Source organism: Furipterus horrens, unplaced genomic scaffold (assembly GCF_987537825.1).
Source record: "Furipterus horrens unplaced genomic scaffold, mFurHor1.1.pri manual_scaffold_5, whole genome shotgun sequence".
Classification (NCBI taxonomy): domain Eukaryota; kingdom Metazoa; phylum Chordata; class Mammalia; order Chiroptera; family Furipteridae; genus Furipterus; species Furipterus horrens.
In genome coordinates, this window is record NW_028327175.1 from 118,670,153 (window position 1) to 118,808,339 (window position 138,187).

Consider the following 138,187-nt stretch of genomic DNA (forward strand, 5'->3'; position numbering starts at 1 on the left):
CCCACTGCAGATACTGTGGCTGCTATTCCCAACCCTCTCCTGTCTGGGGGCGCTTCATGCCCTTGACCCAGCTGAGTCCTGGCTACTTTCTGTGCCCTTGGTGCTCCCAGGACAAGCCCTGGAGGCATGGAGACTGTCCCCTTGTGAAAAGCTTCGCCTGCCCCTGAGCCCTGAGAGGGCCATGGTCCGGGTCTCTTGATGGCCCCTCAGCTTGCTTCTTCAGACCCTGGTCCAGGACATGAGTTGGTGGGTATCATGGGCAGGTGTGATGTCTCAGCCAGGAAGTGTCTGTGGCAGGTCAGCCTGAGGTTCTACAATATGAAGTGTGGCCTGTGGGAACACAGATGTGGGGCTCCCTCATCCACCCCGAGTGGCTGCTGACTGCTGCCCATTGTGTTGAGCTGTGAGTAGTTCCCATCCCCTCCACAGCGTGCAGGTGGGTGGAGGCAGAGGAGGGGAGGTACGCTATGTGCAGGAGGTGGGCTTCCTGAGGGCTCCTCCCCAGCTCCGAGCATCCCTAGACTCCTCTGAGAAGCTTTTGGTTCCCTCTTCCCCAGAGATAACTTGGAGGTTTGTGGCTTCAGGGTCCAAGTTGGGCAGCTGAGACTCTATGACCCATGACCAGTTACACAAGGTGGTAGAAATGATCTACCACAAGTTCTGCCAGAGCCTGTCTGCCTTGGGGGGATGCAGATATTGCCTTGCTGAAACTGGAGGGGCGCCTGTGTTGCTCTTGGAGCACATCAGCCCTGTCACCCTCCCATCTGCTGCACTTAAGAGTCCTCCCTGAGACAATATGCTGGGTAGATTTTCTTCTTTGGGCCTGGAGTGACATCACAAAAAATTATAGGTGTTAGGGAGACTTGGTGGGATGGTGAGGGCTGGGCGGCTCGGTGGCTGAGTTTTTAATGAAAGTGGCTCACTCTGTGAACTTTTAGGAGGCAGGATACATGTGGCTGAACTGCTGGCCTGACCTTTCTGTCCCAAGGAGAAGGTCCCTAAGGAGAAGGGTCCTGCATATACATTTTTGTTTGGATGTGAGAAGGAGTGCACTCTGAAGGTAGCCCTTGGGTCAGGAACTGTATGGGTCCTGAGAACTCCCACCCCCTGCTTCCACTGTCTGCTGTGTTGCCTCAGGAAAGTACTTTCCCTTACCCCACCCCCATCCCCAGTCTCCCCATTAATCCAAGTGTTACCAAAATCAAGAGGTTTGCCACTTGGGGTGTTCTATTCAAGAATGAGACATGGCTGTCATTTGGTAGTTTCATTTACTTGCAGCAAGTAAAGGGTACAGGATCCACATTCAAAGGTCTGCCTCCCAGAAGGAATGCTTAGCCATTGGTTATATACAATATGTGGTTAATTACACACCGATTTCTTCTTTGCAGTTGGCAACACTTATCTGGTTGGGTTCCTGTCAAGCTCATCCTGTTTACAGCTATGTCTGCAAAAATAGTGTGCTACATTTGAACATTTAGCTAGAACAGGATTTAGTAAGAACTGCCCAGACCTTGAGACCCTTGTTTTATCTAACAATTCCCCCTGAGATTTTTCACTTCTCATTTTTGAAGAAATGGGGACAAGAGTTGTACTTCTGTAACTGCTTCCTGCTGAACATGGTCAAAGTATGACTTTGAGTTAGAGGACTGAAATTCTCTGACTTATGAAAATATTGGGGTTTGCTAGGTTCTGGGATTCTTGGATTCCTAAGAACAGGAGTGCATAAAGAGAGCACTATTCTAACAGGTGACATGTGCCATAAGAGGTAAGGCAGAAACAGGGGAAACTTCAGGGAGAATGAGACCATACTACTCAAAAACTCCCATTCTAGTGGGGATCTAATAAACAAGATGGAGCAAAATGACAGCCTCCCTGAAGACATAGAGTCCTAACCTTTCAGAATTGATGCCAGTAAAGGAGAGAAAGGGGAAGATGATGTCCTATTTGAATCTTCTTCCTGTATTGTCCAGGACAGCAAGCCATGTGTTTTATTGAGGAATCACTTATTGCTCTTCTAAGCTGTAGGTATGTCTCAACAGGACTTTGAATAACAGGTAGGATCTGGACAGGAAGTGACTCTGTAGAAAGGGTAAGCCCAGTGGATGAAGAACAGCAATCCTAAAGGGGGTGGTGATACTAGATATGACAGTTCTACCTCATCAGCTTATTTGCATTAATTACAAGAAACTTGTTCATGACCTTGACTTACAAGTTTCTGTGATAGACGGCATGGCCAAGGTCCAAATTTGGACAACGAGATGGATAGTGCATAATATCCAGTTGAAGTCCCATAGTTTCTGAAGCACAGTGATACTTGCTCTGTGGTTGAGTGAAGAACTGTACCTCATAAGGCACCTTGTAGCAGGTGGTGAGGAAATTCCTAGGGAAGATAGCTTGGAAGGAAGTCCTGACATGGCCCTCAGCATCTGCTCTCCTGGGAAGATGCACCCAGAAAGTGCCCTTTGAGGGCAGGAGGCACTCCCAGGAAATACAGTCTGTGTGTATACACACTATACACACACACACACACAGAAGGGTACATTCTGTTAGATAGCATCTGCTAGTTAGCCAGCTACACAGTTGCAGCTCAGAGACTACAGCCCTTCCGGAAATCAGGATACAGGGAATAAGCACCACTCACTTGCTACATCTTTGTTCCCCAAACCACTGCCCAGTAGGGGCTGGGATGAGGCTTAAGATGAGCAGATCTCTGAGATCTATATAACCCCTAGTTCCCACCTTTCACAGGCTGTGGCTCCTCCACCTTCTCTTCCCAGTTTGGAAACATTAGGAGCTCAAGATTGAACATGAAGACAGGAAACAGATGTGGGCAGAGGTAGCTCAAATCAGAATGAAACAGGAGGGAAAAATAAGGAGAGTCAGTGATGCCAGGAGGGGCTGCTCACACATGCACTGCAGGCCTCACTTCTCCCCAGCCACAGACACCCACGCTGGCAGGGTCATCTCCTACTCCAGTTCCAGGTTCAAACTCCTCTCAGCACTCTGGCTTCTGGGCTCCTAGAGAGGATGGCGCAGAAGGCCTCCCCAGGGCTTGCCCCCATGTCTCTGTGAGAGGCAGAGTAAAAAATGGCCCAGGATGCCTGATTTAACAGCTTGGCTCATTGGCCACAATTCAGACCCAATCTGCTAAAAGGAAGGTTCTGGGTGGTGATCACCCTGCACCTCCCTTCCAATTCATGCTCAGCAGTGCTGTATTCTGTTTCTAAACTTCCATGTCTGCGTCTGACTGTGAGGGAACATGCGCTGCTCCACCCTGCTGCTCCCACAGCAGGGCAAGTGCCCAGTCAGCCCCTTCCACTGCCAGGCAGCAGACTCCCAAAGCCATAGGGGCTTGTGCCCTAGTAAGAGGGGGCCACTCCCCAAGGAGGCAACACAGGTTAGTCATCTCATCTTGCCTGTGGATGCAGAGAGTGAGCTCTCACCTCAACCTGCCTCGCCCCCAGCCCTTCCACAGGTTGGGAAAAGAGAAAGGGAGCTATGGGCTGCTGTTCAGAAAAGAAGCTGAGATCTCATGATTCTCCTTCGTATGATTGGGCTCTGACTACAGCTAAGCTCTGAGAAATCACCCAGAGAAGAGTCAGAATTTTAAACCAGCTTTATTGAGGGAACGGAAAAAAAAAACATTAGAGGTAAAAGGAAAACTCACAGTCCACCACCAAGGTCCAAAGGAGCAAGGGAAGGGAGAAAGGAAAAGGGAAAAGGGAAAAGGGAAAAAGAGATACAGGTAGGGAAGAAGGGAGGAAAGGAAGCGAGGAAGGGAGAAGGCAAAAAGAGGAAGAGTAGAAACTCCCAGTTGCTCAGAGAAGCCCCACAAGAATTGCATCCTGCTTTGTACCTGCAAGTGCCAGCTCCACACCTTTCTGGGCAAATATGCAGTTAGGGTGAGCTTATACATCAACACATACAACAGCTTATTTGCATTACCCTGCTTTTCCCCAGTCAATATGTCATGGTAGGTCCATCAACATTTCTTCTAGGAATGAGCAAAGTCCATTTTTCTTTCCTATGGGGGAAGCTGGGACCTGGGTTAATTTACATACGGGTCATTTGCATATGTCAAAAATCCGGGCGGGCCATACAGCCGCTGCCATGTTTCGACAATGAAAGAACAGAAAGTGTAGGCAGCACAAATGCCATGAAGGAACTGCGCTGGAGGGAGGAGCCTTTTGGGATGAGATGAGCTACCAGGCTCGGAGCTTGCACAGCCGCGGTAGAAGCCGCACTTACTCCCGGGGGTCGCACCGACAGGACCGCCATGTTCTGACACTGCCCAGTACCAGTGACCTAAAAACCATCCTTGCAGACACATGCGCTTTCATGTGAACGAACGTGGGACCAGTAACTGACATTCTGAGATCACTCTAAAATCTTAACAGATTTTCCATCACACTAAAAGCAATTCATTTCCTGTATCATTTCCAACATTCTCGCACACCAGGCTAGGAAGCCCAGCCTTTTGGCTTCTGTTGTCCCAAGTACACATACATGTGGTTGATTCTACCTGCTTCACTTTGCAAGTCCAGTAAAGCTGACTCAAGCTACATTTTAAAGTCATAGCAGATTTTTCTCTTTTTCTGGCACCAACCCAATCAGGTATTCTTAGATTTATATAGTTTTCAATACTGTTAGGATATTTGGCCTCTGTTACCACACTTCTAGTGAAATTTCTGAAATCACACCTGCTAACAGAACATCTCTTTATTATCAGTGAGACTCTCTGAAGGGAAGTGGCATGCCATTTTTTCCACTTATCCTTCCAAGGAAGGGAAGAGTGGGAATCTTAAACAACTGAGAAAGTCTGAAACCCGAGAGGGCAAAGGGGCCGCACTTAGAAAACGAATGCCTCCCAAACCCACAATAGACTCCCAGCTTGGAGCAAGACTGCCTTAGACAGGACAGGTAGTTTTCTACCATTGATCCATCTGTTATACTCCCTAATTTATATAAGTGCTTAATTTCTTTAAGTCAAATAAACAGAGTTCTTTTCATCCAGTTCTGGAGAATGCATCCCAAGGGGCTGCATTAGGGGATCAAATTCCTTTTCCTATAGCTGGCACACTTACACATAAGACATATAAGGCAAACGCAGACATACACACAAAGAAGAAAATGCAACTCCTGCAGGACAGAAACTAAAGGGGGTGGATGCTATGATCCTATAATCTCTAACCCACCAAAAATTCCATCAGTGACCCAGAGTTCCCTAGCAACCAGACCACCAGACCAGAGGTGGTCACCTGAGGATGTCCTCCGTTGCCCTGCAGGAGGTCCTCGACTCTCCAGAGTTAGAGCTAGGTTGGGCCCTGAATCTGGGGTCCCAGAGACAGCTCCTGCCCAACCAACCTGAACCCTTCCAACAAACCTATACCCAAAACTAACCTTCTGTTACCAGGGAGACCGGAGTCAGGGGGCCTTTCCTTCCCTGGTTCTTGCTTGGATGCAAGAGAAGAATTCAGTCGACACATATAGTGGAAATGAAATAGTAAGTTTATTTATGAACTACCCTTGAGCAAAAAAGGCTACAAGTAGGCACTCAACTAATTCTGAATGCACCAACTATTGGGGTTAGGGGGTTATATACATTAGCTAGCTTCCAGATGCCCCTCCTTCTCCCCCTTCTAGACCTTGGGATCAGTATACAGTTACAAAGGCTTTCCTTCTTAGCTAGGAAAGGCTTTTTGTCTTAGTGAAGTCACTTCAGAGGCTCCCTTTCCCAGCACAGAGTCTCAGGGACTCCCTTCCTTCTGCGCTGTCTTTGCTTGCGATGTTTGGAACACCTGGCAACCTTACTGGACCGGGCCAGGACTGCTCATTTAATGGGTGAGATGTGTCTCCCTCCCCCTCCCTGCCTTGGTTTACTATCTATCCTGCCTAACACTTCCAACAACCCTGTACCCAAAACGGGAATAGGAAGACTAATTAAAGCGACAACAGGGGCTGACCTACTTCCCTCCACTCGGAAGCTCTGAATGACATGGGTTCAGGTGCCCACTCTGCTTTGCTGTTGAGAAGAACCAGGCAGCTGTTCTGCGGTCAGCACCAAGCAGGAGTCTCCTACAGAACAGATTCTCTGTCCAGTGAAGATTCAGGTAAGTAAGGGCCCGGACGAGCTGCTGCCGCAACTGCTTCACCAAGCAGCCACACCAGGCTGAGGGGGAGCCCCTTTAGGAGAGTCCCATCTGAGTCACCAGATTTGTTACTGAACTCAAGGGGTTTGCCTCTTGGGATGTTCTGTTCAAGAATGACCTGTGGTTGTTGTTGGATAGTTTTATTTACTTGCAGCAAGTAAAGGAGACAGGGGACTCACACCCAAAGCTCTGTCCCCCTGAAGGGGGGTTTAGCCATTGCTTATGTACACTATTTGGTTAATTACACATTGATTTCTCCTTTGCAGTTGGCTACACTTATCAGGTTGGGTTCCAGTCAAGCTCATCCTGTTTACAGCCATGTCTGCAAAATCCTGTTACATTTTAACCGACAGCATGAATAGCATTTAGTAAAGACCATCCAGACTTTGAGACCCTTTTCCAATGTAACACCAAGATCATCAGCTAGATGCTCTAACTCAGCTCCTGGGGAAACTAACCTGAAGCCCCAGTTCCTTCTCTCTGGGCTCTTAGTGTCAACTCAAATTTGTCTAGGTGGGGAGGGGAACCAGAGAGGCGGTGGGGAGAGAGAGAGATGCTTACACATGTGCACACATGCACCTTGTACACATAGACCTGGCCAGGACACCCGATGTCCCGCGTCACCACTGCCCCAAGCACAGGGGAGAGGGGGCAAAGGGCAAAGCCAGCCCCGGGCATTCTCCTTGGCCCAGGGCTTGCGTCTGGGCCAGCACCCTCTGGGACCTGCATCTCCTTACCCAGCCAGTGGCAGGGTCCAGCCCTGGAACCAGGCTCCCCATTGACTGAGACACTGCTGCTGTTGTCACTTAGGTCACCTCTCCTGATGGTGGTGCAGGTCTTGGCACCCAGTGGCGGCTTGGGGCACATGAGGCATCTCCCAGCGTCTCAGCCACACCCTTCTTGGGCGAAAATTGCTGCTATGAGCTGGGCGAGGGTTGGAAGGAGGCGAGATGAAATAGGCTGGTGGAGGTGCGCTGGGAGAGGCCCGGGAGCAAGCCAGAGGGAGCAGTGGAGATGGCTTAGCTGTCCTGGACGTTTTCTCCTGGGCGGAGCCAAGGATGCAGAGGGCCAGCTCAGGAGTAAAAGTCCAGAAATTAGGTAGAAGGAAAGGACACCCACCAGTCTGAGGGTCTCCCACCACTCCAGACCCTGCGTGTGCAGACACAGTCATCTGCCACACTCCCAAGGAGCAACCCTTTTACAGACGCGATCTGCTGTGAGGTTCGTGAGGTTTGGGAAGATCTGCAGGCTGGCCTGGGATCGCACAGCGGGAGATCACAACCACAGGCTTCGTTAATATTCCTGAGCTGAAGGTCTGTGTGCTCCAATGCTCGGTCACAGAAAATTACTGGTTTTGGGGGGGAAGAATGGGTTGGGGTTCAGATATTTCAAGACAAATATCTTTAGAAAAAGGCTTCCATAATTTAATAAAAAAGAAATCAGCTTTAGTGTGTATATCTTACATACGCACATAATTAAATTTCACCGATTTTAAGCTCACAATTTGAGGGGGGCAGGTCTAGAGTAACCCAGGTCCTCTGCCTCCTGGGTCCCCAGTGCCTTCCCTCATCCCCACAGGAGGGGACTTCAGGGCCTACAACTGTCTTAGGTCAATTTGCCTCCAGCATGGAGATCCACTCCTCCCACCTGCACCCCATGACATGGTCTCCTGCAGGGCTCTCAGTGACCTCAGGGTTCCAGGCCTGCTCTCGAGCAAGAAATTCTGGAAACCATCCTTGTGGTCCCCTGGGTGACTCTGCGACTGGACTGGTTTCCGTGCCCATTTTACAGGCCAACACACGGAGGGGTGTCGCACCCCACAGCGCCTCCCTCTCCTGGCTTTGGAGGGATGGGTCACCTGCAGCCCAGTGAACGCGGGCCACGTGGGCCTGCACAGGGGCCCACTCAGGCAGACCTCGCAGGCACAGAGGGAGGGCTGTCCCCCGCAAAACCCCACAGGCCAGGCGGAAGGCCAGCTTGACGCCGATGAGCAACACTCACTCTTATCTGTCACTTGCCGCTGGCTGAGTTCCTCAGATCCCAGGGCAGGATAAGGGGGAGCCAGGGCACCCAGCCTCCTCCCTGCTTCCCTGCTCTGGGGGGGGTCTCAGCCCCAGCACTGCCCATCTATCCTTCCTTCCACCACCACCGGAGGAGGCCGGTGGCTTCTTGTCCCTCAGTGTCCTCCAGCACAGCCTGCACTTACAGAAGTGTAAACATGCTTGTGTAAGGTTAGCAGTGCAAGGAGGTCACCCCACAAGCGTCAGCAGCAACCGCAAGAGCGTGGGAAGGGCGTGAGGGAGGAAGAATGGAAGTGTCCCGATCATTTATGTCTTTCACGACCTCGGGAGGGCATGCATTCTGGCTACAATAAAACAATCAGAGAGGAGGGAAAAGGAGGAGGGTTAGCATCTTCCCCATCACAGTTCCCACAGCAGTGAGGGCGCAGGGTGAGGGCGGGCAGAGGCCCATCCCACTCGGGTCTGCAAGGCCTGCACTGCAGGGAGAGGGTCTGCTGGCTTACGGGACCCCGTCCAGGAGGCACCCAGAAACGCACAGCAGCCTGACGCAGAAGACCAACAGGCTTACTGACATGAGCGGTGACAGGGAGGCTCGCCCAGTGACCAGAACATCCAAGAGGGTGGAAGCGTTGGACGTGGGCCTGAGGGCGTCGTCCCCAGTATCGCCGGTGGACAGATGTCCCCTTTCCTGTCAAGGGGAAGGGCTTCAATTGCGAAAGGGGCTCCCCACACCAAAAACCATAAAAACGCTAACGAAAACCTTAGTGAGATGCCACCCCACCGACCAGTACGGCAGGTTGGAGAGGGTGACGAAGCGCGGCCCCCACTGCTGGGGTGCGGTGTGGAACACATCTATCTGGCTGTGGGAAATGGAGGGTGCGCGGGCCCCAACCTCAGCCCCCTCGCTGGCACACGCCACAGACACTCCAGGTGTGCGCAGCCATGGGCAGACGTCACAACATGGTGCTCGGTGAGACGGGAGGCTCAGAAGCGTTACGACCGACCCCTAACAGAGATGAGAAAACTGGGCAGATGCACGACTTCCTCATGGCCGCGCACCCTGTGGCCTGAGAGGCCGGGGGCGGTGCTGTGGAGGGAGCGGGGAGGGCACTGCGTGGCTGGAGGGACGTGGGGCGACCCCATTGCTGGGCACCTGGGTGCCCCTGGAATTATCTTTTAAATGTTTTGTGTTTATTTCTGTGTCCTGAATACGCGTGGCTGCTCACCAAAGGAACCCCAGCCCTGGGCGCCTGGGTCTGGGACGGGACTGTCTCCATGGCAGTGCCCAGTGCTGGGGTCAGGGGGACCCACAGTGACAGACAATGGCTGTGTGGGCTGCTTGGGGTCCCCTCCCCTCCCGCTGCGTGACGCCCCCAACTAGTAACACAACCACAACCATGTGTGCTGTCCATGCACTTTAATGAGGAGGGGTGCCCACCACCGGCCCACTGAGCTGAGGGTGGGGACGGCGGGCAGTTCTGGGCAAGAAACAGGAAGGTGGTGAAGGCGACACCTGGCAGGAAGCAGTGGTCTGGGGACAGGAGGGGGCTGGGTCCCCCACAGCCCCAGGTGGCAGCCCCTGGGACGGGCTCAGAGCTTCTTGGGGACGTACTTGTGGATCCAGCCCAGGTAGTGGGTGACACGCGTGTAGATGCCGGGCCTGTTGGGCCGGGCACAGCCGTCGCCCCAGCTGACCACACCGGCCTGCAGCCAGGTGCTGTTGACCTTGCAGGCCAGGGGCCCTCCAGAGTCGCCCTGGGGAGGAGAGGGGTCAGCAGTTGCTGGAGAGGCTGGGGCAGGCGGGGGCTTCGGGGAGGAGAAGGGCCCACCTGGCAGGAGTCCTTTTTCTGGTTCCCGGCACATATCATGTCGTCGTGGACTATCTGGATGTTGTCCCCCGTGTACAGGCCAGTGTGGTATTCCGCGTCACAAAGGCTATTTTCTACGATGGGGACCTTTACCTGCTGCAGGGGGTACGGCGGTGGTAGGGGTACTGGGGGTGAGAGGAGAGCAGTCAGCATCGGGGCGAGGCGATCAAGCCCTGAGCTGTTGTTGGGACTTTGCCACCAAAGGCAACCCCAGAGCTGGGTCTTGGGTGTGACCGGTCCCCACTCCCCCAAGCCTTCCAACTGTCCCTAACGCTCACCTCCATTGTTCAAATCACCCCAGCCTGTTACCCAGCACGAGGTCCCAGGCGGGAAGGTCTCTGAGGCAGGGGGCAGAGTGACCAGCTGGACGTGGCTGGAGATGCTCACGGGGTCCTGGAGCTCTAGCAGGGCGATGTCTGCCCCGTTCTGAGCTGTGTAGTAGTTGGGGTGTAAAAGGATCCGGCTGATGGGCAGCAGCCTGTCCCGATAATAGAGGTGCTGCTCCCGCAGCTGCACCCTCAGGGCTGCGGGATCTGCGATGTCCCTGGAGAGAGGGGGCACGTACTCAGGGCTGAGCAGCCTCTGGACTCCTGGGAGGGAGGGTGGAGCCCCACGCCCACTTCCCACCCACCTGGCCCCATGGACACTCACGGTCCAACGCAGTGTGCGGCGGTCAGCACCCACTGGGGGTGGATGAGGGAGCCCCCGCAGATGTGCATCCAGTACTGACTTTTGACTCTCAGGCTCACCTGCCAGAGCCATTTGCTCCCAGGGGCCTCCTGCCCCCCAACGATGCCCACTCTCTCTAGGGCCTGGCTTGGGGCTGGGGCAGAAAACACCCTCAGGACAGGGCACAGCTTGGCCCCCGGCCCACACAACCCTGGGCTTCTGTGAAGCCACCCACGCACAGTGGGGCCTGTGGGTGTGGGGTGAGGGGCAGGGACAGGCCTGCGCTGGGTCAGGACTCACCAGGGGCCGCACGGACCAGGCTCAGCAAGAGGGGCAGTGCCAGCACCAGCAGATTCAGCATCTGCAAGGAGCAAGGAGGGGCTGGGGTCTGCAGGGCATGCGGCGCAGGATGAGTCGAGGGCCCTGGGATCAGGGGTCAGCCAGTTCAGGACCGGCGTGAGGTCCTGCTGCTCCGCATCTGAGGCTCAGCTACCCAGTGCGCTGACACCCAGATGTTGGGGTCTGTAGGGCGCCCTTACCTTGGCTGCTCCCCGCTGCTGTTGCCCAGGCCACTGTCCCCTCCCCATTTATCCTTCCAGGCCAGGAGGGGGTCAGAGGGGGGGGTGCTCAATCCTCCAATCCAGAGTGGAGGAAGTGGGCGATTCAGACAAAAACTTCCGTGTGACATATGCCCGCACTACCCAACCACTCATCAGGGCACTCACAGGTCTCAGGGGTGGGGCACGCAGCCAAGCTGAGGGCAAGCCATCCCAGCAGGGAGGTAGGCCCTGGCTTCCTCGGCTGAGATGCCTAATCCAGCCTGCTTAGGGTTGCAGGGAGAGGAGCTCTGCTATCCCGCCAGTGCCCTCCGCCCTTCCGTGTGTCAGGGCTTCCTGGTCCTGCCATGGAGTAGGAACTGGACACTTGAGCGCTCCTTTCTCTTTCAGCCCGCTGCGCCCTGGCTCTGAGACAGCTCTCCTTCCAGCTGCCAGCATTAGTTAGACTCCTGGCTGCACCCAGCGATGGCTGTGCTGTCCCGGCTCTATGCAACCAGTCACTCTCACCCCAGCCTGTTTCCCCAAGAGGAATCCATGTCTGTGGGCCACCCTCAAAGAAGCAGGGAGTTGCTTGCGGGACAGTGACACTTACCATTGTCACTCCTCCACACATCTTTGTATTCAGAGGACAGGGCTTGGCCCTCCCCACCTCACTCCAGGGAGAAGCTGACACAGGCCCCCTTTTCAGCTTTGGGAGCAAACAGCGCCAAGCGTCCTCACCCTGTTGCCTCTACCCCGAATGGAAGACCAGATTCCAGGTCCAACAACGTCCAGGTCTGGGTGTTGCCTGGGCAGTTCTGCTATCACAGTGGTACCTAGTTATCTTGGGATCTGAGTGCCATCAGCCCAGGGCCAGGCAGTTGGAAGTGACAGTGAGATAAGAAGCCAGCTTCCCTTGGACACTTCCCCAGTCAGGCCTCGGCACCCCTGACGCCGACCTCCTACCCTTGCCTGTCCACCATGCCATCTCCTCACTCTACCCTGGGCCTCCTGGGCACTGGGGCCTCCTGCCAACCCCCTTCCTCATGGCGGTTCTGAGCAGCCTGCATTCCCATCGCCGTCCAGGGCGTCACCGGGGAGGAGGTCAGGGACAAGAACCATCTGATTGAAGCAGGCAGAAGGGTTCCTGGAGCTCACACAGGGCACGGAATAGTTCATGCTCCTCCTAGCCCATTTTTCTTTGGGCTGCCTGCTTTCTTATTGTTGAGGTTTAAGAGTTCTTTATATATTGAATAACAGTTTTTTTAATCAGAAATGTGCTTTGCAAAGAATTTCTCCTACTCTATGGCTCATCTTTTCATTCTTTAACATTATCTCTCACAGAGAAGAATTTTAAACTTTTATGAAGTACTACGTACCAGTTTTTTCTTTCATGGATCACTCATTTGGTGTTTTATCTAAAACTCATCTCAAAACCCAAGGTGATCTAGATTTTCTCCTGTTATCTTCTAGAAATTTTATAGTTTTGCACTTTACATTTAAGTTTATGGTCCAATTTGAATTAATTTTGGGGAAAGGTCTTTGCCAAGATTCATTTTGGCCAATATGGATATTTAGTTGTTTATGACTGTTGGTTGAAAAGAGTATCTTTTCTCCATCAAATTGCCTTTGCTTCTCTGTCAAAGGTCAGTTGATTCTATTTCTGGGCTCAATTTTTTCATTAATATTATTATAGATCTATCGTAAGGCTTGAAGTTGGACAGTGTCAGTCCTCCCGTCTTGTTCTTTTTCTTCAATATCATGTTGGTTTTTCTGTATCTTTTGCCTTTCCACATAAACTTTAGAATCAGCTAGTTGACACCCACAAAATAAGTTACTAGGGTCTTCATTGAGGTTGTATTGAATCTATGATCAAGTTGGGGAGGTATGATATCTTAATATTGTCTTCCTATCCATGCACAAAAATATCTCTCCATTTGTTTAGATCCTTGATCCCTTTCATCAGAGTTATAGAAAGAGATACTGTACGTATTTTGTTAGATTATTGTTAAGTACTTCAGTTGGGGGATGCTAATGTGAAGAGTACTGTTTTTAATTTCAAATTCCAGTTCTTTGTTGGCATTTAGCAATATATAACAATTAAACTTTTAATATTAACTTTATATCCTGCAACTTTGCTGTGTAGTACCTTATTAGTTTCAGGAATTTGTTTAGTTTTTGTCTGTTCTTTGGCATCTTCAAACAGAGACAATTTATGTCTTCCTTCCCAGTTGGTACACTTTTTATTTCTTTTTTCTTTTTTCTTTTTTTTTTAATCTTATTGCACTATCCAGAACTCCAGTAAGATGTTGAATGGAGTTCTTTTGTTGTAATTTACATTATGACATTATTTCTGGTTTTTTATCTCTAGCATTTCCTTTTGATTTCTCCTTAGAGTTTCCACCTCTCTGACTATATTACACATCAGTTCTTGCATGGTGTTCATGTTTCCATTAGAGCCCTTAGCATATTATCATAGTCATTATAAATTCTCTCTCTGATAGTTCCCAGATGTCTGCCATATCTGAATCTGATTCTGTTGCTTGCTTTGTCTCTTCAGACTGTGTGTTCCTTGCCTCTTAGCATGATTTTTTGGTGGAAACTGATATAATGTATTGAGTAATAGGACTGAGACATCTAGGATTTATGTTAACCTGGCTGGAGTTGGGCTTTGTTTACTGTTTGTGAGACTTCAGTTTTCTCTGGTGACTGGTTTTGTCTCCCTGTTGTCTTTGGTTTCCCTAGAAGCTCCTTCTTAAATAGAGTGGCATGCCCTGCTCTCTCAGTGTAACCCACTGTTATTACGCTGTGATTTGGTGGGAGCCTATTGTATTCTGTAACCCTCTGAGTAAAGCTCAGTTTTCCAGTGGCTTCAGTCCCTGGCTGACAGGAAGGCTAGCAGGGCGCAGTGGCTTACTTGTTCTTCCCCTTAGTTCTGACAAAGTGGTTTTCCTTGGGGGCAGGCTTTTGTTCCAGAGAATGAAAGGATCTGGATGCATTTCAAGTTGGGTCTTTTCGCCTTTCCCTGCCCGAAGCATGAGGAAGTTTTTCTCAGATCTCCCTAAGAGCCTGGTGTGGGTCGTGGAGGAAAAATGTCATCAAAGTATGGGTACCCCCAAGCCTGGGACCCCAGAGTTTTTAACTCTCAAGCTCCCCATGCTCAGTCTCCAGCAGTTAGCCAATTAGCCTGTAAGTGTTCTGACCAGGCTCTGCTGCAGCTTCTGTGCCCAGTGAGCAGTGGTTCTCTATCCACCTGGCTCTTGAGTTTAAGGTCTGGTTTGCCCTGTGACCCTGATTCTCTGACGGCTCCTCCTGTGACTTTCAGTTTGCTCTGCATTTGTCTTGTGAAGACAGGAGTGAGCACTTTCAAAGCTCTTTACATGTCAGAGCAGAAACTGGAAATATCTGTCTATATATAGAGATAGAGATAGATGTATACACATACATATATATGCACATGCATACAGGGTGGGCAAAAGTAGGTTTACATAATACAAATAATTAATAAATAATAATAATACAAGAATAAACTTAGTTTCATGTACTCGCAGCTGAAAACCTACATTTGCCCATCCCTGTGTGTGTATTTCTGATTGAGATCAAACTAACATACACAAAATTCACAGAACCTGAGAGTCCAGTTTGATGAGTTTTGGTGATTATAAACCTCTGTAACCACCACCCCCTAAACAAGATATATAACGTTTTCATTACCTGAAATGTTACTCATGTCTCCTTCTAGTCAAGATTTCACCCTCCACCCCAAAGGCAATGCCCATTCTGACTTTTATCACCAGAGGTTAGTTTTGCGATTCTAGACCTTCACGTGAAAGGAATCGCACATGCAGCGCCTGAATTCTTTGGCTTGGCCTAACCGTTTTGCGATTCACTCTCCCTTCATTGCTGAGAAGTATTCCACTGTAATGAAAATATTCTCCTGTCTTGTTCTAGAAGCTTGATAGCATCAACACCCACACTTCACATAAATCCATCTCAAATTAATTTGTGTGTATAATGTAAGTAAGGTCCAAGTTTCACTTTTCCCCATACACTTACCCATCCAGCACCATTTATTGGAAAGACTGCCAGTTACCTGTTCAATATCAAAGACATTATTGTCATGATTCAAGTGATCATTTCTGGATGTATATCTAGGCTCTGTCTCATTCCTTTCATCTGTGTGTACGTCTTGCCCCAATACTGCAGTGTCTTTATTGTTAAAATTGGAAATGATGAGTGCTCCATAATTGTTCTTCTTCCTCTAAATTGTCTTGGTTCTTCCAGGTCCTTCACCTTTTCACATTAACTTTAGAATCAGAATGTCAATGTCTGCAAAAAGTAAGGCTGCTGGGATGTCAGTTTGGATTGCATGATTTCTATAAGTCAGTATGGGGAGAAATGATATCTTAACAATCCAGACAGAGACATATCTCTACTTAAGGCTTTTAAAATTTCTTTCATCAATGTCTTGCAGTTTTTGGTGTAGAGACCTTGCACACCTTTCGTTACATTTATTCCTCGTGTTTGAATTTTTGTACTCCATGGCAAATAGTATTGTGTTTATTTTCTGATATTTGGTAGATATTTAGAAGTACAATATTTTTGCACATTGATTTTGTATCTCACAGTCTTGCTAAATTCACTTATTCTTCTGTTGGTAGGATACTTCAGCTTTTCTGTGTTTGTAATCACCTCACCCACGAATAAAGCAGGTTTATTTCTGCCAAGAGTCCAGCTCCCTCTGTAGTCCTGCAGTTCCCAGCTTCTCCCCTTAGCACCCACCTGGAGGAGCTGTGCACTTGCACTCGTGGGAGGGGAGGGCACTGGCTGCTCCCCCTATCCCTCACCTGACCACTGGTCATAGCAGGGCAGGGAATTGAGTGGCAGGTCTGACTGGGACTACAGGACTCAGGCTGTGACTCTCTGAGAAGTAGATCCGGGACTTCCAGTCAAGATGGTGGCATTAAGTACACACAGCTTGCCTCAACCTCCTCAAAATTACAACGGAAATATAGAACAATCATCTCTCAGAACTGTCAGGAATCGAGTTGAATGGAAGTCTGACAACTACAAAAATCACATCCACCCAGGCTGGTAGGAGGGGTAGAGACGTGAAACGTGCTGGTCCCACATCGACGTGTACTGGAAAAAACTCAGGAGGGATATCTTGGGAGCGAGGAGTCCCAGCCCCACGGCAGGCCCCCCAGCCCAGGGTACCAGTGCCAAGAAGGTAAGTCCCCATAACTCTGGCTGCAAAAACAAGTGGGGATTGAGTTGGTAGAAGAAACCTCTGGAGTCCCAAGAAGTTCCCCTTAAAGCAGGGATCCCCAACTCCCGGGTCATGGGCTGATACCAGTCCACAGCCTGTTAGGAACCCAGCCATAGGAAGCTCACCTGAGCTCTGCCTCCTGGTCCACCTCATCCCCATCTTCCATGAACCGGTCCCTGGTACCATAAATGTTGGGGACCTCTGCCTTAAAGAACCCACACACAGACTTACTCAGACTCACTCCCTCTGAGCTCCAGCACCAGGGTAGCAGCTTGAAAGGCACCAGTGGAATACAGGTAGGAACTAAAGTGTTGACATCGAGGTGGGGGTTGGGGGACAGTTTTCTTCCAGACAGAAAGGGAGGCAGGGGCCACTGTTCCTGTCCTGAGCCCTCCCCACACAGAACCACAGAGCTTGCAGGTGGGTGTCATATCTGAGATTTCCATCGACATGGCTAACACTGTTGGCCCCGCCCTGAGATCCCCTCAGACTCCATCCCACCCAACTTACAGGCCCACTGAAACTGTTAACTGTGACTTTTCCACATGAACGGCTGGTCTTGTCTCATGTTTCACAACTTCCTAAATACTATTAAAAAGCAACAGCTGCCTCAGTAAAACCCCAGTCCTATACTCCTTGCTAAGTGGCCCCAGGCCCAGCACTAGCAGCAGCCAGTCTAGATTCACAGCTTGGCTTCGCCTGGGAATCTCCAAGCCCAGCACAAGTAGCAGCCATCTCAGATTGCTTTATGGCTCAGGCAGGGTGGCCCCGAGCAGAACACAGGTGGGGGCTGCCCTTGGCCTGCACCACCTGGGGAAGCCCAGGGCCAGCGCACCCAGAGGACAGCTACAGACCACGTCAGAGCACCACCACCCCGCCCCTGCACAGCTGATGCTCCACAGAGGTCAGAGGTTGGTGGTCAGTGATCACACTCAGTCCTTGCAGCTGACTGGCCTGGGTAAGTCCCTCCTATAGACCTGCCAATAGCTATCAAGCTTCAACTACAACAGGAGGGTGTATTCAGCCCACATGAAGGACGCTCCTCAAGTATCCAGCTTGGGTAAAAGGGGAGGCTGTTCCACTGGACCCTACAAGACACCTGTTACATTAGGCCACACTAACAAGACAGGGAGTCATAGCACTCTACCTAACACACAGAAACAAACACAGAAGGCCTCCCAAAATGAGGAGACAAAGAAATATGAAAGAACAGATCAAAACTCCAGAAAAAGAACTAAACAAAATGGAGCTAAGCAATCATCAGGTGCAGATTTTAAAACACTGGTTATAAGGATGCTCAAGGAACTTAGTGAGGACCTCAGCAGCATAAAAAAGATCCAGTCACAAATGAAGGATACGCTATAGGAAATAAAGAACAATTTACAGGGAAACAACAGTAGAGTGGATGCAGCCAAGAATCAAATCAATGATTTGGCATACAAGGGGGAAAAAACAGGAAGGAAAAAGAATTTTAAAAAAGCAAAGATAGTGTAAGTAGCCTCTGGGGCAGCTTCAAGAGGTCCAGCATTTGCATCACAGGGGTGTGAGAAGGAGAAGAGAAAGAGCAAGGAATTGGAAATCTATTTGAAAAAATAATAAAAGAAAACTTCTCTAATTTGGTGAAGGAAATAGACATTCAAGTCCAGGAAGTACAGACAGTTCCAAACAAGATGGATGCAAAGAGGCCCACACCAAGACACATCATAATTAAAATGCCAAAGGTTACAGATAAAAAGAGGATTTTAAAAACATCAAGAGGAAGAAAATAGTTACCTACAGGGAAGTTCCCATGAGACTGTCAACTGATTTCTCAAAAGAAACTTTGCAGGCTTGAAGGGATGGCAAGAAATATTCAAAGTCATGAAAAATGGGGGCCTACAGCCAAAATTGCTCTACCCAGCAAAGAGATCATTTAGAATCAAGAGTCAGATAAAGAGCTTCCCAAAACAAGAAAAAACTAAAGGAGTTCATCATCATCAAATCATTATTAGATGATGTGTTAAAGAGACTTTTAACATTTCATATAATTAAAAAAAGAAGATCAAAACTATGAGCAATAAAATGGCAATAAATACATATCTATCAACAATTGATCTAAAAAACAAACTAAGCAAACGAGAACAAAGACAGAATCATGGATACGGAGAGCGTTTTGATGGTTGCCAGATGGGTGGTAGGGGAACAGGTGAAGAGGTGAGGGGATTAAGAAGTACAAATAGGAAGTTACAGAAAAGCCACAAGAATTTAAAGTACAGTACAGGAAATGGAGTAGCCAAAGAACTTATACACATGACCCATGGACATGAACAATGGTATGGGGGTGGCCTGTGGGAGTGGGGGGTGGGGCTGGGTAGAGGGGGACAAAGGGAGAAAAACTAGGACTACTGTAATAGCATAATCAATCAAATACAATTAAAAGGGTAAAAAAGAAGTGGATCCACCCTTGTGGGAGTGGTCATGGAGAATGGACAGTGTGATGGGGAATGCTGAGTCAGCAGATTCCTACATGTGACCTTGGCAGGTGATTGCACCACCCCAGCCTCAGTTTCCCCACCGGAAAGAGATACTGTACTGAGCCAGAGCTAGGGCTGCTGTACTTATTTTTCCTCCAAACCTGGCATGTAGCCCATGCCCTCATGCCCTTGTTGCTCTTCCAGGAGGAATGAGGGGATTATGGGGCCAAGGGTCAGAGGTCCAGAGGGAGGGAGAGATATCCAGGCTCTGTACAGAGGCAGGGACAAGGCTGCATCAAAATACTGCCCACCTGGTAAACCCGATGCCCTCTGGAGTTGTCCTGCAGGCAGAGTGGGTTGAGGAGCCAGGAAACTGGGGAGCCCCAATCCTCTGCCTTGCCCCTCTGGGGTAACCTGGGCCAGGATAGTCCCAGCTGCAGGTCACTGTGTCCACAATGGTGACTTCCACCTCCTGCAGACTGTAAGGGGGCTCCAGAGGCTCTGCGGTGAGAAGCTGCAAGAGAAGTGGGATCACTAGCCCTGCACTGTGGAAGTCTCCAACAAACAAACCTGCACATGATGACCCTGGCTTCCACACTTGTGGACCACATGCCGAGACCTTGATGACTTAATATAAAGCTGCAGTAATCAAGAGAGTGCAGTAATAGCATAGGACAATGCATAGATTAATGAAACAATAGTTGATCCGGCCAAAATGCAGGTGTAGATAGACACACTTCACCTCCTTCCTCAACCATAAGAAGGATTACATCTACCTCAAAACAAAACAAAAACCCAGAACTACCAGAAAATAATCGAACTGCATGGAAGTCCAACAAACAAAGATAAAAGAAGCGATACTCAACCAGATGGGGAGCCAGAACAGAAAGGACAATGTGTGGCGGTGGTGGCGGTGTCAAGACAGTGGCTATGGCCTGCTGGCGGAAAGAGCGGTCATACATTATAAAAGCTAGGAGGGACACCTGGGCAGCAATCCCAGTCCCAGGCCAGACCACATAGCTCACAGTTCCAGCACGGAGAAAATAAAGCCTCATTGCTTCTGGCTGTGATAACCAGTGGGAATTGCAGTGGCAGAATAAACTGCTGGTCTCTCAAGAGAGTCTCTTTAGAGGGCCCCCATGGTCCTAGAATGTATGCAAAGCCACTCATTCTGGGAACCACCACCAGGGCAACATAGAGGGGCATCAGTCGCATATGGGAAGCAGGTGAAGTGACTGGAAAAGGGGCGAGTGCAAGCAAGCGGCATTGTTTCCTCTCTGACCCCTCCCCACATACAGCTCCACACGGTGGTGAAATGGGTCACCCGGCACTGATGAATACCTAAGGCTCCACCCCTTAGAACATAACAGGTGCCATAGTTCCACCTAAGACACAGAAGCAAACAAACACAGGAGCCTGTCAAGATGAGGGGACAGAGAAGTGTGGTCCAATAACGGGAGCAGATCAAGTCTCCAGGGAAGAACTAAGCAACGAGGAGATGGCCAACCTAACAGATGCAGAGTTCAAAACACTGGAGATAACAATACTCACAGAAATGATTGAATATGGCAAGTGCATAAGGGAAGAAGTGAAGGCTACGCTAAGTGAAATGAAGGAAAATCCACATGAAACAATGATGAAGGAAAGGAAGCTGGGGTTCAAATCAATGTCTTGGAACATAAGGAAGAAATAAAGCATCAACCAGTACAGAATGAAGAAACAGGAATTGAAAAATATAAAGAGGAGGAGAAGTTTAGGAAGCTCTGGAGCAACTTTAAATGTACCAACATACGAATCATAAGGGTGCCAGAAGGAGAAGAGGAAGAGCAAGAAATGGAAAACTTATGTGAAAAAGTAATGAAGGAAAACTTCCCTAATTTGGCAAAGGAAATAGACATACAAGTCCAGGAAGCACAGAGAGTCCCAAACAAGCTAGACCCAAGGAGGACCACACCAAAACATATCATAATTAAAGTGCCAAAGGCTAAAGATAAAGAGAGAATCTTAACAGCAGCAAGAAAAAAGAAGAGAGTTACCTACAAAGGAGTTCGCACAACTTCAGCTGATTTCGCAAAAGAAACTTTGCAGGCAAGAAGGGGCTGGCAAGAAGTAGTGAAAGTGATGAGAAGTAAGGACTTACAACCAAGATTACTCTATCCAGCAAAGCTATCATTTAGAATGGAAGGGCAGAGAAGGTGCATCCCAGACAAGGTAAAGCTGAAGGAGTTCATCATCACCAAGCCCTTATTATATAAAATGTTAAAGGGACACATTTAAGAAAGAGAAGATCAAAACTATGAATAGTAAAATGACAACAAACTCACAGCCATCAACAAATGATTTTTTTTTTAACTCTAAGCAAACAACTAGAACAGGAACAAAACCATAGATATGGAGATCATATGGAAGGTTATGAATGGGGAGGGGGAAGGAGGAGAATGGGGAAAAAGGTGCAGGGATCAAGAAGCATAACTACTAGGTACAAAATAGACATGGTGATGTTAAGAATAGCAAAGTAAATGGAGAAGCCAAAGAACTTATATGCACCACCATGGACATGAACTAAGGAGGGGGGGGGGTGGTGACTGCTGGAGGGAAGGGAGGTAACCAGGCAGAGAGCAGGAAGGGGAAAAATTGGCACAACTGTAATAGTATAATCAATAAAATATACTTAAAAAAAGAAACAATAGTCCAGAAAGAGACCCACACATGAAGGATCAATTATTTTCAAGAGAGGAAAAGTATGGCTTTCTTTACAAATATTTCTGAAACAATTGTGTAATCCATGTGGGAAAAAACATGAGCCTTGACTCTTGCCCCGTAACATACACAATTTAATTCAAAATGGATCATACATTTAAATGTAGACGTTAAAACTATAAAACATCCAGGAAAAACCATAGCAGAAAATCATCATGACCTGGAGGAAGGCATAGGGGAATCAAAAATTGATAGGTGGGAAGGGATTCCGGCCAAGGTGGAGGCTGAGACGGACACGCTCGGTCTCCCTCTACAACTAGAAAGGAACACAACTACCTTAAAACAAAAGGTAGCCAGAAATTCCAGAAAATAAAACTACATGGAAGCCCAACGTATGAAGTTATAAACCAGCGGTGCTCGCCTGGACGGGTAGGAGGGGTGAAATCGGAACCGGAATGGAAAGGTCGGGCGGTGCTGTTTGCGGCAGCAGCAGGGAGAGTGGCAGGGGGAGCAATCCTGGCTGCAGTCGAGCCCCGGCAGCTCGCAACCCCATTGCATCGGAAGGTGAGGCCCAGAGGGCGGGAGGACGGATCCCGGTCTTCCAGCGGAGAATAACGGCAGGAATCCATCTTGGACCCCCGCCCCCACACAAAGTGCCACAGCGCGGCGAAAAAGGTCAGGATTGCCGCCAGTTATCGGGTAGTGACGAGTACACAGGGCTCCGCCCCCCACAGCCTGCCCAGGAAGCAAAGCAAAACACAAATCCGTCAAAATGAAGCAGACAACGATTGAAATCCCGGTGACGCAGCTCACCAGGCAGCAGATGAAGAACCTGACAGACGATCAAATAAGAAACCTTTCAGGGGATCAGTTCAGAGCTATTGTTATAAGGTGGCTTACAGAATTAACAAAAGATTTGGAACAGGACAGGGAAGGAAAGAAATCCACTCACACTGAAAGGAACAAAAACACATACGAGACAAGTGGTGAGGAAATAAAATCCAGAGATCAAATCAACAAACCGGAACATAGGGAAGGAACAAACAGTCAACCAGTGCAGAAAGAGGAAACAAAAAGTAAGGAAAGTGAGGAGAGGATCAGAAACCTCTGGGACAGCTATAAGTGAACGAACATTCGGATTATAGGATTGCCAGAGGGCGAAGAAGAAGAACTAAAAATTGAAAAATTGTGTGAAAAAATAATGAAGCAGAACTTCCTGAACTTGGGGAAGGAAATAGACTTACAGGTCCAGGAAGCACAGAGAGTTTCAGAAAAACTGGACCCAGGGAGAACCACTCCAAGACACATTATAATCAAATTGTCAAAAATTAAAGATAAAGAGAGAATCTTAAAAGCAGCAAGAGAGAAGAAAAGAATCGTGTACAAAGGGGTCCCAATTAGACTATCAGCTGGCTTCTCAAGGGAGACCCTGCAGGCAAGAAGGGACTGGCGAGAAATATTCAAAGTAATGAAAATCAAAAACCTACAGCCACGCATACTCTATCCAGCAAAACTGTCATTCAGAATAGAAGAGCAGAGAAAGTGCTTCCAGGACAAAATAAAACTGAAGGAGTTCATTAGATCCAAACCACTATTGTTACAGAAACAGGGGAGTCCAAAAATCCCCGGAGTTTGCGGCTGGGGGATGGGGAGAAGGAAGCAGCTTTCAGAATGCCTCCACACGCCTGAGGCTGGTGGCTGGTGTCTTTCATTATGCAGAATTGCTTGGTTGCTTCCAAGGCCTCACGTGGATGGGAGGAGTCTTGAACCAGGGGACGGTATGGAAAGCACACAGAGCCTACGTGGGGTTCTGTGAATGGTCAGAACTGTTGGCAACACCCACTGCGTCGGAGGACGCAGTCAGGGATATATAGGCAGCTGCGAACACTTTAGGGACGGCGCGCTCTGGGGCTGTCTCCCTCGCTGGCGGGTGTTCGCAGGGGTGCTCTGGAGAAGGAGAGGAGATCCACGCGGTTTACAGAAAGAAGACAGTTTGCAAGGAGGCTGAGAATCCCGGCGGTTTTGTATTGAGAGCTGAAGGGCACCACAGCACAGAAAGGACCTCCCCAATCAGATTGAATGATTGGCAGCCGCTGGTAAAGCTGAACTGAGTTTGGGAAGTAGGGAAACGGTGTTTCTGACCTTCCTAAAACTGGCTAGGTTTGGTAGGGGGGGAGGCAAGGATATGTGTAACTGTTAAATAAACAATTTTCTTTTCACTCAGCTAACGTATTAAGTGTTGTAATTCTGGCGGCGGGCAATCGGACCCCTAACTAAAGAGCCCGTGGGTGTGTTTTCAATTGGAGCAGCCCAGGGGTTCTGTAACACTACATTCCTGCAAAGGAATACCACCGGGCAATAAAAATAAACAAAAATGCAGAAGGTGATAAACCATCTCCCTGTATGACAAATGTGTGAAACAAGCTCACTGGATGGGGTGCGGAAAAAAGGGGCCCACCTATGTCACTTGGGGAATGAGTGGGAGCGCAAGACTAAAAGCTCAGGGAGAGCACACAGCACGATGCTGTGGGTGACAGAGTTAAGTGCCACGGGGCTTACTGTCCAATACTGCTGACAGCCACACTGGAGTGAACAGTGAACTGAATGGAGGGAGGCTGTTGGGAGCCGGGTCCTCCCTATGGGCGTGGGACGTTCTGGACAAGCATGGGAGGAGGCGAGAGGGATCCCTGTGGTGATGGATTAGAATGGAGCCACAAGTCTGAAGTTACAGGTGGCTACCTATGAAGATATTTCTATGCATATGTGTCTGTACACAGTCAGTGCACACGCGTTTGCTCATCCTGTCAGCTGAGGGCCTAGAGCAATTGTTCTCAACCTTCCTAATGCCACAACACTTTAATACAGTTCCTCATGTTGTGGCGACCCCCAACGATAACTAAAGCATGGTGATTAATCACAAATACAATATGTAATTATATATGTGTTTTCCGATGGTCTTAGGGGACCCTGTGAAAGGGTCATTCGACCCCCAAAGGGGTCGCGACCCACAGGTTGAGAACCACTGGCCTAGAGGCAAGGACACCCCACGAGCAACCAGCTCACCAGTGCCCAGACCAAGGTTTCTAACAGCATCTCTGAAGAAAGGAACCAGGGTCCTTGGAGAAACAGCTGATTCTAGGACTGAGGCAGGAAATATACAAGATGAGCCTGGAGTCTGAGAAACTGTCACAGCCCTGAGGACCTAAGGAGATGAGACGATTAGATGTCACGTGCGGCCTGGACGGGATCCTGGGGCAGAAAAAGGACATTAAGGAAAAAGTAAGGACATTCAAATAAACCAGGGTTTTTCATTAATGAAATGTATCATATTGAGTCATTAATAAATAAATCGTACTATTGTGAGATGGTAATAATAGAGGGGAATTGGGTGCAGGGTATAAATCTAAACCTGTCCTAAAACGTAAAAGGATATTTAAAAACAAGAAATACAAAAATACAGTTCCAGGTCCAACTGAGCTCGGCGGACAGCTCAGACCCCGTGATTGGAGTCTGTGCCAACCTGCTCGCCCCAATGCCCCTGTCCCCTCACCCGCCCCTGGGTCCCGTGGTCTCCACCACAGATCAACAACTGCAGCGCCAGCTGCTGGCCCAGGAAAGCTCTTCCCACCCATCTTCTGTCCTGCCAGAACCTGGTGACTGAGTTGTTTGGGGGCTCTGGGAGAGAGCCAGGACTTCCCTGACCGCCTAGCTCCAAATCACAGGCTGAGTGGGAGAGGCCCTCTAGGTCAGTGATCCCCTCTTAGATATGGGGAAACTGAGACACGGGGAGGAGTCTGCCTGATGACCTGCCAGGACGAGGCTCCTCAGGGTACAGACTTTTCTTCTTCCCGCCAACACTTGGCCCAGAGCTTCAGCTCAAAAGTGGGTGTTCCACATTTGCCCTGATGAAGAATGAAGGTGATAATGGTACCACCAATCCAGGCCCTGGAGGCTTGGTATTGCCCAGTTTGGGGGGATGGGAGTGAGTTGCAGGAACACAGGTCATCTGCCTCCTGGAGCACCTAGTGCCATGCCCAGGTCCCCACAGGAAGGGAGTTTAGGGCCTCCACCTGTCCCACCTATAGTAGCCTCCAGCATTGGGATCCCCCTCCCCACCTGCAGCCCATTATGCTTGTGGGAGGCAGAAGGCCAGCCGGCCCTTCCAAGATATCGTCCTCCTAACCCCCTGCGCTGGTGATTATGGAGCTCGTGGGGCAAAGGGCTTTTGCAGACGTGACTAAGGCGATGGTCTTGAGATGAGAGATTGTCCTGGTTATCCGGGTGGACCCAATGTCCTCACATGAGTCCTTAAAATCACAGAATCTTTCCCAGCTGTGGTCAGGAGGTGTGAGGGTGGAAATCAATCAGAGAGATGTTCAGGATTGCCTCTGAAGGTAGAAGATGGGCCAGGAGCTGGGAATTGGGGGGGGCTCCTAGAAGCTGGAAAAGGCCAGGAAACTGGAGCCTCCCAGAGGAATGTAGGCTTGTCCACACCTGGATTTTAGCTCCATGAGACCCACATCATACCTCTGACCTAAGAACCATAAGAAAGTAAATGTGTCATTATACCACTGAGTTTGTGGCAATTTCAAACCCGGATGATTTTCCTGGAAATTTACCAAGCATTTAAGAAAGAAATAATTCCAAATCTATATAATCTATTCCAGAAAATAGAAGGGAAGGGAGCACCCACCAACTCCTTTTTATAAGGTCAGGATTACCCTGATACCAAAATCAATCAGAGACCTTACAATATCCCTCATCAACACAGACACAAGAATCCTCAACAAAATATTAGCAAATTGAATTTAGAGACATATAAGGGATCTAGATGATACAATATGACCAGAAGTTTGGATAAGGAAACCAGACATTATAAGAAAAAACTATAGGCCCATATCCCTCCCACAACCAGACACCAAAATCCTTAACCCAATCTTAGCAAACTGAATTCCTCAAAATACGGAAAGCACGACGCATCGTGGTCCAGTGTGTTCATCCCAGGAACGCAAAGTTGGTTTAACATGTGAAAATCAGACCATGTGATTCACCATATTAAGAGACCAGAAAAGGAAAGCTATTGCCATACGCTTAGATGCAGAAAACAAATTTTACAAAATTCAACAGCCATTTCAATTCAACAGAAATTCTCAGCAAATTAACGAGGCAGCGTGCTAGAGTTGTGGGGAGAAAGAGATCAACGGAGCTGAGGGGGAGTCCAGCAGTAGACCTACGCCAAGCCCACTGAGTTCTGAGAAGTACAGAAACACAGTTCCGGGCCCCACAGAGCCCCGCCGACGGCGCAGACCCCGGGAATGCAGTCTCTGTGCCAACCTGCCCTCCCCAATGTCTCTGTCCCCTCACCCCTCAGTGGGTAAAGGGTGTTCTTTCAATAAATGTGCTGAAACACTAGATGCTTCTGTGGAAAAACCAGAGGCTGGGCCCAAACTCGTCATACTGTAAAAAAGCATCACTCACACACCTGCACACGCTGGAAAATCAATTCATTTTCTTGACCTCATCAGAGAACTGAGGTCACAGGGAAAACGGCTGACCCAAAATCCGGAAAGGAACAGGACCGCACTTGGCCACCAGGGACATGCTGCTGGAGCCAGCCAGGGACAGGTGGGCCCTAGAGCCAGGCTGGGGTCTGGGCAGGGGAGGGAGCTGTCTGAGGCTCCCCTAGGCCACAGGAGGAGCCACCTGGATGGCAGTGAGTGATGCAAGGCTGTCACTAGCCGCTTGTTTTCTCACTGTCACGTCCATCTCCAGGCCCTGTGCTGATGCCAGTCAGATCCCGAGATAACAAGGTACCACTGTGATCAGCGTAACGGCTCAGATACCACCGAGATATGGACATCGTTGGACCACCCAAAAAATCCCGGGCGGTGGCAACAAGACCCTGGGTCTGAATCGCCCACTTCCTCCACTCTGGATTGGAGGATTGAGCACCCCCCTCTGACCCCCTCCTGGCCTGGAAGGATAAATGGGGAGGGGACAGTGGCCTGGGCAACAGCAGCGGGGAGCAGCCAAGGTAAGGGCGCCCTACAGACCCCAACATCTGGGTGTCAGCGCACTGGGTAGCTGAGCCTCAGATGCGGAGCAGCAGGACCTCACGCCAGTCCTGAACTGGCTGACCCCTGATCCCAGGGCCCTCGACTCATCCTGCGCCGCATGCCCTGCAGACCCCAGCCCCTCCTTGCTCCTTGCAGATGCTGAATCTGCTGGTGCTGGCACTGCCCCTCTTGCTGAGCCTGGTCCGTGCGGCCCCTGGTGAGTCCTGACCCAGCGCAGGCCTGTCCCTGCCCCTCACCCCACACCCACAGGCCCCACTGTGCGTGGGTGGCTTCACAGAAGCCCAGCGTTGTGTGGGCCGGGGGCCAAGCTGTGCCCTGTCCTGAGGGTGTTTTCTGCCCCAGCCCCAAGCCAGGCCCTAGAGAGAGTGGGCATCGTTGGGGGGCAGGAGGCCCCTAGAAACCTATGGCTCTGGCAGGTGAGCCTGAGAGTCAAACGTCAGTACTGGAAGCACATCTGCGGGGGCTCCCTCATCCACCCCCAGTGGGTGCTGACCGCCGCACACTGCGTTGGACCGTGAGTGTCCATGGGGCCAGGTGGGTGGGAAGTGGGCGTGGGGCTCCACCCTCCCTCCCAGGAGTCCAGAGGCTGCTCAGCCCTGAGTACGTGCCCCCTCTCTCCAGGGACATCGCAGATCCCGCAGCCCTGAGGGTGCAGCTGCGGGAGCAGCACCTCTATTATCGGGACAGGCTGCTGCCCATCAGCCGGATCCTTTTACACCCCAACTACTACACAGCTCAGAACGGGGCAGACATCGCCCTGCTAGAGCTCCAGGACCCCGTGAGCATCTCCAGCCACGTCCAGCTGGTCACTCTGCCCCCTGCCTCAGAGACCTTCCCGCCTGGGACCTCGTGCTGGGTAACAGGCTGGGGTGATTTGAACAATGGAGGTGAGCGTTAGGGACAGTTGGAAGGCTTGGGGGAGTGGGGACCGGTCACACCCAAGACCCAGCTCTGGGGTTGCCTTTGGTGGCAAAGTCCCAACAACAGCTCAGGGCTTGATCGCCTCGCCCCGATGCTGACTGCTCTCCTCTCACCCCCAGTACCCCTACCACCGCCGTACCCCCTGCAGCAGGTAAAGGTCCCCATCGTAGAAAATAGCCTTTGTGACGCGGAATACCACACTGGCCTGTACACGGGGGACAACATCCAGATAGTCCACGACGACATGATATGTGCCGGGAACCAGAAAAAGGACTCCTGCCAGGTGGGCCCTTCTCCTCCCCGAAGCCCCCGCCTGCCCCAGCCTCTCCAGCAACTGCTGACCCCTCTCCTCCCCAGGGCGACTCTGGAGGGCCCCTGGCCTGCAAGGTCAACAGCACCTGGCTGCAGGCCGGTGTGGTCAGCTGGGGCGACGGCTGTGCCCGGCCCAACAGGCCCGGCATCTACACGCGTGTCACCCACTACCTGGGCTGGATCCACAAGTACGTCCCCAAGAAGCTCTGAGCCCGTCCCAGGGGCTGCCACCTGGGGCTGTGGGGGACCCAGCCCCCTCCTGTCCCCAGACCACTGCTTCCTGCCAGGTGTCGCCTTCACCACCTTCCTGTTTCTTGCCCAGAACTGCCCGCCGTCCCCACCCTCAGCTCAGTGGGCCGGTGGTGGGCACCCCTCCTCATTAAAGTGCATGGACAGCACACATGGTTGTGGTTGTGTTACTAGTTGGGGGCGTCACGCAGCGGGAGGGGAGGGGACCCCAAGCAGCCCACACAGCCATTGTCTGTCACTGTGGGTCCCCCTGACCCCAGCACTGGGCACTGCCATGGAGACAGTCCCGTCCCAGACCCAGGCGCCCAGGGCTGGGGTTCCTTTGGTGAGCAGCCACGCGTATTCAGGACACAGAAATAAACACAAAACATTTAAAAGATAATTCCAGGGGCACCCAGGTGCCCAGCAATGGGGTCGCCCCACGTCCCTCCAGCCACGCAGTGCCCTCCCCGCTCCCTCCACAGCACCGCCCCCGGCCTCTCAGGCCACAGGGTGCGCGGCCATGAGGAAGTCGTGCATCTGCCCAGTTTTCTCATCTCTGTTAGGGGTCGGTCGTAACGCTTCTGAGCCTCCCGTCTCACCGAGCACCATGTTGTGACGTCTGCCCATGGCTGCGCACACCTGGAGTGTCTGTAGCGTGTGCCAGCGAGGGGGCTGAGGTTGGGGCCCGCGCACCCTCCATTTCCCACAGCCAGATAGATGTGTTCCACACCGCACCCCAGCAGTGGGGGCCGCGCTTCGTCACCCTCTCCAACCTGCCGTACTGGTCGGTGGGGTGGCATCTCACTAAGGTTTTCGTTAGCGTTTTTATGGTTTTTGGTGTGGGGAGCCCCTTTCGCAATTGAAGCCCTTCCCCTTGACAGGAAAGGGGACATCTGTCCACCGGCGATACTGGGGACGACGCCCTCAGGCCCACGTCCAACGCTTCCACCCTCTTGGATGTTCTGGTCACTGGGCGAGCCTCCCTGTCACCGCTCATGTCAGTAAGCCTGTTGGTCTTCTGCGTCAGGCTGCTGTGCGTTTCTGGGTGCCTCCTGGACGGGGTCCCGTAAGCCAGCAGACCCTCTCCCTGCAGTGCAGGCCTTGCAGACCCGAGTGGGATGGGCCTCTGCCCGCCCTCACCCTGCGCCCTCACTGCTGTGGGAACTGTGATGGGGAAGATGCTAACCCTCCTCCTTTTCCCTCCTCTCTGATTGTTTTATTGTAGCCAGAATGCATGCCCTCCCGAGGTCGTGAAAGACATAAATGATCGGGACACTTCCATTCTTCCTCCCTCACGCCCTTCCCACGCTCTTGCGGTTGCTGCTGACGCTTGTGGGGTGACCTCCTTGCACTGCTAACCTTACACAAGCATGTTTACACTTCTGTAAGTGCAGGCTGTGCTGGAGGACACTGAGGGACAAGAAGCCACCGGCCTCCTCCGGTGGTGGTGGAAGGAAGGATAGATGGGCAGTGCTGGGGCTGAGACCCCCCCCAGAGCAGGGAAGCAGGGAGGAGGCTGGGTGCCCTGGCTCCCCCTTATCCTGCCCTGGGATCTGAGGAACTCAGCCAGCGGCAAGTGACAGATAAGAGTGAGTGTTGCTCATCGGCGTCAAGCTGGCCTTCCGCCTGGCCTGTGGGGTTTTGCGGGGGACAGCCCTCCCTCTGTGCCTGCGAGGTCTGCCTGAGTGGGCCCCTGTGCAGGCCCACGTGGCCCGCGTTCACTGGGCTGCAGGTGACCCATCCCTCCAAAGCCAGGAGAGGGAGGCGCTGTGGGGTGCGACACCCCTCCGTGTGTTGGCCTGTAAAATGGGCACGGAAACCAGTCCAGTCGCAGAGTCACCCAGGGGACCACAAGGATGGTTTCCAGAATTTCTTGCTCGAGAGCAGGCCTGGAACCCTGAGGTCACTGAGAGCCCTGCAGGAGACCATGTCATGGGGTGCAGGTGGGAGGAGTGGATCTCCATGCTGGAGGCAAATTGACCTAAGACAGTTGTAGGCCCTGAAGTCCCCTCCTGTGGGGATGAGGGAAGGCACTGGGGACCCAGGAGGCAGAGGACCTGGGTTACTCTAGACCTGCCCCCCTCCAATCCACACACTGGGAGACATCAGGCCTCGGAGCGCTGGGTGGGCCGACATGCACTTCAGCCCACTCCTCCCAGCTGGACTGAAAAGGCAATTCCTCCTTCCGCAAGGCGCACCCTCCCAAGTATGTTCCTACGATGGGTCAGTGCAGTCCCCACAGAGCTGTGACCACCATCATCCCGGTTCCTCATGAGGAAAAATGCAGCACGTGCACTTCTGAGCCACGGTTTCAGGCCAGGTGCTGGGGAGAAGGAGAGGAGTCTGCTCCCCAAGAAGCCGTGCCCTCTTTCTCACACTGTGTGTACCTCAGTTTCCCCACATCTAAGAGGGAATGGGTGGCACAGAGGGACCTACAACCCAGGCTTGTGGCTTGGAGCTGAGCAGGGAGTTGAGGGTAGTGGGCAGGAAAGTCGTGGCCCCCCCCAGAGGCCTCTAATCAGCTCGGTCATCGGGCCCTGGCCTGACAGAGGACAGTTAGGCAGGGCTGCCTGGAGTTGTGTCCGTTTGATCTGTGGTGGAGACCACAGGACCGGGGGACGGATGTGGAGACAGGGACCCTGTGGGGGCGGGTGTTGGTGAGACCGGCTGAAGATGTCTCTTCGGAACTCAGTCTGGGCCTTGAGCAGGGACCCTCCTGAGCACCACCACCACGATCAGGTTTCAAGGACGAGGGTCCACAGGGCTGCAGAGGAGCCTTAGTCCCTGAGAGGCCAGCAGGACATGGGGCAAGGGCAAGGGTCAGAGCCTGGGGGTTGAAGATTTCAGGGCAGGGAGACTGCAAGAGTGGGGTCCCTCTGTAGCCCAAGGCTCACTGCCCAGCTGGAAAGCTCTCCCTGTGAGGCGCTCCCCACCTCTGCCCATACAGCACCTGATCCTGTCAGGAGCCCTGGCAAATTCTTCTTCCTATGCGGTCAGATGAGGGTGCCCCAGCATACGAAGGATACCACACGGACCTGGCGGCCATGAAGAACTTTTTATGTGTGGACCTGCCCGAGTGGGGGGACCACAGGACACCCGTGGAGCAGGTGTTCAGGAGGGGACCCTGCAGCCCCAGTGTGTTGACTGTCATCACCCAGCTTTACCACCCTCTTATGAGGAGGAACCGATTCTGGTTGACATCCAAATTGTTTCTTAAATAAGTTAATATTTATTCTGTCCTCCTTCCCTTCACTTGAGAAGCTGAATTTTCTGCACCAGATTATTGCATTGTTTATCCTGAATTTATAAAAGAAAGAAAATGAAACAAGGGGCCTCAGCGGGAACAGCTCCTCCCAGACCCCAGGACGGCCATGGGAGGCATGGGGCGCTGGGTGCTGGGCCTTACTGCTTGGCTCCCACTCCCTGGTAATTCGGTGTTTCACAGAGACCAGAGTCAATGGGTGTTCTGGACGAAATGGTGGGGAGGGGGCCTAGAAGGGGAGGTGGAGAGACAGCAATGCGGGTGTTGGGACAAATGGATGGGAGCTCAGACTGTGAGCAATGGTGAAGCATGGCTGTGGGGGCCCTGGGACCGCACTGTCACCCTCGAGGGCACAAGGGGCCCCAAGTGTGTATTTCCTATAAAAATAAGTGGACATGATTATGGGGATCTGCTGGGTGGCCTCTGCCTTTCTCCTGCAGCGAGTGCACATGTCCGCCCTCCCAGGGGATGAAATGCTGCCCCTACTGTTGCCAGCAGCTCAACTGCTCTAGCCTTGCACAGGCCAAGACAAATACTTGAGCAGGGCTGTGGCTTGCCTTTGGTCATAGTTACATCAGGGATAGTCCCCACCCACGCTTTACCTGGAACACGGTGACAATGGCCCACAGCAAAGAGTCAAAGTTCTTTCTGTCGGGGACCGTGTCTCCAGTGTCCGTCTTTAGACTGAACTTGCAGCCAAAGAGGTGCATGCCCAGGATGCTGAGGGTGAGAGGCAGGGGTGTGGTGAGTGGGGAGAGGAGGGACATAGGGGAGCCACTCTGCCGGGTCTCCTTCAGACCCAGAAGCTGCTCATCTATGCTTTCCCCCGCTGAGCACCACGCTTCCCGGCCTCCCAGTGCGGTGGGAAGACCAAGGCCAGGGGAGGAAGGGCCAGTCAGAGGCCACTCTGGCTCCAGGCCGTGACTGGGCCCTGGGACGCCTGTCTCACTCTGCCTGTCTGGGCTGACCGCCACCCCAGCCTCTCCCTGAGGCCCGAGTCATGGCCAGGCTGGCACAGCAGGTGCTCAACAGATGAACTCCAGCCTGGCTGCCGCCACCCTTCTCCAGCCCTCGCTCAGTCCCCTATCTGTCGTCTGGAGGTCCATCCTGGCCCCCCACTAAGCTGTGAGCTCATGAGAGCAGGGCCCAGCCTGGGGTCCCACATGCCTCACCCTGCACATGGGAGGCACCCACTCAGCTCTGTTAGGATGAAGGACCCAGCACCTGAGCTTCTGCAGAAACTCTGAGGCTCCTGGCTACCCCCGGAGCCTAGGGCCCTGAAATCAGAGTGGCGGGAAGGGGTCCTCCTCTGTGGGGGGCCCACCTGAAGATGAAGATGAAGAGCATGAGCAGCATACAGAAAGTGGCCACGTTGTCCATGGTCTTCATGAGCACTACCAGCTGGCGCCGCAGAGCCGGCATGAAGCGCACCAGCTTCAGCACCCGCAGCAGCCGGAAGGTCCGCAGCACTGACAAGCCCCCATCTGCCTGCCCAATGATCTCCCAGACACTGTGGGCCAGGCCAAGGGTCAGGAGGCGCTGTTCTCCAACTGTGGATCCCTGCACCCACCGTGACTCCGAACTTCCTCTTCTCAGGAGCAGGAAAGTCAGCCTCAGAGCCACGGTGGCCTGCACTCAACCCCATGATGAGCAGCAGGTCTGGCTGCATCAAGGTGCCCGGGGGGGCTGAGGGGCTGAGGCAACATCTCCAAAGCCACCTAACCAGCTGTCATCCCTGGCTCTGGCCCGAACAGGAGCTCCTCAGTCAAGGGCTTTCCTGTCCTGCACCTTCCACAGCCATGCCTGGCCTGGCCGTTCTTGCTCAAACCCCTCTCTGTTAGGGCAGGGCCTCCTTGACTCCCAAGGGCCCCACTTCCTCTTGGAGAAGGAACGTCCCCCAGATCCTGCCGCTGCTTCCTGTGTGGATTTTGCTGAAGTGGACACCCTGGAGGGGAGCTGGCCTTCCTCGCAAAGGCTCAGCTCTAAGCAGAGGCCAGCCAGGAGGCTGACGGGCCACAGAACACCCACTCAGGGAAGAGCTCCAACAGATTCTAGACACATGCAGCCGACCTGTGTGCTCCACAGTACCCGCACGGAGGGACTTGGCCCCAGGGAGGGTACCCAACCTGACATCCCACTTCCGTGGCCCGCCAGACAACGCTGCCAGCAGTGCCTTTCCTGACTGGGGCTCTGCTCTCTGACACTGGAGCCTCCAGGACCCCGAGGCCTGGGTGGGAGAAGGGGACCTACCTGATGACCACAATGATACTGTCAAAAATGTTGTAGAGGTTCCGGATGTAGCCCAGCGGGCCGCAGGCCAGCAGCTTCAGCAGCATCTCCAGGGCAAACATACTAGTGAACACGATGTTGCTGATCTCCAGGGCATTGGTCAGCTCATCCGGCTGTGGGCAGCAGAGGGACGGTCAGGGCAGAAGGGTCCCTGCCCCCACTGACAGGGAGCAGGTGAGGCTGCGTCAGGGAACCAAAGGCCCAGAGGCTAAGGCAGGGCCGCAGGAGCCTAATTGGCTGCGTCTGAAGGAGGAGGCTAGGCCCCAGGCATGTCCCCTCCAGCTGGGTCCTGGCCCATCTGGCCTCTCCACCGTCACTGTCCCTGACTTCCCCAGGCCTGTCTGAGCACTGGGGCCCTAGAAATTCCCTGTGCCCCAAAGCACAGGCCGTGGTACTAGGGCCTAGAGCATCTGGGCGTCCAGGATGGGGGTTCTTGGGGCACAGACACTAAGGGTGGTGCCTCTGAAAGCTGCCCTGGTCTCTGGAGACCTCACCCTTCCTTGCTGGTAGAAGGCCCCAGAGGCTTATCCTTACTGGGGACATTCTAACCTGCCTGTGTGCACCAGCATGTGTGTGCACATGTGCTCGTGTGCACATGCCTGTGTATGCACCAGTGCCCTGTGTCCATGCATTCCTACAAACACACTGCACACGTGATAGGTATGCATATGTCCACATCTGCACGGGTAAGCCTTGCATGTGTATATATGTGGACATGCATGACCGTGTGTGTGTGTGTGCCTGTGTGTGTACACATGTGGCAGAGACTCTTCCACATCAGAGGGCTCTTGATGTCTGGTGCTGTCCCTGCCCTGGACCTCACCCTCACTAATAGGACGTCCCACCTAGGGCCTTCTTTTGGCTGACACTGCTTGTTTTCCCCTAAACTGCTCCGGGATGAGAAAAATGGTTTAACTGACTTGAAAAGACCAACAGGTACGAGATGAGGAAGTAGATTTGGTCATTAAAGGTGAATCGGCCTTGGTCCTGAGAGGATACAATCTCCCTGCCAGACCCAGCTGCTGTCCCTCCCCTCTGTGGCCCTGTCCAGGGCCAGTGTGCAGGGTCTACAGCGTCCGGGTGCCTGGGGGGCGGGGAGGGGGCCAGGCGCCATCCCACAGCACCTCCCCCCGGGGCCATTCTACATCACCACTTTTTCTGGCCCCCAAGAGGCAGCCAGCAGGTGCTGCCAGTAGGTCTGGCTCAGGTATGGGGGGCCTCTCTCTGCAAGAACTGGGCTTGGGGTCCCCTCCTGAGAAGAGCCACCAGATGACCTGGTAAACACCCTCAGCCCCTGCTGCCTCTGGGTCTGTGGTGGTCTCAATCCCCTACCCCAGACGGAGAGAAACTCGAGGCAGAAGCCATGGCGTCTCTGTGTTCAACACTCAGCAGAGACCAGTGCCAGGAGGAGACATGAGCATTTGCTGAGAAACTGATAAAAATCATCTGGCTGCATCACCCTTGCCCCCAACCCCTACAGCCCCACTGTGGGTCCACGAGAGGCTGAAACCTTGAGGACACATGCAAGGAGTGTGCTCCCCAGGGGTCATGACAATAGCTCCGACTCACACTGAGGGCAAGTGTCCCTGCGCCCACCTACCTGCTCGTGGTACTCGATGCCCATGCTCAGTGTGTTGGTGAGGATGGCCACCATGATGCCGCGGTTGAAGTACTTGCTGTCCACGATCCTGCGCAGCTTGCCACTGATGGTAGCCCACACGCGGACAAACCTGCCACGCTTGCCAGAGGCCATGTGCTGCTGTACCCGCCTTCGTGCACCACCCTGGGCTGGTGCGTCTGCTGTTGGCATTGGCTGCGTGGGGTCACGGTGGTCCCCGTGCCGCACGTCCTGCGTTAACTCATAGACCATGTTGCCATCTGAGTCTCCGCTCTCTGAGTCGCTGAACTCAAACGCAGGGTCTCCCAGGGCACTGGCACAGTATGGACAGTCCTTCAGCTCGCAGGTCAGTGTACCCGACTGAGGGCTGGGCAGGGGGCAGGGCACACTCAGGCCCGAGAGGCGGCTGGGGGCCTGGCCCAGTCCTGAGGGGTGAAGGCAGGATCAGGCCACTTAGCAGTCAACCTGGGAGTGCCTGGGCCCCATGCCACGTGGAGGCTGCTGTAGGGTGAACAGTGCACACCTGGGCATACTCATACCTAGGAGCACACACACCCCTGGACACACTCACATGCACATCTAGCCACGCACGTCTATACCTAGGGACACACACATACACCTGGCACACTCATGCACACCCTATATAGGTGTGCTCCGTTCACATACAGGAGCAGGGACACAGAGAGGCAGAACAGCTCATCTGTCCTAGGGCCACACCATCCAAAAATGTAACGTGAGCTACTTCCTAGCAGCCATGTCAAATAGGTGAAATTAACTTCAACGCTGCATGTGACATGACACATGTCGACCATTACCATTCTGACGTGGATCAGACATGAGAATGACCAAGGAGTACTCTGTACCGCTTCCTCGTGTTCAGTTTCTGGGACCTGGGTACACATCGTACCCAAAGCTCTGGCTTAGACTCACTACTGCTCAAGAGCCCACGAGGCTGGGGCTGCTTAATGGGTAGTGCAGGACTAAAAGTAGGTGTGCTGTGACACACACAATGGCCATGGCACACACGATGGCCTTGGCACATACCCCTACCTGTGCCAGGTGCACCGTGGTCTAGACACGACCACACCACCTGGGAGGGCCTCACAATCTGCACGGGGCCCAGTGTCTCTTTCATCCACAAGTCTGAGGTGGGTGAAGCAGAGGCCCCAGGTGGGAGAATGGTGAGGGGCACCTGGGCCCCTTCCCTAACCCTTAGAGGCACTGTAACCTTAACTCCTCACCATCCCTGTGCCTCAGTATCCCCACGCAGAAGGGGGCCCCTTCCCTCTTCCAAGACAACAAAAAAGGTTAGGGTGCAGGGCCTCCCTGGAAGGCACACAGGTGGGGACAACCCTGGGTCCCATCTCACTTTCAGCAGAACGAGGCTAGGGTCCTTACCATATTCCCCAACCAAATGCTGGATCTTCTCGTAGGGGTCATGGCTGCTCAGGTTGAGGGAGCTGTGCCCTCCAGCTCCTGGTGGCTTACTGGCTCGCTTCCCCTTGGGCCCAGGGCTGGCACCACCTTTGCTGCTACCACCCGCTGAGGGCAGGATGGTGGGGTAATTCATGGCGCCCAGCCCCATGGCCAGCTTGAGGCCAGTGGCAGGGGCTGTAGCTTGTACCACCTGGGACCTCCCCTGAGGCCCTTCCACATGGCAGTCTGCATGGTACATGCTGTGTACTGACTTGGTGTCGAGTGGTCCAGGGTTGGGCAAGGGTGGTGAGGGCTGCGCTCTAGCCCGTACCAGCCTCGTGTCTCCGGTGCCCGGCTCAGGGCCGGGCCGGCGTGGGCTGCCGTGGCTGAAGTGGTAGTGGTGATGGTGGTGGTGGTGGTGGTGGTGGTAGACCAGATGGTGAATGGAGGATGCATGTCTGCCTGCCTGCCGCGGCTTGTGCACCAGTGGCCCTGCCAGCGCGCATAGAGGCGCAGGCCACACTGCTTGACTTTCGTAGCAGCTGCCCGGCTCTGAGTAGCTGGCCAGTGTGCTGTCGTCGAACAGGTAGCCGGCGCGCTGCTCCTGCATCAGCTGGTTCTCCCGCTGCTTCGTCTCTGAGAAATGTATCGATCACCACCAGGCACAGGTTGATCATGAAGAAGGAGCCCACCTGTGGCGGGCGGGCGATGTTGAGCCTTCCAAAAGCCCATCCAGGGCCTCGCTCACCAGGCTGTGTGCCCCAGGGAACTGGGGAAGAGGGGACACAAAGACCCATCTGCCCCGGAGGCCGGACCAGTGGCTGTGGTTTCTACATAGCAGTGATCAAGTCCCTAATGAGAGAAACACTGGGGCCTACTGTGCACCGCCCATTCCAGGGTCCAAGGGTATGGCTTTGAGTGTGGCTAGTGGGAGCGCCCTATGATGGTGGCGTCCCTGCTGTTTTGATGCTGAGTCCAGTGTCTGGGAGAGTCGGCGCATAGTAGGTGCTTCTCATTTATTTGTGGACAGATGGAGGACACATGAGGAGACCCTCCTTCCCATCATCTGTGAGGCTTGCCCCCTTCTCCTCAGGTCTGTCCTTGATGAGACGCTCTCGACTGTGGCCACCCTGACCTTTCCAGTAGGGCCTTCCTCTGTGACACGGTCACCAGGTGAGACTCTCCTCTGCTCATGATGATTATCTGAGATAAGGATGAACATCTGCCTGTTCTGCTCACTACAGGGCCTTCACAGACCCTGCCTGAGTCAAGCGAGGGACACCCCTGGGGCCACGTACACTGTGGAGGGCTATGACAGGGAGGTCATGTGCAGAGTCCTGATTCTTCTGCAACCTCTAGACAGGACCTGGTCATGGGAGGGTCTGGCGTGCTCTCTGAGGTCTCCTGGAATTGCGCTCTCCCCTATCACCCACACTGGCTTCTGTCCTCCCACACCTTCCCAGTTCCTGCCACTGGGGGCCTGAGTGGAAGCCCTGCACCCCACATGGGCCCTCACCTGCCTGCCCAGCAGCCCAGGACAGCCATGGGTCTCTGCTACACCTGTCTTGTAGCTCAGCCAATGCTGTGACCCACGAGGGAAAGCAAAGTCTGGGATGGTGCATGTTGGGGGCACAAGCAAGCTCATGAATGGACCCTGGGGGCCAGGACGACATCTACTAAGGAGCTTATGATCCAAGATTAGCTGTCACAACTCAGAGGCACCTCAACCCACCAACGCCCATGGCCCTGAAAACCTTGCCCTGCCAACTGGGAAATGCCCAACGCCCCGTACTGACAATAATGAGCAGAATGAAGTAGATGAAGTTGTAGAAGGAGTGGGCGTCCATGACATAGTACATGATGTCCACCCAGCCTTCCAGTGTGATCACCTGTGTAGGGGGCTGGTGGTTAGACACACAGATGGCCCTGGGAGGGTGGTGCTGGTAGTGTGGCTGGCCTGTGTCCCCTCGGGGTCCTGCTGAGTGGCTGGATTAGAGTCATCTCATCTTGCCTGTGGATGCAGAGAGTGAGCTCTCACCTCTACCTGCCTCGCCCCCAGCCCCTCCACAGGTTGGGAAAAGAGAAAGGGAGCTATGGGCTGCAGTTCAGAGAAGAAGCTGAGATCTCATGATTCTCCTTCGTATGATTGGGCTCTGACTATAGCTAACCCCGTCAAGCCACTTTGCTCTAAGAAACCACCCAGAGAACAGTCCAGAATTTTACACCATATTTACTGTATTGAGGAAAAGGAGAGAAAAACATTAGAGGTAAAAGGGAAACTTACAGTGCACCTCCAGGACCCATTGAAGGAAGGAAAGGCAGAAAGAAGAGAAAGAAGAAAAAAGGAAAAAAAATAGTAGAGAAGACAAAAGGAAAGAGAGGGGGCAACAATAAAATTAATCGAGGAAGAGACGAGGAAAAAGAAGAAAAAAATGCCCAATCATCAAAAAATCTCTTGAAAACTATCTCCTGCTCTGTACCGGTCAGTGCGATCCCACACCTTGCTGGACATGCATTACGGTTAAGGTGAGTTCATACATCAACACATTCAACAGGTTATTTACATTTCCCTGCTTCTCCCCAGTCTACATGTCATGCTAGGTCCATCAACATTTCTTCTGGGAATGAGCAAAGTGCATTTTTATTTCCTATGGCGGGGGTGGTGGGGGTGGTGGGGTGGGGTGGAAGAGATGGGACCTAAGTTAATTTGCATACGGGTCATTTGCATATGTCAAAAATCCAGGCGGGCGGTACAGCCGCTGCCATGTTTCGACAATGAAAGAACAGAAAGTGTAGGCAGCACAAATGCCATGAAGGAACTGCGCTGGAGGGAGGAGCCTTTTGGGATGAGATGAGCTACCAGGCTCGGAGCTTGCACAGCCGCGGTAGAAGCCGCACTTACTCCCGGGGGTCGCACCGACAGGACCGCCATGTTCTGACACTGCCCAGTACCAGTGACCTAAAAACCATCCTTGCAGACACATGCGCTTTCATGTGAACGAACGTGGGACCAGTAACTGACATTCTGAGATCACTCTAAAATCTTAACAGATTTTCCATCACACTAAAAGCAATTCATTTCCTGTATCATTTCCAACATTCTCGCACACCAGGCTAGGAAGCCCAGCCTTTTGGCTTCTGTTGTCCCAAGTACACATACATGTGGTTGATTCTACCTGCTTCACTTTGCAAGTCCAGTAAAGCTGACTCAAGCTACATTTTAAAGTCATAGCAGATTTTTCTCTTTTTCTGGCACCAACCCAATCAGGTATTCTTAGATTTATATAGTTTTCAATACTGTTAGGATATTTGGCCTCTGTTACCACACTTCTAGTGAAATTTCTGAAATCACACCTGCTAACAGAACATCTCTTTATTATCAGTGAGACTCTCTGAAGGGAAGTGGCATGCCATTTTTTCCACTTATCCTTCCAAGGAAGGGAAGAGTGGGAATCTTAAACAACTGAGAAAGTCTGAAACCCGAGAGGGCAAAGGGGCCGCACTTAGAAAACGAATGCCTCCCAAACCCACAATAGACTCCCAGCTTGGAGCAAGACTGCCTTAGACAGGACAGGTAGTTTTCTACCATTGATCCATCTGTTATACTCCCTAATTTATATAAGTGCTTAATTTCTTTAAGTCAAATAAACAGAGTTCTTTTCATCCAGTTCTGGAGAATGCATCCCAAGGGGCTGCATTAGGGGATCAAATTCCTTTTCCTATAGCTGGCACACTTACACATAAGACATATAAGGCAAACGCAGACATACACACAAAGAAGAAAATGCAACTCCTGCAGGACAGAAACTAAAGGGGGTGGATGCTATGATCCTATAATCTCTAACCCACCAAAAATTCCATCAGTGACCCAGAGTTCCCTAGCAACCAGACCACCAGACCAGAGGTGGTCACCTGAGGATGTCCTCCGTTGCCCTGCAGGAGGTCCTCGACTCTCCAGAGTTAGAGCTAGGTTGGGCCCTGAATCTGGGGTCCCAGAGACAGCTCCTGCCCAACCAACCTGAACCCTTCCAACAAACCTATACCCAAAACTAACCTTCTGTTACCAGGGAGACCGGAGTCAGGGGGCCTTTCCTTCCCTGGTTCTTGCTTGGATGCAAGAGAAGAATTCAGTCGACACATATAGTGGAAATGAAATAGTAAGTTTATTTATGAACTACCCTTGAGCAAAAAAGGCTACAAGTAGGCACTCAACTAATTCTGAATGCACCAACTATTGGGGTTAGGGGGTTATATACATTAGCTAGCTTCCAGATGCCCCTCCTTCTCCCCCTTCTAGACCTTGGGATCAGTATACAGTTACAAAGGCTTTCCTTCTTAGCTAGGAAAGGCTTTTTGTCTTAGTGAAGTCACTTCAGAGGCTCCCTTTCCCAGCACAGAGTCTCAGGGACTCCCTTCCTTCTGCGCTGTCTTTGCTTGCGATGTTTGGAACACCTGGCAACCTTACTGGACCGGGCCAGGACTGCTCATTTAATGGGTGAGATGTGTCTCCCTCCCCCTCCCTGCCTTGGTTTACTATCTATCCTGCCTAACACTTCCAACAACCCTGTACCCAAAACGGGAATAGGAAGACTAATTAAAGCGACAACAGGGGCTGACCTACTTCCCTCCACTCGGAAGCTCTGAATGACATGGGTTCAGGTGCCCACTCTGCTTTGCTGTTGAGAAGAACCAGGCAGCTGTTCTGCGGTCAGCACCAAGCAGGAGTCTCCTACAGAACAGATTCTCTGTCCAGTGAAGATTCAGGTAAGTAAGGGCCCGGACGAGCTGCTGCCGCAACTGCTTCACCAAGCAGCCACACCAGGCTGAGGGGGAGCCCCTTTAGGAGAGTCCCATCTGAGTCACCAGATTTGTTACTGAACTCAAGGGGTTTGCCTCTTGGGATGTTCTGTTCAAGAATGACCTGTGGTTGTTGTTGGATAGTTTTATTTACTTGCAGCAAGTAAAGGAGACAGGGGACTCACACCCAAAGCTCTGTCCCCCTGAAGGGGGGTTTAGCCATTGCTTATGTACACTATTTGGTTAATTACACATTGATTTCTCCTTTGCAGTTGGCTACACTTATCAGGTTGGGTTCCAGTCAAGCTCATCCTGTTTACAGCCATGTCTGCAAAATCCTGTTACATTTTAACCGACAGCATGAATAGCATTTAGTAAAGACCATCCAGACTTTGAGACCCTTTTCCAATGTAACACCAAGATCATCAGCTAGATGCTCTAACTCAGCTCCTGGGGAAACTAACCTGAAGCCCCAGTTCCTTCTCTCTGGGCTCTTAGTGTCAACTCAAATTTGTCTAGGTGGGGAGGGGAACCAGAGAGGCGGTGGGGAGAGAGAGAGATGCTTACACATGTGCACACATGCACCTTGTACACATAGACCTGGCCAGGACACCCGATGTCCCGCGTCACCACTGCCCCAAGCACAGGGGAGAGGGGGCAAAGGGCAAAGCCAGCCCCGGGCATTCTCCTTGGCCCAGGGCTTGCGTCTGGGCCAGCACCCTCTGGGACCTGCATCTCCTTACCCAGCCAGTGGCAGGGTCCAGCCCTGGAACCAGGCTCCCCATTGACTGAGACACTGCTGCTGTTGTCACTTAGGTCACCTCTCCTGATGGTGGTGCAGGTCTTGGCACCCAGTGGCGGCTTGGGGCACATGAGGCATCTCCCAGCGTCTCAGCCACACCCTTCTTGGGCGAAAATTGCTGCTATGAGCTGGGCGAGGGTTGGAAGGAGGCGAGATGAAATAGGCTGGTGGAGGTGTGCTGGGAGAGGCCCGGGAGCAAGCCAGAGGGAGCAGTGGAGATGGCTTAGCTGTCCTGGACGTTTTCTCCTGGGCGGAGCCAAGGATGCAGAGGGCCAGCTCAGGAGTAAAAGTCCAGAAATTAGGTAGAAGGAAAGGACACCCACCAGTCTGAGGGTCTCCCACCACTCCAGACCCTGCGTGTGCAGACACAGTCATCTGCCACACTCCCAAGGAGCAACCCTTTTACAGACGCGATCTGCTGTGAGGTTCGTGAGGTTTGGGAAGATCTGCAGGCTGGCCTGGGATCGCACAGCGGGAGATCACAACCACAGGCTTCGTTAATATTCCTGAGCTGAAGGTCTGTGTGCTCCAATGCTCGGTCACAGAAAATTACTGGTTTTGGGGGGGAAGAATGGGTTGGGGTTCAGATATTTCAAGACAAATATCTTTAGAAAAAGGCTTCCATAATTTAATAAAAAAGAAATCAGCTTTAGTGTGTACATCTTACATACGCACATAATTAAATTTCACCGATTTTAAGCTCACAATTTGAGGGGGGCAGGTCTAGAGTAACCCAGGTCCTCTGCCTCCTGGGTCCCCAGTGCCTTCCCTCATCCCCACAGGAGGGGACTTCAGGGCCTACAACTGTCTTAGGTCAATTTGCCTCCAGCATGGAGATCCACTCCTCCCACCTGCACCCCATGACATGGTCTCCTGCAGGGCTCTCAGTGACCTCAGGGTTCCAGGCCTGCTCTCGAGCAAGAAATTCTGGAAACCATCCTTGTGGTCCCCTGGGTGACTCTGCGACTGGACTGGTTTCCGTGCCCATTTTACAGGCCAACACACGGAGGGGTGTCGCACCCCACAGCGCCTCCCTCTCCTGGCTTTGGAGGGATGGGTCACCTGCAGCCCAGTGAACGCGGGCCACGTGGGCCTGCACAGGGGCCCACTCAGGCAGACCTCGCAGGCACAGAGGGAGGGCTGTCCCCCGCAAAACCCCACAGGCCAGGCGGAAGGCCAGCTTGACGCCGATGAGCAACACTCACTCTTATCTGTCACTTGCCGCTGGCTGAGTTCCTCAGATCCCAGGGCAGGATAAGGGGGAGCCAGGGCACCCAGCCTCCTCCCTGCTTCCCTGCTCTGGGGGGGTCTCAGCCCCAGCACTGCCCATCTATCCTTCCTTCCACCACCACCGGAGGAGGCCGGTGGCTTCTTGTCCCTCAGTGTCCTCCAGCACAGCCTGCACTTACAGAAGTGTAAACATGCTTGTGTAAGGTTAGCAGTGCAAGGAGGTCACCCCACAAGCGTCAGCAGCAACCGCAAGAGCGTGGGAAGGGCGTGAGGGAGGAAGAATGGAAGTGTCCCGATCATTTATGTCTTTCACGACCTCGGGAGGGCATGCATTCTGGCTACAATAAAACAATCAGAGAGGAGGGAAAAGGAGGAGGGTTAGCATCTTCCCCATCACAGTTCCCACAGCAGTGAGGGCGCAGGGTGAGGGCGGGCAGAGGCCCATCCCACTCGGGTCTGCAAGGCCTGCACTGCAGGGAGAGGGTCTGCTGGCTTACGGGACCCCGTCCAGGAGGCACCCAGAAACGCACAGCAGCCTGACGCAGAAGACCAACAGGCTTACTGACATGAGCGGTGACAGGGAGGCTCGCCCAGTGACCAGAACATCCAAGAGGGTGGAAGCGTTGGACGTGGGCCTGAGGGCGTCGTCCCCAGTATCGCCGGTGGACAGATGTCCCCTTTCCTGTCAAGGGGAAGGGCTTCAATTGCGAAAGGGGCTCCCCACACCAAAAACCATAAAAACGCTAACGAAAACCTTAGTGAGATGCCACCCCACCGACCAGTACGGCAGGTTGGAGAGGGTGACGAAGCGCGGCCCCCACTGCTGGGGTGCGGTGTGGAACACATCTATCTGGCTGTGGGAAATGGAGGGTGCGCGGGCCCCAACCTCAGCCCCCTCGCTGGCACACGCCACAGACACTCCAGGTGTGCGCAGCCATGGGCAGACGTCACAACATGGTGCTCGGTGAGACGGGAGGCTCAGAAGCGTTACGACCGACCCCTAACAGAGATGAGAAAACTGGGCAGATGCACGACTTCCTCATGGCCGCGCACCCTGTGGCCTGAGAGGCCGGGGGCGGTGCTGTGGAGGGAGCGGGGAGGGCACTGCGTGGCTGGAGGGACGTGGGGCGACCCCATTGCTGGGCACCTGGGTGCCCCTGGAATTATCTTTTAAATGTTTTGTGTTTATTTCTGTGTCCTGAATACGCGTGGCTGCTCACCAAAGGAACCCCAGCCCTGGGCGCCTGGGTCTGGGACGGGACTGTCTCCATGGCAGTGCCCAGTGCTGGGGTCAGGGGGACCCACAGTGACAGACAATGGCTGTGTGGGCTGCTTGGGGTCCCCTCCCCTCCCGCTGCGTGACGCCCCCAACTAGTAACACAACCACAACCATGTGTGCTGTCCATGCACTTTAATGAGGAGGGGTGCCCACCACCGGCCCACTGAGCTGAGGGTGGGGACGGCGGGCAGTTCTGGGCAAGAAACAGGAAGGTGGTGAAGGCGACACCTGGCAGGAAGCAGTGGTCTGGGGACAGGAGGGGGCTGGGTCCCCCACAGCCCCAGGTGGCAGCCCCTGGGACGGGCTCAGAGCTTCTTGGGGACGTACTTGTGGATCCAGCCCAGGTAGTGGGTGACACGCGTGTAGATGCCGGGCCTGTTGGGCCGGGCACAGCCGTCGCCCCAGCTGACCACACCGGCCTGCAGCCAGGTGCTGTTGACCTTGCAGGCCAGGGGCCCTCCAGAGTCGCCCTGGGGAGGAGAGGGGTCAGCAGTTGCTGGAGAGGCTGGGGCAGGCGGGGGCTTCGGGGAGGAGAAGGGCCCACCTGGCAGGAGTCCTTTTTCTGGTTCCCGGCACATATCATGTCGTCGTGGACTATCTGGATGTTGTCCCCCGTGTACAGGCCAGTGTGGTATTCCGCGTCACAAAGGCTATTTTCTACGATGGGGACCTTTACCTGCTGCAGGGGGTACGGCGGTGGTAGGGGTACTGGGGGTGAGAGGAGAGCAGTCAGCATCGGGGCGAGGCGATCAAGCCCTGAGCTGTTGTTGGGACTTTGCCACCAAAGGCAACCCCAGAGCTGGGTCTTGGGTGTGACCGGTCCCCACTCCCCCAAGCCTTCCAACTGTCCCTAACGCTCACCTCCATTGTTCAAATCACCCCAGCCTGTTACCCAGCACGAGGTCCCAGGCGGGAAGGTCTCTGAGGCAGGGGGCAGAGTGACCAGCTGGACGTGGCTGGAGATGCTCACGGGGTCCTGGAGCTCTAGCAGGGCGATGTCTGCCCCGTTCTGAGCTGTGTAGTAGTTGGGGTGTAAAAGGATCCGGCTGATGGGCAGCAGCCTGTCCCGATAATAGAGGTGCTGCTCCCGCAGCTGCACCCTCAGGGCTGCGGGATCTGCGATGTCCCTGGAGAGAGGGGGCACGTACTCAGGGCTGAGCAGCCTCTGGACTCCTGGGAGGGAGGGTGGAGCCCCACGCCCACTTCCCACCCACCTGGCCCCATGGACACTCACGGTCCAACGCAGTGTGCGGCGGTCAGCACCCACTGGGGGTGGATGAGGGAGCCCCCGCAGATGTGCATCCAGTACTGACTTTTGACTCTCAGGCTCACCTGCCAGAGCCATTTGCTCCCAGGGGCCTCCTGCCCCCCAACGATGCCCACTCTCTCTAGGGCCTGGCTTGGGGCTGGGGCAGAAAACACCCTCAGGACAGGGCACAGCTTGGCCCCCGGCCCACACAACGCTGGGCTTCTGTGAAGCCACCCACGCACAGTGGGGCCTGTGGGTGTGGGGTGAGGGGCAGGGACAGGCCTGCGCTGGGTCAGGACTCACCAGGGGCCGCACGGACCAGGCTCAGCAAGAGGGGCAGTGCCAGCACCAGCAGATTCAGCATCTGCAAGGAGCAAGGAGGGGCTGGGGTCTGCAGGGCATGCGGCGCAGGATGAGTCGAGGGCCCTGGGATCAGGGGTCAGCCAGTTCAGGACTGGCGTGAGGTCCTGCTGCTCCGCATCTGAGGCTCAGCTACCCAGTGCGCTGACACCCAGATGTTGGGGTCTGTAGGGCGCCCTTACCTTGGCTGCTCCCCGCTGCTGTTGCCCAGGCCACTGTCCCCTCCCCATTTATCCTTCCAGGCCAGGAGGGGGTCAGAGGGGGGTGCTCAATCCTCCAATCCAGAGTGGAGGAAGTGGGCGATTCAGACCCAGGGTCTTGTTGCCACCGCCCGGGATTTTTTGGGTGGTCCAACGATGTCCATATCTCGGTGGTATCTGAGCCGTTACGCTGATCACAGTGGTACCTTGTTATCTCGGGATCTGACTGGCATCAGCACAGGGCCTGGAGATGGACGTGACAGTGAGAAAACAAGCGGCTAGTGACAGCCTTGCATCACTCACTGCCATCCAGGTGGCTCCTCCTGTGGCCTAGGGGAGCCTCAGACAGCTCCCTCCCCTGCCCAGACCCCAGCCTGGCTCTAGGGCCCACCTGTCCCTGGCTGGCTCCAGCAGCATGTCCCTGGTGGCCAAGTGCGGTCCTGTTCCTTTCCGGATTTTGGGTCAGCCGTTTTCCCTGTGACCTCAGTTCTCTGATGAGGTCAAGAAAATGAATTGATTTTCCAGCGTGTGCAGGTGTGTGAGTGATGCTTTTTTACAGTATGACGAGTTTGGGCCCAGCCTCTGGTTTTTCCACAGAAGCATCTAGTGTTTCAGCACATTTATTGAAAGAACACCCTTTACCCACTGAGGGGTGAGGGGACAGAGACATTGGGGAGGGCAGGTTGGCACAGAGACTGCATTCCCGGGGTCTGCGCCGTCGGCGGGGCTCTGTGGGGCCCGGAACTGTGTTTCTGTACTTCTCAGAACTCAGTGGGCTTGGCGTAGGTCTACTGCTGGACTCCCCCTCAGCTCCGTTGATCTCTTTCTCCCCACAACTCTAGCACGCTGCCTCGTTAATTTGCTGAGAATTTCTGTTGAATTGAAATGGCTGTTGAATTTTGTAAAATTTGTTTTCTGCATCTAAGCGTATGGCAATAGCTTTCCTTTTCTGGTCTCTTAATATGGTGAATCACATGGTCTGATTTTCACATGTTAAACCAACTTTGCGTTCCTGGGATGAACACACTGGACCACGATGCGTCGTGCTTTCCGTATTTTGAGGAATTCAGTTTGCTAAGATTGGGTTAAGGATTTTGGTGTCTGGTTGTGGGAGGGATATGGGCCTATAGTTTTTTCTTATAATGTCTGGTTTCCTTATCCAAACTTCTGGTCATATTGTATCATCTAGATCCCTTATATGTCTCTAAATTCAATTTGCTAATATTTTGTTGAGGATTCTTGTGTCTGTGTTGATGAGGGATATTGTAAGGTCTCTGATTGATTTTGGTATCAGGGTAATCCTGACCTTATAAAAAGGAGTTGGTGGGTGCTCCCTTCCCTTCTATTTTCTGGAATAGATTATATAGATTTGGAATTATTTCTTTCTTAAATGCTTGGTAAATTTCCAGGAAAATCATCCGGGTTTGAAATTGCCACAAACTCAGTGGTATAATGACACATTTACTTTCTTATGGTTCTTAGGTCAGAGGTATGATGTGGGTCTCATGGAGCTAAAATCCAGGTGTGGACAAGCCTACATTCCTCTGGGAGGCTCCAGTTTCCTGGCCTTTTCCAGCTTCTAGGAGCCCCCCCCAATTCCCAGCTCCTGGCCCATCTTCTACCTTCAGAGGCAATCCTGAACATCTCTCTGATTGATTTCCACCCTCACACCTCCTGACCACAGCTGGGAAAGATTCTGTGATTTTAAGGACTCATGTGAGGACATTGGGTCCACCTGGATAACCAGGACAATCTCTCATCTCAAGACCATCGCCTTAGTCACGTCTGCAAAAGCCCTTTGCCCCACGAGCTCCATAATCACCAGCGCAGGGGGTTAGGAGGACGATATCTTGGAAGGGCCGGCTGGCCTTCTGCCTCCCACAAGCATAATGGGCTGCAGGTGGGGAGGGGGATCCCAATGCTGGAGGCTACTATAGGTGGGACAGGTGGAGGCCCTAAACTCCCTTCCTGTGGGGACCTGGGCATGGCACTAGGTGCTCCAGGAGGCAGATGACCTGTGTTCCTGCAACTCACTCCCATCCCCCCAAACTGGGCAATACCAAGCCTCCAGGGCCTGGATTGGTGGTACCATTATCACCTTCATTCTTCATCAGGGCAAATGTGGAACACCCACTTTTGAGCTGAAGCTCTGGGCCAAGTGTTGGCGGGAAGAAGAAAAGTCTGTACCCTGAGGAGCCTCGTCCTGGCAGGTCATCAGGCAGACTCCTCCCCGTGTCTCAGTTTCCCCATATCTAAGAGGGGATCACTGACCTAGAGGGCCTCTCCCACTCAGCCTGTGATTTGGAGCTAGGCGGTCAGGGAAGTCCTGGCTCTCTCCCAGAGCCCCCAAACAACTCAGTCACCAGGTTCTGGCAGGACAGAAGATGGGTGGGAAGAGCTTTCCTGGGCCAGCAGCTGGCGCTGCAGTTGTTGATCTGTGGTGGAGACCACGGGACCCAGGGGCGGGTGAGGGGACAGGGGCATTGGGGCGAGCAGGTTGGCACAGACTCCAATCACGGGGTCTGAGCTGTCCGCCGAGCTCAGTTGGACCTGGAACTGTATTTTTGTATTTCTTGTTTTTAAATATCCTTTTACGTTTTAGGACAGGTTTAGATTTATACCCTGCACCCAATTCCCCTCTATTATTACCATCTCACAATAGTACGATTTATTTATTAATGACTCAATATGATACATTTCATTAATGAAAAACCCTGGTTTATTTGAATGTCCTTACTTTTTCCTTAATGTCCTTTTTCTGCCCCAGGATCCCGTCCAGGCCGCACGTGACATCTAATCGTCTCATCTCCTTAGGTCCTCAGGGCTGTGACAGTTTCTCAGACTCCAGGCTCATCTTGTATATTTCCTGCCTCAGTCCTAGAATCAGCTGTTTCTCCAAGGACCCTGGTTCCTTTCTTCAGAGATGCTGTTAGAAACCTTGGTCTGGGCACTGGTGAGCTGGTTGCTCGTGGGGTGTCCTTGCCTCTAGGCCAGTGGTTCTCAACCTGTGGGTCGCGACCCCTTTGGGGGTCGAATGACCCTTTCACAGGGTCCCCTAAGACCATCGGAAAACACATATATAATTACATATTGTATTTGTGATTAATCACCATGCTTTAGTTATCGTTGGGGGTCGCCACAACATGAGGAACTGTATTAAAGTGTTGTGGCATTAGGAAGGTTGAGAACAATTGCTCTAGGCCCTCAGCTGACAGGATGAGCAAACGCGTGTGCACTGACTGTGTACAGACACATATGCATAGAAATATCTTCATAGGTAGCCACCTGTAACTTCAGACTTGTGGCTCCATTCTAATCCATCACCACAGGGATCCCTCTCGCCTCCTCCCATGCTTGTCCAGAACGTCCCACGCCCATAGGGAGGACCCGGCTCCCAACAGCCTCCCTCCATTCAGTTCACTGTTCACTCCAGTGTGGCTGTCAGCAGTATTGGACAGTAAGCCCCGTGGCACTTAACTCTGTCACCCACAGCATCGTGCTGTGTGCTCTCCCTGAGCTTTTAGTCTTGCGCTCCCACTCATTCCCCAAGTGACATAGGTGGGCCCCTTTTTTCCGCACCCCATCCAGTGAGCTTGTTTCACACATTTGTCATACAGGGAGATGGTTTATCACCTTCTGCATTTTTGTTTATTTTTATTGCCCGGTGGTATTCCTTTGCAGGAATGTAGTGTTACAGAACCCCTGGGCTGCTCCAATTGAAAACACACCCACGGGCTCTTTAGTTAGGGGTCCGATTGCCCGCCGCCAGAATTACAACACTTAATACGTTAGCTGAGTGAAAAGAAAATTGTTTATTTAACAGTTACACATATCCTTGCCTCCCCCCCTACCAAACCTAGCCAGTTTTAGGAAGGTCAGAAACACCGTTTCCCTACTTCCCAAACTCAGTTCAGCTTTACCAGCGGCTGCCAATCATTCAATCTGATTGGGGAGGTCCTTTCTGTGCTGTGGTGCCCTTCAGCTCTCAATACAAAACCGCCGGGATTCTCAGCCTCCTTGCAAACTGTCTTCTTTCTGTAAACCGCGTGGATCTCCTCTCCTTCTCCAGAGCACCCCTGCGAACACCCGCCAGCGAGGGAGACAGCCCCAGAGCGCGCCGTCCCTAAAGTGTTCGCAGCTGCCTATATATCCCTGACTGCGTCCTCCGACGCAGTGGGTGTTGCCAACAGTTCTGACCATTCACAGAACCCCACGTAGGCTCTGTGTGCTTTCCATACCGTCCCCTGGTTCAAGACTCCTCCCATCCACGTGAGGCCTTGGAAGCAACCAAGCAATTCTGCATAATGAAAGACACCAGCCACCAGCCTCAGGCGTGTGGAGGCATTCTGAAAGCTGCTTCCTTCTCCCCATCCCCCAGCCGCAAACTCCGGGGATTTTTGGACTCCCCTGTTTCTGTAACAATAGTGGTTTGGATCTAATGAACTCCTTCAGTTTTATTTTGTCCTGGAAGCACTTTCTCTGCTCTTCTATTCTGAATGACAGTTTTGCTGGATAGAGTATGCGTGGCTGTAGGTTTTTGATTTTCATTACTTTGAATATTTCTCGCCAGTCCCTTCTTGCCTGCAGGGTCTCCCTTGAGAAGCCAGCTGATAGTCTAATTGGGACCCCTTTGTACACGATTCTTTTCTTCTCTCTTGCTGCTTTTAAGATTCTCTCTTTATCTTTAATTTTTGACAATTTGATTATAATGTGTCTTGGAGTGGTTCTCCCTGGGTCCAGTTTTTCTGAAACTCTCTGTGCTTCCTGGACCTGTAAGTCTATTTCCTTCCCCAAGTTCAGGAAGTTCTGCTTCATTATTTTTTCACACAATTTTTCAATTTTTAGTTCTTCTTCTTCGCCCTCTGGCAATCCTATAATCCGAATGTTCGTTCACTTATAGCTGTCCCAGAGGTTTCTGATCCTCTCCTCACTTTCCTTACTTTTTGTTTCCTCTTTCTGCACTGGTTGACTGTTTGTTCCTTCCCTATGTTCCGGTTTGTTGATTTGATCTCTGGATTTTATTTCCTCACCACTTGTCTCGTATGTGTTTTTGTTCCTTTCAGTGTGAGTGGATTTCTTTCCTTCCCTGTCCTGTTCCAAATCTTTTGTTAATTCTGTAAGCCACCTTATAACAATAGCTCTGAACTGATCCCCTGAAAGGTTTCTTATTTGATCGTCTGTCAGGTTCTTCATCTGCTGCCTGGTGAGCTGCGTCACCGGGATTTCAATCGTTGTCTGCTTCATTTTGACGGATTTGTGTTTTGCTTTGCTTCCTGGGCAGGCTGTGGGGGGCGGAGCCCTGTGTACTCGTCACTACCCGATAACTGGCGGCAATCCTGACCTTTTTCGCCGCGCTGTGGCACTTTGTGTGGGGGCGGGGGTCCAAGATGGATTCCTGCCGTTATTCTCCGCTGGAAGACCGGGATCCGTCCTCCCGCCCTCTGGGCCTCACCTTCCGATGCAATGGGGTTGCGAGCTGCCGGGGCTCGACTGCAGCCAGGATTGCTCCCCCTGCCACTCTCCCTGCTGCTGCCGCAAACAGCACCGCCCGACCTTTCCATTCCGGTTCCGATTTCACCCCTCCTACCCGTCCAGGCGAGCACCGCTGGTTTATAACTTCATACGTTGGGCTTCCATGTAGTTTTATTTTCTGGAATTTCTGGCTACCTTTTGTTTTAAGGTAGTTGTGTTCCTTTCTAGTTGTAGAGGGAGACCGAGCGTGTCCGTCTCAGCCTCCACCTTGGCCGGAATCCCTTCCCATCTATCAATTTTTGATTCCCCTATGCCTTCCTCCAGGTCATGATGATTTTCTGCTATGGTTTTTCCTGGATGTTTTATAGTTTTAACGTCTACATTTAAATGTATGATCCATTTTGAATTAAATTGTGTATGTTACGGGGCAAGAGTCAAGGCTCATGTTTTTTCCCACATGGATTACACAATTGTTTCAGAAATATTTGTAAAGAAAGCCATACTTTTCCTCTCTTGAAAATAATTGATCCTTCATGTGTGGGTCTCTTTCTGGACTATTGTTTCTTTTTTTAAGTATATTTTATTGATTATACTATTACAGTTGTGCCAATTTTTCCCCTTCCTGCTCTCTGCCTGGTTACCTCCCTTCCCTCCAGCAGTCACCACCCCCCCCCCTCCTTAGTTCATGTCCATGGTGGTGCATATAAGTTCTTTGGCTTCTCCATTTACTTTGCTATTCTTAACATCACCATGTCTATTTTGTACCTAGTAGTTATGCTTCTTGATCCCTGCACCTTTTTCCCCATTCTCCTCCTTCCCCCTCCCCATTCATAACCTTCCATATGATCTCCATATCTATGGTTTTGTTCCTGTTCTAGTTGTTTGCTTAGAGTTAAAAAAAAAATCATTTGTTGATGGCTGTGAGTTTGTTGTCATTTTACTATTCATAGTTTTGATCTTCTCTTTCTTAAATGTGTCCCTTTAACATTTTATATAATAAGGGCTTGGTGATGATGAACTCCTTCAGCTTTACCTTGTCTGGGATGCACCTTCTCTGCCCTTCCATTCTAAATGATAGCTTTGCTGGATAGAGTAATCTTGGTTGTAAGTCCTTACTTCTCATCACTTTCACTACTTCTTGCCAGCCCCTTCTTGCCTGCAAAGTTTCTTTTGCGAAATCAGCTGAAGTTGTGCGAACTCCTTTGTAGGTAACTCTCTTCTTTTTTCTTGCTGCTGTTAAGATTCTCTCTTTATCTTTAGCCTTTGGCACTTTAATTATGATATGTTTTGGTGTGGTCCTCCTTGGGTCTAGCTTGTTTGGGACTCTCTGTGCTTCCTGGACTTGTATGTCTATTTCCTTTGCCAAATTAGGGAAGTTTTCCTTCATTACTTTTTCACATAAGTTTTCCATTTCTTGCTCTTCCTCTTCTCCTTCTGGCACCCTTATGATTCGTATGTTGGTACATTTAAAGTTGCTCCAGAGCTTCCTAAACTTCTCCTCCTCTTTATATTTTTCAATTCCTGTTTCTTCATTCTGTACTGGTTGATGCTTTATTTCTTCCTTATGTTCCAAGACATTGATTTGAACCCCAGCTTCCTTTCCTTCATCATTGTTTCATGTGGATTTTCCTTCATTTCACTTAGCGTAGCCTTCACTTCTTCCCTTATGCACTTGCCATATTCAATCATTTCTGTGAGTATTGTTATCTCCAGTGTTTTGAACTCTGCATCTGTTAGGTTGGCCATCTCCTCGTTGCTTAGTTCTTCCCTGGAGACTTGATCTGCTCCCGTTATTGGACCACACTTCTCTGTCCCCTCATCTTGACAGGCTCCTGTGTTTGTTTGCTTCTGTGTCTTAGGTGGAACTATGGCACCTGTTATGTTCTAAGGGGTGGAGCCTTAGGTATTCATCAGTGCCGGGTGACCCATTTCACCACCGTGTGGAGCTGTATGTGGGGAGGGGTCAGAGAGGAAACAATGCCGCTTGCTTGCACTCGCCCCTTTTCCAGTCACTTCACCTGCTTCCCATATGCGACTGATGCCCCTCTATGTTGCCCTGGTGGTGGTTCCCAGAATGAGTGGCTTTGCATACATTCTAGGACCATGGGGGCCCTCTAAAGAGACTCTCTTGAGAGACCAGCAGTTTATTCTGCCACTGCAATTCCCACTGGTTATCACAGCCAGAAGCAATGAGGCTTTATTTTCTCCGTGCTGGAACTGTGAGCTATGTGGTCTGGCCTGGGACTGGGATTGCTGCCCAGGTGTCCCTCCTAGCTTTTATAATGTATGACCGCTCTTTCCGCCAGCAGGCCATAGCCACTGTCTTGACACCGCCACCACCGCCACACATTGTCCTTTCTGTTCTGGCTCCCCATCTGGTTGAGTATCGCTTCTTTTATCTTTGTTTGTTGGACTTCCATGCAGTTCGATTATTTTCTGGTAGTTCTGGGTTTTTGTTTTGTTTTGAGGTAGATGTAATCCTTCTTATGGTTGAGGAAGGAGGTGAAGTGTGTCTATCTACACCTGCATTTTGGCCGGATCAACTATTGTTTCATTAATCTATGCATTGTCCTATGCTATTACTGCACTCTCTTGATTACTGCAGCTTTATATTAAGTCATCAAGGTCTCGGCATGTGGTCCACAAGTGTGGAAGCCAGGGTCATCATGTGCAGGTTTGTTTGTTGGAGACTTCCACAGTGCAGGGCTAGTGATCCCACTTCTCTTGCAGCTTCTCACCGCAGAGCCTCTGGAGCCCCCTTACAGTCTGCAGGAGGTGGAAGTCACCATTGTGGACACAGTGACCTGCAGCTGGGACTATCCTGGCCCAGGTTACCCCAGAGGGGCAAGGCAGAGGATTGGGGCTCCCCAGTTTCCTGGCTCCTCAACCCACTCTGCCTGCAGGACAACTCCAGAGGGCATCGGGTTTACCAGGTGGGCAGTATTTTGATGCAGCCTTGTCCCTGCCTCTGTACAGAGCCTGGATATCTCTCCCTCCCTCTGGACCTCTGACCCTTGGCCCCATAATCCCCTCATTCCTCCTGGAAGAGCAACAAGGGCATGAGGGCATGGGCTACATGCCAGGTTTGGAGGAAAAATAAGTACAGCAGCCCTAGCTCTGGCTCAGTACAGTATCTCTTTCCGGTGGGGAAACTGAGGCTGGGGTGGTGCAATCACCTGCCAAGGTCACATGTAGGAATCTGCTGACTCAGCATTCCCCATCACACTGTCCATTCTCCATGACCACTCCCACAAGGGTGGATCCACTTCTTTTTTACCCTTTTAATTGTATTTGATTGATTATGCTATTACAGTAGTCCTAGTTTTTCTCCCTTTGTCCCCCTCTACCCAGCCCCACCCCCCACTCCCACAGGCCACCCCCATACCATTGTTCATGTCCATGGGTCATGTGTATAAGTTCTTTGGCTACTCCATTTCCTGTACTGTACTTTAAATTCTTGTGGCTTTTCTGTAACTTCCTATTTGTACTTCTTAATCCCCTCACCTCTTCACCTGTTCCCCTACCACCCATCTGGCAACCATCAAAACGCTCTCCGTATCCATGATTCTGTCTTTGTTCTCGTTTGCTTAGTTTGTTTTTTAGATCAATTGTTGATAGATATGTATTTATTGCCATTTTATTGCTCATAGTTTTGATCTTCTTTTTTTAATTATATGAAATGTTAAAAGTCTCTTTAACACATCATCTAATAATGATTTGATGATGATGAACTCCTTTAGTTTTTTCTTGTTTTGGGAAGCTCTTTATCTGACTCTTGATTCTAAATGATCTCTTTGCTGGGTAGAGCAATTTTGGCTGTAGGCCCCCATTTTTCATGACTTTGAATATTTCTTGCCATCCCTTCAAGCCTGCAAAGTTTCTTTTGAGAAATCAGTTGACAGTCTCATGGGAACTTCCCTGTAGGTAACTATTTTCTTCCTCTTGATGTTTTTAAAATCCTCTTTTTATCTGTAACCTTTGGCATTTTAATTATGATGTGTCTTGGTGTGGGCCTCTTTGCATCCATCTTGTTTGGAACTGTCTGTACTTCCTGGACTTGAATGTCTATTTCCTTCACCAAATTAGAGAAGTTTTCTTTTATTATTTTTTCAAATAGATTTCCAATTCCTTGCTCTTTCTCTTCTCCTTCTCACACCCCTGTGATGCAAATGCTGGACCTCTTGAAGCTGCCCCAGAGGCTACTTACACTATCTTTGCTTTTTTAAAATTCTTTTTCCTTCCTGTTTTTTCCCCCTTGTATGCCAAATCATTGATTTGATTCTTGGCTGCATCCACTCTACTGTTGTTTCCCTGTAAATTGTTCTTTATTTCCTATAGCGTATCCTTCATTTGTGACTGGATCTTTTTTATGCTGCTGAGGTCCTCACTAAGTTCCTTGAGCATCCTTATAACCAGTGTTTTAAAATCTGCACCTGATGATTGCTTAGCTCCATTTTGTTTAGTTCTTTTTCTGGAGTTTTGATCTGTTCTTTCATATTTCTTTGTCTCCTCATTTTGGGAGGCCTTCTGTGTTTGTTTCTGTGTGTTAGGTAGAGTGCTATGACTCCCTGTCTTGTTAGTGTGGCCTAATGTAACAGGTGTCTTGTAGGGTCCAGTGGAACAGCCTCCCCTTTTACCCAAGCTGGATACTTGAGGAGCGTCCTTCATGTGGGCTGAATACACCCTCCTGTTGTAGTTGAAGCTTGATAGCTATTGGCAGGTCTATAGGAGGGACTTACCCAGGCCAGTCAGCTGCAAGGACTGAGTGTGATCACTGACCACCAACCTCTGACCTCTGTGGAGCATCAGCTGTGCAGGGGCGGGGTGGTGGTGCTCTGACGTGGTCTGTAGCTGTCCTCTGGGTGCGCTGGCCCTGGGCTTCCCCAGGTGGTGCAGGCCAAGGGCAGCCCCCACCTGTGTTCTGCTCGGGGCCACCCTGCCTGAGCCATAAAGCAATCTGAGATGGCTGCTACTTGTGCTGGGCTTGGAGATTCCCAGGCGAAGCCAAGCTGTGAATCTAGACTGGCTGCTGCTAGTGCTGGGCCTGGGGCCACTTAGCAAGGAGTATAGGACTGGGGTTTTACTGAGGCAGCTGTTGCTTTTTAATAGTATTTAGGAAGTTGTGAAACATGAGACAAGACCAGCCGTTCATGTGGAAAAGTCACAGTTAACAGTTTCAGTGGGCCTGTAAGTTGGGTGGGATGGAGTCTGAGGGGATCTCAGGGCGGGGCCAACAGTGTTAGCCATGTCGATGGAAATCTCAGATATGACACCCACCTGCAAGCTCTGTGGTTCTGTGTGGGGAGGGCTCAGGACAGGAACAGTGGCCCCTGCCTCCCTTTCTGTCTGGAAGAAAACTGTCCCCCAACCCCCACCTCGATGTCAACACTTTAGTTCCTACCTGTATTCCACTGGTGCCTTTCAAGCTGCTACCCTGGTGCTGGAGCTCAGAGGGAGTGAGTCTGAGTAAGTCTGTGTGTGGGTTCTTTAAGGCAGAGGTCCCCAACATTTATGGTACCAGGGACCGGTTCATGGAAGATGGGGATGAGGTGGACCAGGAGGCAGAGCTCAGGTGAGCTTCCTATGGCTGGGTTCCTAACAGGCTGTGGACTGGTATCAGCCCATGACCCGGGAGTTGGGGATCCCTGCTTTAAGGGGAACTTCTTGGGACTCCAGAGGTTTCTTCTACCAACTCAATCCCCACTTGTTTTTGCAGCCAGAGTTATGGGGACTTACCTTCTTGGCACTGGTACCCTGGGCTGGGGGGCCTGCCGTGGGGCTGGGACTCCTCGCTCCCAAGATATCCCTCCTGAGTTTTTTCCAGTACACGTCGATGTGGGACCAGCACGTTTCACGTCTCTACCCCTCCTACCAGCCTGGGTGGATGTGATTTTTGTAGTTGTCAGACTTCCATTCAACTCGATTCCTGACAGTTCTGAGAGATGATTGTTCTATATTTCCGTTGTAATTTTGAGGAGGTTGAGGCAAGCTGTGTGTACTTAATGCCACCATCTTGACTGGAAGTCCCGGATCTACTTCTCAGAGAGTCACAGCCTGAGTCCTGTAGTCCCAGTCAGACCTGCCACTCAATTCCCTGCCCTGCTATGACCAGTGGTCAGGTGAGGGATAGGGGGAGCAGCCAGTGCCCTCCCCTCCCACGAGTGCAAGTGCACAGCTCCTCCAGGTGGGTGCTAAGGGGAGAAGCTGGGAACTGCAGGACTACAGAGGGAGCTGGACTCTTGGCAGAAATAAACCTGCTTTATTCGTGGGTGAGGTGATTACAAACACAGAAAAGCTGAAGTATCCTACCAACAGAAGAATAAGTGAATTTAGCAAGACTGTGAGATACAAAATCAATGTGCAAAAATATTGTACTTCTAAATATCTACCAAATATCAGAAAATAAACACAATACTATTTGCCATGGAGTACAAAAATTCAAACACGAGGAATAAATGTAACGAAAGGTGTGCAAGGTCTCTACACCAAAAACTGCAAGACATTGATGAAAGAAATTTTAAAAGCCTTAAGTAGAGATATGTCTCTGTCTGGATTGTTAAGATATCATTTCTCCCCATACTGACTTATAGAAATCATGCAATCCAAACTGACATCCCAGCAGCCTTACTTTTTGCAGACATTGACATTCTGATTCTAAAGTTAATGTGAAAAGGTGAAGGACCTGGAAGAACCAAGACAATTTAGAGGAAGAAGAACAATTATGGAGCACTCATCATTTCCAATTTTAACAATAAAGACACTGCAGTATTGGGGCAAGACGTACACACAGATGAAAGGAATGAGACAGAGCCTAGATATACATCCAGAAATGATCACTTGAATCATGACAATAATGTCTTTGATATTGAACAGGTAACTGGCAGTCTTTCCAATAAATGGTGCTGGATGGGTAAGTGTATGGGGAAAAGTGAAACTTGGACCTTACTTACATTATACACACAAATTAATTTGAGATGGATTTATGTGAAGTGTGGGTGTTGATGCTATCAAGCTTCTAGAACAAGACAGGAGAATATTTTCATTACAGTGGAATACTTCTCAGCAATGAAGGGAGAGTGAATCGCAAAACGGTTAGGCCAAGCCAAAGAATTCAGGCGCTGCATGTGCGATTCCTTTCACGTGAAGGTCTAGAATCGCAAAACTAACCTCTGGTGATAAAAGTCAGAATGGGCATTGCCTTTGGGGTGGAGGGTGAAATCTTGACTAGAAGGAGACATGAGTAACATTTCAGGTAATGAAAACGTTATATATCTTGTTTAGGGGGTGGTGGTTACAGAGGTTTATAATCACCAAAACTCATCAAACTGGACTCTCAGGTTCTGTGAATTTTGTGTATGTTAGTTTGATCTCAATCAGAAATACACACACAGGGATGGGCAAATGTAGGTTTTCAGCTGCGAGTACATGAAACTAAGTTTATTCTTGTATTATTATTATTTATTAATTATTTGTATTATGTAAACCTACTTTTGCCCACCCTGTATGCATGTGCATATATATGTATGTGTATACATCTATCTCTATCTCTATATATAGACAGATATTTCCAGTTTCTGCTCTGACATGTAAAGAGCTTTGAAAGTGCTCACTCCTGTCTTCACAAGACAAATGCAGAGCAAACTGAAAGTCACAGGAGGAGCCGTCAGAGAATCAGGGTCACAGGGCAAACCAGACCTTAAACTCAAGAGCCAGGTGGATAGAGAACCACTGCTCACTGGGCACAGAAGCTGCAGCAGAGCCTGGTCAGAACACTTACAGGCTAATTGGCTAACTGCTGGAGACTGAGCATGGGGAGCTTGAGAGTTAAAAACTCTGGGGTCCCAGGCTTGGGGGTACCCATACTTTGATGACATTTTTCCTCCACGACCCACACCAGGCTCTTAGGGAGATCTGAGAAAAACTTCCTCATGCTTCGGGCAGGGAAAGGCGAAAAGACCCAACTTGAAATGCATCCAGATCCTTTCATTCTCTGGAACAAAAGCCTGCCCCCAAGGAAAACCACTTTGTCAGAACTAAGGGGAAGAACAAGTAAGCCACTGCGCCCTGCTAGCCTTCCTGTCAGCCAGGGACTGAAGCCACTGGAAAACTGAGCTTTACTCAGAGGGTTACAGAATACAATAGGCTCCCACCAAATCACAGCGTAATAACAGTGGGTTACACTGAGAGAGCAGGGCATGCCACTCTATTTAAGAAGGAGCTTCTAGGGAAACCAAAGACAACAGGGAGACAAAACCAGTCACCAGAGAAAACTGAAGTCTCACAAACAGTAAACAAAGCCCAACTCCAGCCAGGTTAACATAAATCCTAGATGTCTCAGTCCTATTACTCAATACATTATATCAGTTTCCACCAAAAAATCATGCTAAGAGGCAAGGAACACACAGTCTGAAGAGACAAAGCAAGCAACAGAATCAGATTCAGATATGGCAGACATCTGGGAACTATCAGAGAGAGAATTTATAATGACTATGATAATATGCTAAGGGCTCTAATGGAAACATGAACACCATGCAAGAACTGATGTGTAATATAGTCAGAGAGGTGGAAACTCTAAGGAGAAATCAAAAGGAAATGCTAGAGATAAAAAACCAGAAATAATGTCATAATGTAAATTACAACAAAAGAACTCCATTCAACATCTTACTGGAGTTCTGGATAGTGCAATAAGATTAAAAAAAAAAGAAAAAAGAAAAAAGAAATAAAAAGTGTACCAACTGGGAAGGAAGACATAAATTGTCTCTGTTTGAAGATGCCAAAGAACAGACAAAAACTAAACAAATTCCTGAAACTAATAAGGTACTACACAGCAAAGTTGCAGGATATAAAGTTAATATTAAAAGTTTAATTGTTATATATTGCTAAATGCCAACAAAGAACTGGAATTTGAAATTAAAAACAGTACTCTTCACATTAGCATCCCCCAACTGAAGTACTTAACAATAATCTAACAAAATACGTACAGTATCTCTTTCTATAACTCTGATGAAAGGGATCAAGGATCTAAACAAATGGAGAGATATTTTTGTGCATGGATAGGAAGACAATATTAAGATATCATACCTCCCCAACTTGATCATAGATTCAATACAACCTCAATGAAGACCCTAGTAACTTATTTTGTGGGTGTCAACTAGCTGATTCTAAAGTTTATGTGGAAAGGCAAAAGATACAGAAAAACCAACATGATATTGAAGAAAAAGAACAAGACGGGAGGACTGACACTGTCCAACTTCAAGCCTTACGATAGATCTATAATAATATTAATGAAAAAATTGAGCCCAGAAATAGAATCAACTGACCTTTGACAGAGAAGCAAAGGCAATTTGATGGAGAAAAGATACTCTTTTCAACCAACAGTCATAAACAACTAAATATCCATATTGGCCAAAATGAATCTTGGCAAAGACCTTTCCCCAAAATTAATTCAAATTGGACCATAAACTTAAATGTAAAGTGCAAAACTATAAAATTTCTAGAAGATAACAGGAGAAAATCTAGATCACCTTGGGTTTTGAGATGAGTTTTAGATAAAACACCAAATGAGTGATCCATGAAAGAAAAAACTGGTACGTAGTACTTCATAAAAGTTTAAAATTCTTCTCTGTGAGAGATAATGTTAAAGAATGAAAAGATGAGCCATAGAGTAGGAGAAATTCTTTGCAAAGCACATTTCTGATTAAAAAAACTGTTATTCAATATATAAAGAACTCTTAAACCTCAACAATAAGAAAGCAGGCAGCCCAAAGAAAAATGGGCTAGGAGGAGCATGAACTATTCCGTGCCCTGTGTGAGCTCCAGGAACCCTTCTGCCTGCTTCAATCAGATGGTTCTTGTCCCTGACCTCCTCCCCGGTGACGCCCTGGACGGCGATGGGAATGCAGGCTGCTCAGAACCGCCATGAGGAAGGGGGTTGGCAGGAGGCCCCAGTGCCCAGGAGGCCCAGGGTAGAGTGAGGAGATGGCATGGTGGACAGGCAAGGGTAGGAGGTCGGCGTCAGGGGTGCCGAGGCCTGACTGGGGAAGTGTCCAAGGGAAGCTGGCTTCTTATCTCACTGTCACTTCCAACTGCCTGGCCCTGGGCTGATGGCACTCAGATCCCAAGATAACTAGGTACCACTGTGATAGCAGAACTGCCCAGGCAACACCCAGACCTGGACGTTGTTGGACCTGGAATCTGGTCTTCCATTCGGGGTAGAGGCAACAGGGTGAGGACGCTTGGCGCTGTTTGCTCCCAAAGCTGAAAAGGGGGCCTGTGTCAGCTTCTCCCTGGAGTGAGGTGGGGAGGGCCAAGCCCTGTCCTCTGAATACAAAGATGTGTGGAGGAGTGACAATGGTAAGTGTCACTGTCCCGCAAGCAACTCCCTGCTTCTTTGAGGGTGGCCCACAGACATGGATTCCTCTTGGGGAAACAGGCTGGGGTGAGAGTGACTGGTTGCATAGAGCCGGGACAGCACAGCCATCGCTGGGTGCAGCCAGGAGTCTAACTAATGCTGGCAGCTGGAAGGAGAGCTGTCTCAGAGCCAGGGCGCAGCGGGCTGAAAGAGAAAGGAGCGCTCAAGTGTCCAGTTCCTACTCCATGGCAGGACCAGGAAGCCCTGACACACGGAAGGGCGGAGGGCACTGGCGGGATAGCAGAGCTCCTCTCCCTGCAACCCTAAGCAGGCTGGATTAGGCATCTCAGCCGAGGAAGCCAGGGCCTACCTCCCTGCTGGGATGGCTTGCCCTCAGCTTGGCTGCGTGCCCCACCCCTGAGACCTGTGAGTGCCCTGATGAGTGGTTGGGTAGTGCGGGCATATGTCACACGGAAGTTTTTGTCTGAATCGCCCACTTCCTCCACTCTGGATTGGAGGATTGAGCACCCCCCCCTCTGACCCCCTCCTGGCCTGGAAGGATAAATGGGGAGGGGACAGTGGCCTGGGCAACAGCAGCGGGGAGCAGCCAAGGTAAGGGCGCCCTACAGACCCCAACATCTGGGTGTCAGCGCACTGGGTAGCTGAGCCTCAGATGCGGAGCAGCAGGACCTCACGCCGGTCCTGAACTGGCTGACCCCTGATCCCAGGGCCCTCGACTCATCCTGCGCCGCATGCCCTGCAGACCCCAGCCCCTCCTTGCTCCTTGCAGATGCTGAATCTGCTGGTGCTGGCACTGCCCCTCTTGCTGAGCCTGGTCCGTGCGGCCCCTGGTGAGTCCTGACCCAGCGCAGGCCTGTCCCTGCCCCTCACCCCACACCCACAGGCCCCACTGTGCGTGGGTGGCTTCACAGAAGCCCAGGGTTGTGTGGGCCGGGGGCCAAGCTGTGCCCTGTCCTGAGGGTGTTTTCTGCCCCAGCCCCAAGCCAGGCCCTAGAGAGAGTGGGCATCGTTGGGGGGCAGGAGGCCCCTGGGAGCAAATGGCTCTGGCAGGTGAGCCTGAGAGTCAAAAGTCAGTACTGGATGCACATCTGCGGGGGCTCCCTCATCCACCCCCAGTGGGTGCTGACCGCCGCACACTGCGTTGGACCGTGAGTGTCCATGGGGCCAGGTGGGTGGGAAGTGGGCGTGGGGCTCCACCCTCCCTCCCAGGAGTCCAGAGGCTGCTCAGCCCTGAGTACGTGCCCCCTCTCTCCAGGGACATCGCAGATCCCGCAGCCCTGAGGGTGCAGCTGCGGGAGCAGCACCTCTATTATCGGGACAGGCTGCTGCCCATCAGCCGGATCCTTTTACACCCCAACTACTACACAGCTCAGAACGGGGCAGACATCGCCCTGCTAGAGCTCCAGGACCCCGTGAGCATCTCCAGCCACGTCCAGCTGGTCACTCTGCCCCCTGCCTCAGAGACCTTCCCGCCTGGGACCTCGTGCTGGGTAACAGGCTGGGGTGATTTGAACAATGGAGGTGAGCGTTAGGGACAGTTGGAAGGCTTGGGGGAGTGGGGACCGGTCACACCCAAGACCCAGCTCTGGGGTTGCCTTTGGTGGCAAAGTCCCAACAACAGCTCAGGGCTTGATCGCCTCGCCCCGATGCTGACTGCTCTCCTCTCACCCCCAGTACCCCTACCACCGCCGTACCCCCTGCAGCAGGTAAAGGTCCCCATCGTAGAAAATAGCCTTTGTGACGCGGAATACCACACTGGCCTGTACACGGGGGACAACATCCAGATAGTCCACGACGACATGATATGTGCCGGGAACCAGAAAAAGGACTCCTGCCAGGTGGGCCCTTCTCCTCCCCGAAGCCCCCGCCTGCCCCAGCCTCTCCAGCAACTGCTGACCCCTCTCCTCCCCAGGGCGACTCTGGAGGGCCCCTGGCCTGCAAGGTCAACAGCACCTGGCTGCAGGCCGGTGTGGTCAGCTGGGGCGACGGCTGTGCCCGGCCCAACAGGCCCGGCATCTACACGCGTGTCACCCACTACCTGGGCTGGATCCACAAGTACGTCCCCAAGAAGCTCTGAGCCCGTCCCAGGGGCTGCCACCTGGGGCTGTGGGGGACCCAGCCCCCTCCTGTCCCCAGACCACTGCTTCCTGCCAGGTGTCGCCTTCACCACCTTCCTGTTTCTTGCCCAGAACTGCCCGCCGTCCCCACCCTCAGCTCAGTGGGCCGGTGGTGGGCACCCCTCCTCATTAAAGTGCATGGACAGCACACATGGTTGTGGTTGTGTTACTAGTTGGGGGCGTCACGCAGCGGGAGGGGAGGGGACCCCAAGCAGCCCACACAGCCATTGTCTGTCACTGTGGGTCCCCCTGACCCCAGCACTGGGCACTGCCATGGAGACAGTCCCGTCCCAGACCCAGGCGCCCAGGGCTGGGGTTCCTTTGGTGAGCAGCCACGCGTATTCAGGACACAGAAATAAACACAAAACATTTAAAAGATAATTCCAGGGGCACCCAGGTGCCCAGCAATGGGGTCGCCCCACGTCCCTCCAGCCACGCAGTGCCCTCCCCGCTCCCTCCACAGCACCGCCCCCGGCCTCTCAGGCCACAGGGTGCGCGGCCATGAGGAAGTCGTGCATCTGCCCAGTTTTCTCATCTCTGTTAGGGGTCGGTCGTAACGCTTCTGAGCCTCCCGTCTCACCGAGCACCATGTTGTGACGTCTGCCCATGGCTGCGCACACCTGGAGTGTCTGTGGCGTGTGCCAGCGAGGGGGCTGAGGTTGGGGCCCGCGCACCCTCCATTTCCCACAGCCAGATAGATGTGTTCCACACCGCACCCCAGCAGTGGGGGCCGCGCTTCGTCACCCTCTCCAACCTGCCGTACTGGTCGGTGGGGTGGCATCTCACTAAGGTTTTCGTTAGCGTTTTTATGGTTTTTGGTGTGGGGAGCCCCTTTCGCAATTGAAGCCCTTCCCCTTGACAGGAAAGGGGACATCTGTCCACCGGCGATACTGGGGACGACGCCCTCAGGCCCACGTCCAACGCTTCCACCCTCTTGGATGTTCTGGTCACTGGGCGAGCCTCCCTGTCACCGCTCATGTCAGTAAGCCTGTTGGTCTTCTGCGTCAGGCTGCTGTGCGTTTCTGGGTGCCTCCTGGACGGGGTCCCGTAAGCCAGCAGACCCTCTCCCTGCAGTGCAGGCCTTGCAGACCCGAGTGGGATGGGCCTCTGCCCGCCCTCACCCTGCGCCCTCACTGCTGTGGGAACTGTGATGGGGAAGATGCTAACCCTCCTCCTTTTCCCTCCTCTCTGATTGTTTTATTGTAGCCAGAATGCATGCCCTCCCGAGGTCGTGAAAGACATAAATGATCGGGACACTTCCATTCTTCCTCCCTCACGCCCTTCCCACGCTCTTGCGGTTGCTGCTGACGCTTGTGGGGTGACCTCCTTGCACTGCTAACCTTACACAAGCATGTTTACACTTCTGTAAGTGCAGGCTGTGCTGGAGGACACTGAGGGACAAGAAGCCACCGGCCTCCTCCGGTGGTGGTGGAAGGAAGGATAGATGGGCAGTGCTGGGGCTGAGACCCCCCCCAGAGCAGGGAAGCAGGGAGGAGGCTGGGTGCCCTGGCTCCCCCTTATCCTGCCCTGGGATCTGAGGAACTCAGCCAGCGGCAAGTGACAGATAAGAGTGAGTGTTGCTCATCGGCGTCAAGCTGGCCTTCCGCCTGGCCTGTGGGGTTTTGCGGGGGACAGCCCTCCCTCTGTGCCTGCGAGGTCTGCCTGAGTGGGCCCCTGTGCAGGCCCACGTGGCCCGCGTTCACTGGGCTGCAGGTGACCCATCCCTCCAAAGCCAGGAGAGGGAGGCGCTGTGGGGTGCGACACCCCTCCGTGTGTTGGCCTGTAAAATGGGCACGGAAACCAGTCCAGTCGCAGAGTCACCCAGGGGACCACAAGGATGGTTTCCAGAATTTCTTGCTCGAGAGCAGGCCTGGAACCCTGAGGTCACTGAGAGCCCTGCAGGAGACCATGTCATGGGGTGCAGGTGGGAGGAGTGGATCTCCATGCTGGAGGCAAATTGACCTAAGACAGTTGTAGGCCCTGAAGTCCCCTCCTGTGGGGATGAGGGAAGGCACTGGGGACCCAGGAGGCAGAGGACCTGGGTTACTCTAGACCTGCCCCCCTCCAATCCACACACTGGGAGACATCAGGCCTCGGAGCGCTGGGTGGGCCGACATGCACTTCAGCCCACTCCTCCCAGCTGGACAGAAAGGGTAATTCCTCCTTCCCCAAGGCTTACCCTCCCAAGTATGTTCCTACGATGGGTCAGTGCAGTCCCCACAGAGCTGAGGCCACCGTCATCCCGGTTCCTTATGAGGAAAAATGCGGCACGTGCACTTCTGAGCCACGGTTTCAGGCCAGGTGCTGGGGAGAAGGAGAGGAGTCTGCTCCCCAAGAAGCCGTGCCCTCTTTCTCACACTGCGTGTACCTCAGTTTCCCCACATCTAAGAGGGAATGGGTGGCACAGAGGGACCTACAACCCAGGCTTGTGGCTTGGAGCTGAGCAGGGAGTTGAGGGTGGTGGGCAGGAAAGTCGTGGCCCCCCCCAGAGGCCTCTAATCAGCTCGGTCATCGGGCCCTGGCCTGACAGAGGACAGTTAGGCAGGGCTGCCTGGAGTTGTGTCCGTTTGATCTGTGGTGGAGACCACAGGACCGGGGGACGGATGTGGAGACAGGGACCCTGTGGGGGCGGTTGTTGGTGAGACCGGCTGAAGATGTCTCTTGGAACTCAGTCTGGGCCTTGAGCAGGGACCCTCCTGAGCACCACCACCACGATCAGGTTTCAAGGACGAGGGTCCACAGGGCTGCAGAGGAGCCTTGGTCCCTGAGAGGCCAGTAGGACATGGGGCAAGGGCAAGGGTCAGAGCCTGGGGGTTGAAGATTTCAGGGCAGGGAGACTGCAAGAGTGGGGTCCCTCTGTAGCCCAAGGCTCACTGCCCAGCTGGAAAGCTCTCCCTGTGAGGCGCTCCCCACCTCTGCCCATACAGCACCTGATCCTGTCAGGAGCCCTGGCAAATTCTTCTTCCTATGCGGTCAGATGAGGGTGCCCCAGCATACGAAGGATACCACACGGACCTGGCGGCCATGAAGAACTTTTTATGTGTGGACCTGCCCGAGTGGGGGGACCACAGGACACCCGTGGAGCAGGTGTTCAGGAGGGGACCCTGCAGCCCCAGTGTGTTGACTGTCATCACCCAGCTTTACCACCCTCTTATGAGGAGGAACCGATTCTGGTTGACATCCAAATTGTTTCTTAAATAAGTTAATATTTATTCTGTCCTCCTTCCCTTCACTTGAGAAGCTGAATTTTCTGCATCAGATTATTGCATTGTTTATCCTGAATTTATAAAAGAAAATGAAACAAGGGGCCTCAGCGGGAACGGCTCCTCCCAGACCCCAGGACGGCCATGGGAGGCATGGGGCTCTGGGCGCTGGGCCTTACTGCTTGGCTCCCACTCCCTGGTAATTCGGTGTTTCACAGAGACCAGAGTCAATGGGTGTTCTGGACGAAATGGTGGGGAGGGGGCCTAGAAGGGGAGGTGGAGAGACAGCAATGCGGGTGTTGGGACAAATGGATGGGAGCTCAGACTGTGAGCAATGGTGAAGCATGGCTGTGGGGGCCCTGGGACCGAGCTGCCACCCTCGAGGGCACAAGGGGCCCCAAGTGTGTATTCCCTATAAAAATAAGTGGATGTGAAGATGGGGATCTGCTGGGTGGCCTCTGCCTTTCTCCTCTCGGCCACTTTCTAGTCCTTTTCCCATGAACACAGCTCTCTCATCAAGGGCCTCAGACCAGGCTGCCAGCACCGTCTCAGACCACAGCGGCTGACTCGGAAAAATCCAAACCTGAATTGATGGGCAGAGGCCCACAGTCCAAGGAGTTATCCTTGTTGCTCTTTGCCCAGAATAGCATCTACCTCCCTCTCCCTGGGCGACTGTCCTTCTGGTGCCTCTGCCCAAGGTGGGGCCCGAAATGGGGTCCATGCATGGTCCCGCCTGAGGCCACCACCCTATCGAGTATACCCCATCCCTAGTGCCAAGCCTGTGTGGCATCCTGCCCCAGCTACACAGGTTCATTCACACAGTTACCCGGTGTAGGACTAACTGAGAGGGACCCTGCTTTCTTTGGGGGGCTCTGGGGGACTTTGAGGTATAGCCCCTGCCCCTTCTCTGGGGGGTTGCTGGAGAGCACAGAAGACTCTGTTTTGTGGGGTTCAGCAGGTAATGTGACCCCCAAGGAAGCTCTGGGTTCCTGGGCCACTCTGTGACCACCGTCCAAGAACAGTTCCCCGCTGGGGTCTGGGTCCAGTGGCTCAAAGGCAAAGCTGGGGATGGTCAGGTGCTCTGCACGGCAGGGAACCTGGCCCCATCGCTCTCCCTTGGCGGCAGGGTCTACCCCCATGCCCTCCATAGGCTCACAGGATGGGGTTCTCCGCCGCAGGGTCGTACTGCCACCCTCTGCTGCAGGGGGCCAGGCTGCACCCTCATCCTCTGTGGGGGGTTCTACAGAGATGCATGGGGGGCTCATCTTCTTCTTCCTGCGTGCCCCCGGGGCTGGCTCAGCCTCCAGGGCCTGGGCCTTCACCTCTCCAGTCTCTGAGCGGCTGTCCCCTCTGCCCTGCTCCACTGAGGGCTGCCGGTGCTGGTCCACCCTGCTGGGCTGGTCCAGGAGGCCCTGGGTGTCCACACCATAGAGCCTGCGCACGTCTGGCTCACCACCCACCACCCTGTGGACTTCAGGCAAGGGGCTTCGGGCCGAGCTGGTGATGTGGCTGACCTCCTCGTCGGCTGGGTCTGGGGCCTCTGCCTCCTCTCCACCTGTGGCCGGCAGCCGACTGGAGATAGAGCACTGTCCAAAGGTGTGCTTTCGGGTACGGACACTGGTGGGCCTCGGGGAGTAGGGTGGGGACTGGAGGGAGTCCCCCAGGGACGCATGCCTTGAGGTGGTCTTCCCGCCAGGCTCCCCCAAGCTCAGGGTGCAGTCTGCAAGGCTGTCAACCTGTGTTTCCTGGGAGCTGGTGGGCAGGGCCTCCTGCAAGGGCACGGGGTCAGGTAAGACTAGGCAGAACCCAGCCAGCAGCCAGCGTCACATGGACCCCTCCCCGCTTGGGTCAGAGCAGACACTCAATCCCCTGAGGGTGGGACCCCGGGTGAGATGGGGCTGAGAGAACCTCTGGGATGGACGTCACAGCCCCACCCACACCAACCCGGGGACCACCCTGCATGCGGGTGCCAACCATCCATGCAGGTCACAATGGGGAGGGGCCATGAGGAGTGGAGGGCTGGAGCCTGAGTGAGGAGAGCCTGGAAACCCTGCTGAGCGCAGGGTGAGGCTGAGGCAGCCTTGTGCACCGCCGGCCCAGCGCGGCGCCCTGAGGATGGGGTGTGTGGTCTGTGGGTGGAGGTGATGCCCACAGGAACCGTTGCTAGGGGTGCTGTGAAGGACTAAGGCCTCTGCCCAAGGAGGGGGTGTGGTCCTTCCTGGTGGCTGGGAACTCTGTCATCACAGGCTCCAGTGACAAAGCACCCCCCTTCCTCAGTGTCCTGGTCACTCATCCTTTAATGGGGAAAGGAAACCCGCTCAGGCCCTGCAGGGAGCTTCTCCTACCTGTCTGCAGAGCAGGCAGCTAAGGCTGGGGGAGTGAGCTGCGCCCCGAGGGGGCAGGGTGAGGAGGGTGTTGCTGCCCCTGGCAGGGGAGGACGAAGTTGACGAGACCTGGAGGGAGGCGCAGGACTCCACAGGAGGTGAGTGCTCAAAGGTGACCAAGCCTGGGGCAGGAAGGTGTCTAAACCAGGCAGCTGTCGCCTGCCTGGAGTCCTCCCACCCACCTGAGTCCTCCTGCCTATGTCCTCCCACCTGCCCAAGCCCTCCAGCTGCCTGCACCAGTCATACCGGAGGAGGTGGTGCCCGTGTAGGTCTCCATTTCCACCTCCTGCAGTGGGTGGGTGTGCGGGGTTGAGGCAGGTGCCACGGGCCGGAACATGTAGCTGTCGTTGGGCAGCGAGAGCATCCTGGACACCGACACCTTCCGAGCCACCAGGAGGCTGGGGGCGCTGGGCCCAGGGCCTGGGCTCTGCAGGGCGCCGGGCTGGGGACAAGCGGGGGACCCCCGTGCCAGCTCCAGCTCCAGCTCGGCATCCAGCTCGGCGTCCTCGCGGGCCTCCTTGTTGCTCTCCTCCAGGTGCTTCATGAGCACGGCCACCACCACGTTGACCAGCACAAACTGGGCCACCAGCACGAAGGTCACGAAGTAGATGGGCGAGATGGCCGGCAGGTAGGTGAGGCAGTGCTTATCCTCCCGGGCGCACTCCCGCAGAGTGTCCTGTGGGCGCGCAGGCAGCTGCAGGACGGGGCCGGCTCGCCCCACCTCTCCTCCCATCTGGCTCGGGCAGGTACCTTCATGATCCCGTTCCAGTTGTCCCCCGTGGACACACGGAACAGCGTGAGGAAGGCCATGCCGAAGTTGGAGAAGGTGGCGTGCCTGCTCAGGCCCTCACATGGGTTGTCCTCACTGCACTCTGCAGGGTAGAGACCCCCCCCGGTCAGCCACGCTGCTGGGGGCAGGGCAGGTGCTGGTCTGGGAAGCCCCGAGACACACCATGGGCCCTGCTCCTCCCCCAGGGAAGCCAGGCTCGTCTGCGCACTGGGACCTTGCCTAATTCGTGCATCTCTGCCAGGTGGGCACCCGCAGGAGGCACATGGGGGCATGCCTCTTCAAAACAGGGTGGGATGGCTTCCTTCTCCTTGGCACGGGGGCTGCCCGATGCCCTGCCTGTTCTAGATCTAGACAGGCCAAGCCCTTGGTGCCAGCTGGCTCTGGCTAGGCACCATGAGAGGGCACTGACTGCTCCCCTCTCGGATCAGCACACCCTCAGGCCTCAGTGGGGTAATGTGGCCACCCTGGAGCGTGAGGCTGGGCCAGGGGCGAGGAGTCAGGTCTGGGGCATTCATTGCTGGGTCCCAGGAGCCCCCTCCTCTAAACAGACCCCAAACTGACCACTACCTCAGCCACCTCACAGATAGGCCCACTGGTGGCTCCTGAAAACCACTGAGCAGTCAGTAACACCAAGTGTGCAGAAGACCCTGGCAGGAAAGGGAGGGGTACCCTACAGGAAGTGGGCTGCCAGAAGGTCCCCTCCTGCCCCCTGCTCAGACTGGCCAGGGGGATTTAAGGAAATCCTTGGTGACAATTAAAAAGAACAAGCTGCAGCATTTGTCCCCCGGGGGCCACATGCAGATTAGGGAGATGTGTGTGTGTGTGTCTGCATTCGAATTCTTGCTCAGCCTTACGTGTGGCTCTGCTTTCCTCACTGGGAAAGGTATGCATGTTTGTGTCCACGTGCATGTCTGGGTGTGTATGTGTGTGTGTTCACAAATGTGGTACCACACTTGTGTGTGTGCGTAGATACTCCTGTTTGTGCCTGCTGTCACATTCGCCTTGTGTGGTGAAGGGTGGAGGGAGCAGGGGCCCTCTCAGTCTGGATGGTGTCCCGAGCTGTCTGCAGGCCACGCGTGTGTGGGTGAGGCTGCACCTTCCTGGACCCCACTCACCAAGCCTCCCAAACAGCTCCACTCCCAGGGCAGCATAGATAAAAAACAGGAGCATGAAAAGTAGGCCGAGGTTCCCTACCTACACAGGAGAGAAGCAGAACCAGGTCAGGCCTCAATCCTGCCTGCTGTGCACTGTGCCTGGTGCCCCACCAGCCACCCTCACCCCATGTTCCTTCCAGGCAGGAGGTCAGGTTCCCAGGGAAGCCTTGAAGCCTCGTTCTTAACCCACCCCACTGGCCCTGGAGCTCCCATGGCATCTAGGGGCTCCCTGTCCTGCGTGGTGCTCAAGGCCTCTCCTTAGCTCCTCACACCCACTCTGCACTCAGGACCACCCCTGCTTCCAGCACCTCTGCTCCCCTGGGCCGAGGCGGCCTCCCAAGGCTTTGACAGACTCTGTGTAGGGCTTCCAGCCTCGGGGTCCCCATGGGAAAAGGCCAAATCCAAGTTCTGTAGGCCAAGTGACCTCTGCCTGAGGCTCTACCCTGAACCTCACAGCCCCAGCATCCCAGCACTTCTTCACATACCTCCCATGGCCCTGACTCTGGGACATGGCCAGCCCTGGCTTCCCTCCCCTCCTGTTACTTCCACAGACACCAGGCAGGCACAAAGGCCCCCAGGGACTGTAACTCAGACAAGGCTGAGGAATGCTGTTTAGGACATGAATGGGGGTTGGCTGAAGGAGGGAGCACACGGAGGGCTGGTGGATGCATGGTGGGACGAGTGTGTGGACAGACAGGCACATGGGTGAGCAGGTGGTTGAGAGATATGGTGCTCGGTGGACACACAGCTGTGGGGGCGAGTGGCTGGTTGGGTAACGGACAGATGGACACATGGGTGGATGGATGGATGACTGAAAGGGTTAGAACCATGGACAGATGGACACGTGGCTGAACAGGCTGGGTTGGCAGAAGAACTAAATACAGATGAGGCAAAGGTTTCTTCTAGCTCAAGCGGCCACAAAGGATCAGGGTAGGGGCTGTGGATGTAGGAAGTGAGGACAGGGGGCCTGAGTTAGCTCTAAAGAGGAGAGCGGTCTTCAGCCAACACCTGAACTTTGGGCATGATCCTAGGAACTCAGATAAGCCCACCTTGGCTATGTTTTTTGCCCTCTGCCCATACCCCACTGCATACAGCACTGGACTAGGGGAGGCGGGCACTGGTTCTCAGCCTTCCCGGAGGGACCGAGGCCCAGAAGGCAGAGAGCCATCTCCCTCCCAGCACAGCCATTATTCCCTGCACAGGGAGGGGTGGTAAATGTGGTGATCACAGGTGCAGATGAGCACTAGAATGAATGGATGAGTGACCGTGAATGAGACCCTCCCTGCAGCCTTGTCTTCTTGGTGGCGTCTGTAGTGCCCACCCTGGGGCAGCTGTCCAGCTACCTGGGGCAGGGCTTGAACCACTGTGTCCAGCAGGGCTCGCATGCCTGTGGCCATCTTGAGCAGCTTCAGCACTAGGGCCAAGAGCTGAGTGTTAGAGCAGCTGGGGGCCTGGGCCAGTCTGACCCCCCCAGATTGGGCCTCAGGACCACCCCCATCCCTTACATTCCTGAGGCCTTGGGGCAAGGGGTAGCCCCGGGGTCCCCTTTGGGTGTCTACCTCTGGCGATGCGCAGCACGCGCATGATGCGGATGATGGTGGGGTTGATGGGCAGCGCTGCGCTCATCTCGATCTCCTCCAGCGTGATGCCCATGATGGACAGCAGCACGATGGCCAGGTCCAGCTGGTTCCACCTGGGTGGCCAGGCGGGCTCAGTGCCGCGCTGCCTCCCCTCCCCACCCGCAGCCCTTTAGGGCAAGAGGAGTCCGCTCCGTCACCCTGGGAGCCCCCTGGTGTGACTCTGGGAGTTACCCTGTTATCACTCTGGAGACACCCTAGTGTCACCCACAGACATGTCCTGGTGTTGCCCATGGGGTGGTGCATCCTATGCCTCTGCTCAGCACGGTCACCTTTGCAGACAGGAGGCTGGGACCATTGGAGGGGAGGGCGGTGGCTCTCACCTGCCCCCTTCCTCAAGAGCCTATGGGTCCTTTTGGGTGCCAGGGAGCCCCACCCCATATACCTGTCCTTGAAGAATCTCCGGAACCCAAATGCCACCAGCTTCAGCACAGCCTCAAAGATGAAGACAATGGTGAACACGTAGTTGCAATACTTGAGGGCCTCGTCCAGTGACTGGGGGCAGAGTAGCAGGCTGTGGAGGCTACCCTGCCTCTCCTCCACCCCCCACCATGGCACTAGGCACTCCAGCGCCTGGGTCCTGGTCGCCCTGCCCCACCTCTCTCCTGTACCAATCTGAGTGTCTCCAGGCAGAGGACAGGTCTCTTTGAAGCTCAGCTGTTGAGCACTTACTGTATATGCGCTTGCTTGCGCCCGGTCTGGAAGGCATCACCTTGACTGACCCTTGCAGCATCTCCCGAACAATGCTCAGGTGGGAGGCAAGGGCCCCTTAGCGCCCAGGCTCCTGGCCCTGCCTTAACAAGGCCCCACCCACAGCCTGTGGCAGGGGCCAGCCCATGCTAGCCAGACACAAAACCGGAGTAGGTTCAGACTCAAAGGCTCTGATATCGAGACCCTTCCCTTTCCATGGTGGGGGACGGGAGGGGGACTGCCCTTTCTGTAATGAAACGATGTCAATGCAGATGTAATTGGAGCAACATAAAAAGCTGACCGTTTATGCCCACCTCTCTCCTGTCAGCCCTTTCTGTCTGGCTTTTTCCTGGATTGTGAAACCCACAGCCCAAGAAGCTGGACTCAGGGACCTTTCAACAGCCAGTTTCAGGATGGAGCCACTCATGGGGTGGGGAGGGCCCTCCAGGGCAGGTGGCCCTGAGAGTTTCAACTGATGTTACAAGAAGGAGGACTCTGTTCAAACCACACCCTGCAAACCCCAGTGAGGGCTCACCCAGGGCTGCAGAAGTAAGAGCCCGCCAGTTCTTGGGGTAGCACCTCCTGATCCAGGCCACCCACCGGGTGCTGGACCTCAGCCACGGCCCTCCTGGGGCTGAACCCCCACACTGGTCCTGGAGGCAGGGTGGGCAGGGTTTCGCACCCGAGCCCCACCTTGGGCTGGTTGTAGTGCTCCATGGACATGGTGATGACGTTGACCCCGATGATGAAGGTGATGAAAAGGTCGAGGTAGTGGCTGGTGCACAGCGAGTGGATGGAGCGGCGGGTGGACGAGTAGTCTGCGTAGTAGGGCCGGCGCTGGGCCTCTGCAGGGAGAGGGCGCCTGTGACCAGGGCTAGATGGTGGGGGTGGGGCTGGGGCTGGGGGAGAGCCCAGGCTCAGATGGGAGGGGTTGTCAGGAGGGTGGAGGAGGAAATTTCTCTTAGGAAGTGGTGTCCAGTCCAGGTAAGAAGTAGCTCCCTGTGAATCTGGCTCCTGTTGCTGGATGGACAACTCAGGGTGGGAGGGGTGAGTGGGCCTCAGGGGCAGGCCATCCACCACGCCCTGTGGCTTCTGGGGCCCTGGCCTGAGGGCTGGGCCAGGGGTGGCCTGGAAGCTGAGACTCCACCTGGCCCTACCCTGGGGCGCTGCTCAGACTCTGCCCAGACTCTGCCCTGCCAAGGGCTCCCAGGCTCGGGACTTTGGGGTACTCTTTGGGGATGGCAACAGGGTTCAGAGACACCTAGAGGAGGGGCAGGCAGATGGGAGCTTTCTCCCCTCCCTCCGTCTCCGAGTCTGGGCATGAGCTGTCCTCTGGCCACCAGGCCCAGGGTCCCTTCAGTTCTAGTCGTCTAAGAGGTCAATGACCGCTGCCTCTTGTCTGGGCTTTGCCAGGCTTCTGGTCCCTCTGATGGCCATCACCTGGCGATCATGCATTCGCCAACTGGACTGTCTGCACTAAACATTCTCCCTGCAGTAACCCTTTCGGGCATCTCAGTGCCCCCTGAGTTCCCCCTGGGTGAGGACATAGCTGCCACCACTGCACATGAAGACCTGCCTCAGCCACAGAATCATGCATGGTTGGGGGCCGGGGGTCAGAGGTGTGGCTGCCCCAGGGCCTTGGACAGCAAGGCCAACAGGACTGACCAAGACCTGGGACCCTTGTGCTCCTGGGTCTGGCATGCAGTCACTAAAGAGGTTGGTTCAGATCGCGCGGCCCAAGGGGCCGGCAGTCAGCAGGACGAAGCCAGCACTAAAGACGTGGAGCAGCCACAGGCCGACAGGCATCTCAGAGCATGGCAGGGAAGCACACAAGCTGGGCAGAGGGATACACAGGAGGTTGCAGGCAGTGGCGTGGACACCAGGCAGGCGAGTGGACAACCCTTCCTCCCACTGATGCCTGGCGCCCAAACCCTGGCCGTCCCACGCCCATCCTGCAGCAGACCCCAGTGGGCCTGGCATCCACCTGCGATGTCTGCCCTTCCACATGGCAGTGGCAGAGGGGCGGAGGCCAGGCCAGACTGCAGTCCCGTGCAGAGGCTGGCAAAAGCACGGGGCTTAGACATGCAGGGTGGGGGGCAGGTACCTGGGCTGGGCAAAGTGCCTGGAAAGACAAGGAGATGGTTTGAGCTGGCCACGGTGGGCAGGACACTCAGTGGCCCCCTCCTGCAGAAAGCCCTCCTTGCTCTCAAGCTGGGTAGGGCCTCCCTAAGTCCCTCTCTCTGTCTCAGCTTTGCTTATTCCTGCCCCCTGGTGTAAGGGCTCATGTGAGATGAGAACTGGGAGTCTCATCATCTCCTGTGCCACTCGGGAGGGGCGCCTGCCTCTTGCTGCAGCTGCCCTCCTCTGCCTGGCCCTTCCTTGAGGGCCTGGCCACCATGCAGTCCCAGGCAAAGCGGGCAGACTGCAGAGCCATTCAGTGAGGCCAGGGCTGGGAGGCTGAGGGGAGGAGGGCCAGGTAGAGGGCTTCAGGTGCCCACTGCACACAAGTGCAAGGGAGACCCAGCCTCAAAGCCCACTGCTCGGACCGCCCCTGCTGCCTTGCTGGCCCGCCGCCCTACCACAGGCACATAGGTACCGACCCACCACCTCCACCAGGAGCGCCTTACTCCTCCGTTTCCTCTCTAGGCGTCGCTGCCGCTTCTCCTCACGCCGCCGCGCCTCCTCGGCCTCCTGGTGCTGCCGGCACTTGTGGAAGTTCTCTACCACGACACCCACGAACATGTTGAGCACAAAGAAGCTGACGATGAGCAGGAAGGAGATGAAGTAGAGTAGCATCCAGGGGTTGTGGTTAGGCACCGGCTGCAACACATGAGGATGCGTGGGTCCCCACTGCCCAAGGGTCCTGCCCAGGGACAGCCACGCACCCCAGGCTGCAGAGTCAGAGAGGGGGCCCACGACATGGAACTCCCCAGGAGTTCTGAGAGATCAGAGATGGCATCTTGGAGGAGGTTCCCTAAGATGATCCAAAGGACGGCCAAAGGGTCTGCTTGGAGGGCCAGGGCTACCCACAGCCTGCCCGCACCTGCTGGTCTATGCCCACGGCGTCCAGCCCGTCGTACATGATGTTCACCCAGCCGTCCTTGGAGGACAGCACAAACAGGGACATCAGCGCCTGCGGGCCACACCAAGAGTGGTTACTCCTTACCACGGGCCCTGCCTCCTATCCTGGAGACCCCCACAGGGCTCCCACACAGATCTGCCCGTGGCACCACAGCCCTGCAGTCCTGCCATTCTCTTCCTTCAGGAGAGTAGGGTGAGGCCACGGAGGACCACCTGGGGTGCAGACCTCAGGGCACTCCAGGGAAGGTCCTGCCCTAACCCGATCCTTTCCCCTCCCCTCCTGGCCTCGCCCTCACCCCACCCACCTGGCCTAGGTTGTCGAAGTTGTACTTGCGCCGCACCCAGCGATAGTGGGCAGCCCGGCACTCCGCCCTGGTGGATATGTTCCTGGTATCAGCGCCCTCGCAGTAGTAGAACTTTCCCTTGAAGAGCTGACAGGGCAGCCGGTCACCCAGAAGGCCGACCTTGTGCCCCCCAGTCCACCAACCCCTACAAGGGGCCTCCCGGGGCAACAGGGTGAGGGGCGAGGCTGGGCCTTTCTGGTGTTGCCCAGTGGCTGTTGACCACAGACCACTGACTCTGGAACAGGACACCCATGAAGAAGCAGGGCTGCCCACCTGCACCCCCAGGATGCCGAAGATGATGAAGAAGGCACAGCAGATGAGGACGATGTTGCCAATGGGCCTGAGGGATGATATCAGGGTCTCCACCACCAGCTTGAGGCCAGGAGCACGACTGATGACCCTTCATGGGGCAAAGGGGCCTGCTGTTGGGCACAGGTCATGTGAAGACCTCACCAAATCCCAGCTCCCCTTCACCTCATCTGTCTTTGTCCCCTTGCCTGGCCTAGCTCCATCCCCCCAGCCCCCGACCACCTCAGAGGCCGGAGCGTCCGCAGCAGGCGCAACACACGCAGGATGCCCAGGATCTTGGCACCGCCAGCGGAGGCCATGGCCACGATGATGTCGACCAGGGACACAAGGACCAGTAGCCCATCCAGCACATTCCAGCTGCTCTGCAGGTAGGCGTGTTCACCCGAGACCAGGCCTAGGGCCACCACCTGTCCAGGTGCAGAGGAGGAGGAGCCCAGGTCTGAGGTACTGCAGCAGATGGGGTAGGGGACAGGGGCACGGCAGGTGGGAGCTGCTGGGCGGGGCGGGGGTTGTAAGGCCAGAGGACAGAGCCTGGGTCTCTCCCGAATATGCTGGTACCTTCACCATCATCTCAGCCACGAAGATTGCCGTGAAGATGTAGTTGGAGATGCTGAGGAAGACGCGCTCCTGCAGGGACAGGGTGGTGGGAGGGGCCAGCTGCACCTAAGAGACCCTGCCCCCTCTCCCCCAAGAAGAAGGGGGCCTCACGGTGCTTCCCGGGTCAATATCCGGCCTCTCCAGGGCAATGGTGATACAGTTGAGGAAGATGAAAACCAGGACAATGTGATCGAACATCTTATGAGCGATGATTTTCTGGCAGGAGGCGCGGAACCTGGGGGCCGAGGGTACTGGGTGAGGGGTCAGGGCACAGTCCTGCCGAAGTTCTTGCTTCGTCTCAGTGCCCAGAGGGCAGGTGGGAGAGCCGGAGGCCTGGGGGGCTCACTGCCTGGCAGGCAACTCGAGGACCCAAAAGGTCAGTGTTTCTCCCACCCGGGCACCGCTTACCTGTTCTGTGGGGAGAAAAGGTACAGCGCCCAGGACTCATGGCTGCGACACCACCCAGGCTGATAGGGCTCCAGCACCTTGCGCAGGCGTGAGCAACAGCTCTGAGGAGAAGGGGCAGATCCTCAGGCCCATCCCAAACTCTCCCAGCCCTGTCCTTCCACCCCTGGGGTCCCAGCTGTCCCAGCTCATCCTCCCCACACGCACTGATTGAGTGACCCATGCTGGGAGTCCACGAGCCCAGGTGAAGGGGCATGGGTGTTCTCAGGTTTCCACCCAGAGAGCCCCCCCCCACCCGCCCCCACCTGTGGAGCTGCCCTGGGCAATGGAATGAGTGCCTCACAGAGAAGGTGGCCCTGCCCTCCTCTCCTCCCCCTCAGAGACCCACCTATGGCTGAAAACTCAGGGCTCAGAATGGCCCTCAGGTGGAGGTGGGGGCCGACCCTAGGGCCAAGCCTGCTCCTGATCTCCCGAGGATCAGCTGAGACCTATCAACAGGGTCAAGTCCCTCTCAGCTTGTCCACTTCCTCCCCTTTCTCTTGAGACTGCCCCCCACCTCCATGCCTAATGTTCAGGGTCTGCTCTGGGAACAGGCCCATGACAGGCGGGAGCCATGGGCCCCGAAGCCCACTCACATCCTCCATGTCATCGTCAAACTCGGCCAGGTCCTCCTTGTGGCTGTCTATACGCAGGAAGAACTCGTTGGGCAAGGCCAGCATCTGCCCATTGCAGTCATGGAGCTTGGTGGGCAGCAGAGTGGCTGGCCGCAGGGGCGGCACGTCCCGTGTGCTGTGGTGGTCCAGGGACTCGGCACGCCGCAGTGGGGTGGCACGTGTGCAGGGCAACGCCCCCACCCCGGGCCGACCATCCTCGGCCTCCTCGTCCGTGCTGCCCTTGCCCTCACCAGACAGCAGGGACTCCCGCTCCCCGCACTGGCTCCGGCGCTTGAGGCTGGGCGCACGACCCAGGCTGTTCCAGCTTGAGCGCCGGCTGCTCCAGGCGCTGTTGGAGCCCCAGTGGGCACAGGGTGAGCTGCGCAGGCTGGACTGCAGGGGAGGGGGAAGGAGAGAGGGGGGCCAGTTCCCCAAGTACCCCTAAGCATCCCAGGCTCCAGGGCACCCAGCCACAGGGGCCTTTCCCACCGGGGCACCCCATGTGTGGGATTTACACATGAATCACCACCATCCCTAATACCCGTGAATGGTATTTATACATGCAGACCACCCTGCTAGGGAGAGGCTAGCATCACCGCTATTCCAGGGGGATGTCTGAGTTGCAGAGGAGGTTAACAATGAGCAGAAAGTCCAGCCAGCAAGTGTTACTGGGCGGGCCTCTTGCTGCGCTGGAGCTCGCAGCTGTGCTGGCAGGAGGACCAGAGGGCAGGCGCAGGCCATCAGCAGGCCTGGAACCAGCCACAGACCATCCCCAGACACCGCCCCCGCTGACCTTGATCTTTGGGGTGGGGACCCAAATCAGTTTCTGAGTGGCAGACTATGGCCTTGTAAAAAGAAGTTTGGCCACGGTCTTAGGGGTCTTAGGAGATAAATCGACTTCAACAGAGGGACCTTACCTGGCTGTGCCCATCCTCCTGTCAGTGTTCATGTCACCTCCTGGGTCTAGCACAGGCTGAGGTTTAATCCTGCTAAACTGTCCCTGCCCACCTCCCTTGTGGCTGCAATGCATGTTGTTGCTGGGTCGCCTGGCCCACCCCAGGCTCACTTGGGCAGATCCTCCTGTTACCCATGGGAAGATTTCCTGTGTTCTAATCCCACACCACTTCTCTTGCTAGCGTGTCTTGCTCTGCCCAGCCCTCTGGGCCCTTCTGAAAAGCCATGTTGGCTGTGTCCCTGGGGACGGATGGCATTTCCAGGTTTCTCTGGAAAGTCCCCATGGGACACTGTTGATCCTGACACATGAGACCTTCCCCTGGGCCTCCATCATGTTTTGTATGATATTTTTGTACCTTTTTGCTGTCTCTTTTCTGTTTTTCCTTCTGATCTATGCTCTGCCACCTTTTATATTTTATTGCAACTTGGAAGATAAACTTCCTGCCTGACATTTTACCAGAGAAAAAAGATCAAACATCTATTTCCATGTCTGGTCCCTACACGCTTCCCATAAGCATAGCAACTCCGTTCCGTTTACAGAAATCAGAGCACTCGGGGCCAGGGACTCATGGGGATACGATACGGGGGGGGGGGGGGCGTGCGCGCGTGTGGGGTGTGTGGGACCCTCACTCATCTTTGGGGAAGGCTACAAGAAGCTGGGTGCATGGAGCCTGAAGGTGCCCTGAGGCTGGGGCAGGAGACAGTACCTACCGGAGACTTCTGGTCCCCCAGCTGGGGGTCCATGGAGCTGCTGCTGCCACGCCGTGACTCCAGCAGACCATGGGCCGTATCCAGGTTTGGGGAGCTCTTGGGGGTGGTAATGGGTGTTGCCGCTGTGTGCATGATGACAGGAGGGGACAGGCTGCCTTGGCCCTCCAGGTGCCCGTTGGGGGTCAGGGCCAGGGAGTACATCTTCATCTCTGGGGAAGGGGGGGGGGCACTTGTGCCTACAGGGCTCTCAGGATGGGAAATCCGTCAACCCAGGACTCACCCACAGGAGTCCCCTCTCTGCCAGGTCAGGGCAGGCATCACCCCCTTCATCCCTGCCCCCATCACCCCCCAACACACCTGTGGCCCTGAAGTCTCTGAACTTTTCAAAATCCTCCTCCAGGCGGGTGGATGTCTTGTCTTCATCTGTATCAGATCTGTTGGCGTCGCCCTGTGTCCCGCCGAGCAGAAGGCAAGAGTGAGGCTCCCCTTGGGTGGGAGCCATCTGTGCCAAGCACCCCCCTGTGGAGCTTCCGACAGGGAGGCTGGGCTGGTATGCAGGTGGGTGTGACGAAAGGCCCAGCGGACAAGATGAGAGAAGGTTGGAGGTCTCTCCATGTCAGTCTGTGCAGAAGCCCCACCCACCATGCCGGGACCCTACCTCCTGGAAGTTCCCCTCACCTCTGCCTGGAAGCCCTCCACCAGGATGGCCACCAGCAGGTTGAAGAGCACGTAGTTGCCGAAGGTCATCAGGGCCACGAAGTAGAGGGCAGCCCAGGAGGAGGTGGAGGCCATGCCGTTGTAGAGGACGACGTTCCAGTCCTCCTGGGTGAGGATCTGGAGGAGGAGGGCAGCAAGGAAGAGCGGCGCCTGAGACCCGAGGGCAGGGATGCCATGGTGGGGAGAGGCGGGGCAGTGAGGGTTAGCCCACCTTGGAAATGCTGGCAACTCCTCAGGAGAGGAGGAGCTCTGCCCCAGCAAGTGCACATGCCCGCCGCCCCCAGGGGATGAAATGCTGCCCCTACTGTTGCCAGCAGCTCAACTGCTCTAGCCTTGCACAGGCCAAGACAAATACTTGAGCAGGGCTGTGGCTTGCCTTTGGCCATAGTTACATCAGGGACAGTCCCCACCCACGCTTTACCTGGAACACGGTGACAATGGCCCACAGCAAAGAGTCAAAGTTCTTTCTGTCGGGGACCGTGTCTCCAGTGTCCGTCTTTAGACTGAACTTGCAGCCAAAGAGGTGCATGCCCAGGATGCTGAGGGTGAGAGGCAGGGGTGTGGTGAGTGGGGAGAGGAGGGACATAGGGGAGCCACTCTGCCGGGTCTCCTTCAGACCCAGAAGCTGCTCATCTATGCTTTCCCCCGCTGAGCACCACGCTTCCCGGCCTCCCAGTGCGGTGGGAAGACCAAGGCCAGGGGAGGAAGGGCCAGTCAGAGGCCACTCTGGCTCCAGGCCGTGACTGGGCCCTGGGACGCCTGTCTCACTCTGCCTGTCTGGGCTGACCGCCACCCCAGCCTCTCCCTGAGGCCCGAGTCATGGCCAGGCTGGCACAGCAGGTGCTCAACAGATGAACTCCAGCCTGGCTGCCGCCACCCTTCTCCAGCCCTCGCTCAGTCCCCTATCTGTCGTCTGGAGGTCCATCCTGGCCCCCCACTAAGCTGTGAGCTCATGAGAGCAGGGCCCAGCCTGGGGTCCCACATGCCTCACCCTGCACATGGGAGGCACCCACTCAGCTCTGTTAGGATGAAGGACCCAGCACCTGAGCTTCTGCAGAAACTCTGAGGCTCCTGGCTACCCCCGGAGCCTAGGGCCCTGAAATCAGAGTGGCGGGAAGGGGTCCTCCTCTGTGGGGGGCCCACCTGAAGATGAAGATGAAGAGCATGAGCAGCATACAGAAAGTGGCCACGTTGTCCATGGTCTTCATGAGCACTACCAGCTGGCGCCGCAGAGCCGGCATGAAGCGCACCAGCTTCAGCACCCGCAGCAGCCGGAAGGTCCGCAGCACTGACAAGCCCCCATCTGCCTGCCCAATGATCTCCCAGACACTGTGGGCCAGGCCAAGGGTCAGGAGGCGCTGTTCTCCAACTGTGGATCCCTGCACCCACCGTGACTCCGAACTTCCTCTTCTCAGGAGCAGGAAAGTCAGCCTCAGAGCCACGGTGGCCTGCACTCAACCCCATGATGAGCAGCAGGTCTGGCTACATCAAGGTGCCCGGGGGGGCTGAGGGGCTGAGGCAACATCTCCAAAGCCACCTAACCAGCTGTCATCCCTGGCTCTGGCCCGAACAGGAGCTCCTCAGTCAAGGGCTTTCCTGTCCTGCACCTTCCACAGCCATGCCTGGCCTGGCCGTTCTTGCTCAAACCCCTCTCTGTTAGGGCAGGGCCTCCTTGACTCCCAAGGGCCCCACTTCCTCTTGGAGAAGGAACGTCCCCCAGATCCTGCCGCTGCTTCCTGTGTGGATTTTGCTGAAGTGGACACCCTGGAGGGGAGCTGGCCTTCCTCGCAAAGGCTCAGCTCTAAGCAGAGGCCAGCCAGGAGGCTGACGGGCCACAGAACACCCACTCAGGGAAGAGCTCCAACAGATTCTAGACACATGCAGCCGACCTGTGTGCTCCACAGTACCCGCACGGAGGGACTTGGCCCCAGGGAGGGTACCCAACCTGACATCCCACCTCCGTGGCCCGCCAGACAACGCTGCCAGCAGTGCCTTTCCTGACTGGGGCTCTGCTCTCTGACACTGGAGCCTCCAGGAACCCGAGGCCTGGGTGGGAGAAGGGGACCTACCTGATGACCACAATGATACTGTCAAAAATGTTGTAGGGGTTCCGGATGTAGCCCAGCGGGCCGCAGGCCAGCAGCTTCAGCAGCATCTCCAGGGCAAACATACTAGTGAACACGATGTTGCTGATCTCCAGGGCATTGGTCAGCTCATCCGGCTGTGGGCAGCAGAGGGACGGTCAGGGCAGAAGGGTCCCTGCCCCCACTGACAGGGAGCAGGTGAGGCTGCGTCAGGGAACCAAAGGCCCAGAGGCTAAGGCAGGGCCGCAGGAGCCTAATTGGCTGCGTCTGAAGGAGGAGGCTAGGCCCCAGGCATGTCCCCTCCAGCTGGGTCCTGGCCCGTCTGGCCTCTCCACCGTCACTGTCCCTGACTTCCCCAGGCCTGTCTGAGCACTGGGGCCCTAGAAATTCCCTGTGCCCCAAAGCACAGGCCGTGGTACTAGGGCCTAGAGCATCTGGGCGTCCAGGATGGGGGTTCTTGGGGCACAGACACTAAGGGTGGTGCCTCTGAAAGCTGCCCTGGTCTCTGGAGACCTCACCCTTCCTTGCTGGTAGAAGGCCCCAGAGGCTTATCCTTACTGGGGACATTCTAACCTGCCTGTGTGCACCAGCATGTGTGTGCACATGTGCTCGTGTGCACATGCCTGTGTATGCACCAGTGCCCTGTGTCCATGCATTCCTACAAACACACTGCACACGTGATAGGTATGCATATGTCCACATCTGCACGGGTAAGCCTTGCATGTGTATATATGTGGACATGCATGACCGTGTGTGCCTGTGTGTGTACACATGTGGCAGAGACTCTTCCACATCAGAGGGCTCTTGATGTCTGGTGCTGTCCCTGCCCTGGACCTCACCCTCACTAAAAGGACGTCCCACCTAGGGCCTTCTTTTGGCTGACACTGCTTGTTTTCCCCTAAACTGCTCCGGGATGAGAAAAATGGTTTAACTGACTTGAAAAGACCAACAGGTACGATGTGAGGAAGTAGATTTGATCATTAAAGGTGAATCGGCCTTGGTCCTGAGAGGATACCATCTCCCTGCCAGACCCAGCTGCTGTCCCTCCCCTCTGTGGCCCTGTCCAGGGCCAGTGTGCAGGGTCTACAGCGTCTGGGTGCTTGGGGGGGGGGGGCAGGCGCCATCCCACAGCACCTCCCCCCGGGGCCATTCTACATCACCACCTTTTCTGGCCCCCAAGAGGCAGCCAGCAGGTGCTGCCAGTAGGTCTGGCTCAGGTATGGGGGGCCTCTCTCTGCAAGAACTGGGCTTGGGGTCCCCTCCTGAGAAGAGCCACCAGATGACCTGGTAAACACCCTCAGCCCCTGCTGCCTCTGGGTCTGTGGTGGTCTCAATCCCCTACCCCAGACGGAGAGAAACTCGAGGCAGAAGCCATGGCGTCTCTGTGTTCAACACTCAGCAGAGACCAGCGCCAGGAGGAGACATGAGCATTTGCTGAGAAACTGATAAAAATCATCTGGCTGCATCACCCTTGCCCCCAACCCCTACAGCCCCACTGTGGGTCCACGAGAGGCTGAAACCTTGAGGACACACGCAAGGAGTGTGCTCCCCAGGGGTCATGACAATAGCTCCGACTCACACTGAGGGCAAGTGTCCCTGCGCCCACCTACCTGCTCGTGGTACTCGATGCCCATGCTCAGTGTGTTGGTGAGGATGGCCACCATGATGCCACGGTTGAAGTACTTGCTGTCCACGATCCTGCGCAGCTTGCCACTGACGGTAGCCCACACGCGGACAAGCCCGCCACGCTTGCCAGAGGCCACGTGCTGCTGTACCCGCCTTTGCGCACCGCCCTGGGCTGGTGCGTCCGCTGTTGGCGTTGGCTGTGTGGGGTCACGGTGGTCCCCGTGCCGCACGTCCTGCGTGAACTCATAGACCATGTTGCCATCTGAGTCTCCGCTCTCTGAGTCGCTGAACTCAAACGCAGGGTCTCCCAGGGCACTGGCACAGTATGGACAGTCCTTCAGCTCGCAGGTCAGCGTGCCCGACTGAGGGCTGGGCAGGGGGCAGGGCACACTCAGGCCCGAGAGGCGGCTGGGGGCCTGGCCCAGTCCTGAGGGGTGAAGGCAGGATCAGGCCACTTAGCAGTCAACCTGGGAGTGCCTGGGCCCCATGCCACGTGGAGGCTGCTGTAGGGTGAACAGTGCACACCTGGGCATACTCATACCTAGGAGCACACACACCCCTGGACACACTCACATGCACATCTAGCCACGCACGTCTATACCTAGGGACACACACATACACCTGGCACACTCATGCACACCCTATATAGGTGTGCTCCGTTCACATACAGGAGCAGGGACACAGAGAGGCAGAACAGCTCATCTGTCCTAGGGCCACACCATCCAAAAATGTAACGTGAGCTACTTCCTAGCAGCCATGTCAAATAGGTGAAATTAACTTCAACGCTGCATGTGACATGACACATGTCGACCATTACCATTCTGACGTGGATCAGACATGAGAATGACCAAGGAGTACTCTGTACCGCTTCCTCGTGTTCAGTTTCTGGGACCTGGGTACACATCGTACCCAAAGCTCTGGCTTAGACTCACTACTGCTCAAGAGCCCATGAGGCTGGGGCTGCTTAATGGGTAGTGCAGGGCTAAAAGCAGGTGTGCCGTGACACACACTATGGCCATGGCACACACGATGGCCTTGGCACATACCCCTACCTGTGCCAGGTGCACCGTGGTCTAGACACGACCACACCACCTGGGAGGGCCTCACAATCTGCACGGGGCCCAGTGTCTCTTTCATCCACAAGTCTGAGGTGGGTGAAGCAGAGGCCCCAGGTGGGAGAATGGTGAGGGGCACCTGGGCCCCTTCCCTAACCCTTAGAGGCACTGTAACCTTAGCTCCTCGCCATCCCTCTGCCTCAGTATCCCCACGCAGAAGGGGGCCCCTTCCCTCTTCCAAGACAACAAAAAAGGTTAGGGTGCAGGGCCTCCCTGGAAGGCACACAGGTGGGGACATCCCTGGGTCCCATCTCACTCTCAGCAGAACGAGGCTAGGGTCCTTACCATATTCCCCAACCAAATGCTGGATCTTCTCGTAGGGGTCATGGCTGCTCAGGTTGAGGGAGCTGTGCCCTCCAGCTCCTGGTGGCTTACTGGCTCGCTTCCCCTTGGGCCCAGGGCTGGCACCACCTTTGCTGCTACCACCCGCTGAGGGCAGGATGGTGGGGTAATTCATGGCGCCCAGCCCCATGGCCAGCTTGAGGCCAGTGGCAGGAGCTGTAGCTTGTACCACCTGGGACCTCCCCTGAGGCCCTTCCACATGGCAGTCTGCATGGTACACGCTATGTACTGACTCGGTGTCGAGTGGTCCAGGGTTGGGCAAGGGTGGTGAGGGCTGCGCTCTAGCCCGTACCAGCCTCGTGTCTCCGGTGCCCGGCTCGGGGCCGGGCCGGCGTGGGCTGCCGTGGCTGAAGTGGTAGTGGTGATGGTGGTGGTGGTGGTGGTGGTAGACCAGATGGTGAATGGAGGATGCATGTCTGCCTGCCTGCCGCGGCTTGTGCCCGGGGCCCTGACTGTGTAGGGTGCTGCTGGGGTCCACCTTCTTGCACCAGCGGCCCTGCCAGCGCGCATAGAGGCGCAGGCCACGCCGCTTGACTTTGCGGCAGATGTGGCCCACGTACTTGAGCAGCTCCTCGTAGCAGCTGCCCGGCTCTGAGTAGCTGGCCAGTGTGCTGTCGTCGGACAGGTAGCGGGCGCGCTGCTCCTGCATCAGCTGGTTCTCCCGTTGCTTCGTCTCTGAGAACTGGGTAGCGATCACCACCAGGCACAGGTTGATCATGAAGAAGGAGCCCACCTGTGGCGGGCAGGTGATGTTGAGCCTTCCAACAGCCCATCCAGGAGCTTCGCTCACCAGGCTGTGTGCCCCAGGGAACTGGGGAAGAGGGGACACGGAGACCCATCTGCCCCAGAGGCCGGACCAGTGGCTGTGGTTTCTACATAGCAGTGATCAAGTCCCTAATGAGAGAAACACTGGGGCCTACTGTGCACCGCCCATTCCAGGGTCCAAGGGTATGGCTTTGAGTGTGGCTAGTGGGAGCGCCCCATGATGGTGGCGTCCCTGCTGTTTTGATGCTGAGTCCAGTGTCTGGAACAGCCGGCACATAGTAGGTGCTTCTCATCTATTTGTGGACAGATGGAGGACACATGGGGAGACCCTTCTTCCCAACATCTGTGAGGCTTGCCCCCTCCTCCTCAGGTCTGTCCTTGATGAGACGCTCTCGACTGTGGCCACCCTGACCTTTCCAGTAGGGCCTTCCTCTGTGACACGGTCACCAGGTGAGACTGTCCTCTGCTCATGATGATTATCTGAGACATGGATGGATGTCTGCCTGTTCTGCTCACTACTGGGTCTTCACAGACCCTGCCTGGGTCAAGTGAGGGACACCCCTGGGGCCACGTACACTGTGGAGGGCAATGACAGGGAGGTCATGTGCAGAGTTCTGATTCTTCTGCAACCTCTAGACAGGACCTGGTCATGGGAGGGCCTGGCGTGCTCTCTGAGGTCTCCTGGAATTGCACTCTCCCCTATCACCCACACTGGCTTCTGTCCTCCCACACCTTCCCAGTTCCTGCCACTGGGGGCCTGAGCGGAAGCCCTGCACCCCACATGGGCCCTCACCTGCCTGCCCAGCAGCCCAGGACAGCCATGGGTCTCTGCTACCCCTGTCTTGTAGTTTACCCAATGCTGTGACCCATGAGGGAAAGCAAAGTCTGGGATGGCGCATGTTGGGGGCACAAGCAAGCTCATGAATGGACCCTGGGGGCCAGGACGACATCTACTAAGGAGCTTATGGATCCAAGATTAGCTGTCACAACTCAGAGGCACTCAACCCACCAACGCCCATGGCCCTGAAAACCTTGCCCTGTGTACTTGGACATGCCCAACGCCCCGTACTCACGATAATGAGCAGAATGAAGTAGATGAAGTTGTAGAAGGAGTGGGCGTCCATGACATAGTACATGATGTCCACCCAGCCTTCCAGTGTGATCACCTGTGTAGGGGGCAGGTGGCTAGACACACAGATGGCCCTGGGAGGGTGGTGCTGGTAGTGTGGCCGGCCTGTGTCCCCTCGGGGTCCTGCTGTGTGGCTGGTGGGGCAAGTAAGCCCCGCCTGGGCACCGCCCCTCCCCATGGCCCTTCGTGCTCCATACCCAACATGATGGGGAAACAAAGGCCACAGGCCACACAGCCTAGAGCAAAAGCCCACCTGGAAGATGGCAATCCAGGCATAGCCAATGTTGTCAAAGTTGATGGCACCATTGTGGGGGTTGGAGTCGCCGGAGCGGCAGATGTTATAGTACTGGTTCCAGTTGATGCAGGCATTACGGCCAGTGCTGCCCACACCCTCGGCCTGTGGTTGCGCATAGGCCTCCCAGCCAAGCGTGCACTCCACGCGCAGCTCACGGCGGCTGGGGATGTGCGAGCACTTCTGCATCCCGTTGTCTCGGTGTGAGGAGCAGATGAAGGGGTTTTCGTCGCCCTCCTCTGTCTGGTAGTATGGCCGCAGGAAGGTAAGGTTGTTGTTCCTGGAGGTGGGAGGTCAAGAGGGGGGCACAGGGACACAGAGAGAGGGGGGAAAAGGGAAAGGAGGGTGAGGGAGAGACAGTGGAGGATACAAATAAACAGTGAGTGAAAGACAGGCAGGAAGATAGATACAGAGACAGAGAGACGAACAAAATGAGAGACTAAAGCAGACATAACAAAGATAAGAGCCAGAGACCCAGGAACCAGAACCCTAGGCCCAAGCTAGAGGTATTCCAGGGTGGCCCCCCTGGGGGTGGTGCGAAAAGGGAGGTGCCTGCTGGGGGCAGGCTGCTCAGAAGAGCCTGTCGGGGGGCATGACTTGCTGGTGGGTGTGGCCTCGCACCTGGCGAAGGTGCTGTCCAGGAAGCAGCGATTGCGCAGCAGGCCGGCCCACAGCTGGACGCCCACAATGCCAAAGATGAAGAAGACAAAGAAGCAGAGCAGGAGCACATTACCCAGCATGGGCAAGGTGTCCAGCAGCAGTGTTACCAGGATACGCATGCCTGCAAGTGGCAGGGTAGGAGTCAGCACAGGGACCTTCTGGGGTGTCCCCTGGGCCCCCAGTCCCTCCCAAGCCATCCCTCTGTACACAAATGGGTAGTGTAGCTATGCAGAGAACATGCACCTGGTGCCTACATGTCCAGCAGACACCGAGGGACTATGGTGCCTCTGGGTCAGGCCCACACCAAGGGGAGCAAAGCTGCTGGCCAGGAGGGTTACAGGACAGGTGTAATCCTTTTCCTTTTGAATGATGGCCAGAATCATGCCCCACTCAGGCCCCAGGACTGACCATGAGCCCAGCGGCCCCAGCTCCGTCGTAGGGGCAGCAGACTAAGGGACACCCAGGAACTTGGGCTTTGGTCTGCCCCATGCTTGGGAGCCTAGGGGCCTTGCAGCGAGTATGGGGTTGGGGAGCAGAGTCTTTCCATCCCTGTGTGAATCACGATGGAGCAGAGCCCTGCACTGGAGGGAGGCAGGATGGGGTGGGGGTTCCCATAGCACAACCCTGACCCACCTGCCCTTTGGTAGAGTTGATGGCCCCAGGGGGAGAAAGCACCTACCCTGGGGGTATGTAACTTCTCTGCAAGGGCTGTAAGACAAGACCTAACAACCTGGGCTTGGGTGCTGAGGCCACCACAGGCCATCAGAAGGCTGTGTACACAGCTACATGGTACACACAGACGCCCCCCGACGTATACACACACAACCTCACAGTCACATGGGCACTGAATTCAGCCACAGCGCTAACTACTCCGAAGACAGAAAAATCCCAAACAATCCCATGTGGGCAGATGACTATTGTGAGGGCAGGCCATCTTCCCAACAAACAGCCATGTGACTTCCCAGAAGCGTCTCCAAGCTTCCTGGATGGGCCAAAGCAGCCACCAGGGCCTGTGCACCCCCCCCCCACCCAGTATCACCCTAAATGCTGTGCAGATGAGGAGTCTGCACTTCAGAGTGGCCAGGATCCTTCACAGCCTGCCTATCACACCCCAACTTGGCCCAGGTCTGTTCTCTCCTTCCCAGTGGCAAATGCTCAGGGACCACAGTCCCTCCTCCAGTGCTGGGGCCACAGTGTCCAGAAGCCATATGGGCAATGTGGCATCCTGGTCCTGTGTCCCAGCAGGCCCTGGAGAGCTCGCAGCAGGGCCGGCAAGACACAAAGGCCTGCTCCATGCCGGGGAGGGATGGTCACTTACTGGGCACACGGTTGATGGCGCGGAGGGGCCTCAGCACACGTACTGTTCGGATGGCTGAGAGGCTCACGTTATGTCCGTCCAGAGAGTACTCCATCATGCTGGGGGAGGGGCAGAGAGAGGGAGGCTCAGGTGGTGGGCAGGCGACCACACACGCTAGAGAGCTGGTCCCCAAGTTGTGCACCGAGCCAGACTGGATCCTGAGGCAGGAGGAGCATGACCGAGTCACCACTGGGTGCTCCCTAGGCCTCCTGAAGATCCATGTCCATCCCACCATCGCTGCTGCTGGCCTGGGGATCCCCAGGAGAAGTGTCCATCCCTGACACAGGCCACACTGGCTTCCCACCTCCAGCCACCTCCCAGACCAGGCTGCACCTGGACCCCTCTAGAATGCACCTGTTTCATCCCTCTTCCTGAGGACCCAGGGCCACCTGTGGAGCCTGAGGAAGTAGGGTTCCTGGCTAGGCTTGGTCAGGCAAGGGGCTACTTCAGATGCTATAGCCCCAGGCCAACCCTGGTGTAACAGAGCTGGGCCATGTAGCATAGAGCTGTACCCCGCCATGACAATGAAGAAGTCCAGCCGGTTCCATGTGTCACCCAGGTAGCACTTCTGCCCAAACAGCCCCAGAGCGACCATCTTAATGACCATCTCCACCGCGAAGAAAGCGAAGATGAAGTCGTCGAAGGCCTGGCAACGGAAGACCCTGAAAGTGGGACCTATGCCTTCCACACCCAGGGAGGGGGGTGTCCCTAAGGGTCATTCATGGCAAGCCAGCCAGCCCAGCCCCCACCTGCCCAGGCCCTCACCTCCAGGATGCTGCAGCGCTCTGAGTGGCACTTGATGTCCTCGCAAGGCCGGAACATGCCCAGGGTGACACAGTTGAGCATGATGACCAGCATGCTGACGTGTTCGAACCATGTGGGACAGGCAGTTAAGGGCCGATGCAGGAGGCTGGTAGACGGCCACGGGAAGCAGGAGGGGAGGCTGGACCCCCCCCGCCCCCACCCCACCGCAATGCTGCCAGGGTGCCAAGCCCTCCACGCCCCTGCACCTGCCCTATCATTTGGGTGTTAAGGGACAGAACCCTGACATCAACCCTGTGTTCAGAGGAGAAACTAAGGCAGAGTGAGACCCTAGATGGAGGCTGGAGGCTACCTGCTGCCCTCCCCCAGGTTTCTCCCAACTATAGAGACCTAAACTAAGGTCGCACACACCGATGAGCATCTCATAGGTGCTGCCCAGCCTGGACTCCAGCAAGTGCTGCAGGTGCCCACAGACTGTGAGGGGGACTCCAGCGCCCCCTGCCCATGGCCAGTGGACCCCCTGTGTGACTCCAACAGACAGAAAGCCCCAACTATGGTGATGGGGGAGGAGGATATGAACTTTGGGTCAGTTCAGTGACTGGGTCTGGAGGATGTGCAGCTCTACTGTGTGCTTGGATAAAGGGTAATGGGACATGGATGAAGGACAAGTGGGGGAGGACCTACACCCTCCTGCCCTCCACCAGCCAGTTGATCCTGGGAGCAAAAGCTGCCTGGAGGGTCACATCCAGAAGCCCCTTCCTGCTGGCAGGAGGGTGACCAGCCCAGGATGGGACCTCAGGGTCCGACATACTGTGTACCCAGCACAGGTGCCTCAGTCACCCTCTGGGGTCACTGGCCCTGGGTACAAGAACCAGAGGCCACCCAGGACCTCAGAGAGAATGCCCATTCATACAGGGAGTGGCCACCAGATGGCACCATGGCTTCGTGCAGGCTGTGGTGTGGCTTGGTCTGGTATGGTCCTGCACCAGCTGGTTCATCAGAAAATCAGGGAGCCCTGTGGTGGGCGGGCCACGTCAGGTCTGAGAAAGGTCCCAGTTCCCAGGACAGCAAGGAAGGCGGGGGCCCAGGGACACCAGGATAGTGTAGGGAGTCCCTAGCTGGAGGGCTGAGGCTTTACCTGAACCCTATGGATACCGGCCGGCAGTTAGTTCCTCATGGCTGGGAAGGCCCCAAGACTTCAGGGGAATTCCATGTGCCCCCTCCCCCCAACACACACACCATTCCCAGGTCAGGATCCCTCCTACCTGGAACCACCCTCACCTTAAGGTGGGCTTTCTGTGGGGTTGCTGGCCTGCCCTGCTCAGGCCCACGCTGAAGCTGGTGTGAGGTGGATGAGGAAGCTTGGAAAACACCACCTGTCAGCAGATAGCCCTGGGAAATCCAGGGCCAGGGCCCTGTAGCCTCCACCCTGCCTGGCCCTGTAGAGGCAGGATTGGGATGACAGGGTTGGGAGTCTCAGCTGCAGCACATCCTGGCTGCAGATTGGTGCCCTTCCGCTCCCCCACCCCATGTTTCCCTCAGTGGGGTGTCCCATGGATCAGGGAGGTGACCAAGGCAGCAGGACCCCTTCCTGGCATGTGGCTGTGCTCCATAAAGTAGCCCTGAGCACCCACACTGTGCCTGGCCATATGGGAACTGGGGCCAGGGGTCCATGCAGCCCCACCTTCAAGGGGCTCTGATCCCATGGGTGACAAACCAGTAAGGACTGTGCTGTGATGGGGTCAAGGAGGGGACCGGTCTGGGAGGTTTGGGGCCTCTATATTTGCAGGGGGATGGGTTCAGTGATGAGGAGCCGGAGAAGGTCACACCCTGTGTAAACCCCTCCTTTGTAGGACCCTGAAAAGCTAGCCTTGACCCTTTTCCCTGCAGCCTCCCAGACAAGAGCGGGGGTAGGTGGGAACACCAGTTGATGTTGGCAGCCCCCGCCCTCAGCACAGTGTGCAGCGTGGCACAGGGCCTCCAAGGTAATTACACGTTCCCACTGAGAGTGCCGTAAGTACACGTAATGGGTTCAGCAGTAACAAGTGCCTTTGCTGGGATTTGGCTGTGGCTCGTCTGAGAAGTGGGGACAGCACCACAGTGGCTGGAGTAACGAAGCCAGTCAGCACAGCCCTGGCGCCCAGGAAGTTTTCCACCCATCCCTGTAAGCACTCACCCTTTTGGGGCTACTCTCCTTAAGATACACCCCTGCCCTTCTCCCCATCACTCCAAACTCATGCCTGGGAGGGATGAGATCCCAGGGTCCTACCTCTGGGCCTTGAGACCTTGCCTTGGTGTGTGTGAAAGCACACATACATGTGGCTCCTCTCTTGAGAGAAGCACCATGGAGCCACCCTGCCCTTCACTCCCTGGGGGTGACCGGCCCAGGGTGCATGGCTCCCACCCAGGGAGGGAGAGGGCTCAGTCAGCACCCCTGCACACAAGGCCAACCCCCAGACATCATAGCTGTCCCCTGGTCATGTCTGGTGGGCAGCTGAGGACAGGCCATGCCAACTGGCCACTCATCACATGAAGCCCAGTAACTTTGGGAGGCTTAATTACACAGATGGATTTTCTGGGTTTTAATTAAAAATCCTTTAGATTTTAAATCAAGTTTTACACATTAGAATGAATTTCTACTGCGGGTCCTGGAAAGCCAGGCTGACACGCGGTCAGGAGGCGGAGGCTATGCTGGCACGGGGACGGGGACCTCAAGCTGCCTGGGGCCTGGCCACAGAGGGGCACTAGGCCTGGATCCACAGCTCAGTGTGACGGTCTCTCCCACAGGACCATGCAGCCAGGGAGGCTCTTCCCCAGCCTGGAGGCCTCAAGAACAGCAGTGAGCCCCATGACCCAAGTTTCTGGATGACCCTGGGCCCAGCTCCTTAGACCCCAGGGAGCTCACTGATTCTCCCTTTTTCAGACAGCTGTGAGGGAGACCACAGGGACCTCCCCCAGCCCGGCAGGCCCCTGGTGTACGGCTTGGCTTGAAGGGCCTGGAGTGCCTTCCCCAGGGGAAGTGCTTCCTGTCAGATGTGGCTCCAACATACCCAAACAAACCCCCCAGTACCAACCTCCTGGTGGCCAGGAGGAGGATGATGCGCTGGGGGCAGGTCAGATGGTGACCTCTGTCCATGGTGCTGAAGCAGCCCTCTGTTGGGCATACTCAGGGCTGGGGAGAGGTACTGCTCACCCAGGCTTTAATGGAAGCCACACCATCAATTGCCCTGGTAGGGTAGCCCAAAGGTTTAGCGCATTGTCCCGATACACCAAAGTTGCGGGTTCAATCCCTGATCAGACCACATACAAGAATCAACCAATGAATGCACAAATAAGTGGAACAACAAATTGATGTTTCTCTCGTTCCCCTCTCTCAAATTAAAAAAAAAAAAAAAAAAAAAATCCCTTTCTCATTACCAGATACCCAGCTGGTTAATAAAAGCTGCCAAGTCCTTTTTAAAGATGGCAATGGCTCACAAATGCCTTCTTCCTGGGCATGTGCATGAGAAGGCCTCCAGGGGCACATGACCTGCCTTGTTGAGAGCCGCAAAGCCCACACCCCCGTGATCTGGCGGAAATTACCTGGAAGTGGAGGCAAAGCTTGAGGTTGCTGGAAGTGTGTGTGGGAGCCAGGAGAAGGGGCTCACGGCCACTCAGTGCATGTTAGGGGCTGTTAGCCCCTCACCGGCAGCAGCAGGGGGCCCTTGCGTGGGCTCTCACCAATGATAGTGACCTCCAGAGTCCTGGAACAGTCCCAGGGAGGCCTGCACAGTGCAGGATAGTGTGGACCAAAGGATGGTTCTGGCCTCTGAATCAAATCCTCATGGGTAACAGGCCCCAGAGCCAGCTGCTTCTCACACTGCCCGGCTGAGTCAGGGGTGAGAGGCACTAAGGGACTTACCCAGATTCTCTTCTATAAAGTGACCAGCAGGCTCCAAGTCCCCCATCTTGTCCCTCGTCCTGACAAATCCACCCTGCCCCAGACGTGGCGTTTCCCACACTGAGAACACTGGGTGGTGGGACTGGTTCTGTGTGCAGGACAAAGGTCAGGGCAGGAGAGATGCTTTAAAATAATTTTTTTTTTTGTCCTCACCTGAGGACATAATTTTTTCATTGCTCTAAGAGAGAAGAAGGGAGAAACAAAGGGTGAAAGAGAAACATCAATGTGAGAGAGGCATCAATTGGTTGCCTTCCGTACCCATCTGGACTGGGGATTGGTGCCTGGACTGGAGAATTGTACCAGGGGTTGAACCCACAACCTAGGCATGTGCCCTGAGTGGGAATTAAAGCTGCAACCTTTCGGTTACAGGACAACACTACACTCCAACCAGCTGAGCCACACTAGCCAGGGATGGAGGGAAGCTTTAATCTGCAGGACACAGACACGTGAGCTCAGTGTCCCTCAATAAGATGTGGTTCCAACTCCAGGGCCCCAGACCAATGGGGAACGCTGGCACCAGGGCTGTGACCCCCAGGCATGGCTGCTGCCTGGCCCCCCATGGTAAGAGTGGACTGTGTGGGTACGAGGCCCTGCTCCCACAGGCCAGCTCCCTGCCAGGCTGTCATGAGATTGTGCTGAGGCTCTGGGGCAGGGAGGAGGAAAAGGCACCAGCTGCCTGGCCCTGCCCTACACTGCCTGCTGCTACTCTGCAGAGCAATCTGTTCAGCCAGCTAAGCTCCATTAGGCTGAATCCACGACAGCTTGATGTGAGCTCCCTGAGCCCCTTTGGGTGCCAGGGCACAAAACAGGAAGGGGGAGCCCAGGGTCCGGTAACTCAGAGCCTGCCACTCAGGACACCCCAGCCAAGCCATGCTGGCTCCTGCTGGGACCACTGTAGCCTCCCACAGTCCCTGCTATCTGCCCTGTACACAGAGCAGGCCCCCCACCCTTCTTCACCCCACTGCTAGAGCCTCCTAGCCTGGGGCACACAGACCAGAGGTGTGGCTCTAGGCTGTCCTGACCAGCTGCAGACAGAGAGAGCCTACAATCACAGGGCCTGGCCTCCAACCCTGATCAGCCTCGTGATCTCAGGCCTTCCCCTGTGGTACGGACAGGTGGCCCGATGTGCAGGGAGGTACAAGCACAAGCTCATAGGGGTGGACGTCCGAGATCTGCGCGTGCGCGCGCGCACACACACACACACACACACACACACACACACACCTGCTCCCAGGCACACACCCAGTGGGCGACTGCGACCCCAGAAACCTGGGCCAAGCGGTCCCTGCTCAAGGTGGACTCCTGGTGGGGAAATCCCTCCCTGCCCCAGGGGAGGGGGCACTGGGTCAGCCCTTCCCCACTGCACTGTTCGTGGGGCCTGCCACCCCAGTCTGCATGGCCACAATTGCCACTATCTTCCCCCACAATCCCGCTTCATTCTCAGGAGCACCTGACCTTGCTTTTCCAATTTGCTCGAGAAGAAAAGCATATGTATTCGTGGGGAGAAAGCCCATCCTGCAGAAATAAATGACTCTGGGCCACTGTAGAGGGAACAGAAACTGACCCCACACAGGTGAGAGGGTCAGGAGGGCTGGACAGAGAACGGCAGCCCAATAAAGTGCCCCACGAGGCCAAGCTGCCTGCAGACTAAGGGGTCCTGTGGGCAGCACTCAGTGGAGACACCCACCTCTCAGAAAGCAGCACAGCTTTTCCAAACCCCAACCCTCTTGGCCACAGTTCACACGTCCATGGAGAACCAGAGCAGTTCCAGAGAACTGTCAAGGCTCCAGGGACCAGCCCCCTGAAGTCCCTTTGGCCAGGGTGCAGAGGAGGCCCCATGGACAGAGCTGGTGAGCCAGGCATCACCATTTGTGATCTCGTAAGTCTAAGAAGGGGCAGAGCATCTCTACTGCCAGGTGCATGAGGCCATGGAGCACCACAAGGCAGCTTAAAAGGAGGTAGTGGTGCTGCTTGTATTAGCACAGAAACACGTCCTGGAAGGACGGAGTGAGAAGAGCCAGCGGTGGGAGAACAGGTGACCCCATTTATGAAAAAGCCATGGTGCAGAAGAATGCTTCTTTAGGATGTGTTAACATACATGTACACAAGGTACAGGGAAGTTTTGGATGACCTTCCCCCTCATAGGAAGAACCATGCATGGCTCACTGTGGGGAGGGGGTGACATGGGGGCCCAGTGAGGGGAACAGAGTAGATTTGAGAGGAGTCAAGAGGCCACCCTTATTATCTGGGTTTCTGCACAGTGTAGCTATGTATTCCTTGTGCAGTTACAAAGGAGGGGTGAGAAAGCTCAGCTGTGTGGTCTGTGCAACCAGTGGTGTGAGTTGGGGGAAGGGTCCCCTGCCTAATGGGTTCCCCCAGCATGTGGGGGCTCCCTGCCCACCCAGAGCAGACACACTTAGCTTCTTACTATAGTGGAGCAACGGGCGCCCGCAGTCTTCTGCTCTCTGTATCAGCTGCTGAACTACAGCTTCCAAGTTGCCATGCCAACACTCACACCAGGCTCCTCGTTGGCCAGGCCTCTTAACAGGGAGCTGAGACATACACCCCTGATGAGGGGTCTCGCGAACCCTTCTCACACCTGCGGGGATTCTGAAGGAGGGCTGGTGGTGCACAGCCCAGACCCATAGCTGCGGCCCTGTAACTGTTCCCACTTTCTGTTCCCATGTATCCCCATGCAGGCTTTTCTGAGCACCTCCAAGGAGCCCCAAGAGGGCAGACAGGATGGGCGACGGCTGAGCTGGGCAGCAGGGCCCTCTGTGAATGGCCAGTTCCACATGGTGGCTCCTGGCAGGACCCACAGAAATGGTCTGAGTGCAACTCCCACCGAGGGGTCTCATCCAAGCCCAAGGGGGAAACGTCACCACAGTCTAGAAGCTAATCATAAAACCTAGTGCTCACATTCAACCAATAATGCCACGTCTGAGTACACACCCAAAGAAACTGAAAACGCTGTTCTGCCGGATGCACATACACACGTGCTCACAGCAGCGTGATTTGCTATAGCCGAAAGCTGAAACAAACAAAAACCACAACAACCCAAATGTCAACTAGGGCACAAATGGGTAAACGAACTGTGGCAGATCCATTCAATGGACTATTACTCAGCCATAAAATGAAGTACTGACACATGCTTCAACACGAGTCAACCTGGAAAATGGGATGCTCCATGAAATAAGCCAAACAAAAGGACAGGGATTATATGATTCCATGGATGTGAAGTGAGCTGTCCAGACAGGCAAATCCATAGACAGTGGATCAGTGGTTTCCTGGGGCTTGGGGGTGGGATTCCCTTTGTGGTGATGGAAATGTTCTGGAACTAGATTAGAGTTGGAAATTACACAACACTATGAATGTACTAAATGCCACCAAACGGTTCACTTTAAAATGGCTAATTATACGGTTTGTACATTTTACCTCAATCGTCATCATAATCTGTGTGTTTGGGCTTTCTTTTCAATAACGGGTCTGTCTTGCCTGCGCCCAAAGCCTGCAGTCGCCATCACTCAGAGCACAGTTGGGATGGAGCTGCAGAGACCCAGTATGTGGGCAGTGCGGTGGGGACTCGTCCTGGCTCTTCTGCCACTGGCCTCCCCATGGCCCTCCAACTTGAATGCATGCCACCCTCTGGGCAATGTGCTCCCCTGCATTCCCTGGGGACTCTAGCATCCCAGAGTCTTCCTGGAGTCCTCTCACCAACCAGCCTTGGGTGATGCTGTTTGAAAGCTGTTTCCTACTGGCAGGTCCAGATGTACCGGAGGGGTGGGGTCAGGCGGCACAGAGTCCAGCAACTCCTCCCAGAGCTCAATGGCCACCATCTAGGATGAGGGGCTCAGGGATGTGACTAGCAGTTGGGGCTGTGGCTAATTCTCACCAGGCAGGGCTGAGCCTAACCAATGGGGAGCCAGGCCCTCTGCACCTTCAAAGGTGAAGCTGCAGGTACAGGCAGGGTGCTGAGGCCTTGCCACTTGGCATCCCACCCTGGGCTGTCAGCCCAGCTAACCCCTGATCCCAGAGCCAGGCGTGCCCCCTCTTCAGTCCCAGCAGGTCCCAGGCTCTAGCCCCGTACTCCTGAGCTTCAGCAGGTCCTGCCTCTCCTGTAAGTGATGCCCAGAGACTTCAGGGACTTCAGCTCTGGCTGGAGCCTCAGGCAGGGTTTGGCTCCTGATCTCAGGGACCTGATCTGCGTGGCAGCCTGTGAGGGTTCCCATTCTTGAGGCACTGAACGTCCCCTTTGGGCAGAGGTGTGGACCCTGCCTGCACCCTGTGGGGTGGGTCATCACCAATTCCCCACTACCAGCCACCATCTTGCCACCTGAGGCCTTAATACTTCTGCCTTAGGGTGGGGGAGCTGGCCCCACCTGAAGCACTAGCACAGGCCCCCAGGTTGGACAGGTCTTCCTCAGGGGCTTGGGGCAATTATTCCATAAGCGCTCTTGGTTAACTAATTAGTGAGGGAATTAAGTTCAACTGCATTGATGGGGCCCAGCCCAGGACAGGGTGTTCATCTGTAGATTCTGGGGCCTCTGGGAAGTGGGACGGGGCAGGCACAGGGTCACCTGGCACACCTGGTATACATGTGTACACACACTTGCCCCTCACGGTGACATCAGACGTCCTGACCCATGCTCCAGGGATCCTGTTAGGTGGAACTGACCCTCAGCCTCAGCCACCCCCTTATAGGACCACAGACTGTTGATGATGGCGCCACCACAGCAAAGACCAGAAGGTTGAAAAAAGGGGGTCCCATGTGGTGGAGAGGACCCCACCGTAACTGTGCCAGACCCACCAGGACCCCCCGGAGCTGAAAGGAGCCACACAAGGGGCCACAGACATCTCTGTGGCTATATTCATCGGCTGCAGCCGCTGTCTCATTTGGGGACATGGGGGAGGGCCACCGCCTGCAGAAACATCAATCCCCCTCTAACATGAAGAAGCCCTGACCTGGGCTCTGGGGGAAGGTATATGCCCCTCAAGGCCTCGGGGCAAGGCCAGCCACTCGAATCCTCAGCCCACTGTGCCACCCAAGACCTGCCAAGGCCCCAGGGAGCCCCCATCTCATGGGGGAGGTGACAGAAACCTCATCCAACAGCCTGAGGGAGCAGACAATGCTCCCGGAGCTTCCAGAGCAGGGCCTGGCGCATCCTCAACCCCAGTGCCCAGATGGGCAATCAGTCAGGTCTCCCAAGAGGGCCTCTAAAGGCAGGGGCAGGCGGCCACTACTGAAGGAAGTTTCCTTTCCTGAAGCTGTTGCAATGACGACAAGATGTTAATTTCCGAGAAGGACCTGGTGCAGCCTCTGGGGACAGAGGAGGAGCTCTGTAAGAAGGGTTTCCCCAGCCCACCCTCAGTCACTCCTCACAGGCAAAGGATTCCCAAGGCTCAGCCCCCCAGAGTCAACATACTCTGGGGGAAGCCATAGCCATAGGGCTTTAATTGGGGGAGGGGTGGGGTCCAGAGGAGTACCTTAGTGTTTGGGAAAGAAGGGGGCAGACAGAGAGGGCGCAGAGACTAGAGAAGGGCGGGTGTTAGCTGGTTGGGCTGCAGGTGGGTTACTTTGAAGTCAGAAATTAAATGGCACTGTTGGGAGTCACTATGACCTGCCCCCGACCCACCCCCGCCCCCGCCCCCCACGCACATACACAGAAGTTCTGCATGGGGAAATCCCTGATCTCTGAGGGCAGCTCCCAGTTGCCCCTTTATCCACACCTGTGGGAACAGGTGACTGCCAGGCCCCAGCAGACTGCTCATGCCCCTCAGAGCCACAGGCCGGCCTGCTTGCCTGTTCTAGGATGCCCTGATACTGTAGGGTACACTAGTATCCCCACCGCCCTCCCTGCTTCATCACAGGACCACAGCCTACCCATGGTCATGACAGGTGGGGGTAGCCAAGGGGAGCCCAATTTAGAAGCAGCCATGAGAACTAAGACTGGGGGTCCCCACCTGCAGGCTCTCTTGGGCCCCTGCTCAGTGTGTATCCCACTGGCCTCTCCCAGATTGTTCCTCTGCCCTGAGCCCCAACTTCCTCCCAACTTTCTTTCTGGGTGGACGGCAGTGGCAGGGAGTCCCTCTTCCCCCTCAGCCTGTCCCCAGCATGGCCTGGGCTTGCGTGACTCACACTTGCTCTCATACTCAGCCGGCTGGCCAGGCTGGGAAGCCAGCCGGCCAAACATGGAGCTGTTTGCTCTCCCTGGTGGCTCAAGGTCATGTGGGAGGAGCTGGAGTGGGGCTGAGCTGCCCCTGGGAGAGCATCTCCCCTGGGAAGCGAAGGGGCTGAGAGCCCAGGTCCCACAGGAGCCACCCAGTTCCTCACCCTACCAGTGGGCTACTCCCCTGCCAAGACATCCTTTCTCTTGGACCCAAATATGTGTGTTCTGAGAGCTTCTCCCTGGGCCCCCAGAGGCTCACAGGGAAATGAGTTCTGATCCCGGCCTATAATGCACCCCGCCCCAGATCCCTGAGCACTTGGGGCCCAGGCCCTCAGGACAGAGGGGCACTGCAGATCTCTGGGTGGCCCAGACCTGGGTCTCTGGGTTCCAACATGGCTTGGGGCTAGGCCCGGGGGCTGAGGCTTGCCTCCTGCCCAGCAGAGCCTGGAGCCTGGAACCTGCCATGGTGCTCTGAGTGGCCCGTGACACAGATGCCCCCTCCCCCACCTATGTGATTACTGAGTTAGTCTGGGCAGCGCATTGTTCCCAGCCCGACAGTGGTGTCTGTGCCCATCTGCCATGGGAGGGAGGGGGTGAGGTGGGCAGCCCCAACTCCAGCCAGGTAGGGCCCAGTGGCAGCAGGCACACAGCACATGGAATCCAGGCCCTGGCAACAGAGCAAGCTGGCACCCATGGCAAGCATGTGCACTGAGCACTAGAGATTGGAGTCTGGATGTGTGTGCGCAATGCCTGTTCCTACATGCCTTGCACACCCCACACACATGCATCTGAGCAGGACCATCTGTGTGTGTGCACACTCACCCATATCTACCAAACACAATCTCCCACACGCTATCACCCACGTACCTACACACGTGCTCACACATGGACTCAGAAGCGCACCTTCAAAGCAATGGCCTTAAGAGGAGCTGGAGCCCTGGCTGGAGTGGCTCAGTGGATTGAGTGCCAACCTGTGAACCAAAGGGTCACCAGTTCAATTCTCAGGGCGCATGCCTGGGTTGCAGGCCAGGTCCCCAATTGGGGGTATGCAAGAGGCAACCACACATTGATGTTTCTCTCCCTCCCTTCCCCCCATCTCTAAAAAGAAATAAAATCTTAAAAAAATAAATAAATAAAGGAGCTGGAGGTGGCCTTTACTCAGGAAGGAAGATCCCCACCCCAGGACTACATGAAAGATTGGCTCAGGCAGACACCATGGAGCCAAGCACATACCCACAGCTCCCTCTAACTACACATTTTTTAAAAGCATGCTAATTAGGAAAAGTGCTAATGTCTCTGCTTAGCTCTAATAAAGATCTTGATTCGAGATTTTTTCAAGGCATAATTGAGTGGAAAAGTGCCCTGTGTCTCTACCTCTGGTCGCCACGCCTGCAGTCTGGCTATGCAGCCCACAGAGCCTCAAGGAGACCTTGCCAGCCCCTTTGTGGTGGCGTACTCAGTGGCTTGGGAAGCCCTTCTCCCTGGGAGTGTTCTAGCCTGAAAATGGAGCCAGCCCCCCACGCTGTATCTGTCCCATATTTCCAGGCTCCCCTGAAGGATCTCCATGTCACAGCTCTGGCTCAGTTCCTGCTGGGAGCAGCTGAGGGCTCAGAGCCACTCCTAGGACAGGGCCTGGGAGAGGAAAGCTCAGAAGGAACTCGGCCTTGCCAGGTGAGGCCTCTTTCCCAGGCACACCCTTGCCCATCTTGGATCCCCTTGGGGGCTCTGCATAACCCCTCCCAGACTCCGAAAGGGAAAAGAGTGGGGGGGGGCACAGCCAGGGGGGGCCCTTGGGGAAGATGACTGCCTGCCCATGGGGACAGGCTTGTGGGGCCTGCTCCAGGCAGGAATTCTCCAGGCCAGAAATAGCTGCCTCAGCACAACTGCACAGCTGCCCGCGGCCTGAATTAGCGACACCATGGGACTGGACGCTCCTTCCATGGCAGTGAGGCTTACAGCAGCTCAGTGCTGGCCTGAGCTCCAGACAGGGGGCTCAGGGCCTATGAGAAGCTGGATGAAGAAGGCTCCTTCCTTCAAGAACACAGGGTGAGCCACCTGTCCCGGACCTGGGAGGTGGAGACATGTCGTGTACAGGCCTGGGGCTGTAGCACCTGGGACGTGTCTTCCTCATCCCGAGGCCAGGAGTCCCCCTGGGTAGGCCTGGCCTCCCTTGTTCTGTCCCCCAAGTGGGAAGCCAAGGCAGCTGAGTCCCTCTCTCTTGCCTTTGCTGGTGACATTCGTGGTCCTATCCTTTGTGTTAAGACCTAGCTCACAGCTGGAACACAAGTGATCGTGGTGGGGACACGCACCCCATGTGGACATGTGCCTCTGCACGAACACAAGCCCAGCTCACCCCAACATGCGGTCACGCAGTACCCACCCCACATAGGTGCTCCCTGCAAACCCCTGTTGCCCCCAAGCACTGCCTGTCAACCAGATGTTTATTAAAAAGAAAGATGGACAGGCCCACTCTGGGCCTGCTCTCCCGGGCACAAGGGCACAGCTCCCACCCCTCATCCCAAGGGCCGGGTCAGCCAGGGTCTCCTGCTGGGGTGTGGGGACAGAGGAATGGCTCCAGAGCCTTGAAGCTTAGGTCAGAGACCCCAGAGTCCAGCTTCCACCGACAGATAGGACCAGACACCCTCTCCACCAGCCCCTAGGCACCTTTCTAAACACTCTGATATTTGGGAATCCCTGGGGTAGTGGATAAAAATACAGCCCCCCTCCGCAGTGGCGGGGACAGCTGGCTGGGGCCCCAGGGCATAATGCCTTCCATCCTCGTCAGGTTTGGGCAGGCAGTGTGTCAGGGGAGGGTGGAACCTCTTTCCAGCTATGGGAGTCAAGGGCCCACTGCAGCCTGAGCCTGCCTGCTCATCAGCTTGTTACCGTTACTCAGGCATCACTGTCACGCCAGGCCCCACCCATAGCAGCGCCCCCACCGGACAGGACTGGGTCCCTCCACAGGAAGTTCCAGCAGAGCCCAAGGCTGAGCAATGGCCCCACACTCTCTGGGGAGCATCCAGAACCTTCCAGACAAGTCCTATCACTAAGAGTTAAGGTGGCCTCCAGAGCAGCTCCAGTGGGCTGCTGAAGACAAACACCTGGACAGACACTGAACACAGGTACTGCCTGATGCCCAGCCAAACCGCTCCCAGGCACTGTGGCTCCCGAGAGTCACACCAGGGCAGTGACTCTCCCACAGTAATAAAACCTCGCGCCCATGGGACTCAGCTTGAGTGGGGTACAGACTCACCTAGCCACAAGCAAGGAGAACATTAGCCAGGCGCCACTGACCAGAGAACCCAGCATCCTCGGATCACATGATGGGCGTGACAGCATGGGGGTCGGTGGGGTGCCACGCAGGGAACCCAGCATCCTCGGATCACATGATGGGCGTGACAGCATGGGGGTCGGTGGGGAGCCACGCAAGGCACCGAGAAGTAGCAGTCAGGAGATGACTTCAGGGCACAATCACCCCCAGTGGGAACCTGGGGCCTTAGGGGAGGCTTGTAGTGGGAGAGGCCATGGGAGGAAGTAGGAGGCTTTCAGTTGAGACTCCAAGGTACCCAGCTCTGTGTGTATATGTGTGTGCGCGTGTGCGCGCGTGGCCCGGGGCAGAGTGGGTGGTGGTGACTAACAGCAGGAGCCAGGAATGGCCTAGGCTGTGGGGGGTGGGGGTCAGAGGCCAGATTCTGGCATCCTTGCCTTAGAGATGGACACATGGAGGAACTTACTGCTCCTGATCGAACAGTAAGTTCAAGGATCAATGGCGTTTCCTATTGTATCAGGGCACCTCGTCCCAGGCCCTGAGGACCCCCTCCATCAGAGCATACCCCCCAACCCATGCTGCTTCCCCTGGGCAGGCCTGGGCAGCCTGCTTGCTCCTCACTGGCAGCTACTTCCCCAGCCCCACTCACCACCTCCCTCTGAACCCCAAAGACCAACTGGCCTTGGGGGCTGGGATACTACATGTCTGGCCTCAGCCTTCCCTTCGCCAGCCATGTTATCAATAGCAGTGACATTTAAAAAAAGATGGCCCAGACCCTCAGAATGTCAACTTCAAAGTGAAAGGAGCCAGACTTGGGTCCAGTGACCCAGCACTGCTATCCCCTGACACTTCCAGCCACTGCTCTGCAGGGCCTGGTCCCCGCTACCCCAGCCCTCAGACTTGACATTTACACAATGCCACTGCTGGTGTCCTCAGAGATCCTGCCCAAAATTAAGGGCCGACAGCCCTCTGCACAGAGGATGACCAGAGTTCTATAGCGCAAGACCGTTCTGGCCTCGGCCACAGTGAGCAGCACATGCTCGACTTGAGGAATCCTGGAGCCAAGGTGCGCAAAGCCCCCAGTGCCAGGCCCAGGGGACACTGACCCCTGTATCCTTCCACCCAGGCTGTGCTCTCCTTCCCTGCTTGACAACTCTGATGGGCCACTGCCTCTCCCTAGGTCCCTCCTAGCCCTGTTCCCCATCCCCCTTGTTATGGGCTGAGTTCATACATTAGAGTCCTAACCCCCAGAGTCTCAGAATGTGACTGTATTTGGCAAAAGGGCCTTTAAAGAGATGGTTAAGGTAAAAGGGAGCCACATGGGTGGGCCCTACTTCAGAGTGACTGTCGTTCTTACAAGAAGAGGAGAGTGGGACTCAGACACAAGGACCAACCAACTGACCAGCCAACCATGTGAGGACACAGGGAGAGGTGGCATTTATATCCTGAAGAGGGAGGCCTCGGGAGGAGCCAGCCCTGCCCACGCCCTGATATAGGGCTTCCAGCCTCCTGGAAAAGTCGGTTGTCTGAGCTACCTGGCCTCAGGCCGTCCTTCGGCAGCCCTGAGCACATGAGTACACCCCCGATGGGCCACCACATCCTTGAGGGACCTTCCTGTTTGTTGACCTGTTCTGGCTTGAGCTCCTTGTGGGTGGGTGGCCGCAATGCTCCTTGTGGGTGGGTGGCCACAGGCTTCCAGAAGTTGGGGTAAAGAGACTTGGGGGAATGGCCGATGGGGTATCTGGCTGACCAGAGAAACAACTGAACAGTGGGTCACCTCCAAACACCACTGTCTTCCTTGTGGACAAACTGAGGCTCAGGACTTTTCACCTGCCAGGTCACCAGAGAACCCGAGCCTGGCCCCCAGTGCCACCTCCTACCTCACTGCCAATGGACACTCCACCTGGCAGCCTTATCCCCTGTACTCTCTGGGAATCCTCCCTACAGGCTGACTCAGCCCTTGTTGGCACCAAGGGGGCTCTGCCCTCCACAGATGCCACTCTTGGCCTCCCCAGCAGCAGCCAGGGCCCACTGTCGCTACTGTGTTGCAAAGTTCCCCCACCCTCCCCAGGGCCAAGGCTGTCTTTGCCACTTCCCAGAAAAAGACTCAGCAGCTTGGGTCACATGCAGAGGCAGGCTCCCTGGGCTGCCCAAGGCTGGCCACCACCTCTGCAGGTACAGGCCCCAGACCCAAGCCCCTGACCCAGGTGGCCGCGCACAGCTGGGCTTCCAGAAAGCCACCCGTGCAGGCAGGCAGGAGCAGGTGCCGTGTCTTCCCACAGGCCAAGGCCCTGATGTCTCATCAGCAGTCACACTCAGCCCCAGAACCCTGTGCCCAAGACAGAGGAGGGAATCCTTCAGACAGGTGACGCGGGTTCCCCTCAGCACTAATTAGAGCGCCATGCAGCAGCACGCTCAACACCAGGAGTCAGGGAAGCCCTGGCACAAACATTTCAAAAGACACAGTATTTGCGTTTAATGGGTTGAAAGTCTTTAAACTGAGAACCCAGCTGAGCCATTATGCCAGCCAATTTGCAGAGAAGTCGAAAGCACTGCATGCAGAAACTGCTGAAGGAAGCACACCCATGTGGCTGGGAATGGGGCAGCAGCCACAGGAGCACCAGCCCCTGGATGGCCACCAGGATGTCCTTGAATATCACAGCCCCAGGCCAGGTGTAGAGAGCGGACCAGGGAGCAGAGCCCAGGTGGTCACAATAGTGGGGAACCCAGACTCTGCCCAATGCAATCACTGGAGCACACTTGGCTGATGTGACCTCTGGAGTCCAGTCCCAATGAGCCCACCACCTGCAATGCCCATTTACCTTCCTGCCTTGGGGACAGTCCTAGTCACCCCTCAAAACCCATACCGAGGACTCTTCCTCTAGCAGGTTCATGAACGAGTCCAGGAGCTCCTCTGCTCACTCCGTCATCTATTGAGCAACTACTATGCATCAGGGGCCACTCCAGGTCCTTGGACATGAGTGAACACATGAGAGCCAGCCTTCATGGAGCTGGGCAAAGGACAGCAAAAAATCAGGTGACTGGACCGCAGTCACAAGTGCCAGCAAGAACATCAATACAGCAAGGGGTGTCTCAGGCCTGAACACCCCTCACACCTCTCAGGCCTGAAAGGAAAGGGGCCAGCCTCTTGGCTGCTGGGGGCACTCCAGCCCGTTCCCAGGCCCCGCAGTGAGACTGGAGTGGGGTAATGACAGAGAAGCAGGGATGGGGAATCCCACGGGGAAGCAGAGTGGGATCCAGTGATATGGTAGTCTCCTGAGTTACTGAGGCACCTCCCAGTCCCCGCTCCTCACCTCAGTCACAGTGCTGGACAACGAAGAGCGAGGGCCCTATGGGCGCCCCCTCCCAGCACAACTGGGAGTTCATGGCGGAACACAGAATGGCTCCCAGGGGCAGGCACAGACCTAAGGGGGGACAAGGCGCCCTCCTGGGCCTCCTCAGAGCACTCCTTGTTCACCCCTACACAGAAGGACGGACACTCAGCAGATACCTGCACACAGGCAGCTTCGCTTGGTCAGTACACCTGTGTATACAGTGGGACCTCAATCCCAAATGGATCATGAAGACAGTAGGGTACATACGGCTGTGCACTTGGGTTGATGCACACAGTAGGACCTCAAATTATATGGGGCTTGGGTTCGGTGCTGAATCCACTCTCAATGGACTGAGCACTCTGTAGGGCCTCGCATCAGGTGAGGCTGTGGATGGAAGGCTCTGCATAGTGGGGTCTCACCCTCTATGAGTCACGAACTGAGCTGAGCCTCCTCTAAAAGAGATGCACACTCACAGGCTATGCACACAGTAGGCCCTTGGTCCCCGCCTCTCACCACACAGCTGATGGCCCAGCCCAGCTGATGACGGCAGTTGTCTCCCACTGGCCACCTGCTCATCCACAGGCTGACCGCAGGCCTGGGCCCCAGGGCATCTCACAACCATGCAGTGTGGGGATTGGCCCATCCTGGCTCCCCTCCAGCCACCGAGTCTCAACTGATCCCCTAATACCTCGATCCTTTAACGTTTGAGCAAAATTCTTGTAAACCAGCAGGGAAAGGATGCGTTCTGTGAATTGTCTGAATCATTTTTTTAAAAACAAACAACGGGGCGCCTCTCCCCTCCCCAGCACAGCATCCGTCCACGTTCACCACATCCAGGGAGGCACAGGGTGTACCCACTGGGAACAGGGAGGCCACAGGTACACTGAACCCCATAGCCTGGCAAGGCACTATCTTCCCTCCATGACTCACAGGGCACTGTCCTTTCTACCGAAGCCTGGCCATGTAACGACTTTTCCCTCTCGAGTCCAGTCTGGTTGGGGGCTCGGGCTCCCCACCACAGTGGGGTGTGTGTGTGTGGGGAGGGAATCTGCATGCTAGCACCTCCTCCAGGAGGGTCATATGCCTTCCAAGGGTCTAGTCCCAACCAAGGGTGGGCTCTGAGGGAACAGGGACCAAAAGGAGGGAGAGGGCCCTGATGGTGGCCACACGGCTCAGAATGACCCAGCCAGACTCTGTGCCCAAATGTCTGCCGAAATGGTGAGCAAACTGAGGCTACCACCTGCCTGGGTTCCAGGTAGGTGGTCAGGACCCCCAGGAGTCTGGTGCTTCTCTCCAGGCACTTTCTCAAGCACTGCAGACATCACCTCATGTAGGAAACAGGGACCCTGGACCTCACATTCAGCCCAGGAAAAGCTGTTTCGGAAGGAGCCTGTAGAATTCTCAGTGTGGGCTGAGGACCCGGCCCCCTCAGTGGTTCCTGAGGTGACTGCTTTCCTCACTGGTGCCCTTCTCTGCATGCAGGGTTACTGCAGAGGCTTCTGATTGGCCCAGTGCAGAGGCTGAAGGAGCATGCCACTGTCTCTGGATTCTCCCATCAGGCCAGGCTGTCAGGAGACTTGCAAACCCACAAAATACTCCTTTTCTTGCTACATTTTTGTGTTGAAAAATACACTCATTTTTCATTAAGAGAAAAACACTATGTTAACACATAAGAGGTTTATTACTGTTTTAAGTGAGCATAGCACATCTCGCCAGGGGCTCCCACACCCCACCAGGGGCTCAGACCCACCCCACTGCCTGCTGGCTCCCAAACCCCCTATCCACACCAACAGAGCTCCACAGTCCCCACCCCTCCACAGGTTCCTTTCTGGGCCCCCACAGTCCTGCTGCCCTCCAGGTTCTGAACCTGCCCAGGGACCCCCAATGGTTCCAGCCCCCTTGAAGACAGCTCCTGGGTTCCGAATGATCCCAGTCACAACTATACCTGAACACACTCCTCAACATTCACAGGGAAAGGAAGTGCTTCTGGGCCCTTTCAGCCACACAAATGCCATTTCTGCATGGACAGCGCCCCGTACCCCCTACCCAATGCAGGTCCCCCTCCTCATGTTTCCCTCCTAGAATCCCCTCCCTGCATCTGCCAGAGACCTGAGCACATCACTAAAGAGCTGGCCCAAGCCCCAAAAGATCTCAGACAGGGCCCTGCCCCATAAGGCCCCGAGTGGGGCCCACTCAGTGCCTAGAGGGCCCTTCATGGGGGAATGAAGCCCACCCTTCCCATGGGCAGAGCCCTCACCCATGAAAGGCTCCAAAGGGACCCCTCCAAAGGCAGGGACCCCCGAGGCTCATCCTCACTGCTCAGGAGGCTGCTTGTTGGACTGAGGGCCATCTCTGTGGTTATAGAAAGGCAGCTCTGAAAAAGCTGGGCATTTTGATAATAAATCCTTTAATTAGGGAATCCTGCTCCAAGGGCAGGCAGGCAGGTTACCCGCTGTTCCCACGTCTTAGGGTTCCTGCTGCAGGCCTGTGCGGCATGCCGCTGGGGCAGGGCAGAGCCTGAGGCAGAGCTCTGGGGGAAGCTGGTGGAGAGCAAAGGGGACCTACACCTGGCTAAGGGAGGCCATGTCCTTCACACATGGGCACAAAAGGCACATGGCAAAGCTCACCCTGCTGCCCTGCCCCACGCTCATTTCTGGAAGCTTCTGTGAGGCCAAGGTTCAGAGGTATGAGGGTTTGCAATTTGGTTTCTGGCTCCAGATGGGATGGGAGCATCAGGGAGGCTGGACCTTGGGCCTGCAGCCAGCTTGTGGACTAAGGGGAGCTAACTGCCCAGAAGGGGCAGCTGTGGGGCCTGGAAGGCTTCCAGCAGGCCAGAGGCAGGCTGCCACAGTCCAGGAAGCTCCTCCAAGGAGAGCTCGTCACCACCTCCAGTTTGGGCCTCACCCTCATATTCCCACAATGACCTGCTAGACAGCAGCTGTCCCAAGCAGTCCAGGTCCCCTGCAGGCCCCCAGGCTCTCAGGAGTTCCAACCCAAAGGAGAGGGGATGCTTCCCAGGAGGCAGCCATAAGGAGGCCACTGGGTAACCAGGGGGTTCCCCAGAGTGCGCCCCCAGAGAACAGGGGCACACGCTGTTCAGCAGGGATGGAGGCCTGTGTGGGACCAGGATGGGGCTTGGTTGGCCAGAGTCAAGAGTGTGTGAAGGGAGCAGGGGAGAGAGACGGGGCTGGGGCCTCTGTGTGGGGTGGGGGTAGGGGTGACAGGGCCAGGGGAAGATCTGGGCAAGGGGTTAGGGCAGACCTGGGTGTGGGGACCTGGCCAGCACAGCCCCTTGGAGCACCTGCAGTGGCGGCACTAAGGTCCCAAGGCAGCTCCCCACGGTTAGCGCTGGGCAGCTGCTCACTGAAGTACCAGACAACCCAGCACCAAGAGCTGTGAACTGCAGCAAGTCCCGGATCCTATGAGACGCAGGCTCCCAGCCGGTGTAATACTGAGCTGCCTTCGATGGCTGTGAGGGATCCACTCAGCCCAGTGACCTCCTAGCAGTGAGGTACCTCGAGTGGCAAGCACATCACGGGTACCCCAAAGACAAGGGGAGGCGTGGGATGAAAATAAAATACAGCACACAGGGGATGAGAGCCGGCGCCCACCCCAGGCCCCCACCAGAGGAGGGGTCCCAGCCTCTCCCTGCCACATACCCTGCCGAACCCCATCTACAGAGGATGTGCCAGGAGGGACATCAGAGGGGATACAAAACCAGTTGGCATGGCAACCGGGAAGCCAGCCCGGACCTCAGCCAGATCATTACATGCTGAAAAAGGAAAGATACTTCTGATTAAAATCAGAGAGATGACACTGATCCTCAGCAGTCATTAGGGATGTTAGGAATGTGGAAGGGGCTCTGTCTGACTTGCTTTCACTGGCCTAGTTGCCCCTCCCATGCCCCCTGGTCTCTTGCTCTTTTACACTAAAACTCTGACGGGAGGCCACAGCTGAGCCTGCCAGCCTTGCCTCAGATTCCTCAGAACCCCCGAGGCCCAAGGCCCTGCCCCACCCTGCTGGTGGGGCTGCTGGTACGCGGAAAGGCCCGGAGGCTGAGAAGGGGGTTGCCCCTCTTGGAGGTTGGGCGTGGCCCAGCTGACTGCACAGACACCCCCGGGGCTGGCTGTGCTGGGGTCCAGAGGCAAAACCCCCACCTCTGTGCCCACCAGGCACTAAAGTGTTGACGGCAGGAGGCGCCCTGGGAAGGGTGGGAGGGTGCTGGTGGGGTGTGTGTGTGTGTGGGGGGGACATTGTCTCTTCCTGCCCGGCCTCCAGAGCTCTGCAGATAAACAGTCTAAATTAGGAATTAAAACATCCCTTGCTCCCACCAGCCAGCAGGCTGTATTTCAAACATGCAGGAAACACCCCAGCCACTGCAGCCCCAGAACTTCCTAACGTGATTCTGCGGGATCCGGCTGCGCAAAGGGGAGTCTGTGCTGGGGCACAGTCACCTACCCTAGGGCCAGTCTCCCTGAGCCAGTGGGCCGAGGGTTGGAATCTGGGCTTCCAGTGCCCAGTGGGCCCATGCTGCCTTGCCCAGCCTCCTGCCAGCCCCCCAAAAGGGGGCGTGGAGGGGGGCCCATAGCCCCATGGCTGTGACTAAGGCAAGTAAACACCCTCTTGACCACCCTAGCTAACTGCACTGGCCTCCCACCCAGGGAGAAGCCTCCGTGATGCCAGGCGAGAATGTCCACCCTCAGGCACTATGTGGGGTCCTTGGAGAGCAGAGCCACAGGGACGCCCCTCCCTGTGCTCCAGGGTTCACCCAACCAGGCTTCCTGCCCACTCCAACTCCTAGGGGGACCTGGGGGTGGGGCGATGCCTGGAACAGGGTGCAACTGGAACAGAGGGAGCTCTGTGCTAGAATTTCAGGGAGCAGTCAACAGAACTCCGGGGCTCGTTCCTGAATTCCAGACACCTGGCCCAGTAGCGGAGCTGCCCAGTCCACCAGGGGTCACCTGTGGGCCAGGAGGCAAGGGATGGAGTATCAGGTTGGTCGAGAGGATCCCACTTTCATTGCAGGGGGCGGGGGCGGGTAGAGGACTTGGGGTCAAGGCCAAGCTGGAAGAAGGTGGTGTGTCAGGAGCTGAGAGCTGGGACGGCCGTACTAGCACAGGGAGAGGGCATCAGAGTGAGAGTTGCCATGACAGCTCCTCCCCCTGCACAGAGCCCCCAATGTGCACACCATCTGGGACTGCCCCAGGCCAGGGAGGAGATGCTTCCTGGGGTGTCTGCTGCCATGGGGAGCCCTGTTCCAGTGCCTTCACCAACAACCCCATTTGGGCATTTGTCTGGTGACAACAGCTGAGAGACCTGTTCATTCTGGCTACACCCAGCAAAGCCCCGTCCAGACATGAGGCACAACAGGTCCATACTCCTCTGCTCTCACCCCACTGCACACACACAGCCCACAAGTCCCAGCCAACACCCCACCATGAAGAACCATCAGACAAAGCTCAGCACATGCCAGTCATGGCCACTGTGAGAGGGATGGAGAGGGCAGGGGGCTGACCCACAGAGCCTGGAGTGAACACTAGGGACCTGGCCCCATACGCCACCCAGCCTGCCTCGGCCTGTCCCACCACAGGCTGTGAGCGCCTGCAGAACCCTTGGTGACAGCCTTATACAATGCCACTCACCAAATGTCTGCATGGACACCCCTGGTCATGGGAGAGTCCCAGCCCAATGCCTTCACTAGCAAGTTCAAGTTGACATTCCTTCAGGAAGGACGCCTGACAGTGCTGGAGCAGCTGGACTAAAACCACAGTGGCGATGAAGAAATGAGCCGTCCGGACACCTGTGGGGTCCCCCATGCCCTGGGCACTGCTGAGTAGCAGATGCTGATGGACCAAGACTCCTGGCTCCATGGGGAGCCCCAGTCGCTCCAGGTGTTAACCCATCAGACTTGGCAGTTCCGGGGAGTAGGGCAGGGGCCCCCATGTGACCAGCCCAGGTGGCCTGGGGCTCCTAGGGGCAATCTTTTGATCTAACAGCTGACCCTCAGCCCATGGTGTCAGCCTAGGAAGAAACAACCTGTGCATGAGAAAAGCTGGTAGCAGCGATAAGGCACCACTCAGGCTTCCACGTGCCGCCTGGACCTGCCACCTACCTACAGCGCACCTGAGGGAGTGGAGCAACTTCTAGACCCCACCTGCCGCCCGGGACTCCATGACCCATCAGATGGTCATCATCTCTGTTCTTGAGGGTGGGAGCCCAACCTCTTCTCTTCTCAAACAAATGTCCCATGACTCCCTGGAAGCCCAACCTGAGAAAGGTCCAGGCCAGGCCTGGTGGGACCCAGAGGTGAATGCAGCCCATGGCCAGGGAGTGCTATGGGCCATTTATAAAGCTGAGGCTTGGGCCTAAAATTTGCCACCCATGGTGTCTGGCCCCTCTATCCCCTCTCCTGTCTCAGCCCACCACTAGCAAACACAATAGGAGATCATTCCATGGACTGGAGTTGCCTAGAACTTTTCCTTCACCCTCTTGGGTGCCCAGCTCTGTGTTTCTACTGAGCACCCCACTCCTGAGCCGTGGGCCTCAAGCAAAGGTGCCCCTTAGCTCAGCCCAGGTGGGTAATGGACTCTCCTGGGGCTGCCCAGTGGTCATGAGGATCCTGTGAGGGGCAAAGCCTGCAGAGGGGAGCCCTGAACGGGGCCACAGAGTCTGGGGCCGGCACAGGGCTGTATTTAGCTGCCAGCGGCTGCCAGAACAAGTGCTGCCTCTTTGAGGCCTATTTTAGGCCCCTGGCTTAAACCTCCACTTACCAGGGTATTTCAGGGTGGGGTGCTACCCAGAGGCCCACGGTGGGGAGCTAGAGGAGCCCACGTGGGTGCACGTACATTTCAGGATGGCGTAGGGAGGCTTCGCTCAACTGTGGTGGTCTCCACTGGGAGCCCTGCTTCATGCTCCGGGGTGTCGCCTGGGGGGTCAGGAAGACCAGAGACACCAGAGCTGGAGGCAGAGCTCTGCCGGGGTCTGTGGGCTCAGGGACATGCTCTGGGCTGGAATGCTTCCTCCAGAAAGGCCTGTGTCGGAGCCCTAGCCCTCAGGACCTCAGAATGTGACTGCATTCAGAGAAAGGGCTCCTAAAGAGGTGATTAACACATTGGTGGTCCCCAATCCAGTGTGACAAGTGTCCCTACCAGGACAGGAGACTGAGACACAAACACGCACAGAGAAACGACCAGGTGAGCACACATGGTGAAGACAGCCATCGACACACCAAGGAGACAGGCCTTGGGAGGACGCAGCCCTGCTGACGTGATCTCGCAGACTTCCGGTCTAGGTCCCCCACAGATCCCTGAGATGGGTTCAGGGATCAGCCTGAATGACTGAGGGGCTTTCAGGGTCCATAAGACACACTGCGCTACATCCTGACAGACTCCCATTCCCACCCCGTTCCTATCAGAGCCATATGGAGAACACTTCCTCCAGGAAGGCCCCCCCACCTGCAGCACTGCAGCTATGGGGCTACCCGCCTCTCATCCAGAACCTACCCAGGCAGCCGGAGGGTGTCCCAGAGCAGCTAGAGAGCGAGCCAGAATTCCAAGTCCAGCAGCCTCCCAGCCAGCTCGGCAGCCCCACAGTACCTCTCAGCGTGGCTGGCCCTGCCCCCAAGCCAGGCCTTGGGGCAGACTGCCAGACCTTGAAGAGCAGGATCCACCTGCTTCGGATCCCCGAATGAGACCTGCCACATAGGAGGACCTCAAATACTCCAGCAAGAGGAACCAAAGGGGAGGGGACCACCAATACCCACTGCAGACACCCACTACGGGCGGGCTGGCGTCAGGTTGGCATCAGGATAGACTGGACCACATGGGTTCTTGGAGTGAGCAGAGAACACGGAGAGTCGTCATGGGCACCCAACACAGCCTGCCCCCATCACAGGGCAGGAGAGGGCCCCGGAAGCCACCCTCACACCCTGCATAAAAACCCAACAATCTGGTCTACCTCTCGGGTCAGGTGCCCTTGCTCCTTCTAGAAAGTTCTTGCGATGCTGGGTGTGGGGCAGACAGAGGCATGGATGCCAGCGCTGGGGATGAGCAGCCACCCGGGAACATGCCAACCCCGATGGACCTGAGTGCTCCCTCCACTCATCCACTCGGTGTCCACTGAGCGCTTACTACATGCCAGTGTCTGCACAGACATGGGGAACCAAGCCAAGACCGACCCTCCAGGGCCTCTCTTTCTAGCCAAATGCCCAATGCCACCAGCTCTGGGTGTCTCCATTTTGTGTGCTTGAGGAACCCACATGTGGCCCTGGGAGGTGGAAGGGAGGGCGGCTGAGAGGTCTCTAATCAGGGAACAGCCTTGAACTCAATAAATTGCTTTATGTAACTTGGACCAGACCAGTAAACCAGAAGCCTGGCTGGGGATTAGTGACAGGTGTTGCCACGGCAACCTGATTAGCGGGAAACTTATGTCTCAGCTCAGGCCTTGGCGCAGCTAGGCAAAGGTAAAAGGAAGCCCAAGAGATTCATTAGCAACAGGTTCCCATGGCAACCGCACCAAGCTCATTAATAATTTTTTTTTTTTGCCAAGTGTGGGTGTTGAAATTCTCCAGAGGGCTGACGAAGGGACGGATGCCAAGCAAACACACATGCTAGGTACTCCCACCCACAGCCTGGCACCACCCTGCCAGGGCTCCCTACTGACACATGCCCCACCCACCATGTGCCCACCATGTGCCCAGATGTGGCGCCCAGCAGGCCACATGGTTCCTACAGCCATGCCCTGCAGGATGAACCATTGAAGGGCGACCCAGATCAGAAGGGCGGTTCACACTCAACACCCCTCTTCTAGACCAACGGGACAGGGCAGGCTACCTCCCAGGGCTTGCCTGAAGTGTCTATTGAGGGGAGCTGGGGAGCATCCTGCTCCCACAGGTTGGCTTGGCCTTGGGCTGAGGCCAAGTGTGGTGTCCCATGCCCACCGGCTGCCTCCTTTGGGACGACTGCCAAGGCTGCTGCAGTAGCTCAGAGGCCCCAGTCCGGCAGGTTAGGGGTTAGAATGTAGGCGCTGCTCCTCAAATGACTCAACACAGTTCCCCTAGGACCCAGAAACTGAAGACGGGGGTTCACACAAAACATATGCACAAGATTATTCAGCCACACAAAGGAGCGAAGCACTGACACATATGGTACCGCAGATACGAACGAGCCCGAGAACATGATGCTCAGGGAGAGAAGCCACACATGGAAGTCCCACATAGTTTGATTCCATTTGCATGAAATGCCCAGAACACGAAAATCCAGAGACTGTGAATGAGTGGGTGGTAGGGGCTGAGGGAGGACAGAGTGGCCAACCACTGACGGGGACCGGATCTCCTCCTGGGGTGATAAAAAAAGTTCCAAAATTGATTGTAGTGGCACCTGCACAACCCTGTGACTACAGTAAAAACCAGTGAGTTGTGCCTTTTATGTGAGCCCTGCAGTATGTGCCTTACATCTCAGCAAAGCCGAGAGAACAAGTGGGTGCCCTGAGTCGGCCTGTGTGGGCTCCAAATCCTGAGGGCCGCATGGCGACCCACTCTGAGCCTCAGTTTCCTCACTGGTTGACAGAACTGGGGGCTGAGGTGCCTTTCCCGGGCTGAGACAGATGAGGGGATCCCTGGGCAAATGAGGTTAGCCCCATCCTCACAGTTACCTTGCTCCAAGGTCAAAGGTGGCTGGTGCCTGACACACAAGGTACCCCCATCTGCCGCAGGCAAGAATGTGACCTAGAGCCCAGCATGACCTTCCAGGGTGAAGGACACCTCCCTTCCATTCTGGTCACCTGAGGTGGCCTGACCCCATCATCCTCCAGTTCTGGTGATGTCCCAGTAAGAAAACATGTAAATACAAGAATCCTTGCCACTGAGTTGTGGTCGCTCGGTTTGAATGTGCAGACAGGACTGATGCCCAGTGGCACCTGCAAGATGGCCAAGGAGCCGTCACAGCACAGGTATGAGGGATTTGTAACTAGAGGACACATAGGCCTGTTCTGAGCCCAAGTGCCACCATTCACACCCCATGTGGGTGACACAGCCAATTACCCAATTAGGAGCCACAAAGCCAGGGCTGCCCTTTCATACTGAGCAGGAAGGGACGGTCCAACCTCTAGACTTCAAAAAGGAACAGAAATGTTGGCAGGGCAAGGCAGGGTGGGAGAGCGTGGGATGCTGCCCAGACCTCAGAGCCAGGTGCAAGATAGTGGCCCTGCTATGCATTGTCGGGGGCAACCAGGGGTCCCCAAATCCCCAAGGCCCAGGCACACTTTTTCTCTCTGCCCTGGCACCCCGCACCCTAGCAACAATGCCCAGAAATTCCACTGGGTGGGGGCGAGGCTAGACTCTTGTTCCTGGAGCTCAACCCCCTGGGCCAAAGCTTTCCTGAGATGGTTCTGCGTGCCCCTCCTTACTCAATTGATCCAGATTTCAAAGGTAGATTTAAAAAAAAAAAAAAAAAAAAAGCCTCTGGAATATTAAAGGAATGTCAGGAAACCCAGCTTTTACGACATAAATCGTGGTCTAGGACTTGCCATTTGTGAGCCTTTGTGTCCCAGGCCCACACAGCAGGTCATTTCCCCAACACTGCTGATGGCTTCTGGAACATGCCTCCAGATGATGACATGGACCTCCTGTCTCTTCCTTCCCATCAATCACAGCACCCAGCTCAGCTAGTGGGGGGCAAGATGGGCTCCCATGTCCTAATACTCAGCCAGCCTCCTTCCTGCCTCAATCTCACCCCAGATACTCCACCTGTGGGCACCTTTTCATGTCTCCCACGCCCTGGGGGAGGCCCCCCTAAACTGCCTGCCCTCCTCCCAATGGGTGGGCTCCACTCTGTGTCCCCACATGGGACACCTTTTATGTCCTCAAACTCCTACTGAACCAATAACCAATCCTAAGCTCAGTTGCTGAAGGGTGCTCCTGCCAGATGGGAACTTGACAAGCACCCAGCTAAGCCCTGTCCAAGGGCGCATCACACCCTACCAAACACATGGTCATGAGAGCAGCAGGCCTGTTCCATGGCCAGAGCTGGGAGGCTGCCCTGTCAGCAGCCCAGGACCAGGGACGCATCCTCATCCATTTCAATGAGGTGCTAATGCAGGCTGACTCATCTGACTGCGGCCATGGCTGGCCACCGCAGGCAAAGACAAAGGGACACAGCTAAACGGTGAGGATGGCCTCCACCTAGCTAGCCCTGGAGAGGCACCACCCTCCGCCACTTCCTGGCAGGTGGCTGCGCTCTGGGTTCCTGACCTTGTAGCAGGCTGAGTCCCATGGGGCTGGAGAGAGTGGTGGACCCAGGCCGGCTGCTCAGGAGACCCTCCCACGTCACACCACGCCTCTCCCTTCTAAGGAGAAGATCTAAGGTGTTTCCAAGACCTGAAGCTCCCAGCCTGCTGTCAGATGCACTCACACCTCCCTGCCTCCATACCAGGTCCCTGACCCCCATCACCCTTCAGACAGGCACCTAGGAGCCCACCCAACTGGCCATAGTCTTCCCCAGCAACCTGAAAGCAACCCACTCTCTGCTCACACCCACACCCTGGTCCCCTCAGACCTGAACACTGTCCACCAGGGACCAGCAGTTGGCCTCAGCCTTCTCAGGCTGTTATCTGTCTTGTGTCCCCTGCCCTCTCCACACAGCCAAGCACTGCCCCACATTCTGTACAAGGGCCTCAATAAGCCCAGAGTCACCAGGGAGGAGCCTTGTGGTCTTGAAACACCCCAGACCCTCCATAGGTAAGCAGGGGCCACAGGGACTTTGGAAAACCTGGACCTGAGGCAGCATATACTCATCACCCAAGAAAGCCCAGGCCAGGCTCTGGGATGGGAGGTCTTTAAGGGGAGCCCAGCTCTGGACTCGACCTGTCTCTTCTCCTGCCACTTGTGGGCAGTGCCTCTCAATGGTTGCTCAAAAGGAGATATGGCAGCAGCTGGAGCAGATGCCTCTTAGCGTCTTTGCTGCCGAGGAGCAGTCCCCAGCTGGGAATCCAGCCTGGTCAGCCCCGCCAGCCGCCCCACACTGTACCCTGCAGGAAGTTCTCCACATTGCTGAGGGTCTGAGGACAGAGCAAGGTGGGGCTCAAAACAAGGCTCCCTCTTCAGCTATCACCTGAGACCACAGGGGGACACTTGCTGAGTGAGGGTCTCAGCCTCCCACAGTGGCATCCAGAGGCTCTGTCCCAGGGGAAGAGGCCAGTCCAGTGGAAAGGTGTCTGAAGACCTGACATCATGGACAGACACCTCCTCAGGGAAGCCCCCCTTCTGTGGCTCAGAGACAGCACCGGGCTCCTCCTGGGCAGATGCTCGGGGTCTGAAGAGGCCTCCCCTCTACGAGGCTCAGAATGACCAATTCTTACTTGGCTTCCCCTCCCCAGATGGCTCCACTCCTTATCAGAGTGCCTGACCTGGTAGCTGATGGTGACTTTCCCTAGAAGGAACTGCCTCCCAGTAACGGGTCCGGCAGCTCCTCTATTCCCCTCTATGGGTGGTGAGGGCATGCCTGGGGTGTGCGGGCTGGGGAAGTAGCTGCCTGCTATGAAAGCACCAGAGTGTGGGGGCTTAAAACATAGGAGTCCTCAGAGTCTGGAGGCTGCAGGGCAGAAATCAGGGTATCACAGGCTGGTTCCTCTGGGGGCTGTGAGGCAGGGTCCGTTCCAAGGCTCTCCCAGCTCCAGTGGCTGCAGCCAACCCTTGGTGTCCCTGGGCTTGTGGACACGTTATCCCAACATCTGCCCCATCTTCATGTGGCTTCTCTGTGTCTACATCTCCTCCTCTTATGAGGACACCAGTCATTGGATTCAGGGCCCTATCTCTCCTTAAAGTCACATTCAGAGGTTCCAAGTGGTCATGAATTTGGGGGGGGGTGCTCTTCGGGCCAATACAATGGCCTACACGTGCCAGTTTTTGTGGATGATGTTCACACCCTCACAGCTGCACCCCTGGACACTGCGTTCCATCCCCAGGTGTGACTCCCCTGCCACTGTGTCCACCTTCCTGTCCCCAACAGCTCCTGACACACTCACCCAGCCTGACTGCTCTATGCACCCCCAGCATTGGGCAGGGGTTCCACTTCTGCCAACCTCCAGCAATGTCACCTCTTATGTTTCTGTTTCTCTCTGTCCCCCTTGTCAGCTCCCTGGGCACTAGCCAAAGGATGGGAAGCCAGAACACGGCTGGCCCCAGACCTCCCAGGGTACCTTGGAGGCAGAACAGGTTCAAAAGTTACCCGAAGGGCAACAAGCGGGTGGCCCAGGACTCAGCCTCAGGCCTGGAACCAGGAATGCCCCATCCCATGCACACACCTGAACACATGAAGGGGGTTGCTCCTACAGACCCTCCCCGTTCCCCAAATGCCATTGGGAAAGCTCGTCAGTAGCTGGAAGAGGCTGAGAAAGCCATTCCCCAGGTGTCCTTCCAGGGGGGATGTGGGTGCTTAGCCCTCAATCCAGCAGATGGTCCAGCCACCAATCTCCTCCTGAGTGACACCCTGTGGCACTGCTCCAATGAGGGGAGAAAGTGGGTACGGGGCACCTGGCTGGCACACCAGCTATCCACGACAACCACAGCTGAAGGTATCAAGGGGGACAGGTCTGTTCAGTTCAGAAAACCAAGGCCCTGGACATGACCTAGTCCACCAAGGCCCTAAAGCTTTGGGTGCTGACCTTGGCAGTAGGACCCCAGCCTCTGACACCCTAACAGGGCCTGGAGAAGGAAACCAACCTCAGGGACACAAATTCTGTCCAAAAATGTGCTGCCTTCTGGGAAACTCTCCCCCAGCCACTCATTCCCTCGGTTAATGCATCACATGCTTCACACCCTCTGTGCAAGCCAGGGCTGCAGGGCCTCCCTCAGGCTCTGATGCACGGCCCCCTCACCAGCAGGCCATGGACTGGACTGGGCCCTTTAGCAGCCAGATCAGGGTATATCCCACCCTGATGGAGAAGCATGGTAAAAGGTGAGGTGAGGGAGAAACCACCGAGGCTGCACGAGGTATCTGACAGCCCCTCCTGCAGCCAGGGAGATCCCAGGAGGCCCCAGCTCTGGCCTCCTTGAGGGGGTTGTCACTGAGTTCAGGCCACATCTCCTGAAGAGGTAAGAGTGTCCCTACCACAGTCCTCTAAGAATGAGGGTCTGAGAGTACCTCCTGCCAGGTACTCCGCCAGCCAGGTGCAAATGGGAAGGGGAAAGGGAGAAAGAAAGGACCAGAACAAAGGTGGGAGGGGGAGAGGCTGGGGATCCCAGATGGAGGTCATTGCAGCCTAGAAAAAAGGGGCACTGAGCCCCTCTCCCTCCCCCTCCCAGGCCATGGTCCCCACCTCACCAGTACCCTGACCTCACCTGGGGGCTGGCCTTGGGCCAGGGCCAGAAGCAGAGCCTAGAACAGAAAGAGGACATTGTGACCAAGCACATCTGCAAGGGTGCTAGGGCCAGGCTTTGCCAACTCTAGGTAGGGGCAGGGAGCTGTGCCCACCTAGGAGGATGCCTATTGTGTGTCCCACCCCCACCCTGCACAGGTCAGGGGGCTCCTGGCCCCTCCCTGCACTGCTAGCCAGCCCTGCATGCCTCCACTCCCCCAACCTCAAGGCCCCTACTGGGGCTTCTGTCCCCATCAACTTATCTTACAGCAGGCACGGGGCGGGGGGTGGGGGTGGGCGGGGGGTGGGCTGGTTTCACCCTGGGCCATCCCTAATTACTGGGAGCCTAGGGGGATGGTTTCCAGGTTCCCCTCTTTGCCAGGCCCCACTTCCAACTTTGCAAAGAGAAACTGGTTGAGGCCAGGGAGCGGGGCTGCTCTGGACATGACCTTGACCCTTGTTTGCATCACACATAAGGGGTTGCTCCTGGTGTCCCTGAAATCCTCCCACATCCAAGAAAGGTGCTGGGGCACAGAGAGGCAGCAGCTCACAGTATGAAGCTCCCTGCCCCCCACTGATCCGGGGGAGCGAGAGGCGGCAGCAAACCCACCCGGAACTCTAATTTAGCTCACTTGTCAACTGTCCCTACTAGTCAGAATTCCAGGCTGACAGCACCACCAACACAGCTCCTCACTCCTCGCTGCAGCAGAGGGGTCCCCTAGAGGCGGGAAAACGGTGTCAACTAGCCCGCTTGCCTGCCTGCAGGGCCACACGGGGTGGCACACCTTCACCTCCCTTGGAAGGTGTGTGCCTATTCTGCGGGGCCCCTTCTGAGGAAAACTAGGGGTCGCTACTCGCTTTGTAAAGGCACCGAAGCAGAGAGGTCCCCTTCTGTCATCCAGAGCAAGCAGAGTGCTCTGCCTCGGGAAGGTGCTGAACCCGCTGCCAACTCGCAAGGGCTAGGCTGCTTTCTTCCCCACCTCTGACTGGGCATCCAGGCCCTAAGTCAGGCTGTGAGCTGATAAACTTACTTCCATCCTCGTGTTAGCCCAGGATGGGTGCCCGCGTTTAACTGTCCGCCTGAAAATTCAACTGAGAGCCATGTGACTTACAGTTGTTTCCAGTTATGTCAAAATTAACCATTGAGAAGAGAGTAATTGGATTTTTGTGCCATTGAATTAAATACCCACTTGAAAGGAGAAATTAAAAGAATATTCCTAACTCAGCCTCAAGGGCTGCACCCCCACATCCTGGGCGGGCTCTAAGGGGCAGGGCAGAGGGAACATGTGTGACACCCAGTAAACAAGGTGACAGATCTCCTGCCTGACCTTGATTGCGCAGAGCTGCATACGGATGTATCCCTAGAGCGTTAAACGGGGACCCATTCCCCGCACTCCTTCACATACTGACCCCGGAGCAGGCAGTCTGGCCAGCAGCTTGGGGTTGCTGGCTGCCTCACCCCCTTCACTGTGGAAAGCGACCTGGACCACCTCTGAGCACTCAGCTGTACAAGGGAAGGCACTCACAGCCCTGGCCCCCCTTGGTCATGGTGGAATTTGGGTGGTCCAAATATGATGACCCCCAAGTCCAAGGGCTTCCTTTGAAGGGCTGGTAACAGCCTTGTCCCCACCTGGGACCTCAAAGGTGTGGGGGTAAGGAGAGCACCAGCACCTTCCCACCTCCCAGCCTCTGCTCCTGTAGTGTCCTCCACCTGCCCTTCTGTCCCCACCTCTCCATTTCTCCCTGAACCTGGTCCCAATCCTGTTCCCCCCTTGAGGAGCCAGCCCCAAACCCAGTTGGAGGCAAACCTACTTCCTGAACCCCAAGGCTAGCCCATCACCCACCCATCATGCTTTCTAGCCTTTCCTGGCCTCTCTTACCTCAGCCGACCTTGCCCCTCCTCACCTTCACCTCATAGCACACACCCCACCCCGAACTGCTGGACACATTCCACATACCCCAGGACCTTCGCATATGCCATTCCTCTGCCTGGGACACTCAGCTCCATGTCCACCCCCAGGTCTTCCCAACCACAGGTCCTTGTGCCCATCAAGCTGATGGGGTCTCCCTGGCTTCTAGCTGGCCAAAGCCCATCCTATTATAAGTGTCCTCATGGAGATAAGGCCAGCCTTACTCTACTGAAGAATGGCCAGCAGCTGGACATGCGGGGCACACAGCGGGCGCTCAGATCCTGGTGCGACTGGGCCCAGCGTGGGGGCCAGCACAGAGCTTGGGCCGGGAGAAGTTTACTGAGTGAAGTGGCTTTGCAGTCATAAAAGTGTTCACGGAAGCCTCTGCATCACTCATCAGAGTCCCCCCAACGCACGTGTGCTCACACACACACACCCCACAGAGCCTCCCCAGGATCCAGCTGGGCAGATGTCAGGGCAGGGGCCACACTTGACCTCAAGGCGGCAGCACACACACAGGGTACTTAATCAGCACTTCCTGGTCCTGGGGACCCTCCACCAGCCCCTCCAGGAGCGGCTACCCCGGAAGGGGGCTTCCCCAACCCCACCTCCCACAGGCACTCAGAGATCTGCCTCCCCACTGTCACCGGCCCCAGTCCTTAGGGGAAATGGCCCTCCCCCACAGAACGCCCCACCAGGACACTCCTGTCTTAGCTGGGGTGTCTTTACTTCCACCCCTTGCCTCCCCAAGCCTGAGAGGCCAGAAACACACCTGCCCCTGCCAGGCACACAGTCGCAGTGGGTGCTGAGTGTGAATAACATAAGCCTTCCCAGCATGGGGTGACGGTGGGGGTCCAGAAGTACAGGGACGCATGTCCTGTCCTCCTTCCTTCTTCAGTGAGAGGAAGTCTTGGCAGTGCCATGAGCATCGCCCCAGAGCCCTGACCCTCCGAGTCCCCGCCAGCCCCTCCATTTCTCCATCCCACAGTTCTACTGAGACCATAACGGTTTTCCCACCTGCCCAGTCCCAGGTCACTCAATGCCTGCCTGTGAGCACCCCAAGGGGGCGGCCCAGGGCCTCCCAGTCCAAGGGAACTAACACATCTCAGTGCCAGGAGAGGGCCCCAGAGCCAGGAACAAGGTGCTGGGGTGAGGAGGAAACTCAGAACATGTGAGAAAAGCCCTGTGCCTACCAAAAAAAAAGAGCTCAAGGGTCATGGTCATGAGACCAGGAAGGCGAGGACCTGGGACTGTCCTGCTTACATCAAGTCTGTGGGGTAGGAGAGAGCTGAGAGGCAGGGAGGCAGGTAAGCACAGCATGGGGCCTGCCATTTTCCAGATCACCACCCAAGTGTCCTCACTAGGACGCCCAAACCTGCTGTGAGCCTCATGTGACTAGCAGCAACCACAAACAGGTACGACAACTCAGAGCATAGATTTTAAGGACTTGGACTTGTCCAGCCTCACCCCCCTGACGGGTAGGGCCTGCCAAGCACGTGGACTTGAGTCAGGATGGGCTCACACAGCTCTTGCCCTCTCCAGTTGCATGACCTTGGCCTGTCTCCAAGCCCTAAGCCAAGAGGCACTGGTTGTCTGGCCCCTGGGAGACACCTCCTGGAGGTGCCCACCATCCTGGAGCCCCCAAGCACCCCCTTGGCCACCTCCTAGTCCCTAAACACCCAGGCCAGGCTGCAGCCGACCTCCCTCCCTCACACGGGGACCACGGCAGGGCCTCCTTCCCAGCTGCCAGCATCCCTGGGGGGCCCCGCTCAGCCTGGGTGCCGGGACTTGGCAGCTGCGACACAGGCAGTCACCGAGTCAGGAACCCTGGGGAGCCTGGGCAAAACATAATCCAGCAACACAGGCTACGCCACACAGATCCCACCCACCTTCCACTATAAATAAACCTGTGTAGGAGAACCAGCAGTCACCCCAAAACTTCCAACACAATTATATTTTCAAACAGCAAAGTAAATCAATAAAGCTGAGGGTCATCCTTGGAGACTCCTTCACCTTGGACTGGAGTTTCCCTACAGGCAAAAACAGACCACATGTGCTCATGTGTGCAGGAGGGGCCATCCACCAGGGGTCCAGAAAGGTGCAGGGCTTAAGGGAGGCCCCTTTCTGCATTCCAGCTGCCAGTGGCATCCCGGCTGGGGGCACATCAGCTAGGACTGCCAGGCTCTGGGGAGCGAGGAGTTGCTTGGCGTAGTATAGGCTCCCAGGCAAACCCTATTATCCTACTGCCCACTCCAAGTTAACTCTCCACAGCAGGGGAGGCTCCAGGGAGGACAGTGAACGCCCTGACAGACAGCTGCCTGCGGGGAGGGGGGATGAGACCGGGAAACACCCTACAGCTACAGGACATTCCAGGGTCCCTAGAAAACCCAGCCACACAGACAGCCCCCATGTCCCTGTTTCACACAAGGGCACCCCCCACACACACATACTCCCAGGAATCTGAAGCCTGTGCTGAGGCCCAACGGGCTTCCCTGAGGGAGCTGATCCCCACCTGTCTGGGCACTCCAGCTTAATTTAGGTTCTCCCTGTGGCCAACACACACCCCAAGCCAGGGTCTGGTATTTGCTGAAAGAGAGCAGCCGTCCCCACATGGGTGGGGGCCCTGACAAGCCCACCCTAATAGACAGGTGTGGGGTTTCTACAGGACCTGGAGTAAAACTATGTAGTCCTCAACTGCCTGCCAGTCAGAGGGGATTACTCTCACCCCTAGGTGACAGCCCTCAACAACCTTCCTGCTCCTGGGACCACAGGACATGTTCTTCCTCAGGTTACAAGAGCCCAGGACCAAGAACACCCCCCATGGTCCTGCCAGCCCCACCCCCACCCCTCTGGACCTCACCTCACCCGCATAAGGCACCCCTCCACTTTCCCTCCACTGAGTAACACAAACAAACCCGTAAGACAGCCTCAGGGACACAGTCCAGCCTGGAACATCCAGAACACCAGGGTCAAGCTCGGACTCCCTCAGCTCCGAGGTGACAGAGCCGCCAGACCCAGGTGCTGTCAGGAGAGAGAAAGTGCAGGCCTTGCTGGCTCCTTCCCTATCTCGTCTCTGTGCTTGGAAATGACTGACACGCAAGGAGGGCCAGCCTCCTGTCCCATCTGTTCCAGGGTCTTTAGGCACCCTCAACACGGCCCAACACCACACCCAGCCATGCCACGTTGCCGCCAAAATGAAGTAGCCTGGCCAGCTCCAGGCTGGGTTCTGGAGACAAGGCACACCTACAGTGACCCTGCAAAGGTTAGGCTGGCTGCTACTCAGAGGCCCAAGCCCTGACACCCTCGGATGCCCACCCATGGCTGCCAGGACAAAGGCAGGCACTGAAGCCTGCTGCCATGCTCGGGGAGGGCCCTCTGACCATGGCCAAGGCCCACTATCCTGGACCACGATGACCTCCTTCACAGCCAGAAGTTGATTCTGCCTTGGCCAATGTTTGCACTTGAGAAAAGAGAAACATGGGTTTTATTCCTTTTTTTGGTGCAGATCCTCTCTTGTATTTAATATTTACACAGTTAAACACACAAGGTAGGAAAAATATATACACGCATTGCTCATTTCGCCTTCGTCTGTCTTCTCAAACTCTGACAGGGAAAGTTTATGTCCAGGGTCCCGCTTGTCAACCTCCTCTCCTCAGCTGCCCCCTCCAGCCCAGCAGCCTGTCCAGGACCTCCAGTCTTTCCAGATCCAGGGGTAGGAAGGCTCAGCACCTACAAGCCTGGCCACCTGGCAATGAGCTTCGAGGACAGGCTAAAGCGAGGAAGCAGCCAGGAGGCAGGTGAACCAAAGCTCCAAAGCTGACAGTCTCCAAAGACCACGTACTGGGGGGGGGGGGGGGTAAGGGGGGCATCAGACTTGCTGCCTGCATCCCAGAGATGCCTCCTGGCAGGGCTCATTTCTGCTCTGGAACCTTCTATGAAAATCTGTGCCGCTCTGGCCAGGAACAGGAAGGGTGGTCCCTTTCTCTCCAGTCAGAGAAAGAAAGGGAGAAGGAACTCCAGGGTGCGGTGCCAGCTGCCTCCCTGACCCCCACCCCCACCCCCAGCTGCGCATGACTTAAATCGGCCCCAGCACCAGGTTCAGCCTGGAAGGGCGAGTTCACAATCAACATCACCGCCTCTCTCCACGGAAAAGGACCAGAGAACGAGGACCGCTTCCCGGCTCCCATGGGTCTCCCGCAGCACTTGGAAAGCGCGAGGCACAGGTTGAAAACTTTGCTCCCCTTACTCTATCCCTACCGGCCGGCCCCTCCCCAGGGAGGGTCCCACCTCAGGGCAGACATTCTGTACGCCTAGGAAGAATTCTTCTGACCCCAACCCACGGGTGTGCAGGGAGTTCCGACCTCCCCTACTTGATGACCACTCTCCCCTCCAAGGCCGCTGTAGCCTCGCTGCTACTCTTTCACACTCTGCCTTCTCGAGTGGCTTGGACCCGGCACACCCCATTCGGGTAGGGAGAGATGCCCAACTGTCCCCCAAAGAGCGGCTCGAGCCACCTCTTTTGGAGGGGCGCTGTCATCGCGCCCCTGCCCCGCGCCCCCCGCACGCCCAGCCCGAGCCAGGTACAACAAACCTGGGCGCGCCGGGGTCGCACACGGAGAGAGTCTCTCACCCCCGATCCCCGCAACCCGGCAGCCACGGAAGGATATGGGTTACAGACCAGCCAGAGACACCAGCTGCGCGGCCGCGTGGTCTGCCCAAGGCAGAAGAAGACAGTGGCCGCCAACGCCGGGTACGGGACGGGTTGCTCCTCGTTGGCGCCCAGTTCCGTGCTGTGCTCAACCGCTGGACTCTCGGGGGTCGACGCGCTGGGCCGGGATCCCCGATCCACCTCGCGGCCCAGCACCCCAGGGTTGGCCGGGGACGCCCCCGCTGCCGCCGCAGGGCCGGGGACCGGCGCGCCCTGGGGCACTCGTAACTCGTCCGCCGCCAGCGTGCCCTCGGTCATGGTGGCGGAGGGCAGCACCTGTGGGGGACAGGCGGTGACCGGGCCCCAGGAACGACAGCCTCGCCCGCCTCGGGCTGAGCAGAGCTTCGGGAACAGCCGCGGCCTCCGGGATGTCTTTGTCTTTTCTTATTAGAGACAAATGCGCCCCCTCCCGCCCCCTCCCTCCGGCGAGGGCTGGGCGGCCCCTCCCCCACCAGCGGGGCCGAGGCGGGTACTCCAGGGGTTCCTCGCCCGCTGCGCTCAAGTTGAAAGGGTCCCAGCGCGCAGTGGGGCGCGTGTCCTCACCTCGCTCTGGCAGCCGGCGGTGTCCCCGCGGGCATTGCCCAGGCCGCGCAGTCACCGCGGACCCGGCACGGCGTTTGGCTCCGACAGGAGCACCGCCGCCCAGGCTCGCGCCCCCGGCCCGCCAGCTCCCGGCTGCGGCCGCGGCGCCTGCTCCCGCTACGGCTCCGGATGGCCAGGCAACGACAGGGGCCCGGGCGCGGAGGGGAAAACTGGGCGGATGGGTGCTGGTCGAGGGCGCGGGCGGGGGGTGCGGACCGGAGTCGGCAGAGGCAGCGGCGAGAGAGCGAGCAAGCCCGGAGCGTGTCAGCGAGCAGCGCAGGAAACTTCGAAGTGAGTCTCGGAGGGGGGGCGGGAAGGGCGGGGCCAGCGTGGGGGCGGGGCCAGCGTGGGGGCGGGGGCGAGCATGGGCTAGGGGCGCCCCTCTCCTCCCGGGGAAGTATAGGGGCGCTGCCGAGAGGGGCCGCTCCCGTCCTGAGGCGCGCGCGGGAGGGATCCCTTTCCCATCTCGGAGGATGCCCCGCCCCTCCAAGGTCTGGAAGGTTGGGGGTGGACCCCGCCCGCCCCCTCACCGCACCCCCCTCCCTCTCCGGGGCTAACAGGGCGCCAGGGGGCGCTCGCGGAGAAGCTTGGGGTGGGGAGGGGGAGTGGCGCCGACATCCTTCCTGCCCCCAACTGCGGGGGCGGCCCGAGCCGTGGAGGCTGGCCTTCCCGAGCCGCCCCTGCCCCCACCAAGACTCGGGCTAGGGTCTGCAGGGGCGGGCCTGGGCAGACAGTGCTCTTCGGCCACGACCGGTAGCTGCATGCCCCACCCCCCCCGCCGTGTGTGTGTGTGTGTGTGTGTGTGTGTGTGTGTGTGTGTGTGGTGTGACAGTGCGTGTGTGATGTGCTGCTGTATCCGTGGGTGGGATTCTGGGCGTCCCTGCATCCGCACCTCCCCGACGCAAGAGTACGCGCGCGCGCGCGCGTGTGTACACACACACACTTATGCGCTCTCCCGCTGCAGATTTTTGTGAACTTCTCCGGTGCCCCGCCCCTCGTGGGACCCTGTGGGACCCAGTGGGACCCTGCCGGAGAAACCAGACTCTCCTGCAACCCTGCACTCTCACACTAAGCACACGAGGGACAGATCATCAAAGCTCCTGTGCTCCAGGGGTCCCTCCACAGAGTAGTCCCCGTGGGGCTCACTGCCCTCGGGAGCAGCCTGCACCACAGGGTCTGGTCCAGGCCAGCAGGCCCACAGAGGACCCATCCACCCTGAGAGCCACCCCCTTCAGACACCAGGCATAGGAAGGAATGTCCCAAGGACAGTGTCACTGCCACTTGAGGTGTCAGCAGAGGGGATCTGGGGCCTGGCTCCTGACTCCTCACCACCTCAGTGCCCACACTGGGCCCTTCACCCCGTGAAGGTCTGCCCTGCTATTCACTTCTCCCAGGACTATCATCAGTCTGCCTTCACAGTGGAACCGTGTAGCTGGGCGCATGACTTCCCCATACCCCAGCCAGGTCAGGGGATCCTCTCCCTCACTCCTTCTTAGCCCACTCTCAGGGTGAAGGAGAGACCCCCAACTCATGGACAGAAAGATGGATGACTGACCATCATATGCTGGTTCCAGGGGCTTTGTCCTCAACCAGCTGCTGGGGTAGGCAGGGGCTAAGGGCCCATCTGGAGTCCCCAACCTGAGAGGCTCTGGCAAGGTCACTGCCAGCTTGGGCTTCTCCACCTTCAGGATGGCACTGTGGAGAGTGAAGCCATGGGGCAGGGAAGGCCCCAGTAGGCAGCTTTGCCCTGCTCCTTGCCCCCTGGGCCCTGGGATGGGTACACTGGCCCCTGGGGTGAGGAAAGTCCTAGAACTGCAAGACCATGTGTCAGCTTAGGTGCAGGTCCTGGGCAGTGTCCTGCACAGGCCACTCATTGCTCAGAGGAACCTCCGCTTGCGTATGTGAACTTTTCAAGAAAAGAAAAACATTTACTCTACTTTAATGCTACTGCTTTGTTGTGGAGGGTCACAGCTCCTAATTAAGGTCTTCAAAGAGCAATTAGGGCCTTTACCACCAAGGGGAGGGAGCTGGGTAGAGTCCAAGGCCTGGGAAGCTTGCAAAGATGGGGCAGACACAAAAGCTCTAGCAGGATCCTTATTGGGTCCCCTGATCCTTTTCATACTGCCTGCTGTTAAGATGAGACTCAAAACTGGTTAGTGATCTTTTGGACAAAAATTACTGGGAGGTGGACAGTGTGCCAGGCCCTGGGTAGAACTGGAGTTACAGCAGCTGTGACCAATCCAGCCCTGTCCTTGTTCCCTGCAGCTTCATCCCAGCAGGGAGGCAGCCAATAAACAAGTCCTTGGACAGAGGAAGAAAACATTCCCAAGCAAAGTGTCACAGAGAGAGCCAAGACAGACAGAGGTAGGAGACCTACTTGGGGATAGTGGAGCAGCCAAAAGAGGTACAGTGGTTCTTCCAGCAGAGAGAGCAGCCTGTGCAAAGGCTCTGTGGCAGGTAGGAGAGAGCTGAGGAGTGAGGAGAATCAGAAATCGCAGGGGCCCATGAGCTGGGCTAAGTGGGATGGAGCAAGCAGGGGTTCTCATGGGGCCCGGGGGAGCAGGGAGGAAGCTGCGTAACATTCTAAATGTGACAGGCTGTCACCCTCCTGTCACGCTCTGTCCTCAACATGACCCTCCAGAGACAAGACCCATGTATTTTTTAAACAGACATTATTTTTTAAAGACAGCATCTATAACCTGACAAAACCTCTAGCCTTCAGGCATCCCGTGGCCCATTTACAGACCCACGAGACCACTCGTGCAGTCACCTGGAGGAGCATTTTCCATCCCAAGGTCTTGGAAAGAAGCCTCTTCCCACCATCATCTACTGCATTTGACTGAGCTGAGAACCTGCCAGAATTATTCTTGCAGGGCTCTGCATCCTCTGGGAAGAGGTCCAGTGGGGACGACCCCCACACGTGCTGGCTCTGACCTGCTGCGTGGGGCTTCCACTGGGCTCACTGTAATGCAACTGAGGCCTGAGCTCATTCAGGTGGAGGGAGACCGGCTAGAAGTAGAGGATGGCCTCACCCTGGAGAAGGGAAATGAAAAGCAGATCATAAAGAGATATGAGATGAGAAAATGGCATAAAAACAATGAAACTGTGATACATTCATATTGCTAGAAAGGAATGCTAGAGAGATGAAGTATGGGACAATTGGAAATTGGCATTAAAGTTGTTTGATTAAACTGTACAGAGTGTTCAGATGTATTCTTTTTAATCCTACAATCCTCTAGAAAATTTGGTTCTGTTTTTTGCTATTTCTTCTTCTTAATTTTTTTTTTTAACTTTTTAAATTTTTTGAGGGCAAAGCTTTTCCTTGACAAAGATCTGGTGGTGGTGGTGGGGGGGGGGGTGCAACAAATATCCCATTTACTCAGTCAGTAGGAAGTGGAGGTAAGACTTGTGCCCAGGAGGACTCAGACCCTTAGGGCATGGGACTGTGGTCACGGGGTTCAGGCCACCTCAGGGGGACCCCTTCACCTCAGCTGGCTGGATGAGACTGGGTGGTGGGGCAGTGGGCAGCATGGTCACCTCTGCCAGGGCCTATGGGTACCTGTCCAAGCTTAGGGTCCTGAAGGGCACATCTGTCACCTGTCCTCATCCAGCCACACTGCTCTGTGTCCAGGGCACCCCGTCCACCCTCCGACTGGAAAACTGGGCCCCCAGCTCCACATTGGTTCCTTCTCCTGCCCTTTTCATGGCCTCCTCCTTCCTTCTCCAACTGTCCCTGTCCCCTCCACACACCCTCTTCCTTCCTAAAGCCCCCATTGGTTCTGGGCACTGGGTCAAGCCTCCTTGAGCCAGTGGGGACCCACTTCTAGGAACCATCTCCAACCCTTCTCTCCACCCCCAACCATCCCCTTTAACCACAGGCCCACCAGCCAAGCGGCCCCTCCAGGCTACCAGCATTGGCCATGCGGTGCCACCACAGGGATGCTTCCTTCCACCAGGCCTGTGTTCAGCCAACTTCCTGTGCCAGCGGTGCCCAAACCAACATACTTCCACCTGGTTCTCTCCCCCTCCGCACTCACCTCACTGTCTGTTGGCCCTGTTTTCAGGCCAGACTGTGGCTTCCCAAGGACAGCCACAGTCATATCTTATGTGCCTATGAAGCTTGGCACGTACCTGTCGCAGGTGGGTGGACAGGAAGTGCTCTGTGAATGTGCAAGTGGTAAGAGCAATGACCTGAACCAAGGCTGGGAAAGGTGAGACACAGGTCGCAGGTGTGCACATCGAGCTGTAGTCCTAACAGTGATGCCACGCAGTGACCTTGGGCAGAAGTGGAGGCTGAGCCAGGATTACCCTCAGTGACACTGAGTGGACCTAGACCTTCACACACCTCAGGAGCTCAAGCCTCAGGGGAGGGGGCCTGGGCCTGGGCCTGCTACAGGTGGTCAATACCTCTCAGCCTCCCACCAGCTCCTCCGAGACCACCTCACACCTGTTGGACAGGCTGTCACCAAAGACCCTGCCCACTATCCTATTGCCTAGAATGTAAACCCAGAGGTGCCACTTTTGGCATTCACAGGGTTGGAGACCCACCTGGGCCAGGCTCCACACTGAGTGGCCTCCAGAGCAGTGACAGGGCCATGCACAACACAGGCCTGGACCCTTTCCTGCCCAGGATGCCTCCAGTGACATGCGCCCCATTCTCAGTCCCACGCCTATCTGGCGTCACCCAAGCTCAAGGACTATCCAAGATTTTGGGCTGCCCAGCCCTGACAGCCATGCTGGACAGTGGCACCCCTGCTGATATTCTTTCCCCAGTTCCCAGGACAAAGCAACAGCTAAAGGAGGGGCTTTTCTGAAGTCTTATTGTAAACTCGTGATGCCTATCAACACCAGTGGTATAATGTGTGGTGGGTTTCTTAGATTTTAGTGACCTGGTTCATCTTTCACACTGTCCTTGCTCACGTCCAAGACAAGCCACTCCACTGTCCCCGCCCGGCCTCAGTCTAACCACGACTCCTCTGCTTCCGAGGTCCATACAAGGTGGTTCTGGACCAGTGACAAGAAGGGGACAGTGCCCAAGCCTCAGACGTTCCTCTAACTTCTGGCTGCAGGTGGGCTTGATCCACTCTACTCACAGAAACTTCAAGGTGGGACCACCAGATTTCACAGATAAAAGTGCAGGTTGCCTGTTAACTTTGAATTTCAGACAAACGATGAATAATTTTTAGTATAAATATATCCCATGTAATAAATTGGACATACTTATATTTAAAATATTGTTTATATCTGAAATTAAAATTTCAGTGAGTTTAAATATTAATATTAAATATTAAAATCAAATGTAATCTGGTGGCTGGACTACTCCGTGCAGCAAGAGGTCAGGTGTGGTAGGGCTGTGAGGGGCTGCGAGGGAGGGCGCCCTCTTCAGACAACCTCTGGGAGATTCACAGCGCAAGCCAATACCCCCTTGAGGGGTGCTGGCCCCAGAGTCAGTGTACTTTGAAACAGCAGGGACCCAGGGGAGGGGGGGGGCATTAAACTGGGTGAGGAGGCACCCTGAACATGTATGTTTGTCTTGCATGGGCAGTATCCTGCAACTGGCCCTCACCCACCTGCCTCTCCCACTGGAGGCTCTGAGAGTTCAGTCCCAGCCCCAGACACTTTCCTAGCTTGGGTCCCCTCAGGTCATGGGGGGAGGGCAGGAGTGGAGCTGTGGGGTGTGGCCTTGGCAGTGCCTCTTTGAGTCCCCAAACTCCAAAAGCTGGAGAAAGCATTGAAGGTCACCTGGAGCACAGAAGCTTCTAGACCTTCATTCTGCAACTTCACAGACTCCATGAGGCTCTGTACCACAAGACCCTAGAGGGTGGGAGCAAGTGGTTCTCCTTTGTTTGGTGCCAGGCATGCAGCAGGTTTTAAATAAATTCATGCTAACTGGGTGGCTAGAGGGACTGGTGCTTACATTTGGAGGAATCTTGGGAACCACAATCCCCCAAGCTGTGCTGGGAGGGGTGACCCCACCATCATAGGGGCAGGGGTCCTGGTGACCACCAGCTGGCTGAGAAGCACCCCAGTCCCCAAATTCCCAGAGGGGGAGCTTGCCATTATCCTGGGGACTCAGGTAGCTTGTGGCATTTCAGATTGGTGTAGGGTCTTAACTCAGCAACCATAATTGTTTAAAGTTTCAGTATTAGATGATTAAACCTGTAATAGTAGTGAGTGCAGAATCATTTATTTTATTGCAGTTGGATTTAAAATACCATTTACTGTGCCTTTTCTTGTTCTCTTTCTCACCTTCACTGTCCTTCGTCGATAGGCTGAGCTCTGGGAGGGCGCAGTGAGGGTGTGGCACAGAGCCTCTGGGCCCAGTCAGGCAGGGGCTGATGGGGTCCCTGTCCACGTTGTGGGGGGATGCACAGGCCAAAGCGGGTCCATGGGGCACGCATCTGAGCTGATTGAGGGACGTGGGACATTTCCCCAGTTCTGACCCTGTACCTGGGCCCTGTGTGTGTGTGTGTGTGTGTGTGTGTGTGTGTGTGT

The 138,187-nt window shown here is 55.4% G+C and overlaps 5 protein-coding genes, 2 long non-coding RNA genes and 1 pseudogene across 10 annotated transcripts; 3 read left to right on the forward strand and 5 right to left on the reverse strand.

Annotated features, from left to right (window-relative positions):
* Positions 1 to 9,572: 9,572 nt before the first annotated feature.
* LOC150009503 (tryptase beta-2-like) lies at positions 9,573 to 11,290 on the reverse strand. Of its 2 annotated transcripts, XM_090277329.1 has the most exons (6): positions 11,247 to 11,290; positions 11,008 to 11,068; positions 10,690 to 10,861; positions 10,317 to 10,582; positions 10,000 to 10,163; positions 9,573 to 9,925 (listed from the first exon to the last, which is right to left on the reverse strand). In XM_090277329.1, the coding sequence occupies exons 2-6, from the start codon at positions 11,066 to 11,068 to the stop codon at positions 9,761 to 9,763; spliced, it is 828 nt and encodes a 275-aa protein (XP_090133455.1). In that variant the 5' UTR covers positions 11,247 to 11,290; the 3' UTR covers positions 9,573 to 9,760. The 2 variants fall into 2 exon arrangements, with proteins under 2 accessions (XP_090133455.1, XP_090133456.1); XM_090277330.1 differs by lacking the exon at positions 11,247 to 11,290 and having other exon boundaries at positions 10,690 to 10,787.
* Positions 11,291 to 27,621: 16,331 nt separating this feature from the next.
* On the forward strand, positions 27,622 to 29,373 carry LOC150009504 (tryptase beta-2-like). Its single transcript, XM_090277328.1, has 6 exons — positions 27,622 to 27,699; positions 27,878 to 27,938; positions 28,085 to 28,256; positions 28,364 to 28,629; positions 28,783 to 28,946; positions 29,021 to 29,373. Exons 1-6 carry the CDS (start codon positions 27,652 to 27,654, stop codon positions 29,183 to 29,185), a joined length of 876 nt encoding a protein of 291 aa, XP_090133454.1. The 5' UTR covers positions 27,622 to 27,651; the 3' UTR covers positions 29,186 to 29,373.
* Positions 29,374 to 33,124: 3,751 nt separating this feature from the next.
* Positions 33,125 to 34,754, reverse strand: LOC150009505 (uncharacterized). The gene is made up of 3 exons (XR_016511364.1): positions 34,719 to 34,754; positions 33,793 to 33,978; positions 33,125 to 33,188 (listed from the first exon to the last, which is right to left on the reverse strand). It is a non-coding gene; the product is annotated as an uncharacterized LOC150009505 (long non-coding RNA).
* A 1,720-nt stretch (positions 34,755 to 36,474) lies between these two features.
* On the reverse strand, positions 36,475 to 40,723 carry LOC150009506 (voltage-dependent T-type calcium channel subunit alpha-1H-like; annotated as a pseudogene).
* Positions 40,724 to 46,016: 5,293 nt separating this feature from the next.
* On the reverse strand, positions 46,017 to 47,769 carry LOC150009507 (tryptase beta-2-like). Its single transcript, XM_090279180.1, has 6 exons — positions 47,691 to 47,769; positions 47,452 to 47,512; positions 47,134 to 47,305; positions 46,761 to 47,026; positions 46,444 to 46,607; positions 46,017 to 46,369 (listed from the first exon to the last, which is right to left on the reverse strand). Exons 1-6 carry the CDS (start codon positions 47,736 to 47,738, stop codon positions 46,205 to 46,207), a joined length of 876 nt encoding a protein of 291 aa, XP_090135306.1. The 5' UTR covers positions 47,739 to 47,769; the 3' UTR covers positions 46,017 to 46,204.
* Positions 47,770 to 64,099: 16,330 nt separating this feature from the next.
* On the forward strand, positions 64,100 to 65,817 carry LOC150009508 (tryptase beta-2-like). 2 transcript variants are annotated; one of them, XM_090279181.1, is made up of 6 exons: positions 64,100 to 64,143; positions 64,322 to 64,382; positions 64,529 to 64,700; positions 64,808 to 65,073; positions 65,227 to 65,390; positions 65,465 to 65,817. In XM_090279181.1, the coding sequence occupies exons 2-6, from the start codon at positions 64,322 to 64,324 to the stop codon at positions 65,627 to 65,629; spliced, it is 828 nt and encodes a 275-aa protein (XP_090135307.1). In that variant the 5' UTR covers positions 64,100 to 64,143; the 3' UTR covers positions 65,630 to 65,817. The 2 variants fall into 2 exon arrangements, with proteins under 2 accessions (XP_090135307.1, XP_090135308.1); XM_090279182.1 differs by lacking the exon at positions 64,100 to 64,143 and having other exon boundaries at positions 64,603 to 64,700.
* Positions 65,818 to 69,320: 3,503 nt separating this feature from the next.
* On the reverse strand, positions 69,321 to 93,526 carry LOC150009509 (voltage-dependent T-type calcium channel subunit alpha-1H-like). 2 transcript variants are annotated; one of them, XM_090277332.1, is made up of 33 exons: positions 93,434 to 93,526; positions 93,181 to 93,314; positions 92,630 to 92,727; positions 91,273 to 91,432; positions 90,613 to 90,931; positions 90,304 to 90,396; positions 88,409 to 89,198; positions 86,993 to 87,435; positions 85,368 to 85,519; positions 84,442 to 84,627; positions 83,720 to 83,837; positions 83,260 to 83,415; positions 82,939 to 83,029; positions 82,582 to 82,790; positions 80,899 to 81,309; positions 80,267 to 80,367; positions 79,970 to 80,093; positions 79,820 to 79,888; positions 79,484 to 79,668; positions 79,226 to 79,352; positions 78,914 to 79,039; positions 78,571 to 78,660; positions 78,155 to 78,347; positions 77,632 to 77,649; positions 76,221 to 76,372; positions 75,223 to 75,332; positions 74,760 to 74,893; positions 74,544 to 74,614; positions 73,162 to 73,240; positions 72,007 to 72,128; positions 71,503 to 71,932; positions 71,218 to 71,378; positions 69,321 to 70,641 (listed from the first exon to the last, which is right to left on the reverse strand). In XM_090277332.1, exons 1-33 carry the CDS (start codon positions 93,524 to 93,526, stop codon positions 69,673 to 69,675), a joined length of 6,714 nt encoding a protein of 2,237 aa, XP_090133458.1. In that variant the 3' UTR covers positions 69,321 to 69,672. The 2 variants fall into 2 exon arrangements, with proteins under 2 accessions (XP_090133458.1, XP_090133457.1); XM_090277331.1 differs by lacking the exons at positions 77,632 to 77,649; positions 90,613 to 90,931; positions 91,273 to 91,432; ... (1 more) ...; positions 93,181 to 93,314; positions 93,434 to 93,526 and having other exon boundaries at positions 90,304 to 90,390.
* Positions 93,527 to 131,669: 38,143 nt separating this feature from the next.
* On the forward strand, positions 131,670 to 134,888 carry LOC150009510 (uncharacterized). The gene is made up of 3 exons (XR_016511178.1): positions 131,670 to 131,983; positions 133,958 to 134,056; positions 134,408 to 134,888. It is a non-coding gene; the product is annotated as an uncharacterized LOC150009510 (long non-coding RNA).
* The last annotated feature ends 3,299 nt before the right edge of the window (positions 134,889 to 138,187 follow it).

Excerpts from the sequence above, each read along its gene's own strand:
- LOC150009503 (XM_090277329.1), bottom strand. The coding sequence starts at position 11,068 with ATGCTGAATCTGCTGGTGCTGGCACTGCCCCTCTTGCTGAGCCTGGTC. Across the intron at positions 10,164-10,316 it reads GGGTGATTTGAACAATGGAG|TACCCCTACCACCGCCGTAC; the intron begins GTGAGCGTTAGG and ends TCTCACCCCCAG. Across the intron at positions 9,926-9,999 it reads AGAAAAAGGACTCCTGCCAG|GGCGACTCTGGAGGGCCCCT; the intron begins GTGGGCCCTTCT and ends TCTCCTCCCCAG.
- LOC150009504 (XM_090277328.1), top strand. The coding sequence starts at position 27,652 with ATGGGGAGGGGACAGTGGCCTGGGCAACAGCAGCGGGGAGCAGCCAAG. Across the intron at positions 27,700-27,877 it reads AGCAGCGGGGAGCAGCCAAG|ATGCTGAATCTGCTGGTGCT; the intron begins GTAAGGGCGCCC and ends TGCTCCTTGCAG. Across the intron at positions 28,630-28,782 it reads GGGTGATTTGAACAATGGAG|TACCCCTACCACCGCCGTAC; the intron begins GTGAGCGTTAGG and ends TCTCACCCCCAG.
- LOC150009507 (XM_090279180.1), bottom strand. The coding sequence starts at position 47,738 with ATGGGGAGGGGACAGTGGCCTGGGCAACAGCAGCGGGGAGCAGCCAAG. Across the intron at positions 47,306-47,451 it reads CCTGGTCCGTGCGGCCCCTG|CCCCAAGCCAGGCCCTAGAG; the intron begins GTGAGTCCTGAC and ends TTTCTGCCCCAG. Across the intron at positions 46,370-46,443 it reads AGAAAAAGGACTCCTGCCAG|GGCGACTCTGGAGGGCCCCT; the intron begins GTGGGCCCTTCT and ends TCTCCTCCCCAG.
- LOC150009508 (XM_090279181.1), top strand. The coding sequence starts at position 64,322 with ATGCTGAATCTGCTGGTGCTGGCACTGCCCCTCTTGCTGAGCCTGGTC. Across the intron at positions 64,701-64,807 it reads GCCGCACACTGCGTTGGACC|GGACATCGCAGATCCCGCAG; the intron begins GTGAGTGTCCAT and ends CCCTCTCTCCAG. Across the intron at positions 65,391-65,464 it reads AGAAAAAGGACTCCTGCCAG|GGCGACTCTGGAGGGCCCCT; the intron begins GTGGGCCCTTCT and ends TCTCCTCCCCAG.
- LOC150009509 (XM_090277332.1), bottom strand. The coding sequence starts at position 93,526 with ATGCTGGTCATCATGCTCAACTGTGTCACCCTGGGCATGTTCCGGCCT. Across the intron at positions 83,416-83,719 it reads CCATTGTCACCGTGTTCCAG|ATCCTCACCCAGGAGGACTG; the intron begins GTAAAGCGTGGG and ends CTCCTCCTCCAG. Across the intron at positions 70,642-71,217 it reads GCTGCCTGCTCTGCAGACAG|GAGGCCCTGCCCACCAGCTC; the intron begins GTAGGAGAAGCT and ends GTGCCCTTGCAG.